Below are 121,513 nucleotides of genomic sequence, written 5' to 3'. Positions count from 1 at the left end.
TTGACAAAGAAGCCAAAACTATACAATGGAAAAAAGAAAGTATCTTCAACAAATGGTGCTGGCATAACTGGATGTCAACATGTAAAAGATTACAAATAGATCCACATCTGTCACCATGCACAAAACTCAAGTCCAAGTGGATCAAAGACCTCAGCATAAATCCAGTCACACTGAACTTGATAGAAGAGAAAGTAGGAAGTACTCTTGAACACATGGGCACAGGAGATCACTTCCTAAATATAACACCAGTAGCACAGACACTGAGAGCAACAATTAATAAATGGGACCTCTTAAAACTGAGAAGCTTTTGTAGGGCAAAAGACACAGTCAATAAGACAAAAAGACAGCCTACAGATTGGGAAAAGATCTTCATGAACCCCACATCTGACAGAGGACTGATCTCCAAAGTATATAAAGAACTCAAGAAACTAGACACCAAAATACTGAACAATACAATTAAAAAATGGGCTACAGAGCTAAACAGAGAATTCTCAAAAGAAGAATCTCAAATGACTGAAAGATGTTTAAGGAATTGCTCAACATCCTCAGTCATCAGAGAAATGCAAATCCAAACGACTCTGAGATACCACCTTACACCTGTCAGAATGGCTGTGATCAAACTGAAGACACCTTATGCTGGAGAGGATGTGGTGTAAGGGAACACTCCTCCACTGTTGGTGGGAGTGCAAACTTGTACGACCACCGGAATCAGTATGGCTGTTTCTCAGAACACTGGGAATCAATCTACCTCAAGACCTAGCCATACCACTTTTGGGCATATACCCAAGGAATGCTCAATCATACTACAAAGATACATGCTCAACTATGTTCACAGTAGCACTATTCATAATAGCCAGAACCTGGAAACAACCTAGATGCCTGTCAACTGAAGAATGGATTAAGAAAATGTGGTACATATACACAATGGAGTACTACTCAGCAGAGAAAAACAATGACATCATGAAATTTGCAGGCAAATGGATGGAACTAGAAAAATATCATCCTGAGTGAAGTTACCTAGAGACAAACATGGTATGTACTCACTCATAGTGGACACTAGATATAAAGTGACAATCAGACTGCAACCCACAGATTCAGGGAGGCTACCTAGCCAGGGGGGACTCTAGGATGACTGTGGCTTATAGTAAGTTTTAGCTTTACCCAATCACTGGACAAGCTTTAGTGAAACATTTCACTATTAGGATAAGAATTTGTACTGTATCAAGCTGATGAAAGAAAATGCTGCCCGTACTTTCAGGAGGGGAGGTTAAAATCTTTTTAGAACATGGATTAGCATATAGAAAAATGTCTGCCATAAAACAAACAATGAAATGGAAGATGAATAGTAAGCTCACTTACACAACTTAAGTAAAACATAGCTCTCTGAACAAAAAATAAAAAATAAATAAAAATAAAAAGGAAAAAGGACCAGGTAGTGGTGGTGCATGCCTTTAATCTCAGTACTCGGGAGGCAGAGGCAGGTGGATCTCTGTGAGTTCGTGGCCAACCTAGTCTACAGAGCAAGATCCAGGTAAGCCAGGACTGTTACACAGAAAAACCCTGTCTCATGAAAAAAAAGGTGGGTGGTGGGGAGAAAGAAAGAAATGTCAGGCCAGCAAGATATATCAGCAGGTAAAGATGCTTGCTGCCAAGCCTGATATGAGTTTAATCTCTAGGACTCGCACGGTGGAAGGAAAGAAGTGACCCCCACAAGTGGTCCTCTGATCTTCACACATGCACCATGTACCACACACACACAAAATAAATGAGTAAGTGCTATTTTTGTTGTTGTTGTTGTTTTCCGAGGGTTTCTTTATGTAGCTTTGGAGCCTGTCCTGGAACTCGCTCTGTAGACCAGGCTGGCCTCAAACTCACAGAGATCTGCCTGCCTCTGCTTCCAAGTGCTGGGATTAAAGACATGTGCTACCACTGCCCAGCAAGTAAGTGCTATTTCTCTTTAAGTGCTATAAAAAAGAAATGTAGTCTAGTTAGATATGAATTTGTAAATGTGTGGAAATCTCTTGTTTATTGCACTGCAAGGGTCTTTAGCTCCTCTGTAAGTATAAACGTGGTTTGTTTGTTTTTTTAAGATTTATTTATGTATTCAATGTTCTGCCTGCATGTACACCTGCAGGCCAGAAGAGGGCACCAGATCTCATTATTGATGGTTGTGAGCCACCATGTGGTTGCTGGGAATTGAACTCAGGACCTCTGGAAGAACAGCCAGTGCTCTTAACCTCTAAGCCATCTCTCCAGCCCTAAACGTGGTATTTTATCTGTATTCAAATTACCTTCTTCAAGCTGACTCAGTCCTTACCACCACTTAGCCTCTAACTCTGACTCAAGGGTGAACTAGGAGACTGAAGTTCAGATGTTCCCTCTAGGAACTGGATCCAAATCATAGTCCAGTCAGTGAGGGCATGCTTAGGATGGTGGCTTCCCACTGTCCTTAATGTCGTCTTCAAATCAACCCTGCAAATGCAGACTAGCAGCTCCTTTCTCTTTCTTTTCTTTTTTTTCTTTCAGTTCTAGGGATCAATACTTCGCACACACACACACATGCTAGGCAAGTGCTCATTTATATTAGAAGATCATTCCTCAACTAAACTCATTCTTTCTATTTGCCTATGTAGACAGCAAAGGAGAGAAACAAAGAACCAAGGTACTAGGCATGAGGACTTAAACCTGTGATCCCAGCACCTGGGAGGCTGAATGAGGAGGACTGTTACAAGGGCCAGGCCAACCTGGGCTACATAGCGAGCACCAGGACATCCTGTGCTATATGGAAAAACCATCTCAAACAAAAAAAGCAAGGAAGGAAGGAAAGAGGGAAGGAAGGAAGAGAGAGAGAGAGAGAGAGAGAGAGAGAGAGAGAGAGAGAAATCAGGACAAACACTGTTTTCATTTGAGATTTCCAGATAATTGAAACAATAAAATGCTCTGGTTATGTGCTGTTTCCTCCTTTACTATGATTTTACCGTTGCCACCAGTGAACTTTTTCAAGAGTGGTGCACAGCCTGGAGTTCACTGCACATTAGGGAAACATTGTCTTGGTTTGGACACATTTGGAAGGGCTGGAATGCACCACCCCCACCCCCCCACCCCCCCACCCCCGTCCTTCTAAAACATTAAATGTTAATTTATGACAAGCGTGCACATTCAGTCACACTAGATGACAGAACTTGGTGATGAAAGTCTCCCTCTTTCCTCTACCTTCCACACTAACTAAAATGAGTGAGCATCAGCTCCTGCCGGATTCGGTCAGCCTCTAAGTCCAGGGACTCCATTTGCTCATGCTCGCCCTCAGGTGGCTGTTCAATAGGTCCAGTGACTGGAGAGGACCAAATGTCCATCCCGTGTTCCAGGGAAATGTTGTGAAGGACACAACAAGCCAAGATGATGTGGCTGGATTTCTCTGGTGAGTACTGCAGTGCTCCCTTCGATCCGTCCAGGCACCGGAACCTACAGCACAGTGTTCGCAAAGTCTTCTCAATCACGCTGTGAGTTGCAGAATGGGCCCTATTATAGCGATACTCTGCTGGAGTTTCAGGAATATGAAGTGGAGTCATGAGCCAGGTTCGGAGAAAGAAGGCACTGTCACCTGAATGAAAGGCCAAAGAGAATGTGACTGAGAATGGATTATAAACAAGAAGTGAAATTCAGGCAGGATGTGGTAATCTCAGTGCTCAAGACGTTGAGACAGGAGGACTACCTCAAGTTCCAGGCCAGTCTGAACTACATATGAGCCCTTGTCTCTCAGAACAAAAAGTTAAATTTGGGGCCGGGCGGTGGTGACGCACGCCTTTAATCCCAGCACTTGGGAGGCAGAGCCAGGTGGATCGCTGTGAGTTCGAGGCCAGCCTGGGCTACCAAGTGAGTTCCAGGAAAGGCGCAAAGCTACACAGAGAAACCCTGTCTTGAAAAACCAAAAAAAAAAAAAAAAAAAAAGTTAAATTTGGAAATACAGTAAGGAAGGAGAGGAAAATACAACAGCCTTTGGAGCCAAAGCATGCCATACCATAATAACCAACAGAAAAATGCTGTCATAAGAAAGTACAGGAGGGGGGCTAAAGAGATGGCTGAGGTTAAGAGTATGTGCTGCTCTTTTTTGGGGGAGGGGTGAGACAGGGTTTCTCTGTGTAGTTTTGGTGCCTGTCCTGGATCTCACTCTGTAGACCAGGCTGGCCTCAAACTCAGAGATCCTCCTGCCTCTGCCTCCTGAGTGCTGGGATCAAAGGTATGCGCCACCACCGCCCGGCATATGTGCTGTTCTTGCAGAGGACCTGGATTTAATTCCCAGCACCTACCTGTGGCTTACAACGATCTGTAACCTAGTTCCTGGGAAATCAACAACAGTTTTGTGGCCTCCGAGGATACCAGGGACACACACATACTATACACACATATATGCAGGCAAACTCTCATACTCCTAAACTAAAACTCAATAATTTTAAATAGAAGCATGAACTACTACTGACTGGCTCCTTTCCCCTTCCTTGAAGCTTGTTCTCTGCCCACAGTTCTTCAACCCTTCCTCCCTTTTCCCCATGGTGGTGGTGATGGTAGGAGATGAATGTCAAGGCTACAAACCAAGCCTAGTACAGGTGGCACAAACCAGTAATGCCTGCACTTGGGAGTCTGAGGCAGGAGGATGACCAGTGAGGCCAGCCTGGTCTATACAGTGAAAGTCCATCTCAAAAACAATAAAGTTTATCACTGTTAGAAGCATAAGGCAGTGTTGGCTGGCAATCTCCTTGACCAAAACCAATGGGGGGAAAAGCTGATAGCTAAGGAGATCTAATCTGAAAGCACCTGAAGGAAGTAGAAACACAGGAATCAGATCCTTGGCTCTTTCTTTTTTGGTGTTATATTTTTTAGCCATGCTGGGGGAGAACTCAGGGCCTTGCACACGTTGGAGAAGGGTTCTGCCTCTGTGCTAGAGCGACAGCCCTCAGAATTCCTCATCTTTTTTTTTTTTTTTTTTTTTGGTTTTTGAGACAGGGTTTCTTTGTGTAGCTTTGCGTCTTTCCTGGAACTCGCTTTGTAGACCAGGCTGGCCTCGAACTCACAAAGATCCGTCTGACTCTGCCTCCCGAGTGCTGGGATTAAAGGCTGCGCCACCACCACCCGGCTGTCTTTTTTTTTTTACTTTTCTTTTTCTTGAGGTAATTTCACGTAGCCCAGGCTGGCCTGGACCTTGCTAGGCAGCTGAGGATAACCTCATGATAACCTAATGATAAAGGGTCAGATGTGGTGGCATATATCTTTAATTCCAGCACTCAAGAGGCAGAGTCAGGCAGATTTCTGTGAGTTTGAAGCCAGCCTGGTCTATATGGTGAGATCCTGTCTCAAACAAACAAACCACCACTACCCCCAAAAAATTCAGACAGGATACCATATTTACACAATCTCTAAAGAGTTCAAGAGAAAAATAAATTCTAACAGGAGATCTAAAAACACTCAGGAAGAAAATTTCTAATTTTACTATTAACTTTCATGTCTGAAAGCATGACCTAGGTAGGGATTTCATACCATTTCACAATGATTTATCCTCCCAGTGCTGAGAAGAGTAAGACCTGTGTCTGCAGCAGCCATCAGAACTCAGGGAGCTGCATCCTGGATACTGCAATCACATAATCACACTTTTGTGACAGAGGTGCTGGAGGAACATGAATATGAAAATGCAAATAGTAATAATGAGAAGAAATCAGAAGTAGATTCAAATAATACTGAAGGCATTTCCTTTCAGTGACTTCCTTATCACAGGATCCTGGGAAGTCCTAAGAACAGCAAACAGAAATGGGCAGCTGAGTCCTCATCCAGCAGCACAGGTTTCTCTAATGTTTAATTGTCCTGACTCACCACCGCAGACAAACAAAGCAGCTCACACAGAGGTGCGACTCACCCCCTCCCCCCAAACTGGGTCTCATTACACAGCCCTGTCTGTACTGGAACTCACTCTGTAGACCAGGCTGGCCTCAAACTCACAGAGCCACCTGAGTGCTAGGATTAAAGGCATAAGCTACTATGCCCAGCTGGGTGCAACTTTTTATAAGTCCCAATCAGACACTGGGCCCTGAGTACCAAAGTAAGCACTGTACTCCTGATCCACCATTAAGTTCAATAAATAGTCAGACCGTTAAGACAGAGATGGCCACTGTTCTAAAAATAATAAAAGACTTCTTTCATTTAGGAGCTTATGTTTCTAAGACGGGACTAGCTGAAAATAACTGAGATGTCTCACAAAAATGTAAAGTTTATATTTAGTTGGTTTTCTTTTTTGAGACAGTCTCATTCTGTAGACCTAAAACTCCTATGTAGCTCAAACTGACCTTAAATTCACATAATCCTCCTGCCTCGGCCTCCTAAGTGCTGGGACTATAAGGCATGATCTACCACATCTGGCTTTCTCCCTACCACTTTTGTTTTGAATCTAGGGTCTCATGCAGATCAGGCCCCTAAACTTCTGATACTTGTCTCCACCTCTCAAATGTGGTATTACAGACATACACCAACTCCTTTCTTCTTTGAACTAAACTCACTCTTTCTAAACTCTACATTTTAAAAAATGGATGTAGAGCAGGCTATGATGGTATACACATATAACCTAGCACTTATGAGACAAGTTTGAGGCCAGCCAGGACAAAAAAGAGAGACTGGGGGAAGAGATGATGCTGGACCCTAGAGGTGCTTGATAGAACTAAAAAACCTGAGGATCCAGGTTTGATCCCTGGAATCCATGCGTGAAAGGAGAGAACTAACTCCTGCAAATTGTCCTCTGATCTCCACATATATAAAAATGTTTTAAAAGGATATAACACCTGTGACATACTGAACATCTACTATGTAGTAGGGACAGTAATAAGTGAGCAGCACTTTTGGGCTCAGAGTAAGACCTTTTCTTTCGGGGGCTGGAGAGATGGCTCAGAGGTTAAGAGCACTGCTTGCTCTTCCAAAGGTCCTGAGTTCAATTCCCAGCAACCACATGGTGGCTCACAACCATCTGTAATGAGATCTGGTGCCCTCTTCTGGCCTGCAGGGATACATGCAGACAGAACACTGTATACATAATAAATAAATCTTAAAAAAAAAAAAAAAAAAAAAAAAAAGACCTTTTCTTTCTCCCCGCCACTCCAAAAAAAGCCAAGAGCTGGACAGGATGGCTCAGTGGGTAAAGCACTTGCCACATGAGCCTGACAACCTGAATTCAATCCCTGGAACTCATATAAAGGTAGAAAGAGAGAACCAATTCCACAAAGTTTTCTGACCTTCACAGGAATGCTAAGGAATGTATGCACTCAACACTTAGACATCATACACACAAAATAACAATTAAAAAAATAAATAAAACGCCGGGCGGTGGTGGCTCACGCCTTTAATCCCAGCACTCGGGAGGCAGAGCCAGGCGGATCTCTGTGAGTTCAAGGCCAGCCTGGTCTACAGAGTGAGATCCAGGAAAAGACGCAAAGCTACACAGAGAGACCCTGTCTCGAAAAACCAAAATAAATAAATAAATAAAATAAATAAATAAATAAAACAAGCTCCATACTCATTAACTGATTATAACTCAAGCATCACTGGAATACAGATACTCATGAGGGGATTAGGATCAGATGGGGAACGGATTATAAATGCTTATGCGATCATTCAGTCACCCATAAGACATTCTGGGAGATCTTACCCAAAGCTGCTTAACAGCACTAGCCTAAGAGCTGAAGAAGTAAGAACTCAGCTGACCTGTTTAGAGAAGGGGTGTGTTTAGAGACGGGAGTTTAGGTAATACACCTAAAGGGACAGCTAAGAATGAGAGCAGGAAGGGACGGCTTAAAAGGAACTTAAAGTGGAGTATGACGGTATGCACCTGTAGTCCCAGCTACCTCAAGATGAGCCAAGAGGATCCGGCTCCTGAAGCCAGTCTGGGAAACAATGAGATGCCTGTCTCAAACAACACACACACACACACACACACACACACACACACACACACAAAAGAGCTTAAATATTCTGTGCCTCCTCTCAATTTTCTCTTTTGTAAAAAAAAAATGATATTATTTAACTTTTGTTAAAGCAGGGTCTCCTGTTTCCCTGGCTGGCCTTGAGTTTTCAGGTAATACTAGCATTCAAGGAGGCTGAGGCTGGTGGATTATGAGTTCAAGGCCAGTTTGAGGGCAGACTGGAAGACATATTGAAATCCTGTCAAGAGAAAAATAAAAAGTACCAGTGGGTGTTGCATGGAAAACGATATGTGTAACTGAGAAAAATCAGAAGCTGGGGGCTCATCGGTGTGCCAGCAGTCTGCCCACTGGGAACTGGGGAGGCTTCTCTTTAATGGACAATGTAAACATTAGAGACAGGTAGTTCCCGAGCATCTGCTCATGTTAAGCATCTCACTTATCTCACTTGAAACACACACTGTACAGATATGATTAGTGATTTTCCACTAATAGAGATGTATTCCAGCACCGGATAACACCCCCCCCCCCCCCCCCCCCGTAAGTTCTCACCATGAGGTTAATGCTGTCTGGAAACTCACAACCCTGCCTCAGCATCTTACATCCTTCATACACGGTTCCTCTTTCTTTTCTTTTTTAGGTTACAGGATCTCATGTAACCTAGTGTAATGTACATTATACTGGTAAACTGTCATATGCTGTTTGAGCTCACTGAAAAACTCGCTCTAGAATGGAGGGTTCCTCCCCCAAGTTCAGGCCCAAGCACATTTGTCTCATTGTTTTTGTTGTTGTTGTTTTGTTATTTTAAAGATAAATTTATTTATTATGTATACAGTGTTCTGCTTGCATGTATGCTTGCAGAAGAGGGCACCAGATCTCACTATAGATGGTTAGGAGTCACCATGTGGTTGCTGGGAACTGAACTCATGACCTCTGGAAGCCATCTCCCCAGCCCGTCTCACTGTTTTTTAAAACTCCCTGTCTGGGGATGGGCTGCCTGTAAGGAGAGCAAAGGACAGCAAAACAGCTCAAGAGTAAAAACATCTTGTTCTTGGAACAGCTAGAAGGTGAACCATGTCAACAGATCTTACTATTATTTAGTCCATGATAAAAAGGTGCCAACAGAGGAGATCGGAGCGTTCAGGGTGGTATGGTCGTAGTTTTGGGTAACTGTTGCCTTGCTTGCTGACCTTGACCTTGATATCCTCCCTATGCTAATTCCCTGCCGGGTTCCACCCTCCTGAATGCTTAAGGGAAGTTCCTTGTCTGTGCATCCTGCACATTGAACGTTAACAGCTTAGATGCAAGATTGTAAAACATCAGTAGCGAACTTCTGCCCTCCGGGGTTCTCCCACTGTGTTGTAAGCCTGTTTTTAAGACCTCCTCCCTCCTTCAATAAATGGCATTCGGCATAAAAAAAATAAAAAAAAAGAAAATGATTGAAGATATAAATACCAGTTACAAAGGTATAAACAGAAGATTTAAATAAATGCTTCAGATTACTTTCCCCTTCCGAAAAAAAAAAGTGTGGATATGGACAAGTTAAGACTGGTATCTAAATTTTATATTTTTGACTTAATAAAAAAAAAATCCTATGGCTACCTTCATTGTCATCAGAGAGTCTTCATCCAGTAACTGATAGAAACAAATGCAGAGACCCACAGCAAAAAATTAGTTTGCATATTGGGAATCCTGCTGAAGAGAGGGAGGAAGGATTGTAGGAGCCAGAGGGGTCAAGGCCATCACAAAAAAAAAAAAAAAAAAAACCAGAAACAACTAACCTGGCTCATAGGAACTCATAGAATCTGAACCAATAGCCAGAAAGCCTGCATGGGACTGACCAAGGCCCGCTACGTATATGTGACAGTTGTGTAGTTTGGTCTACTTGTGGGACTCCTAACAACAGTAGCAGGGACTGTCCCTTATGCTTTGGCTGGCTCTTGGGAACCTATTCACCACACGAGATTGCCTGGCACAGCCTTACTACATGGGGAAGTGCTTAGTCTTACCTCAATTTGATATGCCATGCTTGGTGGATACCCATGGGAGGCCTACCCCTAAGGTGTGTTACTTTTGTTTATGTTGCATTTGTTTAACTCTTTGAATAAATAAATCGTGAAAAAATTTTTAAAAATCCATATTAAAAAAAAAAAACATGCCAACAGTAAGAAAGACAAGCTGGAGGAAGTTCAGCCTGGAAAGCTCATCCACAGAGAGAAATGCAATCAGGAACGTCAGCTGACTGCCTCATTTCTCCAGTCACTTTCTACTGGATGTCCGTAAGCCCCTGATTTGATGATATCTCTCTCACACACACACACACACACACACACACACACACACACACACACAGAGGTTATCTATCACTTGCTCTTTATTCTTTTACTTTTGTTTGCCATATACTTAATGAACTCACTCATTCAAAATGCTGGAGAGATGGCTCAGAGGTTAAGAGCACTAGCTGTTCTTCCAGAGGTCCTGAGCTCAATTCACAGCAACCACATGGTGGCTCACAGCCATCTATAATGAGATCTGGTGCCCTCTTCTGGCATGCAAGCATACTTGGAGGCAGAATGTTGTATACATAATAAATAAACCTTTAAAAATAAATAAATAAAAACAAAACTGAAAGCATGGTTCTTATAGGTCATTCTCTGGACCCTACAGAACACCCAGGTTGGCCATGACCTTAATAAGTAACAGAAACTGGTCTTGAACTCTTCATCTTCCTGCTTAATCTCCCAAGTGCTTTATTACAGGTGTGCGCTGCTATGCCCAGCTCTTTCCTCTCGTCTAGGTTAGAACTCCTGGGCTCAAGTGATCCCTTCTGCCTCAATCTCTGCACTAGTTGACACTACAGGCAGGAGCCACCATGCTCACCTCTAATTCCACCCTAAAACACAATACATTGTGCTGGGCATGGTGGCACACGCCTTTAATCCAGCACTCAGGAGGCAGCAGCAGGCATTTCTCTGTGAGTTTACAGCCAGCCTGGTCTACAGAGTGAGATCCTGGACAGCCAGGGTTACAGGAAGAAACCCTGTCTGGAAAAACCCAAACCAACAAACAAAACATAATATGTTGTGTATAAGATAACCTTTGTCCTGCTGCTTATCTAAGGGTAAAGCTTAGGGGCTAAAGAGATAACTTAGTAAAGAGCACTGGCTGCTCTTCTAGATGACCTGAGTTTAGTCCCCAGTATAGCTGCTCACAACCATCTGTAACTCCAGTTCCAGAATATCCAACACTGTCTTCTGGTCTCTGCAGGCACCAGGCACACACAAGGTGCACAGACATACAAAACACCCATACGAGCCGGGCGGTGGTGGCGCACGCCTTTAATCCCAGCACTCCTGAGGCAGAGCCGGGTGGATCTCTGTGAGTTCAAGGCCAGCCTGGGCTACCAAGTGAATTCCAGGAAAGGCGCAAAGCTACACAGAGAAACCCTGTCTCGGAAAAAAAAAAAACCAAAAAAAAAAAACCAAAAAAAAAAAACCCACCCATATGGATAAAATAAATAAAAAGAATAAAGCTCAAATGAATAAAGCTTCCAGGCTCGAGGGTTTCCTTGTTACTAACAGTATTCTTCACAGCTGAACAGTCATTTTGGTTTACACCACTTGATGATGAATGAATTCTTGTACCACTCAGATCATTGAGTCAGCCTTTTAAATAAGATCAGCAGATATGAGCAGAATGGAGAAGCAATTTCTTTTGCTGTTGTTATTTTGTTTTGTTTTTTTTAAGACAGGGTTTCTCCGTGTAGCCCTGGCTGTCCTGGAACTCACAGAGATCCACCTGTCTCTGCCTCCCTAGTGCTAGGACTAAAAGGTGTGAACCACCACTGCCTGGCAAGAGGCAAGGTTTTTGTTTTTTGTTTTTAATTAATTTATTTTTTTATTTTACGTACATTGGTGTTTTGCCTTCATGTATGTCTATATGTGGGTGTCAGATCCCCTCAAACAGGAGTTACAGAAGACAGTTGTGAGCCACCATGTGGGTGCTAGGAATTGAACTCAGGTCCTCTGGAAGAGCAGCAGTGCTCTTAACCACTGAGCCATCTCTCCAGCCCCAAGAAGCAAGTTCTTATAATAAAAATTCTACCTCAGCCAGCCTGGGCTGCTGTGGCTACATGAGACCATGCCCCCCCCCCAAGAAAAGGGGGGGTGGCAAGATGATTTATCCTGTAAAGGCACTTGCCACCAAGCCTGAAGACTTGAGCTCAATCCCTGGAACCCACATGGTGGAAGGAGAGAACTGGTTTCGGCAAATTGTCCTCTGACCTCTACACATTGCCACGGCAGTCATGCCCCTGTCCCAAACTAAATAAATAAATGTGATTACAAAAATTTAGCTGGGTAGTGGTGGCAGACACCTCTGATCCCAGCACTTGGGAAGCAGAGGCAGGAGGATCTCTGTGAGTTAGAGGCCAGTCTGGTCTACAAATCGAGTTGCAGGAGAGCCAGGGTTACACAGACAAATCCTGTGTCTTAGAAAAAACTTTTTTTTTTTTTTTTTTGAGACAGGTTTCTCTGTGTAGCTTTGCGCCTCTCCTGGAACTCACTTGGTAGTCCAGGCTGGCCTCGAACTCACAGAGATCCGCCTGGCTCTGCCTCCCGAGTGCTGGGATTAAAGGCGTGCGCCACCACCGCCCAGCAATATTTTTTAAAATGTTAGATGGATACAGTGGCACTGGAGGACAGAGGCAAGAGGGTTCCAAATGACACCCTGTGTCAGCCACATGAACATGCCTGGGAGCTGTCTACTATCATTTTCATGTAGATATCACGGCAATAGTCATCAACAGCAGCAGTATTTCACATTTGGTACTTTGCTGCTACTATAGAGTAAACTTTGAAATGTATTACCCAATCCTCACAATAGGCATTATTGCCACTGGTTTTATAGTCACCATTTTACAGATGCTAACAATTATTGCCCTTACTGGCTGTATTCTAATTAACAAGTTCTGAGCATTTAAGTGTACCTATGTGAGTTCAAGCATTTTCTGGGACCAGAAAAAGGCATGAAATCCCCAGAGCTGGAGTTACAGGCAATTGTGAGCTGCCCAATGTGGGTGTTGAGAAGTGAATTCTGATCCTCTGGAAGAGCAGGAAGTGCTCTTAATCTCTGAGCCATTTCTCCAGCCCTCTTGTTTAGTTTTTGAGACAGGGGATCATGTATTACAAGCTGGCCTGAAACTCCCTATGTAGCTTCTGATCCTCCTGCCTCTCCTCCTCCTGAGTACTGGGAAACACAGTTATGCAGTGCTGAGAATGGAACCCAAGGCTTCCTACTCTACCAACTGAGCAACTTCCCTAGCCCCTTATTTTATTTTTGAGACAGGGTCTCCCTATACACCCAGGTTGGCCTAGAAGACTTTATATAGCTCAGGCTGTGCCTAGAACTCAAAAGCCTTCTGCTTCAGTCTCCCCAGTCCTGGGATTACAAGCATATACAACAACTCCCATCTTAAATATTGTTTTTGTTTAAAATTTTTTTAACATTTATTTTATGTGTACAAGTGTTATGGCTCCATATACATATTATATCTGTATAGCATGTACATGCCTTGTGCTGTGGAGGATGGAAGGATGGAAGGCATTGGATCCCTTGAAACTGGAATTATGGGTAGTTGTGAGCCTCCATGTGGGTTCTGGGAATCAAATCCAGGTCCTCTTCAAGAACAAGTGCTCTTGAGTTCCAGGACAGGCTCCAAACCTACACAGAGAAACCCTGTCTCAAACAAACAAAAAGAACAAGTGCTCTTAACCACTGAGCACACCTCTCCACCCCTTTAATATTGATTTTTTTTTTTTTTTTTTTAAATCAAGGTGCAAAGGTTGAAAGTTCAGTGGTAGAATCCTTGCCTGGCACTCCCAAGCCTTGGGCTTGATCCCTAGTACAGGAATAGTAATAGAAATAACTATGAGGATGTGGTGGCATACACCTTTAATCCTAGCACACGACAGGCAAAGGAAAGCGGAAGTCTGAGTTCAAGGCCAGCCTGTCTACACAGCAACTTCCAGGCTAGCCAGGGCTTCCTAAGGAGTCCTTGTCTCAAAAAGTCTCTAAGAAGTAGTAATAATGAGAGGAAGCAATGAAGGCTCAGAGTCCTCCTGAGTTTTCACAGAGTACTGAGAGGACAGAAAGTAAGGCCATAGGATCTTAGGTTCCACCCACTCTACAGCCTCACTTTCCTGTGGGTACAAACTCAAGACTTACACTTGCAAACTTACCCAGCAGCCAGCTCTCTTTGTACATCCCAGTTTCAAACTGACTGCTTAGAGACGACTGCTGTAGCACGGCACAGTCCTGGAGGCTCCCTGGCCAGCTTGTCTCCACAGTCATTAGTGCCCCTCTGATGTCACACACCACCAGGCAGTTCAAAGAGTGCAGACCCTTGCGGTTCACGTAAGAGAGGTCTTCAGCATTTGGTGCCTTGATTGCCACGTGGATACAGTCAAGCACCCCTATCACCCCCGGCATCCCTGCCAACCCATAGAATTCATCCTTTAGAGACTGTACTGCAGCTTCGTCAGCTGGAAAGTGAATGAACTGTGAGACCCTTTCCACAAGGGCTTCAGTGACATTGGCAACACATCGGCTCATAGAGGCTTGACTAATTCCAATTGCATCTCCCATCCGAGTCTGGAAGGAACCTGAGGTATAAAAGCCCAGTGCCGCCAGGATCTGTGTCTCTGGGCTAATAGCCCTAGATCGCTGAGTAGGTCGAGAAAGACTTGCCCCCAAGAGTTCCACTAAGTAGTAAATGAACTGTCGGGGAAATCCATACATGGACATCAAATATTCATCAGTCACATCATCCAGCTTAAAACGGTCCAAGGTCCGGTGACCTCTGCCATACAGCAAGAGATCACAGTCAAGCACTGTTATTGGTATAGCCATAGCCAATATGGATATACACTTCTATCTGCTTTTTCTGAATTTTTCCCAATGAAGAGCTTGGCACAAGAAGGAAGTGATAAAATTCAACAGCTAAACCATCAGTTAAATGGCTCTGACATTTATAATCTTCTTTCTGTAAAGAAATTAAAAGAAAAAACAATTAGAGCTGGGTGGTGGTGGCACACGCCTTTAATCCCAGCACTTGGGAGGTAAAGGCAGGAGGATCTCTGAAGTTTGAGGCCAGCCTGGTCTACAGAGTGAGTTCCAGGATAGCCAAGGCTACACAGAGAAACCCTGTCTTGAAAAACTACAGAACAAAACAAAACAAAAAAGAACTAGAAACCTACAAAACCATACCAACTGACTCAAAACCTGTAATACCTTTGCAGCAATTCATTTTTTAACTCTGAATTTTTCTCCACTAACTCACTGATACATGGCTAATTTGGTCTGATTTGCAGACAATGGGAGTTTAATCTCAGTGGCTCATTTAATGCCTGGCATTCCAACTGAGGACAGCAAAAGATTAATGGAGGAGATGGTGCAACTATTCACAAGGTAAAAGAGGTCTATGGCAGCCATGAAGCAGCTTACAAGTTATAAACACTGTGAGGATTAGTCATGGAGGTTTGTTTTTCAAAGCCCTATGGCTCCACCTTATAAGATGCGGGAGTGCTCAAACCGGTCTAACCAGGAAGCTAGGAGGAAAGAAAAGAAAAAAGTCCATAACCTTGCCCGGGGACCTACACCGTCTGCTGTAACAGGCTTTCTCTTTATCTCGAGGTCCAAATCCCGAGGCTGAAGGCTAGAAAAGAAGGAAGACTAGCCAGAGGGAAAGGAGGAAGACCTTGAGAGAAACAGGTTTGGAATGCCGGGGCCACTTTTACAACCCGCCTTCAAAATATTACTAAGGGACAGAGAGAGGACAGAGAGAACACGGGGTGGCTGCAAGTCTGGTGAAATGAATTGGATTCCTGAGACTCACACAGTGGAAGGAAAGAACGGTCTGACGTAACTTGTCCTCTGACCTCCACATCCTTGCCATACATAGCACGCCCCTCCTCCAATACATAAACATAACATTTTTTAAAGTTTATTCCTTTAAAAGTTGTGCAAATAAAAAGATTCCCAACCCAGGCATGATGGCTCATTGTAATTCCAGTACGTGGGAGGTAGAGGGAAGAGGGTGAGTTCGAGACAAGCCTGGACTACAAGAGTCAGTCAAAAGAGAGAAAAAAAAAAAAAAAGCCAACAAAACAAACTCCCAAGATTGGCCCAGCGCGAACTGGAATGTTAGCGTCTGGAAGCTGGGGCGGTAGCATGGCCGCGTGTTCCGGTGAGCTACAGTACCTTCTGGGCTAACCTGAGTTACACAGCGAGACCTGGTCTCAAAAAAGCCAAAGTCTGACTGCTCGGACACACCCGATGGCCGCTCACTGCCTCGCCGCAGCAGCCGGGCTCCCGGGAGCACACTCCGCCCTCCCAGCCGGGGAAGGCCCTCCTCCGGAACCCGCTGCGGCACCCAGACCGCCACGGTGCGCAACAGCGGCACCGCCCCCTCCGCGTCAGCGCCCGCCCCACGCCGCGTCCTCAGCACCGCGGCCGCCGCGGCCTGCGCTTCGCGGACGAACATTCCACACGGAGCCCACATGGTGTCGCGCTCCCAAAATCTCCTCCCGTACCCTTGTCTCTTCTCTCAAGAGGCTTTAAAATTGAGCAGAAGATTTATTTGCGGAGTGAAACCAACTTTCATGGTGACCCTGGGGTACCGGAAGACTCGATAGGGCGGCTGTGGTGTAGCGAAAGTGCAACTGAAGTTTCACAGCTGCATTTCCCACGGAGCGCCGTCTCTCCCCACCGCCTGCACCGAAGCGGATGAAAACAAACACGAACGATGGCGGCGCCGGGGAGCGACTGGTGGCTGGCTTAGGGCGGGAGCGGTCGCTTGACGCGTGAAGGAGAAGCTCTGAGGAAAACCAGTCGACATCGGTCCGACAGTTTGCTCAGTTCTTGGAGCCAGGAGCCTCGTGAAGCGTGAGGTATCTCTCTGCGACCTGTGCTGTCAATACCGCCCGGGAGCGCGGAACCCTCAGCCGGGAGGCGCGGTTGGCGGCTCCAGGCCCCGGCCTCCGGAATGAGAGCCCGGAGCCACTCTCTGTGCCGTAGCTTCCCAGGTACTCACTTTGGGGGGTAATTACCCCCGGACCTTTCAGCGCCCCCAAATGGGAGGTCACTGATCTGCGTCCTCTTGGCTACCTCCTTGTGGACGCCCAAGCTGACCACTGGAGGAGGTTCAGCTCCCTAGCCCCTTGTTAAGTTTTCCACGGGAAGTTGGGTTGGTGTAGACCCTGTTGGTTCTTGAGAGGTCCCAACCGTTGCAGAAAGCCCCCGAAACTTCCTTGCTACTTTCTTAGTTCTAAGTCAAGAAGGTCTGTTGGGGATAATTTGTAGGGTTCTGGGGTGGGGGTGGGGGGAGTATCAAGATGAATAAGGTAGGTTTTCATTCAATCAAAAAAAATTTGAGTGCCAAATATGTACTCCGCGTGTAGGTGAGGGTGACTGTTGACTAGTGAAAAGGACCCAAAGTTCACGACAGTCTTCTTACTGGCAAGTGCAACGACCGGTGGAAACCTGAGACCCATTCTCATGAAATAAATCTCTGGGTAAGTGGCTGAGTACCTTGGTGGGCTCATCACTAACACATCTCAGTGTTCAATTCCCCAGTCAGTCACTTAGGTCGCAGTTAATTAATTGCTCAATTCAACCTTAACGTTTCTTTTTGCCCCCTTTTCTCGCTCCCCAGTGAACAGTATCACGTCGCTCGCTCCTGGGTTTGTTACTCTCCTGCCTCAGCCTCCTCAGTAGCTGGGAATACCGACCCAGGTTGTCACCAGGCCTAGGTTGGGAGAGTTGAAACAGGGTCCAGCTATGTAGCTTTGGTTGGCCTTGAATTACTGCTCCTCCATCCCCAGAGTCATAAATTCTGAGATTATGAAGCATATGCCACCATGTCTGGCTCTTGGAATCCTCTTGATTAATTATGTATATGTTTATATATATATTACATGTATGTATTTATACACACAGATTTAACCCAGCAATTTGCTCAGTCTACTGCTAGGTTAGTCTACAGAGCTATATTCCCGACTGATAATACCTCTGTAAGGGCCTGTGCATTTTGAGACAGGGTCTCATTGTGTATTATATCTGGCTGACTTGGCACTCACTATTGTAGACCAGACTAGCATTGAATTGCAAGCAGGCCTCTTGCCTCTGCCTCGTCAGTGTTGGCCTGCAACATCACACTCAGCCAAATAGTACTTGTTACTTTTATGCTTTTGCTGTTGTTGGTTTTGAGACAGGGTCTTTATACTGCCTAGGCTGGCCTTCTAGCCTGGGATGACCTTGAACTCCTGAACCTCTTACTCCGCCTGAATACTGGGATTATAGGTGTGAACCACCATATCCAACCAATAAATCCCGAGTTTAAATCTTCTAAAGGCTTGTAAGTCATTAAATTATTTCAAATTCATTTTAGATACCTTTCTGTTTTTGATTGTAGAGTTCATGTGGACCAATTTATTTATTTTTTATTTTTTGTTTTTTAGTTTTTTTTGAGACAGGGTTTCTCTGTGTAGCTTTGCGCCTTTTCCTGGATCTCACTCTGTAGACCAGGCTGGCCTCGAACTCACAAAGTCCACCTGCCTCTGCCTTCCGAGTGCTGGGACTAAAGGCGTGCACCACCACTGCCCGGCAGTGGACCAATTTATTAGGGAAGTCTTCTGAAGGCTACTGTAGGCGGCACAGGCAATTTCTTCTAATGGTGTCCTTTATGTCTTTCGTCACAAGAGAAGGGATGAGTGTGAATCACCACTACTTTGAAAAACAATTCAATGGTCATGTATTGTTAGTAAAATTAAATGTCTAAGTCAAGAATTAATAGAAGTCATAACAGAATTACAATTTGAAAAATGTTGCTTCCACTTTGGCTCACACATAGCTGAATAAAATGTAGAGTTAAAAAATCATTTTACAGTCTTTCTAATTTTAAGGAGTTTCAGCTCCTTCCCCCATTAGTATTGCCAGTCATTGAAAGGTAATTTAAGATAGTATTTAAGAGCAGATATTCAAGGCCAGCGTAGTGTCACACACCTTTAATCCCAGCGCTTGGGAGGCAGAGGCTGATGGATCTTCAGCCTGGTCAAGACCAGCCTTGTCTGCAGAGTGAGTTCCATAGTGAGATACTCTGTTTTAAATAACCTTAAGGATTTATTATTATGTTTACCTTTGATGTATCTCTTATTAGTGTATTTGTGCACGAGTTTGTGTGTTTATGTGTGAACAGGCATGTGTGAAGGTCAGAGAACAACTTGTGGGAAGGTTCTGTCCACCATGAGGGTGACAGGGATCGCACTCATGTCATCAGGCCTGGTTGCAAACACCTTTACTTACCTGCTGAGCCATCTCACTGTCCCTCTAGGAATTTTTGCTCCATGTATTTGATCGATGTGTTGCTTAGTGTATAAACATAAATGGCTGTTATATTTCTAGAGATTATATCTAATTTTTACAGCAGAAATTCTGATTGTGTGTGCACACTCGAGAGTGTGTGTGTGTATATGTGTGTGCACACATGAGCCTGCACTTGTATATACACTTGCATGAAGGCGTACACATGTGCATGAAGGCGTGTACACCTGAAGTTAAAATCAGATGTCTAATATTACCATATTTTATAAAGATATATATATTGGTTTGTCGAGACAGGGTTTCTTTGTGTAGTTTTGGTGCTTGTCCTGGATCTCACTCTATAGACCAGACTGGCCTTGAACTCACAGAGATCCACCTGGCTCTGCCTCCCGAGTGCTGGGATTAAAGGCAAGCGCCACCACCGCCCAGCTACCATATTATATTTTGAGACAAAGTCTCTCATCAAACCTGGAGCTTGCTGCTCTGGCTAGACTGGCTGGCCAGCAAGCTTCGCAACATTCTACCTGTGTCTACACCCCCAGTGATGGGTCAGAGAAGCTTTCTGGATTGCCTGGCTTTTACATGAGTACTAGGAATGTGAAGTCAGGTCCTCATATTTGGACAGTAAAAATTTTAACCCATTGGGCCATTTCTCAGCCCGAAGTTCTGATTATAATATCGCATGTTTTCACTTTTTTTCCATTGTTGCCTTCTTGTCTTTTTTAAACAATTAATTGTTGGGGATATTCATGTCATAGTGAGTAGGTGGAATCAGTCCTGTCCTACCTTTGTGAGTTCTGGGTGTTGAATTCTAATCTAAGGTCTGCAGACTTGCTGTACAGCAAATGTTATTACTCACAGCCATTTTAACCTTATTACAGTAGCACTTCCATTGGTACTGAATAAATTGGAAAGCCGTCAAATCTGATTTAAGAGTTTTTAAGGATGGCTGGTACTTGCTGCCAAGGGTGATCCTGGGGACCCACATGGTAGGAGAAAAGAACTGACTCCCACAAGTTATCCTCTGACTTACACACATATGCCTCACAGGTGTCTCACCCGGAAGAGAAGAGCAAATAAATGTCATTGAAAATGTTTTTAAGCTTGTTATGGAACTTCCTCTCCGACCAGCACCTCTTTAAAAGGGTGGGCCTGAACTTTGCAGGGATAAGTACTTGGACTCTCTGGTGACCAGCCCTAACCTGGGGTTTTGCAGGCCCATCCTAAGGTGCCTCGTTAGTGTAAACAGCTTTATTTGAAAAACAAGACATTTCACTCAATTTCTAAGGTTTTTCAAGCTCAGTGACAGATCCTGTAGTAGCTGTTGCCTTGCTTGCTGACCTTGACCTGCCTATGCTAACTCCCTGCCAGGTTCCACCCTCCTGAATGCCTAAGGGAAGTTCCTTGTCTGTGTATCCTGCAAAGGGCTTAGATACAAGATTGTAAAACATTAGGAACTTCTGCCCTCGGGTTCTCCCATTGTGATGTAAGCCTGTATTTAAGACCTCCTCCCTCCAATAAACGGCATTCAAAATAAATAAATAAAGATACAGCTTAAAAAACCTTAAATGTTAAAACAAACAAACAAAAAAAAAACCAGTAATCCAGCACTTGGAGGAATGATAACTGAGTTTTAGGCTGGCTTGAACAATATAGTGAGACAGTTCCTCAAAAAGGAAATCTGGCTAGAGAAAAATGTATGGTGCCTGGAGATGGTTCAGTGGTTAAAAGCACTGACTGCTCAGGAAACCCAGACTTCATTCCACAAGGCAGTTCACTAACCCCCTTCATCGGCTCTGCATGCACACAGTGCATAGGCAAAACCCTTGTACACGTAAAATAGAAATAAATATCAAAGAAAACAAAAAACTAATCTGGTTGGCGCCTTTCTGCCTGTAACCCCATCCCTTGGTAAAATAAGATCTTGATAAGATCTCTGGACAAGTTGAGCCAGGCGTGGTGGCACACGCCTTAAATCCCAGCACTTGGGAGGCAGAGGCAGGCGGATCTCTGTGAATTCAAGGCCAGCCTGGGCTACAGAGTCAGTTCCAGGAAAGGTGCAAAGCTACACAGAGAAACAAACCCTGTCTCGAAAAACCAAAAAAAAAAAAAAAGAAAGAAAAGAAAATAAGAAAAAGGAAACAACACAGAGATACCCTGTCTCAAAAAACAAACAAAAAGATCTGGAGTTGAAGGTCATCCTCAACTGTATTCACTTAGTCTGGCTACCTTGGGAATAAATCAAAACAAAAGGGCTAAACAACAACAAACAAACAAGAAAAAAAGGCAGATAATGAAAAGAATTGGTGAGGACTCCTTTGAAGAGTTAGTGGGAATGTACAATCATATAGTCCTTAAATGGAATTTAGAACCAGGCAGTGGTAGCAAATGAGGTGGATCTCTGAGTTTGAGGCCAGCTGGATCGAGTTCAAGAACAGCCAGAGCTACATAGAGAAACCCTGTCTGGAAAATTTTTAAAAAACTGAAATTTAGAATCATATAGTCTAGCAGCTTCACCCCTAAGTGTATACTTAGGAGAGTTGATACCTGTGTTCATAGTAGCATTGTTTAATAGAGTTAAAACACAGGAGCAACTCAAGCATGTGTATCAGGGTTTAAATGGGTAAGAAAAATATTCATTATGCTGTATTATGTAATCTTTAAAAAAATTATTTATATTTTATGTATAGTGCTCTGCATGCCAGAAGAGGGCATCCGATTCTATTATAGATGGTCGTGAGCTACCATGTAGTTGCTGGGAATTGAACTCATTACCTCTGGAAAAGCAGCCAGTGCTCTTAACCACTGAGCCATCTCTCCAGCCCTCATGTAATCTTCAAAAGAAGAAAATTCTGAAATATGCAGACCTAGTTAGCATTAGTTGTCAACTTGCTGTGGCCTAGAGTCACCTGGAAAGGGAGTCTCGGTTGAGTGATAGTGATTGTCTTTATCAGTCAGGTTGGTCTGTGGGAGATTGTTTTGCTTACTAAATGGCATAGGTCTGTGGACTGTACTATCTCTAGTCAGGTGTTTCTGGACTGTATAAGAAAGCTATCTAAGCATGAGATTGTGTATGAGTTAGCTAGCAAGCAGCATCTTCCATAGTTCCTGCTGTACTTTTGCCAGTGAGCTCCCTGGTCAGAGGCAATTAATGCACGGGGTGGCAAGCAATCAGAACTTCAGGTTCCAGCTTTAAATTCCTGCTCTGACTTCCTTCAATGTTGGACTGGAAGTATAACATAAACTATCTCCCATCCATGGCTTTACCTGTAGCTCTGGCTATCCTGAATCTCTCTCTGTAGACCAGGCTGGCTTCTAACTCATGAAGATCTGCCTGCTGGGATCTGAAGTTGTTTTGGAGTGGAAAGTTATGACTTAATGTCTACACTGTGTCAGATTTATAAGATGAAAACAGATTTTGGAGTGGATGGTACTGCTGGTAATATATTGTAGGTGTATTTAATGAACTGTTACTTAAAAATGAGTAAGATGGTAAGTTTTACCTTTTTGTGTGGTAGCAAGGATGAACATAATAAAAACAACTTTAACATGTTTGCTAGGCAAACACTCTTGGATTTTATTTTTGTGCTCTGGGGATAGAACTCAAGGCCTTGCCATATTCTAGGCATGTGCTCTACCAAGGATTTTTTTTTTTTGGTGGGTGGGTGGGTGGGTGGCGGCGAGATGAGACAGGATCTCACTGTAGCCCAGGCTAGTCTTAAATTGATTATGTTTAGCCAAGGATGACTTTCCTCCTGGCTCTCCCTCCCACATGCTGTGATCAAGAGCGGTTCACCACACCAGATTTGTTTTTGTTTTTACAATAGTATCTTATTAGGATTACAGGTGTGAATAACCATGCCTGGTACAAAATGATACATGGTGTGATCAAGAGCGGTTCACCACACCAGATTTGTTTTTGTTTTTACAATAGTATCTTATTAGGATTACAGGTGTGAATAACCATGCCTGGTACAAAATGATACATGGTGGGGGGATGCGGTGTATCGAGGGTAATATGCTTGTGCTAGAGCCTATGTGCACATTCTGCTCTTGCAGAGGGCCTGAGACTGGCTTCTATCATTCTTGTCAGGTGGCGCACATCACTTTAACTCTAACTCAGCCAGGGAGATCTCTGATGCCCCGGCTTCTTAGGGACCAATACTCGCATGTACATACCCCCACACAGATATATACATATAATTAAAAGTGAGATAAATATTGGGACTGGAGAGATGGCTCAGCTGTTAAGGGCACTGACTTTTCTTCAGAGGACCTACGTTCAAATCTCAGAACCCACATACAACTCAACACTGTAACTCCAGATTTCACACACTTCTCACAGATGTACCTATAGGCAGAACACCAATGCATATAAAAAAGTAAATACATTGGGGCTGGGGAGATGGTTCAGGTTAAGAGCACAGGCTGCCCTTGTGTGTGTGGGGTGGGGTGGGGGTGGGTGGGTTGTGTGTCCCGAATTCAATTCCCAGCAACCACATGGCAGCTCACAACCATCTATAATGAGATCTGGTGCCCTCTTCTGGTGTACAGGCATACATGCAGACAGAACACTGTACTTAAATAAATAAATTTTTTTGGGTTTGTCAGACAAGGTTTCTTTGTAGCTTCGGAGCCTGTCCTGGCTGTAGACCAGGCTGGCCTCAAACTCACAGAGATCCGCCTGCCTGTGCCTTCGGAATACTGGGATTAAAGGCATGCGCCACCACAGCCCAGCCCAATAAATCTTTTTTTTTTTAGGTAAATAAATTTTTAAGAAACTAAGATAAATCTTTAAAAATATATTGAAAATTGCTGGATGGTGGTGGTACACGCCTTTGATCCCAGCACTCAAGAGGCAGAGGCAGACAGATCTCTTGAGTTCAAGGCCAGCCTGGTATACAGAGTGAGTTTCAGGACAGTCAAGGCTACACAGAGAAACCTGTCTGGGGATGGATATATATATATATATATATATATATATATATATATATATATATATATATATATAAAATTTGGGCTGGAGAGATGGCTCAGCGATTAAGAGCATTTTCTGCTCTTCCAGAGGACCAGGGTTCAATTCCCAGCCCCCACATGACAGCTCACAACTGTCTGTAATTCTAGTTCCAGGGGACCTGACACCCATGGCAAAATACCAATGCACATTAAAAAGTTTAAAAAAAGAAAATTTAAAATCATATAAATAATTATGTAATAATGTTCTGAAAGGAAAATATTCATTTTTATAAATTAATATGGCAGAGGTATAATAGCTGAATTGTATGTAATGAATTAAAAAAATGGAGGAACAGAGGAACTGAAAGGGGAGATTAGAAAAAAAGAAAGCTCATATATAACATCTTTGTTCCTTTGTTTTCATTTTATTCCATTTTTGATATTTTTATGTGTATGACTGTTCTGACTTCATGTATATATGGACACTGTGCCGTGTCCATGGAGGCCAGAAGACAGCCCCAGATCCCCTGAAACTGAAGAGCATTCTGAACCACCTTGTGGATGTTGGGACTCAAACCCAAGTCCTCTGCAAGAACAAAAACTGCTCATAGCAGCCAGGCTATCTGTGCCCCCACGTCATGTCTTGATCTTCCAGTTTAACCTCACCACTCAGAATGTGAAGTGGCAAATCTGCCTTAGGAAATGATTTTGTAGTCCATAAAAAGTTAGATGTTGCCGGGTGGTGGTGGTGGTGGCGGCGGCGCACACCTTTAATCCCAGCACTCGGGAGGCAGAGCCAGGTGGATCTCTGTGAGTTCGAGGCCAGCCTGGACTACCAAGTGAGTTCCAGGAAAGGCGCAAAGCTACACAGAGAAATCCTGTCTCGAAAAACCAAAAAAAAAGTTAGATGTTGAATTACTTTATGATCCTGGAGGTTTACTTCTAGGCACAGACCTAAGAAAATTGAAAACAGTAACATAAAAACTCGTAAATACTTTTTTAGCAATATTCCGCCCTGGAAGCCAGAGGCCAACATCTGGTGTCTTCCTCTCACTCTCCACCTCATGTTTAAGACAGTGTCTCACTCAACCTGGAGTCTGCAGACTGGCTAGGCTGGCTGTGATCTCCTGGCTTTCTCCTGCCTTAACCTCCCCAGCGCTGGTATCACAAGGCTCTCTTGCTTGTATGACAAGCCCACTACTGACTGACGGACGGACGGACGGACGGACGGACGGACAGAGCCGCATCCTCAGACCCTCTCTTTCTTATTGCTTTTTATCTGTTTATCTGTGTATTCATTAGGCAGGATCTTCCCATGTAGCCCAGACATTAATCTAGACGTCCTCCTGCCTCTACTTCCTGAATCCTGGGAGCATTGTTGTGTGCTACAGTGCCTCCTCTGTCATTTTAAGGGTGTTTCAGGGAGGAAGAGAAATAAACAATGAAAACTTTACTCTTAGCCAAGTTGTTCATAGTATTTTGTGGATAATTTAATATTTATAAATTGATGGCTGGTAATAGAGTTCAGAGATAGGCCCTGGGTTCAGTGTCCAGTACTAAAACATAAACCAGAAAAAAACAAAACAAAACAATAACAAAAAAACAAAACAAACTGAATACTAAAGCCCCCAAACAAAACTTATCAATAATTTCTGGAATTTCTGTTCCACTTTTATTTCTAGGAGATGAACTCAAGGCCTCATGCATGCTAGACAAGCACTCTACCAAGTGAGCTGTATCCCCAGCTGGGCTTTCTGATTGTTTTGAGACAGGTCGGGATTTGTAACTCAGTCTAGCTTTGAACTCACAAGCCTCTGGCATTGGCCTTCTTAGTGCTGGGATTACAGGTATCTGCTATCATACACGGTTTAGAGTTTTTTTTAATTTACCTATTTAAGTAAACTCTTCTAATTTCTTTTTTCAGTTAAAATTAACATTTCAAAGGGCTGGGGGAGAGCTCAGTGCTAGAATGCTTGCCTGGTCTGCACAAGGTCCTGCTTTTGATCCATAGCACTGAACCAACAGAAAGAAATTTTAGTATTAAGGTAAGTAAGAGAACCTGCCTATTTTTCCAGTCATATGACCTTTTTCTCTTTAGTTTATTATTGCCTTGTGCACTTAAATCCTGTTCCAGAATCTCCTGGATAGCACTTAGATCTTGGTACTTCTGTATAACCATTATTGCAGTGGTAGAATTGATTTTCAAATATACATTTTAAAGTATTTAGTATGCTACAAGTCTATGCATGTCCTCTGTACCCGGGGCATCTCAAAATGTTACTTGCCATGAGTTTCTGTTAGTGAAAATGTGAGAAGAAGGTTGCAAAATTGAAATTTTCTACTTAACGACTGGTACATTGTTTTTTTTATTACTTGTTATTTGTCTAAGTATCAAAGAAAGGTCTTAATTAAATGAGAGTACTTCTCAGAAAAAAAAGCTCCAAGTAGCAAGTCACAGGGAAAGGTTGAAGCATGTTCAGTGATAGCAAGATGGCAGTGATGGGAGCTTCATTGCGACTGCGTCCCAGAGTAGCTTTGTTCTCTTGTACGGGTTTTTGTTGTTTTCTGGTTTTTCGAGACAGGGTTTCTCTGTGTATCCTTGGCTTATCTGGAACTCACTCTTTTAGCCAGGCTGATCTGGAACTCAGAGATTTGCCTGCCTTTGTCTCCTGAGTGCTGGGATTAAAGGTGTGTGCTGCTATGCCTGTTATGATTGAGATATTCACATAGTTATAGTTTACCTAATTAAGTCATTTTAGAAACAGTGACACTGGATAAATTTAATCAAATATATGTGAATAAGAACAATAAACATTTTTGTGAATATCTGAAATTAATCATAGTAATGGGTTATGTTCTTAGGGCAAAAAATTACACAAAGGTAGAAATAGTTCAGATAAACTCACATGTTCTGTAAGCATATTACCAAGACAGGGTCAAAACTTGAGAAGTAGTTGCGGAAGTTTCAGCACAAGTGAGAGGTAAGAATGCTCTGGGATTGAATGGCCTTGACTTAAGCCAAGTAGTAACCCAAAACCCTGTGGCTTTGGCCTAGTTCTCCTGCAACAACTATATTGTCTTAAAGTTCATCTCACTGGGACTCTCCATCTTTAATGTAGGTAGTCATTTTGGAAATCAAAATGTATTGGTCATGGTGGATTTAAAACATGGGCAATGGGACTGGAGAGGTGGCTCAGCAGTTAAAGAGCATAAGCTGCTTTTCCAGAGGACCTCGGTTCTATTTCTAGCACCCATATGGTGGTTCACAACAATCTGTATCGCCAGGTCCAGGGGATCTGATGCCCTCTTCTGATTTCTGTGGGCCCTGCACACATGTAGTGTCCAGATACACATGGACGCAAAACACATGTATGTGTAAAAATAAAATAATTAAACTTTTTTTTTTTTCTCGAGATGGGGTTTCTCTGTGTAGTTTTGGTGCCTTTCCTGGATCTCGCTCTGTAGACCAGACTGGCTTCGAACTCACAAAGATCCGCCTGACTCTGTCTCCTGAGTGCTGGGATTAAAGGCGTGCACCACCACCGCCCGGCTTTGTTTTGGTTTTTCGAGACAGGGTTTTTCTGTGTAGCTTTGTCGCCTGTCCTGGAACTTGCTCTGTAGACGGGGCTGGCCTCGAACTCACAGAGATCTGCCTACTTCTGCCTCCTGAGTGAAGGCATGCAACACCACCTTCCAGCTTAAAAAATTTAAAACATGGGCAGTAGCTGGTCTTCATAGTCTAAAGAAATGAAAGTTCAAACTGTATATTGTAAGCAAGAAAACTCTGGACTGGTATCTGTTTTTGTTGCTGTAATGGCTTATTTGTCCTGGAACCCGAGATCCTCCTGCCTCAGCTTTCCAGTGCTATAATTAGATTTTTCGTAGCAGAAGTCCAACCCATTTGCCTCTCTGGTTAGTATTTCCAGAATTAAATGTCAAATTAGGGTTGTATAGCTGTAGACTAGGGTAAGTAACAGGTATTGGTAGAAAGGAATGAGATTTATTCAAGGACCAATAATTTTGAAAAGACAGTAGGGGACTACTGTCCATTTCCTCCATCTTAGGGGACTGAGAGTTGCAAAGGTGCATAGAGGGGTTGGAGAGGAGCAAGGCCAGGGAGGCTACACATAGCCAGCCTGGCAAAGTCCCTGCCCAACAAGGAGCCTCTCCTATCAAAAGAAGGGTCCCTGCTCTAGGAAGGAGCATGAGACATTTATAATGGGGTGATTGCAATTAGCCGTCTGTTATTGGTTTCGTTTCCCAAAGGGCCCTCATTTTAGAAACGGTAACATATTCATTACTTGCACTTCTGTTTGCTTAGTTAGCTCTCTTGTTTCTCAGCAAGTTGGAATTGTTGTATGAATTGTTCCTAATAACCGAACAATTGTTCCTCAAAACCTTGACTGAACTAATAGAACTGGTTTCCTAGCATGTGTGTCCAATTCTGGACTTGACACAGGATCACTTATTGCCGTGTCAGTGACTGAGCTCTATCTTGAAGGTGCCAGTGAGACCCATTACCTTTTCAGAATCACTCTGCCCATTTTCTCTGCTGACATTACATGGGGTTAACTGAAAGTCACTCTGCAGAGTTCGTCAAGACTTCTGGCTCATAAACAGTCTGATGACAATGCTTTACTATAATCACAGCCTAAGCTTGCAGAAGGTAAAGTATCCAAGTGATTTCCTACTAGACAAGAAGTACCGACTGCATTACTGTGATAGCTGTGGAAAGAAAGCCCAGCAAGTAGTCTCCACAGCAGCATTTATTTATCTATTTATTTATTTATTCTTTCTTTCTTTTGAGACAGGGTTTCTCCGTATAGTTTTGGTGCCTGTCCTGGATCTCGCTCTGTAGACCAGGCTGGCCTCGAACTCAGAGATCCGCCTGGCTCTGCCTCCTGAGTGCTGGGATTAAAGGCGTGCGCCACTGCTACACAGCAGCATTTAATGACTGCATGGTAGTAAAGGATAGGAAAACAAGTTCAGTGGTGGATCTTCTTATTTGTCTTTATTCTGTGGATGTGGGTGGGTGGGTGTGGGTGGGTGGGTGTGACTGGCACAAGTGGGAAGATGAGAAGACAACCTTGTGTGTCAGTCTTCAACTTCCACCTTGTTGGAGACTGGTCTCTTGTTCAGTGCTGCAGCCTTCAGGCTGGGTAGACCTTTGATTTCCAGGGATTCCCCTGTCTCTGCCTGTCTTCCTGTAGGCGCACTGGGATTACACAGAGAGACTACCACCTCCAGATTTACAAGAGTTCTTGGAATTTGAACTCAAGTCCTCACACTTGACCTCTCAGCCAAATCCCCAGCTCCATGGGTCTCCTTGTAGTATTCATACGAAGTTTCCCTTTTTATTCTTAGGGTGCTCAAAAGAGCAAACCAAAAAGTAAAGCTGCTGCCTGTTTATCTTGCAAAGGCAAATTGAGTGTAAGGAAGCAGGTGTGACAGCAGCAGACACTGCCGCCCTAGAGGTAGCTTTCTCCCCATGGCGGAGCAGCACCTTTGAGCCTCAATAATTGTAGTTGCCCACTTCTTTCAGTGCTGCCCACTGTGCAGAAAGTTTAAAACCCACAGTGTATATAGTTCTGGTGGCAAGACTAGAATAACTCTCCTTGGTGTAAAGAACAGGGACAGTATAATCCTGCAGCACCTTTTTATCTCCATCCATTTCTGTATTGCTTCAGAACCTTGGGTGGTGAACCCTGCTAAAGGACAGCATTACAGTTGTTTACAGTTCCAGATTGGGTTTATTTTAGATCCCACAATTGGACAGCTAGGAAATAAATGTTCTGATGAGCTGAGCAAAAGAGTGTTTATAGACAGAAAAGGGCTCAAGAAAGCAGACAGCCACACACACAAAAGATTTGTAGCTTCATTCCGAGCCCCGTGTTTTTGAAGTCATTTCCATAAATATCATTGCCCAGACCAATGTCATGGAGTTCTTCTGTCTGTTTCTTCTAGGACTTTCATAGTTTCGGGTCTTAAAAATTAAGTCTCTAGCCCATTTCGAATTGATTTTTTTTAATATAGTGAGACATAAGCCTCTGGTTTAATTCTACATACGAACATCCGATTTTCCCAACACTTCATTGAAGAGACTGTCTTCCTTTTCTGAACTTTTTGCACCTTTTTCAAAATCATTTGACAGAAAATGTGTGGGTATATTTCTGAGCTTTTCCTTCTCTCTCTGGTCTGTGTCTATGTTTATGCCAGGGCCCTGCTGTCTGGCCGCTCGCTCTTTGTAGATTTTGAAGTCAGGTGGTGTGATAATCTCTATTTTTATTCTTTTTGTTCAAGATTTCTGTGGCTCTTCAGGGAGTTTTTCGGATTCTATACACATTTTAGGGTTTTTCTTTCTATTTCTGTGATGAATGTCATTGGTATTTTCATAGGAATTGGACTGACGTTGCACATCAGTTTGAGTAAGACATTTTTAAGATCATTAATTCTACTCCATGAACACGGGATATCTGTTTACTTGTGTCTTCAATTCCATTTTTGATTGTTTTATAGTTTTCAGTGCTAAAATCTTCACTACTTTGATTAAATTAATTCATAAATAGTCTTTGTAGTTGTATAAGAAGGATGTTTTCTTATTTTTCCTATTTACATAGTTTGCTGTTGGCTAAAAAAGGCTACTGATTTTGTATTTAGATTTATCATCCTGAAATTTTACTGGATTAAATTTTTATTTAGGTCTAATGATTTCTTTGTTAAGAGTCTTTAGTGCAGTGGTTCTCAACCTCCCTGAAGCTGCGCCCTTTAATACAGTTCCTCATGTTGTGACCCCAACCATAACATTTCGTTGTTACTTTATAACTGTAATTTTGCTACTGTCATGAATTGTAATTTAAATATCTAATACTCAGATATCTGATATGCAACCCCTATGAAAGAGTTGTTCAACCTCCAAAAGGTCAACTCATGAGTTGAAAACCACTGCTTTGGTGTATTTATTGTTTTTTGTTTTTTTTTCTGAGACAGAGTTTCTCTCTCTCTACATAGCCTTGTCCTGGAATTCCCTATGTGGACCAGGCTAACCTTGAACTCACAGAGGTTCTCCTGCCTCTGTCTTGAGAGTGCTGGGATTAAAGGTTTGGGCTACCATGCCTGGTTGTTTTTTGTCATTGTTTTAAATTGTAAACTTGTTCTCTGCAAACAAGAATAGTTTCACTTCTTTGGTTTTGTGTTGTTGTTGTTGTTGTTGTTGTTGTTTGGTTGTAGGAAGGAAATCTAGGGCCTCACACATGCTAGTAGGCCCTCTACTACTAACTGCATGCCAGCCCGCATTTTACTTTGATTTTTGAGATAGTCTCACTGAGTGCCCAGGCAAGGCCCCAAACAATCCTCCTACCTCTCCCTCCCGAGTACTAAATTCATAGGTACAAGCTATCATGCTTGACTTTTAACTACTTCTTTGCTTATTTGAGTGCATTTCCCCTTTTTTCTTTTTCTTTTTTTTTTGCATGTTTTTGTGCATTTGTGGGAGCACATATGTGTACATACATGTGTATGTAAAGGTACATGAGGAGGACAGAGTTTGGTATCAGGTGTATTCAGTTGCTTTTTACCTTATATATTGAGGCAGGGTCTCTTACTGGAACCCAGAGACCATTGATTTATCTAGTCTAGCTAGCCATCTTGTTCTGGGATTACAGATGTTGTTAAATCCATCCAGCATTTATGTGGATTTTGGAGCGTTCTGTCTTGAATTTATATGAGTGTGTTTGTGTCTGGTGGGGTACCCATGGAGGCCAGAAGAGGGCGTCTTATCATTTGGAGCCAGAGACACAGGGATCTGCGAACTGACATGGGTGCTGGGATCCAAAGTCATGTCCAGCAAGTGCTCTTCTTAACTGTTGAACTGTGTCTCTAGCCCTGTGGATGATTGCTTTTATAAGCCTTATTATTCCCTGAATTACTAGAATAATGTTGGGCATGAGGCTTCGGAAGCAGGCCTGAGGAAGCAAAACGTTTTTTGTCTTTGACCTTTTTCTGTCTTTTATTCGTAGCTCCATTTTCTCCCCATAGAGACTACTAAAATGACCATTTTTCTTGGGCTGGGGAGATTGCTTAGTTGTTAAAGTGTTTGAGGTCCCATCCTCAGAACCTACACAAATTTTGCTGGGTATAGGGGGGTCTCCTTGTAATCTCAGAACTGCTAAAACAGAGACATGTGGATCCCTGGGGCTTAATGACCACCCAGCCTAGTCTACATTGTGAGTTCAAGGCCAGTGAGAAACACTGACTCAAAAAGAAGAGCTGGACTGTGTTAACATTGTCCTCTGGCTTCCACATGCAAAGTTTTCTCTAGTCTTCTGCTGCTATGAGACACTGCCCATAAAGAAATTCAACTGGCTTATCTTGTCTGGTAGGACTTCACAAAACTCTAATTGCAAAACAACAAAAACCCTCCTCACCCAATCTGCTAGCATTAGCTCATGCCCTTTTTATCCACTTGCACATTCATGTGGTTGCACAGCTTTCAGTTATGCCTATGCAGTGAAGTCTAGTTTCAAATTGAAAGTCTCCGCGTTTCCCTGCTGCCTATACGTTGCATGGAGGATCTCAGGTGCCTTCAAGATTTAGTTCCACCCTTAACCTACCTTCATGGTCAAGGAAGGTAATTGTTGTTGGAGCAGTTATTAATACTGTTTGTCTTAAATACTTTTCTGTTGCTGTGATTAATTGCCATGAGCAAGGTAAGTTACAAAGTGCTTAATTTGAGGCTTATAGTTTCAGATCATGACTATCATGGAGGGGAGCATGGCAGTAGGCAGACAGGCATGGTGCTGGAGCAGTAGCTGAGAGCTTACATCATGATCCACAAGCATGAGGCAAAGAGCCAACTGGGAATGGCTTGGGCTTTTGAAGCCTCATACACACCTCTAAGAAGGCCACACCTCCTAATCCTTCCAAACAGTTCTACCAACTTGGGGCCAAGTATTCAAACATGAACCTATGGGGGCCATTCTCATTCAAACCACCACATTGCTTTACAAGAAATGCTGAAGACTTCTCTATCCATCCATTAGGGCCTAACACCTAGAATTTGAGAACCTGCCAAAATCTTAGACAAGCCTCTCCATGTGTTTGCATCCAACTGTGATGAGCCTATGTCAAGTTGGTGGAGGGCCTTGTGCTGTGCACCAACTCAGCCTAATAAAGGTTGATGACAAGGGGGCTGGAGAGATGGCTCAGCGGTTAAGAGCATTGGCTGCTCTTCCAGAGGTCCTGAGTTCAATTCCCAGCAACCACATGGTGGCTCACAACCACCTGTAATGAGACCTGGTGCCCTCTTCTGGACTGCAGGGACTCATGTAGGCAGAGCACTGTATGTATAATATCTTTAAAAAAAAAAAAAAAAAGGTTGATGACGATAAGAAACTAGGAGACTAGGTAGGCCTCTACAGAACTGCTCTAGAGGGACCCTGGTAAAGCAGACTGTTGCAGTTGTGTAGTGGTGAAGGACTAAGGCAGAGAGTCTCTGGCCAAAGGTGTCATCAAAGAATACTTCAAACACAAGACATGGACACATACAAAATTTGGCTTGTAAAAGTATGTAAATTTCTGGAAAACAACTCGTGGAGGTTCCTGGATGGTGGTATGCCCAGAGAATGCATAGAAACCTAGCACTTGTGAGGCAGAGCAGGTGGATTTCCGGGAACTTGAGGCCAGTCTGGTCTATATATTGAATCCCCAGACAGTTAGGGATATGTAATGAGACCTTGTCTCTAAAACAAATGAATGAATGAATATAACATAAAACCAGAAAACAAAGCTGAATGTAATGACATATAATCCCACTACTCTAGAGGCTGAGGCAGGAGCTTGGGCCACAGAGTCAGATACTGCCTTAAAAAAACAAAAACAGCCGGGTGGTGGTGGCTCACGCCTTTAATCCCAGCACTCAGGAGGCAGAGCCAGGCGGATCTCTGTGAGTTCGAGGCCAGCCTGGGCTACCAAGTGAGTTCCAGGGAGGCGCAAAGCTACACAGAGAAACCCTGTCTCGAAAAACCAAAAAAGAAAAAAAAAAACAACAAAAAAAAACACAAAAAAAAAACCCAAAAACATAACGGCCATTAACATGGCTCAGCAGTTAAAGACACTTACCCATAAGCCTAATAATTTGAGTTAGATCTGAGGACCCACGTAGTGGGACACACACACACACACACACACACACACACACACACACACACACACTTACATATTATTGAGAGCTGATGGTAGCAAAAGACCATGGAAGTAGACAGCAGGTGACTAGTGCTCAGAAGGTCAGCCTATCAGAACCAAGGGTTCTGTTGGAGGAAACCATCATTGTAGCTGTGTGGTCACTACACGAGTGTGTGGGTTCTCGAGGGTCCATGGAATGAAGACACAGAGGCATCTTAAGAATGAATCTAGCCTATCATGGCTGCAGGGGGATCCAGCCTCGAAGGACTGAAGCACTAACCCTTTGCCAAGGGCATATTTACTCTTTTTTACAGTTTAGATAGTTAATTTCCGTACCTTCAAAGCAACCTAAAAGGAGCTTCCAGAGACCAAATGCCAGGTGCAAATTACTTGAATTAACAGGTACCTTGGTTTTCCCCGGTTTCCTGAACCAAGTTTTGCATAAGCCTCTGATCCTTGGAGGACTCTCAGACAAGATTCACATAGGGTGATAAGAGAAACAAAAGGTAAGAAACAAAAGATGTGGTTAAACAAAGACAGGATTAGGGCTAAGTGCTGCTCTCTGGAGCCAGGTCAGGAGCTCAGCAGGTCCCGCCACACATCATGCAAGTTTCAAAAACTACCTTTTGAATGAACTGGCTGTTTCTTGTAAATTTCTTGTGCAGTCACAGCTATGATATCTCCCCATTTACTGTGCATTTCTATGTTATATGTACATGTAATCTCATGATTACTTCTCAGTTTTATGGGCACACATGATTGTAGATAGTCTAGAAGATGGTTTCTTTTTTTTTGTTTTTGTTTTTGTTTTTGTTTTTGTTTTTCGAGACAGGGTTTCTCTGTGTAGCTTTGCGCCTCTCCTGGAACTCACTTGGTAGCCCAGGCTGTCCTCGAACTCACAGAGATCCGCCTGGCTCTGCCTCCCGAGTGCTGGGATTAAAGGCGTGCGCCACCACCGCCCAGCTAGAAGATGGTTTCTTATTTAACTGCAATTTTGATGAAAGAAACGTACTAAAATGTGCTTCATAACTAGGTCTGTTGTTCCATGTGGACTGTAGACACTTAGAGAGAGGTCTTGTTCTCCATCCTTAGCCACTGACAAGGCAAAATTGGCCAGACAAGTGTCCTCGTAGAACTTTCACAGAGTGGAATTGCAGGTGCCTGGCCTTGTTGGATCTAAGCCCTTCAAAGAATTATAGCGAACTAGGAGTGATAGTGCAGGTGTCTGGCCTTGGTTTATCTCAGTCCTTCAAGAGAACAATTTAGCACCTATGTTGCCCTAAGCTTCCTCCACCAGCACCTCCCCACTCTGATTCAAAAAAACAATTAACACTTTGTATTTATTTCTACACCAGTTTTTAATGCAAGATTTTAGGCTCAGTAGACTAATTATGTATAGGTCCTGAGATTCAGGTGATCAACAGAAAAAGGCTGTTAATTGACTAACCATGTCTGGATATTATTAATCACATAAAATAATACACATATTCTTTGCCTTTTCCTTAAATCTCTCATTGGTTTCATTTCTTCCCTTGTAACCCTTGTGGCTATCCCTTTAAGAGACAGCCAGAACTTTTTACAACCTACAGCTGTTGTCAGTCACCAGTTAAGCTGACCAAGTCTTTGCCAGGTGTGACTCTTATCAGAATAGTTGTCCCTGAGAGTTTACTTTGTAGTTTTTAACTAACAAGTTGTTAATGGATGGATATGTGTGTGTGTGTGTATATATATATATATTATTTGTATGTATGTATGTATGTATGTATGTATGTATGTATGTATGTAAGCTTGGGAACAAAGATGGAGAGGAAGATGGAGAAGAACTAAGTTTAGAACAACGAGAGAACAGCAGAAGAAGGGACAGAGAGGAGCTGAGTATGAGAACAGAAAAGAAGCTGTGTAGACAATTGATTTAGAAGAATGAAGTTAATGGACTAAAGAACTCAGTGTGCTTAGATTCTTTCGTTATCCCTAAGTTTAGATCCTCAGCTGGTTGTTAGATTCTTCCACAGACTCTGGGAGAAGGTGATAGGGACTGGACCTCTTTTGTTTTCATTAACATATGAACAAGTAAATGTTATAAAAAAATTTTGAACTAAGAAATAACCTAAATATTTTATCAACAGATTTTATTTTATTTTATTTATTGATTTATTTTTCGAGACAGGGTTTCTCTGTGTAGCTTTTGGCTGTCCTGGATCTTGCTCTGTAGACCAGGCAGGGCTTGAACTCAGAGATCCACCTGCCTCTGCCTCCCAAGTGCTGGGATTAAAGGCATGCAACACCGCAGCCCAGCGTAGGTTTTTATCTATTTACTTTTTGGTTTTGTTGCTAAGGATTGAATCTAGGATCTCTTCTGTATTGAGCACATCCTCTACCACTGAGCAATACTCCCAGCTCAATACAATTTATTTTAGAAATTGTGGTATAGCCATAAAATGAATGTATACTATATGTAATGCAAAAGAATAAACTACTGCTGTATGCAGCAATATAGAGGTTTCTTTATGGTGATAAAGTCAGAGTAATGGTTGCCTTTTGGTTATTTTATTGACTGAGCCTTCTGGAATATGTCAGAAATGTTTTATAACTTGATTTGGATTGTGATTCTCTAATACGTATCAAAATATCTATTATTCTGTCAACCCAAGAATTGTGCATTTCACTAAATTATATCTCCATAAGTTAAGTGTATGTTATATCTCAATACACTTTTCAATAAAATTCATTTCCTGTTGGAGTGCTCTCCTTTGTTTACCTGTTTCCTTAAAACCAGTTCCCTTTTTGGCTTGCCTATATGTTGTAAAACAGTGGTTCTCAACCTGTAGGTTTCATCCCCTTTAGCGGGTAGAGCAACCTTTTCATGGGGGTGTCCTAAGACCATCAGAAAACACAAATATTTACATTATGATTAATAACAGTAGCAAAATTCTAGTTATAAAGTAGCAACAAAAATAATGTTATGGTTGGGGAAACCACAATGTTCGGAACTATATTAAAGGATCTCAGCATTAGGAAGGTTGAGAACCACTGTTGCAAAATGAAATCTCATTAAATCTTAACTCGACTTGCTTTTCAGTTACCCACGGTTAAGCCCTGGCACAGCTGCATGCCCTTTCTACGGTCCACCTCTAGTCAGCTCTCCTAAAGCATCTCCCACCCACGCTGTTTTCCCAATCATCTGCACTGGAGCTTTAGCCTTGACCACAAGCATGGATTCTTGCCAAGGATCTAACTGGTTTCCTTGCCTCTCATTTTGCAGAATCAGTCTAGGTTATATCAGTCGGTAAAGTTCTCTTTCAGCTGAGGGCTGGAGGAGGCTGTATCTGGCACAGAAGATGCACACCCCACTGTGGTGTGCCCATCAGCTGTTTCACATCCCTGTCCATTCAGACCCTTTGAAAAATGGATACTTCATATATCCAAACATCTTTTACTCCGTTACTAACATGGCAGTCATGCTCTTATTTTCCCAAATATTTTATTCCTTATTATCAGTCATCTCAAACCTGTTCATTCCACTTCACTCTAGGATGGATGAGGGAGGGTGGGCACCCGTGCGCTTTGGAAATTTGTGAACTTCTTTTTTTTTTTTTTTTTTTTTTTTAAAGATTTTATTTATTATGTATACAGTGTTTTGTCCGCACGTATTCCTGCAGGCCAGAAGAGGGCACCAGATCTCATTACAGATGGTTGTGAGCCACCATGTGGTTGCTGGGAATTGAACTCAGGACCTTTGGAAGAGCAAGCAGTGCTCTTAACCTCTGAGCCATCTCTCCAGCCCCGGAAATTTGTGAACTTCTTGAGATTTAAGTGTTCCCATATGAGTTTGTTACTGTGAATAAAGAACTTTTCAAGTCACCAGTTTCTCAAAACAGATCTGGAGCCTTAAAAAGTAAGATTGATTGGTGGCCTTTTCATATAATGTAGATGAACTCATTTGTGTTTGCACAATTTCTCATTAAAATTGGATAAATTCTACTTAAAGCTCAAAGTTTCAGAATCTGACTAGGGTGATGGCTCAGTGCTTGTGGGTGGTGCTCAGTGCAGACTGGTGAAGTGCTTGTCGTGCACGTTTGAGGACTTGAGTGTGAACCCCCAGAACACACTTAAAGCCAGGCATAGTTCTGTGGATCTGCAAACCCAGTCCTCCTGTGGCAGGATCGCCGTGGAGGCAGGAGAAGCCCCAGAAGCCCCCAGCATAGCAGCCAACAACACAGAGGAAGTGGAAAGTGGGAACCCGTACTGGAGCTTGTCCTCTGACGGCTCCATGTGCCCTGTGGCACGATGTGCCTACACACACATGCATCATCCCAAAACTTCAGAATGAGTGCACTTGACCTCATGCATTCCGTAGGTTCCTAGATATGGCTGTTTGTGTGGGATTATTTTCCTCAAGAGACAGTATTTTAATATTTTCTCCTTGGGTATCTTTAACTGAATTTTTGTCTCTCCCACTCCCACGTGACTGATGTACAGCTAGGAGGCCCCCGTCTGTGCTCTGACGCAGTGATCTCTTTTTAAAGGATTAGTCACATTCGTCGTCACCTCTCTTGTGTTCTATTACAGGTTCCCATAGGCAATGGAAACTGATCTCAATTCCCAGGACAGAAAGGACCTGGACAAGTTTATTAAGTTTTTTGCACTCAAGGTAATATGTCCATTCTCTTGGGCTGGGAACAGCTAGAAATATCGTTCATGCTTCCCCCTTCGCCTCCCTTGGAAACATAGCATAACAGCTTGCAGCTTGCCCATTTTCAGGGATACTTCTGTCTGTTGTAAACGAAACTGTGAAGTGTGGGGGTGGAATTGGGGGTGTAAGTAAAAAGTAGCTTCCAATTTTCCACAGCTACTTGTTCAAAAAAATTTTTTTTTGTAAGGCTATCTGTAGAAATGTCAAACAGTTATGCCAGGTTATTGGCACAGTATATTCCCTTGAGCTGGGAATAAAGACTGAACTGGAATGGGCAGCCTTTGTGCATCTTTCCCACAGCTTCAACGAACACTAAAGTGCCCAGTGTATTAGGTACTGTTCTTGTTGCTGTGACCAAATTCTTGACAGGAGCAAGGGCTGTTGTGTCTCATAGTTCTGAGAATGTAGTCCACTGTGGAGGCTGGAGGCTGTTTCCTCATGTCATGCTGGAGCAGGAAGTAGAGAAAAGAAAATTCCAGTGCCCATCTGGCTAACTCTTGTTAGTCAGATAAGGTTTCACTTTGTAACCCAGCTAGGCTTCTAACACATGGCAGTCCTACCTCAGCCTTCCAGGTGCTAGGATTGTATGTGTGAGCACTGCTCCATACTCCTTTTGACCATTTCACATTGTTGTTACATAGTGTGTGTGTGTGTGTGTGTGTGTGTGTGTGTGTGTGTGTGTGTGTATGTGTGTTTGCTCTTGGGTATACATTTGTGCTCAGATGGAAGCGAAGAGGATGTTGAACCCCTCAGAGCTGGAGTTACAGGCGTTTGTGGCCTGCCTGGCTTTCCATGTGGGTTCTGGCATCGACTCCTGTCCTCGTGATTGTGCAGCCAGTATTCCTCACTACTGTCTTCTCTCCAGCTTCCTCTCCCCTTTTTTTATTTAGTCTATTACTCCAGCCCATTGTGCAGCCAGCATCCCTCACTACTGTCTTCTCTCCAGCTTCCTCTCCCCTTTTTTATTTAGTCTATTACTCCAGCCCATTGTGCAGCCAGCATCCCTCACTACTGTCTTCTCTCCAGCTTCCTCTCCCCTTTTTTATTTAGTCCATTACCCCAGCCCATTGAGTGGGATGGTTCCACCCACATTCACCCAAAGACAAGTTTCACTAATACTATACAGTTTTTTTGTTATGTTTTATTTTGTTTCGTTGAGACAGGGTTTCTCTGTGTAGCCCTGGCTGTCTTGAAACTTGCTCTGTAGACCAGGCTGGCCTGAAACTCAGAAATTCACTTGCCTCTGCCTCTGGAGTGCTGAGATTAAAAGTGTGCCCCACCACTGTCCAGCTTAATTTTTTGTTTCTTTTTTGACAAATTTGTAATGCAAAAATCAACAATTAGAATTAACTGTCCCACCAATGTTTATGAATTCCTCTCTTCACAGTAAGTGGGAATTCCAGCTATAATTTGAATGTTATGTTTTTCTGAATCTAAAGGTTATTTCTGCCTGTATCACTCCTTCCTTGCAACAATTACTGTGCAAGCCATGCCATCAATTCCGATGGTAAAATGATCTGGAAGAAGCAAGCCGCATGAGCAAAGCTGTATGGAGAATTGTGCAGTTTTTGTTTTAAATCTACTATCATGACCCAAATTTGTGTCAGTGGAAATTTATGAACACCGTGGCTACCACGTGCAGCTTTCCTTCTGCCATGTGAGATCACTCTAGAGCACGAGCCTCATACTGCTTTTTACTGGCTGCTACCACCCCGAGGAGTGCTTCCAGTATTGTTCTGTGTGCACTCTTTCCGTTTGCTCTTAGGCTTCTGCACCTCCCTGGAGCCTCATAACCTTGCTTTGGCAGGATTTTAACCCCATAAGGAGCTAAATCATTTTGTTTTTCTCTTCCTTTTCCTCCCCTCCTCCGCTTTTTTCTATTTTTAGCATTGCTCAGGCTCTAACCCCAAGCCATGTTTTATTTTGTGCTTTGTTTTTCAGACTGTCCAAGTAATTGTCCAGGCTCGACTTGGTGAAAAGATTTGCACCCGTTCATCATCTTCCCCAACAGGTTCAGATTGGGTAAATTCCTGTTCTTTGCTAATGGCTGTGTATTATGGTGTCTGTCAAAAGGAATAAATATAAAATGCCCTTTTAGCTTATAGAGTTGCTAAATCAGTTGACCCATTTGTATAGAAAGTGTGTACATTCTTTATATTTGGACCTTGACTTTCTGCTCTAACATGGCAAAATATAGTACTTAGGAGATAAACTAATATCTTGGCAGCTAATCTGTGTAATAGGTAATTAACCTTTTTAGCCTGAGACTTGGGATTTTGTTTTTTGGGGCGGGATTTGGTTTTTTGAGACAGGGTTTCTCTGTGTAGCTTTGGAGACTTTCCTGGAACTCACTCTGTAGCCTAGGATGGCCTCGAACTCAAAGAGATCCGCCTGCCTCTGCCTCCCAAGTGCTGGGACTAAAGGCACGTGCCATCACCGCCCAGCTTGAGACTTGGGGCTTTGGTGCAAACTGCTTCCTATAGGGAAGGAAGAAGTGGCTTAGTGTTCCTTTTTTTAAAATATTTTTTTTATTTTTTTTAATGTGCATTGGTGTTTTGCCTGCATGTATGTCTGTGTGAAGGTATCAGATCTTGGAGTTACAGACAGTTGTGAGCTGCCATATGGGTCCTAGGAGTTGAACCCAGGTCCTCTGGAAGAGCAGTCAGTGTTCTTGCCTGCTGAGCCATCTCTCCAGCTCAGCTAAAGGCAATACCTGCATGTACTACTCTGTGTTCCCATAATACTGCTTGAGAGGGTTTCACACAGAAATTTCTCCTGGTTTTTAGTTCAATTTAGCAATCAAAGACATCCCAGAAGTAACACATGAAGCAAAGAAGGCCCTGTCAGGGCAGCTGCCTGCTGTGGGGCGCTCTATGTGTGTGGAGATCTCACTCAAGACTTCTGAGGTAAGGCCTTGCTGGACTTGTTTGTCTTACTTGGCATGCAAGGCTGCTGGGGGCCGCAGGAATATATCATAAGAACTCAGCTGGTTATGGCAAAGTCACCACCTGGAGGAATCAGGGAATTCCTGCAGAGGAAGCCAAATCCCAAGGAGTTTTTGGTGTTACTTGGCTTGTTATATATCAGCTGTATTCTGTTATGAAAATCATGTGTGCCTTCATAGTTTTCCCAGTTGACTTTCCCCCAAGAAGGGCTAACAGTGTGGACTGATCACTCTCTGGACATACACATTCCAGGAATTTGGAGAACAGCCTCAAAAAAGGCTTTCTCTGGAATCAGATTACCTCCCTTAGCCACTTTCAAGGACTACAGGAAACACCGCCCAGGTGGGCGCCCAGCTTCCAAGGACTAACAATGATAACAGCCCACCTGCAAGTCTCCTGACTTAAATTCCACAAGGAGACACCGCCCAGGTGGGCGCCCAACCTTCAAGGACTAACAGTGATAGCAGCCCACGTACAAGTCTCCTGACTTAAAGTAAATTCCACAAGGAGACACCGCCTAGGTCAGGTGGACATTAAGTAATAGCTTTATACAATTTAGCTCAGACCTTTCTTTCTTACAGCCTTACTAACTTTAGACCTCTAACTCCTTACCTAACCACTTCTAGGAATATTTAGATTTTTAACATTCTTTACCAAACACATTTTAGACTAGTTGTGCACATAAGATCCCTCTTAGACATTACCCAAATTTAGCCTTTAGTCGATTCATTAGTCACTTCCCCTTTGGGTCGCAAATAGTAATTAACAACTATTGCCCCTCATTGTGATTCTTATCACCCCTCCATTTGGTCCTGATAGGGGACAATCACTGCCTGAGGAAGTTCAGGCTGGGTGTCCTGGGTGGAGGGGAGGATTGTGATTTGGGGGGGGGATATATAACTGTAAAACAAGGGAGGAAAGGGAAATAAAGCAAATGGACCAAAAAACTCTGCGTGCATAGATTGATTCGCCAACCTTAAGAATAGATTCTCAGCTGGTTGATAGATTCTTTCCCGGACCCTGGAAAGGAGACTATTAGAGGCTGGACCCCCTTAGTCACCGATACAAGGCTCTTCATCCCCTGCTTCCAATTCATTTTTAGCTTTATTCATGTTCCTTTTCTTTATGAATTTCTCATCTTTTTTTTGAAGGAATTGGAGATTTGAGGGGCAGGAAGTTCGAGACAGGGCTTCTCTGTAGCTCTGGCTGTCCTGGAACTCACTTTCTAGACCAGGCTGGCCTCAAACTCAAATCTGCCTGTCTGTCTCCTGAGTGCTGGGACTAAAGGTGTTTGGCAGCACCACCTGGCAGAATTGGGGAGTTTGATTTACACTTTTTTTGCTCTGCTGGGGATTCGACCCAGGTGTTACCCATGCTCATATGACACAGGAATGCTATAAAGCTGAGGAATTACGAATTTAGTCTTTTCTACTTCCTCAGAATAATGTACAGAGGGACACTTTGGCTGATGTTATCAGCTAAAAGATGTTTAAATTAAGGTAAAAATAACATTTCCTAAACTGATGATGTCACTTAAAAATAGCACCTGTAGAATTGAAGTGAAAGGCTCTTCTGTCACTTGAAAAATATCTGTCTTTCTAAAGGGCAGTTTGGAAAATATATATCAGAAATTTTAGGACTGGAGCTATCGACTAGTAGTACAGCCTGGCTAACCTGTACAAAGCCTTGAAAAGTTAAAACCATATATTCTTGTGAGGTGTGGTAGTACCTCTCCCCAATACCAGCACTACAGAAGTTGAAGCAGGAGGATTGAGAGGTTCTTGGCTAGTTTATTTTGCATAATGAGACTCTTGTTCCAATTTTAATATATGCACAGCCAAAGTGAGCATGAGACTGTCTCAAAAAGCAAAGCCTAGAGTTGGTAGGATGGCTCAACAGTGAGGTGCTTGTCACCAAGTCTGATGACCTGTGTTTGCTCCCTGAATCCTATATGGTAGAAGAGAACCAATAACCGAAAGTTTCACCCTGATCTCCATATGTGTGCTATGGCCCACCACCACACTAAATAAATAAATACAATTAAAGGAAAAATGTTTTTCTTGTAGTGGTAAAATACTAGAAATATGTCAAAAAATATGAGACTTGGATAGATAAAATGATAGTCATAGTATACGGGGTAATCATGAACAGTGGCCCAGAATGTGGAGATTCTGCTAGAGTAGCTGACTGGTAGATTCATGGTGAACACGAAGCCTGAAGATGATCCCCAGTACTACAAAAGAAAATAAAAATCAGTCTCTCTCTTGATCTTTCTCCCTTTGTCGTCTCCTCCTCCTCTCTGTAATTTTTAGTTAGAAGGAAAATTCCATGATATGTTTATTAAAAAAATAAGACAAATAGTGTATATATAGCATGATCCAACTTTTTAGAAAAGCTGCTGTTTCTAAATTGTTCTTTTTTGTTGATCTGTAGTCGCCAATATTCTTGTGATTGTATGATGACAAGTCAGGTAACTTTTAATAATTGAAATGTATTTCTCCTGTCCTGTCTGCAGGGAGATTCCATGGAGTTGGAAATTTGGTGTCTTGAAATGAATGAAAAGTAAGTGTTTCTGTGTCACACTCTTTGGTTGTGGTAGCTGAGGCTAAGCAATGACATCATGTGAAAGCAGACTTTGTTGTCAGCCACAGAGAGGCATTCTGATCGGTGAGCAGAATGATTTGCTTCATGCTTGGCTTCCAGCCTAGGCACAGAGATGACCTTCAGAGGGAGTATAGGTCTAGAGCGACTCACGACGGGAAAGATTTGTGGTTTTCTCAGAGTACAGCTCCGTCTCTGATTAAGTCCCCTGGGAGCTCCTGCAGCATGGTATTCTGTGGGGCAGCTAGCCCGTGAAATCTCTCCTCATTGCTCTCTTAACGTACTGTGATGGGTTGGAATGTCCCCTCCTTCCCGTTTTTTTGTCTTTCAAGGCAGATTAGCTCACCACCTGCCTGAAGCTTGAGTTTTCAAAAAGAGTATGTGTCTGGTATGGACATTTGTTTTCCTTGAATAGAAGAGCGGTTGACAGGTTATATCCAAACTTTTGTAACAAATAGATTTTTTTTCTCCAAATTTTCTATGTAGTTAAGCTCCTAAGACAGAACCTTGAGAATAAGCAGCAGGTTGAGTATAATTTGCAATATTGTTAGGTTGTTTTTAAGTGTACTGCTTTTTTTTAAGTAGACAAAAACATAGTGGGTTCTTCTGGTGCTTACCTATATCTAATATAGAAAGACTTACCTCAGCAGTATGTTGGTAGAGCTCTCTCTTTTTTGAGATTGGGTTCTGTCCTGGATCTCGCGCTATAGACCAGGCTGGCCTCCCGAGTGCTGGGATCAAAGGCGTGCGCAGCTGCCACCACCCCCTGGCTTCTCTCTTTTTTTTTAATGGTTTTTTGAGATAGGTTTTTATCTGTGTATCCCTGGCTGTCCTAGAACTTGCTCTGTAGATCTCAGGCCTTGAACTGAGAGATCCGCCCGCTTCTGCCTTCGCAGTGTTGGGATTAAAGGCACATGCTACCACTAGAGCTCTTAAGTGCATCTTTAGTTCAGAATGTGTTTGCAGAGTTGCAGCATTTCCATAGCATAGACTGGCAGTGTCTTTTTGTTCCTCAGGTGTGACAAAGAAATCAAAGTTTCCTACACTGTATACAACAGACTGTCCCTGCTGCTGAAGTCTCTTCTGGCTATAACGAGGGTGACACCAGCCTACAGACTCTCCAGAAAGCAAGGGCATGAATATGTAATACTGTACAGGTAAATATCAAGGATCTTGCTTTACTCATCAGCCTCTTTGCAATGTACATAGTCTGTCTGCCATTCACAGGTTCTAGTATTATTTCTATAGTTTTGCAACTTCCCTCGTGAACCCCAGCTTTTCAGAGTCACCAGGCCCACTGTCCTTTTGTTTCTGTGCAGTTGTGGCTCCTGTTGAATGGATGTTGAGGTCCTGCAGACATACATTTCAAATCTAGAAAGGGAGTTTAAGAATTTTACAAACAAGCTTTGGGGCTGGGGAGATGATTTAGTTGTTAAAGTGCTTGTCGTGCAAGCATTGAGAACCATAGTTCAAATCTTCAGAAGCCACATAAATGCCATGTGGGCATAGCAGCCTACCTGTAAGTCAAGGTAGCACTGGGAAGGTAGAGGTGGGTGTAGATGGATTTATCTTTGGGCCGCCAGGTCACAAAAAGAAATGACACAGAGACTTCCATTGAATTATGAAAGCTTGACCAAGAGCTTAGGCTTGTCCCGCTGGCTATTATAATTTAAATTAACCCATTTCTATTCATCTACATGTTACCATGTGACTCTTGGCCTTACCTTTCCTCCTCAATGTCTGTTCCCCTCTGTGTCCACTGATGACTCTGCCTTTCTTCTTCCCAGAGTCCTCTCTGTCCCCAGAAGTCCAGTCTAACCTCTTCCTGCCTAGATATTGGCCATTCAGCTCTTTATTAAACCAGTCAGAAGGTGCTTTGGCAAAGGTCCATCTTCACAGTGTCAACAAATAATACACAACAGGTGGGATCCTGGGTAAGCTGGCTGGGCAGACTACTGTCGGTCAGTTGTGGATTCAGTTGAGAGACCCTGCCTCAGTTAGTAAGGTGGAACATGATGAAGATTCCTGACATCAACCTTAGGTCTCTACACATGTGCAACCCTGCACACATGTATGTGCCCACACACTTAGAAACACTCATATACATCACATACTCATAAGAGAAAGAAAAACAACAGCAAAAATAATTTTCCAGGTCTGGGGATGTAGCTCAGTGGTAAAGGACCTGTATAGCAAGCACAGGGCCCTGGGTATACTCCTTGGCAACATACAAAAGGAAAGGAAAATCCATTTAGCCAGGCATGGTGGCACACACCTTTAATCACAGCACTTAGAAAGCAGAGGCAGACAGATCTCTGAGTTCAAGGCCAGCCAGGATACACAGTGAGACATTGTCTAAAAATTAATTAATTTTTAAAAATTTTCTTTCTGAGACAGAACTTGACTATGTACTGTCTTGGAGCTTGCTATGTAGACAAGGATGGACTTGAACTCAGAGATCCTCCTACCTCTGCTTCCCACGTGCTGGGAGTGAAGGCGTGCGCCACCACACCTGGCCAATTTTAATTTTCTTAAAAAGCTTTTACTGGGATGCTAGCACATCTGTAATCCCAGCACTTGGGAAATGAAAACAGGAGGATCAGGAGTTCAAGATCATCCTCAGCTGCATAGCATATATGAGGCCAGCCTGGGCTACATGAGACCCCTGTCTCAAACAAACAAACACATAAGCTTTTCATGCTTCATTCTACAACCTCTTCTCTTCCAGAGCTAAATTCAACCTTTATATCTGACAAAGCTGTAAGGAACTAGTCAGCAGTTAGTCCAGGTACTGGGTCAGTAATCCACTTCAGCACATTTTACTGAATTCTACTTTAGTGCACGCACTATACTAGGCACAGAGGCCCTGGACTTAGTGGGGTGTTTGTTTTGTTTTGTTTGGGGGGATGTTTTTGAGACTGGGTTTCTCTGTGTAGGCCTGGCTGTCCTAGAATTCACTCTGTAGACCAGGCTGACTTTCAACTACAGAGATCTGCCTGCTTCTGCCTCCTAAGTGCTTGGATTAAAGACATGACCACCATGCCCAGCAAGTGGTTCTGTTTTAATGGGGAAATTTGATACATATGATACATACATAAGCACAGTTAGGACCAGGATTTGAAAATTGCATAGCAATGCCAGGGAAAAGTACTTAGGAGAACACAGGAAGGCAAAGCTTTTTCTTGGAGTAACAAGTAAGGTGGACCTCCTGGACGAAGTAACATTGAGCTGCACTGAGGCCAACACAGTCTTAGCAAGTAGGAACACAGGAGAATGATCATTGACTGCACATGGAGTGGACAGTAGCTGACCAGGCAGAGGTGGCAGGGTGGGATATCTGTGCAGTCCTCATTTCATTTCACTTTGCCAAGTAGGCTTGTATGGAGGAGTCTGGGAGATTCAAGAATGAGAAAAAGATGAGGAAGCCAGGGCTCCTGAATCACCCCAGAATGTTTTATGTTGGACATGAGCTGTTGGTTTAGCCTTTGTCAAATGTAGAGCTGACTTGTAGGACTAGCATATTAGTATGGAGGGACCAAAGAGAGACTTGCCAGTTATACTGAAATGATCCTATGCTGAGAATGTTTAAGAAGTCATCCTTACTCTTGACAGTACCCTAACAACCTCTGTCTTTTTTTCTCAGATGCCAAGTTGAGTGTTTGTTGACAATTACTAGACTTGGATATAATAGAAGATTTCTTTCTAGTCTTCACTCATTTCTTACTGTGTTGGTTACTTTTCTTGGTTTTGTGGCCAGAACCCTTAAAGAAACAACTTAAGGGCAGCTGAGATGGCCCTCAGGGAAAGGGCTTGCTGCACAAGCTTGGGTGTTTCTGGAGGTGCTGTCGACTCTGTCGTCTCGGCCCATCTTCCTCGTCTCTGCTGTAGCCATCACCACACAGGTGCTTGCCTGAGGCTTAGCTGCAGAAAGGTGCCCATGCAGAGAAGGGAAGCAGGGCATGTTTAGGCTGTTTAGGTGTTTAGACATAGCCTTTGAAAATGGAGAATGGGGTGTCATTTTCTTTTCTTTCTTCCCTGCAGGATTTATTTTGGGGAAGTTCAACTGAATGGTTTAGGAGAAGGTATGTATTCAGGCCAGAAACATTTATAGTGTTAAGAGCAGTCCTAACTTCAAAGATGAGCTCAACTGCTAGTTAGATATGTTATTAACCTTGTATAGCACATACCATAGCTTCAAAATGTATAATACAGTGAGGAAAAGGTAAGAAACCCGGTCAGTTGTCCAAGGAGCTACTAGGGTTGACAGAGTAATTTTTTAGAAGTTCCTGCAGGAACTCATTGTTTGGGGTTTCTCCCTTTCCTCTTTCTCTCCCCTCCCCACCCTGCGTGCTAATTAAGCACTGTACCATTGAGCTCCTTACGCAGACCTCCTGTTGTGGTTTCTCTTTTTGTCTTTGGGGTTCAATTGGGGTTTTTTTTGTGTGTGTGTTGTTGTTGTTGTTTGTTTTGTTTTTGTTTGGTTTGGTTTGGTTTTGGGTTTTGTTTTTTTTTTTTTTTTTTTTTTTTTTTTTTTGGTTTTTTGGTTTTTTTCGAGACACGGTTTCTCTGTGTAGCTTTGCGCCTTTTCCTGGAACTCACTTGGTAGCCCAGGCTGGCCTCGAACTCATAGAGATCCACCTGGCTCTGCCTCCCGAGTGCTGGGATTAAAGGCATGCGCCACCAACGCCCGGTTTTTTTTATTGGTTTTTGAGATAGGGTTTTTCTGTGTAACAGCTCTAGCTATCCTAGAACTCGCTCTATAGACCAGACTGGCCTCGAACTCACAGAGATCTACCTGCCTCTGCCTCTGCCTCTGCTGGGATTAAAGGTGTGCACCACCACTGCTGGGCATTGTCTTCTGGTTTTTTAAGATCTCTTAAGACAGTGTCTCTCTTTTTTTGCTAGCACTGGGTCAATAGAAAATACATTGCAAGTGGGAAACATACACAAGAAACCAAAGCTGCTCTCCTCATAATGCTGAGTAAATAATGCCAGTGACCATACAACAGGCTGCCTAGGGGTTGTGTCTGTATCCCCTGGAAACAAGCTGACATTTTCTCTCTTGTAGGCTTCCAGACAGTTCGAGTTGGAACAGTGGGCACCCCTGTTGGCACCATCACTCTTTCCTGCGCGTACAGAATTAATTTGGCATTCATGTCTACCAGGTGAGGAAGTGGCTTGGAGTCCATAAGAGCTCTCCCAATGATGGTAAAGATGTTAAAGCTTCTGCTTCCCCAACCAAAGCTCCAAGGCTAAAACTACAGTTTACATTGCTGAAAGCCACCCTTTCCTGAAAAATGCAATTGAGAGAGGGAGAGAACATCGCTGTCCCATTGGAGATTTCGAGTGTCCTCAAGCCAGCCTGTCCAGAAATAGAGTCTGTGCTTTCTATTTAGAGACAGACTTCTGGTAGACCTGCTGTAGCTCTGAAGTGAGGGGCCCTCTGTGGACTTGAAGGTAACTGGGAAGACAGTCTAACAAATACTGCAATGTGCTTATTGCATTACAGGCAATTTGAGAGGACACCACCTATCATGGGGATTATCATTGATCACTTTGTTGACCGTCCCTATCCCAGCTCCTCTCCCATGCACCCCTGCAATTACAGGTAAGGACTGGGAGGTGCTCCCCCAAGCTGCAGCTAAGCAAACATCCACTGGTCGTGTGGGTGGAAATGAAAGGCTAGTTCCTTTCTTGCTACTGCCTGTTAGGTACACAAGGCTTGAGCCACAGCATCTTGGGAACTTGTGAGTGTTTAGGATCACAACAGTGATGTCACTTTCTCCCAGAGCAAGTTATTTGGAGCCTACATGAACACCAGTAATTTGTGGGCTATGAAAAATGTTTTTCGGGTTGCTGTTCAGCTTTATGAATTCTGCCTAAAACTTCTTGACACAACTCCCAGCCTTTTTAATCACTGTGTACTTTCTGAAGTTGGCTCCCATCATCATCAAATTGTTTCTTCTTCTTCCACTATAGAACTGGTGAGGATGCTGGAGTCACATACCCATCAGTGGAAGACTCTCAGGAAGTGTGTACCACCTCTTTTTCCACCTCCCCTCCCTCCCAGGTAGGGAAAAGGTTGTGGGCTGTTGTGTACATTCATGTGGGCCTTAGGGAACGTTGTCCAGATTTAGTTACACTCCCTTTGGTGACTGTGGTCATTTAAGGAGCTTCTTTTGTGGAGTAACAGAGAGCCTTCTTCAGCAGTAATAGTGCTTGTTCCCAGGCTAACCATTCTGTTGTTGTCCTCAAATTCTAAAACTCAGTCACAGAATTCTCCTGCATTCTGACACCAGAGAACCACTCTAACCTGCCTGCATGTGTTGATTTAGTTGTTTTTTTTATCTTTTATCTTTCAAAACAGGGTTTTTCTGTATAACTGACTTGGCTGTCTTGGAACTTGCTCTATAGACCAGGCTGGCCTCTAACTCTCAGAGATCCCCCTGCCTCTGCCTCCAAGTGCTGGGACTAAAGGTGTGCGCCACCACACCTGGCAGCACTGCTTTACTTAAGAGCTAACACAGCTCTCCATCTGCCTGTCCACATTCTCTATCCAAGCATTTCAACCACTAACTTCCCACAGGAGTCAATCTGGATTCGAAAACCCAGTTTCAGTGAAACATTCTGATGCCAGCATCCTCAGAGGAAGCATCGCCACAGTTTTGTGTTAATGGGCATGGGTTGAGACTGTGACTGGCAGTCATTATTTCTGCTGGCTGAATTTTGTGGACACTTAATTATCCCCCAAAACTTCTCAGACTCGTTTACCATCTACCTCATTGCCTTATCCTCTTTCGTTTGGACTTCAGGTTTTTGTTTTTTAAATAATGTCTCACCGTGTATTCTTGGCTGACCTAGAACATGTACTATGTAGATCAGGCTGGCTTTGAACTTGTGGCCATTCTCTTTTTCCTCTGCTTCCTGAGTGCTGGGATTACAAGCATGCACACTACTATGACTTTTGTATTATTAGTTTCTTCTAGACCTATCCATTTACCTTTTTTTCTTTTTCTTTTTTTTGAGATGGGAGTCTATGTAGACCAGGCTGGCCTTGAACTCACAGAGAGCCACCTGCCTCTATCTTCTTAGTGCCAGGATTAAAGGCGTGTGCCACCATGTACTACTATAATTTTTGTTTATTTTTTGAAACAAGATCTCATAACTTGAAATGTAGCCAAGACTGGCTTTGAATGTCTGATCCTCATGCCTCCACCTCCCAAGTGCTAGGATTACCATGCTCAGCTACCAGTTTGTTAATGGGGACATTTTTGTTATTAAGTTCTTTTACATTAAAAAAAAATTGTTTTACTACATTTATTTATTTTGTGGAGCTAGGGGTATGCCTCACTACACAGGTAGCGGTCAAATTTAAAGCTGAAATAACAGAACCCCAAATGACCAGCATTTGTATATATAAGTAGCTTTGAAATTCTAAGAATGTTGAGAACACCCAAGCTTTTATTCTCAAGTTCTCCCAACTGCAAGACTATATGATATATGAATACACATTCTCTCTCTCTCTCTCTCTCTCTCTCTCTCTCTCTCTCTCACACACACACACACACACACACACACACACACACACACACACAGCACTCCCAGTCACTCCCAGGATGACGTAGGAAAGAGTGCGCCTGAGCTTGCTAACAGTCTGGCCAACAAATTTTAGCTCTTTAAGCCTGTCCTGCAGACTGAGAGTTTTCTGATCGAGGCCCACGTCCTCAGTTCTGAAGTTCACCTCCATTCTGCTCCAGGCCTCTGGGTTAGAGCTGTTCCCTCACTTCCTCCCACACCTTTCTGGCTGATGACAGACTAATGCTTGGTTTGGGTTTCTGTTTGCCATGTCATTCCCACTTGAGTCAGTTCATTCTCAGCTGCCTGTCAAGGAGACAGGCTTGCGGGGCATGCCCTGAGATAAATGTCACTTCTCAGCACCCCCTAGGTGCTGCTTTGGGAAGCCAGCATGCATCTCCCTGCCTCTCTCCTGAGTCACCACTCTGTCCAGCCTCTCACTGCTGTCCCTTCTGGAGGTTTTTTCCACTTCTTTCTCAAGGTCCTTTTCTTTTTTTCTTGTTTCTCCTGTCTCTCTGTGTGTCTGTGCACAGTGTGTGTTTACTGTCACAAAGGCACATTTTCAGACCCCTACTCCTGTGGTGACGGACACTCTGAGGGTCCCCATGGCAGGACTGGCCTTTTCCCATCAAGTGAGTTCATAATGGGAAGAAGGGGATGTGATCAGATGGCTTCTTTCTACTTTAAAAAAAGAAAAGAAAAAAAGAAAGCAGAGTACAGGGTATAGTTATATAGCCCCTAAGTGTTCTGTGGGATTATTTTAAGGCTTGGTAATTAATTTTAACAGGACACAGCCACAGCCCAGCAACCCAAAATAGTGGTTTTTATTTGCCCCTCCTCCTTCCATTTATGTGAAAAATACATGGAGTTATTTATATCAGATTTCCAAATAAACAGTCCATGACTGGTAATCTTTCTATTTTCAATATAAATAGGAGCTGTCCATTCCCTGGGGTGATAGAGGTGTGATTAGAGAAGATAGTTTTAGTTTCAAAGGGATCTCAAGGACAAAAGAGAAAATAGGGTGACATGGGAAATTCACCCCAGGATTGTGCCCAGGAGATCTGCTGAGCTGGAAACATAGGGAACTAGGTAACCGAGCATTCACTGGAGGCCTTTGGGAAGCTCTAGAGCTAATCCCAGGTCAAACAAGTCTCTGTTTTCTTAATGAAGAAGGCCTGGCCCACCCTTGCCCCTCATTCCACTGTGATCTGCTCCTGCCTTTCTGCTGAGTTCCAGCATGAGTCACATGCTAGGATTGCCTTTTTCTCCTTGCCTCTCCTCTGCCCCTCTGTTTTTCTCTTGCTCAGCTCTCAAGCTCTCGCCTTTCCTATCAGCCTGCTGTCCTGGGCCTTGGATCGGCTGACCTGGCTTATCCAGTAGTGTTTACTGCTGGCTTAAACACTACACACACTCACCAGGTACCTTTCAGGATGGGGAGGACCATGGGCTTCCCAGGGCTGACTCCCCTCCTAAGGGCAACAGGGTAACTTGGAGGACTAAAATGACTCTCTGAGAAGAAGGTGGATCCTCAGATTTTAGAAGGGAAAGACTGCCAGGGTTTCACTCTGTCTTCCCTTTTCCCTCAATAGTCATCACCACGCATGCCTTCCAGTAGCCATATCCCAAGAGAATTAAGGTCCAAGATGCTGCTTCCCTGGTGGAGGCACTGGTGATGGGAAAGCTTATGAGGTTCACCTGCTGTGTGGCATTGCCATAGTTCATTTTGTCTTTCCATTCCCTCCAAAGCTGATGGTTCCAGGGAAGGAAGGTGGGGTACCTCTTGCTCCCTACCAGCCTGCTCACGGCACCCAGGCTGACCAGGAGAGACTGGTGACTCACACACCTTCTGATGGGACGCACTGTGCTGCCACACCCTCTAGCAGGTGAGTTCCCATCCTGGCTCTGCAACTGCTAATGCCATCCAGGGACCTGGACACCCTGACACACAGACTCAGCTTGATATTTCTTCATCCCAATGGTGAAGGTCTTTGATGAGAGTCTAATATTGCAGCTAGTATGTGAGGAAACTGTCCAGGGCTGAGCTGCTCAGAGGAAATAGTAGGGCTTTCTTCTTCTTTATTGAACATTGTGTGTGTTTATGTGCCTGTGCGTGCGCGCGCGCGCGCACACACACACACACACACACACACACACACACACACGTGTATCTGCACCCTGACTGCAAAGTGCCTGTTCCTTCTGAGCACGCTAAGCATTGTCTGGAAAGCTGCATTGAAAGCTATTTGGACAGTCCTGGGATAATGAGAAGACAGTCTCCTCCCCTCACCAACTTCTCAGTGGAGAATGCCTGATGTACTTTTTCATTGGCACAATTGAGTAGTGGGAAGGGAAATTTTTGGAAAATTATTTATTCTATCCTGTCTTTTCAAATGTTGAACCTTTTTCACCTCAACCCCAATGGCATGATCAAAGGAAGAGCTATTGGTCACTTAGTGCCCCAGTTTTCTGCTCCTGGACTCGTCCTGGTACTGTCGAGGAGTAGTTATGATAGTGGACCCTGGATGTGAGGGCTCTGAGAGTCAGGTCCGTCCTAAGAACTCAGAAGCTTCCTCAGTGCTGGGATTGAAGGCGTGGACCACTAAGCCCAGCTTTAAACTATAGGGTCTTGGTGTATTTTTAGTTAATCAGAAAAAAGGGGGCCAGAGGGGCTGGACAGATGGCTCAACAGTTACGAGCACTGACTGCTCTTCCAGAGGACCTGGGTTCAACTCCCAGCACCCACATGGCAGCTCACAACTGTAACTCCAAGATCTGACATCCTCACACAGACAGACATGCAGGCAAAACACCAATGCACATAAAATTAAAAATTAATGAATTTAAAGGGGGCTGAAATGTGAGGTAAATGCTAACCTGTAGCTTCGTGAGAGCGGCTTACTGTGTCTGGCTGCTGTGTGTGGTTGTCACTGGCATTTCTGATAGGATTTTATGAGCTCACAGTGAACATGACATTTCATTCACTTATGTGAACATTTTAGGTATTCCAGAAAGTCCAGTCTTCTTCCAAGCCAAAAGGCAGACAATGGTAGCAACTGGACTTCTTTTCCAGGCTTCAGTTACACAGGAAGGTGGTCTCAGTGACTAGAGTTGTTCTGTGTTTGAGAGTGAGCACCCACTTTCTCTTTCTTCTTCAGTGAGGACACTGAGACTGTGTCTAACAGCAGTGAGGGACGGGCCTCACCCCATGACGTCTTGGAGACTATCTTTGTCCGAAAAGTGGGAGCATTTGTCAACAAACCCATCAACCAGGTAATTTTCCTGCCACTGCCCCAGTTGATGTCTGTGTTCTTAGTTAAGGTCCCTGCACAATGTCCTGTGGAACTACCAAAATTGCTTGCAAAATCTGTATGTGTGCATGTTTGTCTTTGAAGAGGATCAATAACCAGTGGGCCCTGTGACATGCTGTTCCTCAGTTACTGTGACTAAGCATTCCCAACCACACTCCCATAGTCCTCTGCTGTGAACATACTTGGTTGGAGACACGGAGGGCAAGGAGGCCAGGGTAGCATGATTGGCCTAGCTTTGGAAAGTTGCTGGACCTCTAGGCTGCTGGCAGCCTGTAAGAAACAAGTATGCTAGGGGAAGCCAGGCAGGAACACTTCTCTCCTTTATCTCTTCAGGTGACCCTGACAAGTTTGGACATACCCTTTGCCATGTTTGCTCCCAAGAATTTGGAGCTGGAGGATGCTGATCCTATGGTGAGCCCGCCAGTGACTACCAGTTTCCAGTAGATGCTACAGTGGTCATCCTCCCTGGGCAGTCACTAAGTCCTCTACAGGAGCCAGGCTCCTTGGCTTAGGGATTTCCAGTCAGCATTCTCTTTTTTCCTTTGTTTGTTTTGAGATAGGGGCTTGCTACAAAGCCAAAGCTGGCCTGGAACTCTGTAGCCCAGGAAAATCTCCAACTTGAAGTTCTCCTGCCTCAGCCTCCTGAGTGCTGGGATTGCAGGCATGCATCCCCATGCTCAGTGCAGCAGTATGTTTCTGCCCAGTAATCCATAGCCTACCCACAGAGTCTGCACTGACTCCCCTTATTCTGAATTAGGTGAATCCCCCGGACTCTCCAGAGACCACGTCTCCCCTCCACGGCAGCCTGCACTCAGATGGCTCCAGCGGGGGCAGCAGTGGCAATACACATGACGACTTTGTTATGATTGACTTTGTAAGTTACAGTCACCACACTTGCTCTTTGCTGTTCTCTGGAGAGTAAACCTAGAAGCATCTGTCGCCTGTGAACAAGATTTTCATTTCGGATGGGGTGGTGCACAGGCTGCAGGAATACTCTGGGGACACATTTGGAACCCTGGGAACAGCAAGGCTTTTATATCACATCTTTGGTTGAAATTCAGTGTGTATTGGGTTTTCCAAAAGCCCTTTGCTTAGGAGGAGTTTGAAGGGAGGGTCATAAACCTAACCAGGGGAAGGAATGGCATCATCAGGACTAGATGAACCAGACAAGCAAGGTGCAAAGACTTCCCCATCCCTAGATGAGCCTAGAAGAACACTTTCCTGAAAAGAAAGTCTTGTCCTGAGATAACTCTTTGGTTTTCCTTCATGGTCCAAAGATGAACTAAGCTGAGTTTGTGTTGTTTTTAAAGAAACCTGCTTTTTCTAAAGACGACATTCTTCCGATGGACTTGGGGACCTTTTACCGTGAATTTCAGAATCCCCCTCAGCTGAGCAGCCTCTCCATAGATATTGGAGCCCAGTCTATGGCGGAAGACTTGGTATGGAAACCCCTTCCCTCCCAGGGCTCCTCCTCTCGCCTCCTGTCCTCATGTGCCACAGGCCTGGAACTTTGTGTTACTCCATCCTGCCCCTTTGCCTTCCATCTTTGCTGAAAAGGACAGAACTACTTTCAGCTAGTTATCGCTTTTTGGTCATACTTGACATGTACGTTGTGCCTGGCAGTTGTCTTGAATTGCCTTGACTCAGTTTTCTTGTTCACAGCACTTTGAAAATATTGACTTACTGTGCGTTTGTGTCTGTGATGTGGCAGGAGGGTGTTGTGTCTATGCCACAGCATATGTGTGGCACTCAGGTCAGAGGACTACCATGTAGGGTTGCTCTCCCTTTCTGCCTTTACCTGGTTTCCAAGGATCAAACTCACGTTTTTAAGATTGTACAATAAGTAGTTTTACCCATGAAGCCATCTCACTGGCCCTTTTCTGCACTTGGATGTTGCTCACATACTTCTGGGCCTGCTCTTCACTGCAGGGCACATACCTCTGTACTGGACAAAGGAACACACAGGTCCTGAGTAAGGGTCAATGTTCTTGTCTTCCTTGGATGGCTTCATTCTACACTCAGCCCTCCTTATATTGCTGAGCCAGTGTCCTGAGATAGACTGTGATCACCACATCTCTGCTTAAGGCATTTCCTATTTCCTGCATCTGAAGAGCAGAAGAGTGCCCTGAACAAACCATGGACTTGGGGCACTCATGCTATGAGACAAGGTCTCACTATCTGAGGTAGGACTGTGTCCCTGGCAGAAATCTGGGGCCTCAGGAAGTGCTACTCTCGGGTTGCTTTAGCAGAAAGCTTGCCCAGGAATCACAGTGCAAAAAGAAAACTAAGTATTTGATTCTTTTTTTTTTTTTTTTTTTTTTTTTTTTTTTTTGGACAGTTTGTATAGCCCTTGCTGTTCTAAAATTCACTGTGTAAACCAGGCTGGCCTCAGACTCAGCGATTCTCCTACACCTGCTGAGATTAAAGGTGTGTGCTTCCACACCTGGCCCTAAGTATTAGCCTTAAATGTGGCTAAGTTCCAGACTAACATACACATTCTCATCCTCCCCCTCCCCCCAGTGTGTGTGTAACGGGATGAGCCCTGGGCCTTGCACACCCACACCCACCTCATCCTTCAGTCCATAGCTAACACTAGGTGCTTTAGCTTGACTCTTGTAAACTCGGTTTTCATCCTGACCCACTTTACAGAATGGAACTCCTGTGATGGAGTGCCTTGCCTAGGGCAACGACAGTCCCAGCTTTGACTCAAGGTGGGGAGCTCCTGAGCTTAGCCCTCTGATCACTGGCATGTTGTGAGAAGGAAACAAGTTCCAAGAGTTGGAGCTGTGGTCCCCTAGCCAGGACTAGCCGAGGCTTGCCTTCCACCTGGGCAGAGGCCACAGACTCGCCTCAGTTGTTAGAGTATCCAAGCCACTTCAATGTCTAAAATACACACACTTTTCCCAGGCCCCTTAAGCTTTTACCCCATTGTGGAAGGTCACCCTGCAGTTTAAAGCCTTCTGGTGTAGTTTCTGTTGCTTAACCCTGGTGGAGGCAGCCTATGGAGAGGACTGGGTCTTCATTAACAACTGGCGCTGCAGGACAAGCTGGCAGCAAGCATATGGTTGTCTTTCTCTTGATGGTTTTGTAGTGACTTTCAGCCCCCCCACATCCCCAGCCAGTCTAAGGATGCAGGTGTCCAACCTCCCACAGACCTGTGTCAGTCGTGAAAGTGCAGTGGCTGCCTTGTCTTGTTTTCTGAGGGCCTTTTGACACCCACGAAGTACAGGAAGGGTCCCCTTTTAAAACTTTTCCTCGATTGACTGAGCTCTAAAGATGCAGTTTGATTCTAGTGTCTGTCTGCTCTGTACAAAGGCTATTTCATGTTTATTTTCTCATTGTCATGTTTTTGTCAGTTTACCTAGCTCTTGAGTTGTGGTTCACTTTGATTCATCCGGCTACGATACAGCCTGGTGACACCCCCAAACGCTGAGGCCTTATCCCTTCTCTCCTCCCAAATCTGTTCCACTGCCCTGCCTTTCAGCCAGCCTGGCACTGCCCAGTTCTGTGTCCACTTCTTGCACTCTGATGATGAACGGGCTGCCTCTCCCAGGCATTCCGGAGTAAGCTTCTCTCCTCTCCTTGCTCCAGGATTCCTTACCAGAGAAGCTGGCTGTGCATGAGAAGAACGTCCGAGAATTTGATGCCTTTGTTGAAACCCTGCAGTAAGAGTGTCCTGAGTATCTGCAGCATCCCCTTTCTATGGACCCAGCAGAGAACCTCCTATTCCTCAGCAGCTCCCTACCTTCCTGCTGTCTTTGGCCAGGTGAAAGACATTGTGGTTCCCTTTGGACCTCCTGGAGACTCATGGCAGCAGTCAGGCCCAGTGCCAGACTTTGGGAGGACTCTGGCTATAACTGAAGAACTTCAGCAGGGACCATCCTCAGCTACTTCACAAAGGGTGTCATCCTGTTCCTTCTGCTGCCAGCCTCCTGCCTGGTCTGCTACCCTGCAGATGGCCCTGCCTGCTTGTCCTTACCATCAGCCACCTGACATTCCAGCTGGTGGCTGGGAGACTGGGCAAGGCAGAAGGAGCAAGGAGACCACGCTGGGCGAAGGAGGGCTCTGTGTTACCAGTAGATCCTGGACCACCCCACTCTCCCTCCTTCTTTCCCCCTCCTTCCCTCCATCTTAACTCCTGAGAGTCACAGAAAGGTTCTTTCCTCCCTCCACACCCTCCCTCAATTGCTGCTGCTTGGATATAGGACATGGTAAATATTTATTACTTTCAGAGAAATCAGATATTTTATAGGAAAAATATGTTTGGGGTTAGCAGTGTCACTGGGGAAGGATGAGTGCCTCCTGTGCAGATTCCTCAGAACCTGCCCTGCTGCTCTGAGGATCTTCCCTTGCATCCAAGGAGAAGACTAGGAGTGGGGCTGGCAGGGGCAGAGTAGCCAGCTCAAGCTCCTGTGTGGAGCTGCACTGACAGCAGCAGGCAGGCTTTCTCTTGCTTGCTGTGTGCTCCTGCTGAGATCGTCTCTTAACACAGCATCTGCAAAGTGACTGGCTCTTCATGCGGCCCAAGAAATCCCGGGTATGTTCAATGTGATAACTCCTCAAGACACATGGTGCCCAAGGGAGCACTGTGTCCTGCTGCTCGAGTCCCTGAGCCTAGAGCAGGACTGGGGAGCTATTCCTCCCTCCCTCTAATTCCAGAGTCTGTATATGGCCCTGGGTTTACAAGCTGGATTGGTTCCCTTTTGAGAAACCAAAGCTGAGCTTATGGTTGACTTAAACCTTCAGGTATTGTTGCTTGAGTAAGTCAAGTGCCTCTGCCAGCCTGCCCTGTTCCTCTGGCCCCTAGCTCCTCACTGGCAGCAGCTGTTATTCACTGGAGCAGGTGGCTCACAACTGCTTGTTAGTAATCTGCATGTAATCCTGGAGCCTTTCCCCTGTGCATGCTTCTGCTGCCACAGAGAAATGTGCCCTGCAGCAGTGGTGGCCAGATGGCACTGCAGCCTTTGGATCAGGCCTACTGATTGGCCTACTGAACCAGATTTGCTCCCAGAGCCAGCACTGAGTCGGGGTGAGGGCATGGATTCTTGGCAAGGCTCAGCCAGTGGCCTTTGTAGACAGCAGCCTCTGTGTCCCAGACCTATCAGGGAAGAGATCAGGGAAGCTGAGCAGAGCATCCTTCAAGGTGGCCTGTGCCCTTCAGCCCTGCACAGTGGAAAAGATGGGCTCTAGACCAACTCCTGCAGCCAGGCTCAGGCTGGGACCAGGTGGCTGTGAGGCCCCTTCTCCAGTGCTTTGTTGGGAAATGAGAGTTACACTTGGAAATATAATCAAGAGATTTCCAATAAAGTTTTCTGTACTTTACAGTTTCCTATTCCAAATGTGGTCTGGACTAGTCCACTGTTCCACCTCTCTATAGGACTGGGCCACCATCAGGCTCCACTAGAAGGAAGGGTGGAGCCTGAATTTCAGAAAGTCTTGACTGTCAGGGCTGCTTGAGTCTTGGGGCTTGACCAAGTACCTAACAGCCTTAGCTCTCTAGAGCCTTGTTCTGTTCCCCAGGACTGGGCCATGTGCTTGAATATTCAGTGACACAAAGTGCGTGAAGACCCTTGTAAAGTCCCTTTAAAGGGTGGGCTCTTGTCACTAGCATTCCATCCCCTTACACAGCATACTGTCCACCTCCTGCAGGACAAACTACGCAGGGAGAAGGACGAGCAGCAGCGGATACAACAGGGAATGGTGACTGATGGAGTAAAAGGGGCTGTGCCTGAGCAAATGAGGAGAGTGGGGCAAGTCAGTGGCCTGTCAGGTTCAAGCCAGGGCAGTGGACTCTCAGAGGAGTGGTGAAGAACAGGAGAGCCCTGCAGGTATTAGGACTGACACACGTGCAGCCCAGCTATGGCTCCAGTCTTCAGATGTCTGGTAAAACCAGCCCCTACCTGCTAGTGCACATTGCAGAGCTGAAGGCAGAGCCAATGAACAGATAATCCTAGATGCAAAAGTGAACTAGATAATTGCTGTGTGAGGTCCCCTGTACCCACACAGTCAAGTCAGCCCCAAGACAAGAGAATGGGGCCATCAAGAAATTCTAAGTCAGCCCACTCTGCCAGTAAAAGCCTGGGTGCCCTTGTAAATTACATCTGATATAGACAGTAACACAGCGGTCCAACCCTGGGTCAGAAACAGTAACATCCTTGCTGAGCCACCTTTGGCTGGAGTCTCCAAAAACACAGTGCTCAGCTGCTCCATGACCAGCAAGGTGTCTCATTCTTAAAACAGCCTATACCTGCGAGACCTCCTGTTGCTAAGGTTTTGTTTAGCACCCAAGGAACTGCAGAGGCCCTGCCAGGGGCGCAACCCAAGTAAACAGCTCTCCCTGTCTCTGGTCCTGCTGTTCCCTGGCTCACTGCCTCAAGGTTCCAAAGTGTCACCCAGCTTACAGCTGAGCAGAGCTAGCAAGAATGGAAACTGCCAAAGTCTTGTGTCTCGGCACCTGGAATCAGGCCACAGTTGTGCAATGGAGCTGCTTCCTTGAAGCTCAGAACCAGTGTTTTTAACACTGACTGTCTCAACACTGGCAGAACCAGCAACTCTGGCTGCTGCCCTTCCCCTAAAGAGGAAATATCCTGGGCCACCATAACCTCCTGATAGCAATAGGCAGATATTTGGAACCTACCCTTGACAACTGTGACAGGTAAAATTCTGTCTTCCTCCCAGTTGCAAGCCATTAAATTGCCATAAAATACACATAAAAGACAAGTGTGAGCTTGGTGGCGGCGGCGGTGGCATTTGGGAGGCAGAGGCAGGCAGCTCCTCTGAGTTCAAGGTCAGCCTGGTCCACAGTGCAAGTTCCAGGACAACTAAGGCTATATAGAGAGAAACCCTGTCTCCAAAAAACAAAATAAAAAAGTGTAATGGTACAAGCTTATAATCACTACACTCAAAAGGATCACAAGTTTGAAACCAGCCTAAGATTTATCATCTTGGGTGTAGTGGTGCACTCCTTTGAATCCAGCACTGAATGGCAGAGGCAGGGGGATCTCCGAGTTCCAGTTCCACAACAGCTGCATCCCCAGCATGAAAATAACCATTTCAGCCGGGCGGTGGTGGCGCACACCTTTAATCCCAGCACTCGGGAGGCAGAGCCAGGCGGATCTCTGTGAGTTCGAGGCCAGCCTGGACTACCAAGTGAGTCCCAGGAAAGGCGCAAAGCTACACAGAGAAACCCTGTCTCGAAAAAAAAGAAAAAAGAAAATAACCATTTCAACCTTTAAAACCAAGCAAAATCTACTCAAAAGAGGGAAGGAGAGCAGACTTTTCATATCCTGTGTGGCTAGGTGGCAGTGGAGAGTCTAGCCTCCCAGGCCAAGAGTCAGGTTGGGGAGGTGAAAGAAAAGAGGAAAATTGAATCCCAGCTGGCTGCCATGTGAGGCTGGGATGATCTCTCTGGTCACTTTCCCCATAGACAATATTTCTAGTCCCAGAGGAACCAGTTTTTGATAAATGTATATAGTCCCAGTTGGAAACCAATCCACCAATGAGTGGGTAAGAATCAAGACTCAAGCCCGAGAGCTGAGCATGATGGTTTATGCCTTTAGTCCCAGCATTCAGGAGGTGAGTGGATTTCTGTTGAGTGTGAGGCCAGCCTGGTCTACATAGTTCCAGGAGTCAGACCCTCTCTCAAAAATAAACAAAAAAATTCAATCCCTAATGTGACTGTGAAACCCATCCTGATGTCCAACATGTTCACTCTAGTTCTCTCCCTTTTAAGTTCCCTTCACACAATCAGCTGGGAGAAGAGGCCCTGGTCCTATGATACAACACAAGGTAACCAGCTGGAATGCTGCACATAGCAAAATATGAATGGTGACTTGGTACTTCCTTGCCCAGAGAATGATCAAACAAGGAAAGGGAACAGTTTCACAGAGCACTGTCTTCCAGGCATAATATGGCTCTTAGCTTTTTTAAAAAATTTGTATGTGTAGATGTATGTCTGTGTAGAATGTGTGTGTAGTGCCCAGAGAGGCCAGAAGGGAGCACTGGAGTTAGAAATGGTGGTAAGCTGCTGTGTGGGTGCTGGGAATTGAACCCAGGTCCTCTGGAAGAGCACCAAGTGCTCTTAACTCCTCACTCTCTAGCCTCCCAGTCCTTATTATTTAACCAGAGCAGGTGTTACATGCATGTGACCTTCAACACCATAGAGCCTTAGGGCTCGAGAGATGTCGCCATTGGTGAGGGGTTGGCTTCAAGTCTGATAGCCTGAGCCTTTCCTCGGGACCTACGAAAAGGGAAGGGCAAAAGCCAGTTCACACAACAATGACATTGAAAATGTGAAGTAAGGGCACAGGAGGGAGTAGGTAGGGTCATTAGATCTTCACTGGGAACCCTACACCTGCCACTCTCCACTCTAATTCTGGCCCACTTGCAGGTGATCTTGGAAGGCACTGGACTTAAGTGTACAGGAAGTGGGGTGAGTCCTGACACAGCTGCTTGGGGTCACCATGGCGGTAAGGACCCAGGGGACTTTGAGTGTTTGCTCAGCTTTCCATAGGAAAAAAAAAGATGGACTAGGGAGGGACGGCCTGAGGCCCTCTTTCTCGGCCACAGCACACTCCCACTCGGTTCTGGGCGGCCACAGCACACTCCCTCTCGGTTCTGGGCGGCCACAGCACACTCCCACTCGGTTCTGGGCGGCCACAGCACACTCCCACTCGGTTCTGGGCGGCCACAGCACACTCCCACTCGGTTCTGGGCGGCCACAGCACACTCCCACTCGGTTCTGGGCGGCCACAGCACACTCCCACTCGGTTCTGGACTTCGGAGCCTTCCTGAACAGCCAGGTGGACGTTTTCCTTTTCCATTTTTATTGAAATACAAAAAGTGCAAATGGTGAAATACATGATTGGTGCCAAGGAAATCATGGTAAGTGTGAACACTGGATTCACAGTAAGAACGCCCCCAGCTACAGACTGACAGAGCAGGGCCAGGAGAAGGGCCCTCAGCAAATGGAGTGTAGCGACACTTGATACAAAAAGGTGGGTGAAAGCAGAGTGTGGCCCCAGGCCGGGCCAGGAGGACAGAAGCAGCCCTTGAGGCACCAGAGACCTGCCACACAGTGGTACAGGAGAAAGCCGGCGAGGTCAGGCCTGGCCTCGTCTGCAAGGTGGTCAGTGCAGATTCCGCAGCACCCGGTACCATCTCTGGAGCTGAGGGCAGGGTCACTGCAGGTACTTCCCTATCACTATGGGCAGACTTCCGGAAGAGGGTCTCAAGTTTCCGCTGGGAGGAGAATGAAAGCTATCAGCTACCAAGGCTCAGGCTTGCTGGAAGACAACAGGGCCCTGTGGCCGCCATCTTCCCTCAAAGGAGCTGTTAGAACCTTCCTGGCAGGGCGATTTATTAGTAAAACCTCTGCCTCTCTTAGGGGCTTCTGAGCTCCTGCCCTCCAAGAGTACCCAGGCGGGACATGAGAGCCACCACAGATTCTGAAGCAGTGGCCCCTCTGGCCACAAGAGGGACCAGAGGGACTCCACACCAGGAGTCCCACCATCGCCACTGGCTGAGGATCTGTGCACATGAGAACCGAGAGAAGACATGGAGGGCCAGGGCTGCTGTCACTGATACTACTCAACACTGGAACTCTCCCGGGAGAGGACCGTTTCAACAACTGCTCAGATTCTGGGTTCTGCTGTCTAGGATGCCAAGTGTGGCAGAAATGGGGGATAGGACACACTGGGGGCAGTACCACTTGGGAGGAACAGACCCAGAAGGCAGAAGAGACAAGCCAGCTCTGGTCTTGTCATCCCTATTAGTAGGAAGGGCAGACATAGGGAACTTATGCCCAGGCCAAAACTCACTTCTATAAAGCATAGCAACTGACCAGAAAGGGAGGTACCTTAGCACAGCCAGCCCAAGCCAAGGAGCTCAGTTGTCCCACTTCCTAGCAATCAGGAAAGAGAGGACCAGCCCCCATACCAGCACAGCCGGCAGTGATTTAGTCTTCTACAGTTGCCAGGAAACAGGCAGGAAAAGGGGAAGGGGTTACTGGGGCTCAGTCCTAGAAGAGCCAAGCCCAGTCTGGAAAGCCCAGCAACCAAAGAGGCAGTGAGAGGTATAAGGCAAAGAAAATGTCTTATGATAACAGAGGCCTCCAGGGCTGGTGAGGTGGGCTGCCCAGTTAGTGGGCTCCAACTTCCATCTCCTGGGCCTTCAGGCCCCTTCCTAGGCAGGAGCCCCGGACTCCAATAAGGTTACTACCAGGAGGCCAAGTCCAACTGGGGCTGCCAGAGAAGGGGCTGGAGGTGGGGGCTGAGCTCAGACACCCTGGGCATCTGTGTTGTTGGGGAACAACTCCCCTTGATGATCCAGGAGGAACTTAGTGAAGGTGTTGATGGGATTAATGGCCTTGAGAGTGATGGCAGCATCCTTGGCCCACAGGAGGTTAGGGCCAAAGACTACAGCCAGGTTAGTGTTGGTCATCTTGTTCTGGTCAGAGTGGGCAGATATCTGTGGAAGGAAACGGGCTAGAGCTCGAATCTATGGCCCCTGCCTTGCTCCCAGAACCACATCCAGAGCATCCAAGCAGAGACAACACAGCCTCCCCCGTCGTCATCGGGTGAGCCCCGTCATCGGGTGAGCAGGGGAGGCCAAGGCAGTCTCACCTGCACCAGGAAGGCCGTCAGGAAGCGAAGCACCTGATAGTTCTCCTCTGGCAGAGTCTGGAGAACCTGCTGGGTCGTCTCCACTCTCTGGCTTTCGTCAGTATCTGTGAGGAGGGGAGGCCCAGGTTACAGAGCAGAGGACTAGCTCAGGAAACCCTGCCGTCAGACTAGTGGGGAACCCCAACCCAACTTGCTGGGAGCTGCTTATGCCCACAGCCTGCAGGGCAGGGTAGGTAGGTGTACGGCCATATACACATCTCTGAGCTCAGGTCCAGCTCTGGCAGAGGATTTACACAGCTGAGGAGGAAGGAGGGAACTCACTGAGGAAGCCCACAACGTGGGGGTAGAGGTCAAAGGTTAGCAAGGGCTCAGGAAGCTCCCGAAGGAAGGTCTTGAGGATGACTGCTGGCAGGTGCAGCTCATTGTACTGGTCAAAGTCCACGGGCAGCCCTTTGTGAGGGAGAAAGGATGAGACCAAGCCGGCGGCCAGCAAGCCCTACATCCTTACTATGTCCTTCTACTGCACCAGCTGCCTTTTCCCAGGGTCCCCTATTGCCTCTTCTCTTCCTCTGTAACAAGGGGATACAGGTTCAGACCATCTGGAGAGCATGAGGGCAGGCACTGGCACACATGACAGTTACTCCTTGCCTCTAAATGATCTGGAACCCAAGGCTGTAGCTCCCGAAAGTGAGGCAGCAAGCCTGGGCAGCCAGGCAGATGGAGGACCTATGTGGTCACTGTTAGCATGCAGGCATCTGGACTGGCCTGCCCTTAGGGCCCTGACAGGATCCATCCTCAGCTGCAGCCACTAAGAGCACCCCTGTGCGCATTTGCTACATTTCCCTACTGCCCACCTCCCATCTCTTTCTCTTTCTCTTCCTTCATTCTCATTCCCAGGGACCAGTCTCTGCTCCCTTCTCTTCCCTCCCTTCAATAAATCACTCATGTGAGCCCTGTTGTATGGTGTGACTCCTTCCCGTTGTTTTAAACATACAAGAGGCGGTCTGGAGAGATGGCTCAGAGGTTAAGAGCACTGACTGCTCTTCCAGAGGTCCTGAGTTCAATTCCCAGCAACCACATGGTGGCTCATAATCATCTATAATGAAATCTGATGCCCTCTTCTGGCATGCAGGCACACATGCAGACAGAACACTGTATACATAACAAATAAATAAATCTTAAAAAACAACAACAACAAAAACCCGTCACACCAAAGGATGTGGAAACTTCTGGCAAGAAGTTTCTTCTTGCTTACAGGCCCTCACAGTTACATGTCCCATCTTCCCTCTTTCTCTCTCTCTCTCTCTCTCTCTCTCTCTCTCTCTCTCTCTCTCTCTCTCTCTCTCTCCCCTCTCTCTGTATCTGTCTCTCCACACACACACACACAAATGTGCACACATGGTCTTGACGAGCTCTAGGGTCTGGCCCACTCACCCATGTTGTATTTCTGCTGCACTTCCCGTACAACCTGGGTGTTGGCCGACCTCCGGAAGATGCCCTCGGTTGTGAGAGCTGGGAAACAAGGGGGCCTGATGAGTCTCAGAACTCTGGGTGATGCCCTACCAGTCTTGGAATTCCAAGAAGGGTCATTGGGAGTGTACTTTTCTATGCCCTGCCCAGAGTTTCTCAAGGGCAGCTGGGGGACAGGGTGACTTGGAAGGTCAATAGGCCTTGGGCTCCACAGCACTCACCATGAGCCTGCAAGTAGGCAACCGTCTCCCTGAGCACAATAGGAATGGGCTCCTGGTCCGGGTTCTTCTCCTGGAGGCTGTGGAGCAAAGGGGTGAGCTGGGACTCTGCACGCTGGTCCAACCCCCACCACCCCGGACCTGCCTAACCTTAGCATATACTCACTGCTGCAATGACACCCCAAACTGCTGATTTGGCAGCGGAGGGCGTGGTGGCATGGGCTTGGGAGCTGTCGCAGGGCTCTTGTGTGTGGATTTGAGGAAGTCATCATACCTGGGAGAGTAGATGGAACAAGGGTCAGGCCCTCTGGCTCTGCAGTCTTGTAGCCAACTTTATCGAAGTGTTTACTGTGTGATTTTCCATGGATTACTTCATATATCCTCAAAACAGCCCCACTTAATGTAACACAGTGGAAAACAAACACTTTAAAGAGATTCAGTCAACAGCTCGTGACAGAAATGGGGTTGGATTTGGCTCTATCTACTGCCGTCTCTGATCTTGACACTGCCTTTCTCACTTCCCTGGCTTCTCTAGGCTCCCTCTTGCCCAGGTTACTCTGCCTCCCACGCAAAACACACACACAACTGAGTAGTGGACACACACACACACACACACACACACACACACGCACGCACACGCGCACACACACACACACCCGGCTTATGAGCCCACCCGCTGCCTCACTTGAGCACTTGGCGAGGAATCCCCAGCTGCTCCAGCTTCACATGCTCATTCAGCTCACTCAGGTAATTCACATAGAAGATCTTCCGTCCAAACTTGAAACTGGAGGCAAAGGGAAAGATCAGGGTCAGCCTGGGCCCCATGATAGGCCGTTGCTCTCCCTGCAGACAGGTATCACCCCAAGCTGGCCACCCTGGGTATCTGCTTGGTATGTGAGGGGTGCACACCTGTGGCCTGCTCACCTGATGAGAGGCTTGAAGAGGATAAGCAGGGTTTTGATGAACATGGTTGGGTGCACAATGTACAAGGCCTTGATGTTTTTCTTGTACCTGCAGGACAAGTGGGAAACTTGGGAATGGGTGGAGTAAGGAGCAGGGCTGTTGGGGGCCCTGCCTCCACTGACATGGAATAAGCTTCTGACCAAGAGAACAGCCCAGATCCCAGAGAGCTGTTGGCCCAGAGCCACCCACGCTAGGCTCTGGAGCCCACCCCCATGTCCCAACCCACTTGCGGTCAAACTCCCGGTAGGCATCCCGCAGCCAGCTGAGGGAGGGTTTGTTGTCACTGGTCAGGCCGTGGTGCAGGTAGAGCAGTGTGTAGTCACTCTCCACATACTGGTCCAGGGTGTGTTTCAAGTACCTTCAAGAGAAATGCCCAGGGCTGGAGGTAGCTCCGTGGTCGAGTGATTACTAACATGTGGGAGCCATAGGTTCAACACCCAACATCATAAACACACAAAGAGCCCCGTTCAGACCTGTCCTCTGCACAACAGGTGTGGCCCCTGTTACAACGGAAGCAGGACTTGCATCATGCTTCCTTCTCCACAGACGCTCCCTCCCTGCTGCCATCTGGCTATGTAACCCCACAGCCTCTTTCCTGGAAGGAGGCAGAGGGTAGGGAGCTGGGCCTAATGGAGAAGTAAGTACACAAACAGCTCTCATTTTGAGCAGCAGAATCAGTAGACCTGGGCTCCAAGCTAGGCTGTGTATCCACAGTTAAAAGGGTTTGACATGTTTTTCTCAGGATCACCCTCAGTCAGTAACGAGGACAGTCACCAGTTATTAGTAAAAGCTTTAATGTCTGCCAAGTGCTTCCAATCCATTACCTCATTCTCCCTCATCACAAATGAGCTGAAGTTAACCTCGTTACTAACGAGGGCAATCAGCAGAGGCCAAGCGCTTAGCCAAGGTTTCAGTTTGTGGTGGGGCACAGTGGTGAAGTCCAGCTCCAAAACTGCATTCTAGACCCTGGACAAGAGCTGCTTTTTGTATGTGATTTGTGGTACAGTTTGTAAAACACTGTGCCATGAAAGGACATCAGGATGACCAGAAGGTCAACTGTTCCAACTCCTAGGCTTTTTTTTTTTTCAAGACAGGGTTTCTCTGTGTAGCTTTGGTGCCTTTCCTGGTACTCACTCTGTAGCCCAGGCTGGCCTCAAACTCATAGAGATCCACCTGGCTCTGCCTCCCAAGTGCTGGGATTAAGGGCGTGTGCCACCACTGCCTGGCTCAACTCCAAGGCTTTTTTAATGGACCACAAAGCCATACTCCTCAGGTTTCCTATGCTCACAACACACACACACACACACACACACACACACACACACACACACACACACGTTGAACACACTGGGAAGTTTGGAAGAAATAAACAGGGAGAGGGCAGAAAGCCCAGGGTCAGACCTCTTAGAAGATGGCCAGTCAAAGCCGGGCGGTGGTGGCGCACGCCTTTAATCCCAGCACTCGGGAGGCAGAGGCAGGCGGATCTCTGTGAGTTCGAGGCCAGCCTGGGCTACCAAGTGAGTCCCAGGAAAGGCGCAAAGCTACACAGAGAAACCTTGTCTCGAAAAAACCAAAAAAAAAAAAAAAAGAAGATGGCCAGTCAGTCCCTTGGCTCTAGTAGGGATACCACTCCAAGCTGGGCCAAATGCTGAACACATCCAAGAGGAGGGGAATGTGTGAGGGAGTGCCCCAAGACTTGACTAAGTGCCCAGATGAATGATCTGACCTAGAGACAGCAGCCTAATGACTGGTCCCAGGGTGCAGAGCTGGGCCAGCACAGGTAGGCAGGGCAGAAATGCTAATGCTAAGTTACCATAGATTCTGAGCAGTACTAAACTGAGAATAATTTAACTTAGCCCTTATTCACACTAAGCACTCTGTAGTTGACAAAGGGCCATCACATACTAAGATGGCATTTTGCAGCTGAGTGTGGTGCCACACATCTTTAATTCCAGCACTCAGGAGGCAGAGACAGGCGGATCTCTATGAGTTCTAGGCCAGTCTGGTCTACAAAGCAAGTTCCAGGACAGCCAGGGCTGTTCCCCAGAGAAACCCTTTCTCAAACAACACAACAACAACAACAAGAGGACGGCATTTTGCAGTGGGGAAAGCAGCAGCACAGACGACAGTTAAGTGATAGTCCATCCATGATGCATGCCGTGACCTTTGGAGTGCAATAAAATGGCGCCGGTCAGAGGCTGGGCAGTGCTCACGGTCCTGACCGTAAAAGAGTATGTTCAAGAGCATTTCCTACGGAAACAGGGAAGCAGAAACACTCTTGTAGGAGACTGCTCATTCCAGTTTTATTATGGAAAAAATAACAACTGAGCAGCCAGCAAATTGTCCAATATCAGGAGACTGGCTAAAGAAACCATTGGACATCTATAAATAGACTATCTCACAGGATGCTCCTACACACAGGATTAATCTGTGAAGTCAGGCGTCAGAACAGTGGTCACCCTAGAGCAGACACTGGAACAGCAAACTGGAGACCAGGAGGGGGGCACTGTAGGTTTGGAGTTTCTGTTTTGTTTTGTATTTAGGTTTTTGAGACAAGGTCCTACTCTGTAGCTCAGGCTGGCCTGGAACTCAAAATCCTCCTTCATAAGTGCTGGGATTGCAGACATGCATCATCAAATTCACCAGAAACTGGTGTAGTATTATATGTATGTGGTCCCAGATACTCAGAAAGCTGAGGCAAAAAGGTCATTAAGCCCAAGTGTTTACATCAGCGTGGGCAACAAAATGAGAGCTGTCTTAAAAGAAAAAAGAAAGTAGTACACAATTTGTTTAATTTTCTATATGCACATTATATGTAAATAACCTGTTTTGTTTTGTGTGGGGGTTTGGGGGGGGCAGTGGGAGAACAGACAGGGTTTTACTGTGTAACCCAGTCTGGCCTGGAACTCCTATGTAGACCAGTCTGGCCTGGAACTCACTATGTAGACCAGGCTGACCTGGAACTCACTATGTAGACCAGGCTGACTTGGAACTCACAGAGATCACCTGCCTCTGCTTCCCAAGTGCTGGGATGAAAGCACGCACCACTCTGCCCAGCTAAATAATATGTCTTTTTAGGTTTTTTTTTTTTTTTTTTCTTTTGAGACAGGTTTCTCTGTGTAACCCTGGCTGTCCTTGAACTCACTCAGTAGACCAGGCTGGCCTCAAACTCAGAGATCCACCTGCCTCTACCTCCCGAGTGCTGAGATTAAAGACATGTGCCACCAACGCCTGGGGTAAAAAACAAAAGGACATCAAAGGATATCTTTGAGGAATGTTTTCTACCCAAAGATGGAAGAATTATCCAAGACATCAAATTGAATACAGAGCTCCACATATAGAAAAAAATACAAAGTGGATGTAGCAAAACACCGTGGTTTTCTTTCTGGGTGACAGGTCTGTGAGACTTCATTATTTTATAGGTGTTGTTTTTCCTGTACAACTACTGACATATTTTTAACCTCTCAAAACTGTAATACTCTAAAAATATATATGATGGAATTTCATTGTTACCCATAACAACTCTGTGAGGACACAGAGAACTCAGAGTTCATACAGAACTCAGAGATTTGCCTCCAAGCACATAGCTAGTTAAAATTCAGAGCTCAAATTTAACTGGTTTTCTGAGTCCAAGCTTCAAGCATTTTTCCATTCCAACCCCCTAGATCTGGGTAGGGAGTGGGGAAAAGCCAAGTCTGATGTAATCTGACTGAAAACAGGACAGACAGAACTAGTGGAAGCATGAGTCTGGTCTCAGGAGGGACTGTGACTAGATGGGGTGTGGGGGGGGATAGAGGGTGGGTTGGGGTGTATGTGGTGTGTGTGTATGTGCTGTGTGTGGTGTGTGTGTATGTGCTGTGTGTGGTGTGTGTGTATGTGCTGTGTGTGGTGTGTGTGTGTGTGTGTGTGTGTGTGTTGTGTGGTGTGTGGTGTGTGTGTGTGTGTGTGTGTGTTGTGTGGTGTGTGTGGTGTGTGTGTGTGTGTGTTCGTGTGTGTGTGTGTGTGTGTGCGTGTGTGTGTGTGTTGTGTGGTGTGTGTGGTGTGTGTGTGTGTATGTGTGTGTGGTGTGTGTGTGTGTGTTGTGTGGTGTGTGTGGTGTGTGTGTGCGTGTGTGTGTGTGTGTTGTGTGGTGTGTGTGGTGTGTGTGTGTGTGTGTGTGGTGTGTGTGTGTGTGTGTGTATGTGGCGTGTGGGGGTGTGTGTGAAGGGAAGGAGGCCCTGCAGCAGCAAACTGCCCAGGGCTTCTTGAGCCTGGAGGAAGATAAAAGGTAGACACAGCTTCCTCAGTAACTGCCCCTAAAAACTAGGTGCTTTCCATTGCCTGTGATTTCCTCTCACTGGACCTTCTGCCTGGCCACAAGTCTGCTAGTTGGTACATCAGAGGTGGCAAAAAAGCTGGAGTGGATTTGTGACTCAGCCTCCACGGGCCGAACTCTATGGTGAATATTTCTGGCTGGACACGTGGTGGGTCCCCAACAAAACTCTGCTTGCTCTATTTTAGGAGCCGTGCAGAGAGGGTCACAAGGCCAGAGAGAGAAAGACTCACTACAAGGAATGAGCCTCTGCCTCTATCTCAGCTGAGACCAGCAGACTCCACACTCAGGCTCCGGCCTTTCTTCTGTGACCACCGCAACCCGGCATGTGCAGAGCATGCAGGACCACAGGGAGCTGCTGTGGGTGGTGGTACAGCATGCAGGACCACAGGGAGCTGCTGTGGGTGGTGGTACAGCATGTAGGACCACAGGGAGATGCTGTGGTGGTACAGCATGCAGGACCACAGGGAGCTGCTGTGGGTGGTGGTGTGCATAGCTTACATTTTAGAGAACACTTGAAACTGGTCAGGAGAAAGCCACTCTGAGCAAACAGGGCAGTTTCTGCTCTTCTTCTGTGGAGTACCTCACATGCCTTGACAGCACACAGTCCCAGCCACGGACCCAGTGCTGGCTCAACAGTGAAAGGCCAGGAGAGGTCTGCCACACACGTCTACATTTAAACAGTGTGCTGGCTGCAATGACAATGGCCCCCACAGGTTCATATATTTGAATGCTTAGTCAACAGAAAGTGGATGTGTTTCAGGAAAATTAGAAGTAGGAGGTGTGGCCTTATTGGAGGAAGTGTGTCATTGGGGTGGGCTTTGAGGCTTCAAAAGCCCATGCCAGGCCCAGTGCATGCGCGCGCGCGCGCGTGTGTGTGTGTGTGTGTGTGTGTGTGTGTGTGTGTGTGTGTGTGTGTGTCTGCTGCCTGCAAACTGGGATATATTTATACAGCATTATATATTATATATAAATCTGCACTATTTCTCCAGCACAGCACCAGAAAAAGAGAAAGAGAAAGCGTGTGTGTGTGTGTGTGTGTGTGTGTGTGTGTGTGTGTGTGCCTGCAGATCAGAATGTAGCTCTCAGCTACTTCTCCAGCATAGTACCATGTCTGCCTGCTCCCTACCATGATGACAACAGACTAAGCCTCTAAAACCGTAAGCAAGTCCCCAGTTAAACCCTCTGTAAGAGCTACCTTGGTCATGGTGTCTCTTCACAGCAACAGACAGCCTTTGGATTTGTGCTAGGAGAGATTCTAACACATACATTCAGTAGCAGAAGCCCCACAGGCGCAGAAACCATTGATACTTGGTACAAAGTAAGATAATGGAGCCGGGCGGTGGTGGCGCACGCCTTTAATCCCAGCACTTGGGAGGCAGAGCCAGGCGGATCTCTGTGAGTTCAAGGCCAGCCTGGGCTACCAAGTGAGTCCCAGGAAAGGCGCAAAGCTACACAGAGAAACCCTGTCTCGAAAAAACCAAAAAAAAAAATGGGGCTGGAGAGATGGCTCAGTGGTTAAGTGCACTGACTGCTCTTCCAGAGGTCCTGAGTTCATTTCCCAGCAACCACATGATGGCTCACAACCATCTGTAATGAGATCTGGTGCCCTCTTCTGGCCTGCAGTCATACATGCTGTATACATAATAAATAAATACATCTTAAAAAAAAAAAAAAAAACAAAGTAAGATAATGGTAATTATGAATATAAATAGAAATGATTAAGAATCATGAGGCTGGAGAGATGGCTCAAAGATTAAGAGCACTGGCTGCTCTTTCGGAGGACCGGGGTTCAATTCCCAGCACCCACATGGCAGCTCACAACTGTGACTCATTCCAGGGGATCCAACACCCTCACACCAATGCACATAAAATAAAATTAAATATTCTTTAAAAACAAAGAATCATGAGTATGTCTGGTGGTGGTGGTACATACCTTTAATCCAGCACTTGGGCGGCAGAGACAGGTAGATCTACAAGTTCGAGGCCAGCCTGGTCTACAGAGTAGGCTACAGGGCAGCCAGGGCTACACAGAGAAACGCATTTCAAAACAAAACAAAACAACAACAACAACAAAAAAGAATCATGACTACATCAGAAATACCATACAATTGTACATATTTGGAAAGTATTTCCTTTTTAAGGTTATTTTCTGGTGCATTCTCTTACTCCTGACAGGAAAGAGGCCACATGCTTCATTCTCTTCTTTGAATGATGAGAAAATAGGTTCTTAGACACTTGCCAAGGTCATAGTCTCTAGGACTAGAACTCAGGTCTGATTCCTTGTCTAGTGTTCTTCGGCATATATAAAGCAGCTTCCTTATAGGACGAGGGGTGATTAAGAAAGGTAACCTGGTGGCCCAGGGCGAAGGAGAGCATGGAGAATGGTTCAGGCTATTGAGGCTCCAGAGCAGCCCCACTCTACTTCCCTGAAGGTACTCACCCCAAGAGCTTGCTGTGGTCCAGCTGATGGCTAGGGGGCATTCGACAAGCACTAAAGACAATGATCTTCCGCCCATATTTATCATCACCTAAGTGTGGAGAAAGATGGAGTACAGTTGGTGAAAATGAACCAAAGTGGAAGGTGGGGCTTAAAAACTACCCAACCTGGGGCCTGTGCCAGTGAGCGTAGGGGCTTGACTGACCTATGTCCATTATTCAAGGGCATGCTGGGTAGTTACTTCAGGGGCACTGAATTGGGACACCCCCCAAAAAAGTATTTAACCTTGCTTTTTAACCCAGTCATGGTGACACATACTTGTAAACCCACACTTTGGAGGTAGAGTCAGGAGTTCAAGACTACTTAATAGGTTCAAGGCCAGCCTAGGCTACATGAGATACAGTCTCAAAAAATAAAAAGAAAGCAAAACAGTAATAATAAAATCACTTTGAGGATAGATACAGTGTTGAGTGTTCAGAAGATAAATGTATGGGGATGTAACTCAGTTGGTACAGTGCCTGCTTAGCTTAGCATACAGGAAGCCCCGGGCTTGATCCCTAGTACCAAATAAACTGAAGGTGATAGTTACATCTGTAATCCCAGCACTCAGAGGTAGAAGCAGGTAGATCAGAAGTTCAAAGTTATCCTTAGCTATACTTAGATAAATTTAAGGCTAGCCTGAGATACAAGATAATCTGTATTGGGGGAGAAAAGGTATATTCATGCAACAGAAGTTTGACCCTAAAAAGGAAGAAAGTACTGACATACACCACAAAATATATATGAACCTTGAAAATAAGCTAAGTGAGAGCAGCCTGGCACAAAAGGGCAGCTACTACATGATTTTGTGAGAGTCTAAGAGTGGTACTCAACTGAGTACCTCTTTGGGGTCAAATGGCCTTTTCACAGGGGTCACATACCAGATATGTATGTCATGACCTCTTTGGGGTCAAATGGCCTTTTCACAGGGGTCACATACCAGATATTCTGCATATCAGATATTTACATTACAATTCATAACAACAGCAAAATTACAGTTATGAGGTAGCAACGAAAATAATTTTACGGTTGGGGGATCACCACACCATGAGGAACTGCATTAGGAAGATTGAGAACCACTGGCCTAAGACCACAAGTCCAGAGTTGGGAGGAGGGAGGAAGGGAAAACTGCTGAACAGGTACAGATCTGATGTGTGTATGAATAGTAAACGTGTTCTCTGGGAAACACTGCTGGATAGCTACAGATCTGATGTGTGTGTGAATAGTAAACGTGTTCTCTGGGAAACACCGCTGGACAGGTACAGATCTGATGTGTGTATGAATAGTAAACGTGTTCTCTGGGAAACACCGCTGGACAGGTACAGATCTGATGTGTGTGTGAATAGTAAACGCGTTCTCTGGGAAACACCGCTGGACAGGTACAGATCTGATGTGTGTGTGAATAGTAAACGCGTTCTCTGGGAAACACCGCTGGACAGGTACAGAGTCTGATGTGTGTGTGAATAGTAAACGTGTTCTCTGGGAAACACCGCTGGACAGGTACAGATCTGATGTGTGTGTGAATAGTAAACGCGTTCTCTGGGAAACACCGCTGGACAGGTACAGATCTGATGTGTGTGTGAATAGTAAACGTGTTCTCTGGGAAACACCGCTGGACAGGTACAGATCTGATGTGTGTGTGAATAGTAAACATGTTCTCACGGGCTGGCTGATAGCTCAGTGGTTAAGGCACTTGTTGCCAAACCTGATGACCTGTTTCATCCCACATGGCAGGATCCACATGGTGGAAGGAGAGAAATGATTCCTCAAAGGTGACCTCTGACCTCCATGTGTGCGCCATGGCTTGCACATATATGTGCATGCACACACACAAAATAAATGTGATTTTGCTAAGAATTTTCTTAAGTGTTCTACTGATGCACACCTGCAATCTCACCATGGGAGACTGAGGCAGGAAGGTGACAAAGTCACAACAGATCTTGTCTCCAAAAAAAGCCCCTTACATTCACCAAAAATATATCCATCAAGGCCTATACTATTTTGCCAACATCCTACAACTAACTGGTTTACCCCAAAGCACTGAGCAGTGAGTACCTAGAAAACCTGTAGAGGCTGCTTCTCAGCCAGCCCAAGCTACAGAGGAAAGTGGTCTGTTGCTAGACAGTGGGGTCAGCCACCCTATAACAACAATTCTGTCCACAGACACTTTCTGATTTTATTATTAGAATAGCTGACCACACTTGGCCCTGACTGAACTCTGGACACTCCTAAAAATCTTATCGTTCAGGCTGGAGAGATGGCTCTATGGTTAAGAGAATTGGCTGCTCTTCCAGAGGACCCAGGTTCAATTCCCAGCACCCGCATAGCAGCTCACAAATGTCTGTAACTCCAGTTCCAGGGAATGCGACACCCTCACACAGACCCCAATGCACATAAAAATAAATAAATAAATAAATACATACATACATACATACATACATACATACATACATAAATACATAAATAAATAAATAAATAAAGTTATCTTTCCCACTAAAGATATTTTGAAGAACATGGAGTACGGGGAAGTCTGTGAAGCTGTGGTAAAATTCCGCCTAGGTGTTTTCTCTCAGAGGTATTTGTTCCAAACACTTAACATGGCGGTCTGGCCCCTGGCTGTCACAAAGCCAGAAAGCTCTTGAGACATGCTAACACCCCAAAATGAAATGCTCTTGCAGGGTCAGCTTAGAGCAGGGGTCCTTAGGAAAGCTCAATGGTGATAAAGCCTGGTTCACACGCCCCCACGTCCTAACTTACTTCACTTTTCCAAGGACGCCAAACTGTAGCTGCCTCATCCCCACTGCCTCAGAAGCAGAGGAGAAGCAACACAGGAGAGTAGAAACTCATGACACAACCCACAAAATGCAGGGAGTTTGCCCTTCCGCTCCACTGAGCAGTAAGAACTATTCTCCCTTGGTGAAGCCCATCATCCTGCTCTGTCTATGATGGAGTGTTGTGAAATATTAGTTTAAGATGTGTTACATTCGTTTATGCTGTGCAATGTTTAATGGTGCAAAGATGTGTTGTGTTCTTTTATGTTGCATTTGTTTAACTGTGTAAAGCTGTGTTACTGTACCTGTCTAAACACCTGATTGATCTAATAAGGAGCTGAACGGCCAATAGCTAGGCAGGAGAGAGGAATAGGCAGGGCTGCCAGGCAGAGAGAATAAACAGGAGAAATCAAGGCTCAGGAGAAGAGAAGAGGGAGGAGTGAGAAAAGGAGAAGGAGAAGGAGAGAAAGATGCCAGGGGCCAGCCACCCAGACGCATAGCTAGTCACAGAGTAAAAGGAAAGCTATATAGAATAAAGAAAGGTAAGATGCCCTGAGGCAAAATGTAGTTAAAAGGAAATGGGATGATTTCTTTTAAGATTTCTTTATTTATTATGTATACAGTGTTCTGCTCTTAACCTCCAAGTCATCTCTTCAGCCCTTTTTGTGTATGTGTCTGTTTTGTTTTGTTTTTTTTTTTGGTTTTCGAGACAGGGTTTCTCTGTGTAGTTTTGGTACCTGTCCTGGATCTCACTCTACAGACCAGGCTGGTCTCGAACTCACTGAGATCCACCTGGCTCTACCTCCCAAGTGCTGGGATTAAAGGCGTGTAACACTATCGCCCAGCTGAAATGGGATAATTTAAGTTAGAAAAGCTGGCTGGAAACAAGCCAAGCTAAGGCCAAGCATTCATAAGTAAGAATAAGTCTCCATGTATTTACTGGGAGCTAGTTGACGGCCCCGAAGAATAAGTCTCCATGTATTTATTGGGAGCTAGTTGACGCCCCGAAGAGCACAAAAGGAAAAAAAAGCCGGGCAGTGATGGCACACGCCTTTAATCCCAGCACTTGGGAGGCAGAGGCAGGTGGATCTCAGTGAGTTCAAGGCCTGCATGGTCTACAAACTGAGATCCAGGACAGCCAGGACTGTTACACAGAGAAACCCTGTCAAAAAAAAAAAAAAAAAAAAAAAAAAAAGGACCAACTACAATGGAGTCCAGGGCTGGTCCTTTTCAGAGTGTCCCAAAGCTTCTCACTTTTCTCTAGGCTGAGGTAGAAGAGGCAGCTTCTCAAGCGTGCCATGATAGCCCGGTCCCTAACGGATGAATGCCCTGACCCTAGCAGCCTCCCAATCTTGACAGCTCCTGGGTAAGCCTTCACCCTCCTGTGTCCACTGTCTCCACCCAAAGCATGGTCTGGCTTTGTTAGGTCCAAAAGGGCCTGGCCAGGGTGGGTCCTCCAAAGAACTTCTTGTGCCAGTACCTGAGGTCCAGCCCACCAAGCCCAGACAGCTCTATCTTGTCTCTTAATCTTTCCTAGCGTCCACCTCGGGAGGATTATAAACAGCTACTGCCCCCAACTCTACTTTCACAGCGCACCTTTCCCCTCAGTCCCACCTTACAGACAATCTGTAGACCTAGTCCTGTAAATATTCCCTAAAATGGAAGCCAGACGTGACAGTACACACATGTAATCCTAACGAGAGACCAGGAGTTACACAGATTCCCAGGCAGGCAGAAAGATACGGAGGGGCCATGGGCAGGTAATAAAGGTGGTGACTTCGAGACAGCCAGCTTCGTCCTCACCCTCCTGACTTGAGATCAAAGCCCGGCAGCTGCCAACTGAAGGACTCGTAGGCTTCTGTCTCCCACCAGGAGCAGGCCTGCTGATGGACTGGCTCAATGAGCTCAAGGCCTCAGCAAACTTAACAGTTGGGCGCCAATCAACCACCCTATCTGTCTCCAAACTGACCAGCCTGAGTTAGGGGAGGAAGACTCTTCAGTCTTAAAAAACTGAGCCTTGGAGAAGCGACTGGAATTTTCAGCTTTCTGCTCCATCTGCTTTACAGAGGGTCTTTCCCTCTGTGTCTGCTGCATGTATGTGTTTCCTCAGTCCCAATAAACATGTTGCTTCAATGGCTGATTCTGCCTGCTGCTATCTGCGGTGCTGGAGACTTTTCCTGCCTTCTGATTCTTCAACTGGCAGAAAAAAAAACAACAAATCTGATCAAGACCCCTAAACTATATCACTAGCACTGGGAGGTGGGAGCAAGAGAATCAGGAGTTCAAAGCAAGGATCAGCTACATAGTACGTTCAAGGCCAGGCTGGGCTTCATGACATCCTGTCTCTCAAGGCGGCTCACAGACTCTGAGCCTTGGCCTCAGCTCTCGGGCTGCACCACCACATCCTCTATCCCAGAAGCTCTGGTAGCAGGGTAGGCCAGGCTGTTCGTTGCTTGTATGAGACAGACCTTCCTCCGGACAGTTCTGTTCCAAACTGGCCACTAAGGACCTGGGGGGCTCCCCCACACACAACTGCCTCCACCTTCCCCTAAAGAGCTGAGCCGGCTCTTCTCACAGCTCCCAACACTAACAGCCATCCCTCTGCGGTCAGTTTCTACTCTCCTGGGTAACAAGCTCCATCGCCCACTGGCTCACAGCAGCCTGAAAGCAGGGACTGTTTCCCGTCTCTGACTCATGTCAGTCATTCAGTAAGTGTGGGTCTCCAGGTGTGCTGATATACACCTACCATCCCAGCTACTTAGAAGACCGAGGCAGGAGAGTGACTGGTGCCTACCAGTTCAAGACCAGCCTGGGTAGAACAGTAAGATCCCATCTCAAGTACTCAGTGTTAGAAGCCTTCACAAAGACGCAGGTCATGACATACAGTTTCATTTCTGAACTTGTATTTGATGGTTAAGTGACAAATTAGAGTGTGGTAGGCAGTGAGTTTCCTGAAGTTGGAGAAGGAATCTTTCCAAACAGAATTGTTAGCACGCATCTACATCAGCAACAGTTTTTGCTTGTTTGTTTTGTTTTTGAGACAGGCTGTGCTGTCAACAGGAGCTCAGGCTGGACTAAAACTGAAGCTCCTCGGCCTCAGCTTGCTGAGTGATAGGATCAGGATTTTGTGTTTGTTTTTGTCTTCTGTTTTTATGACACAGGCTCTCATTATGCAGCTCTGGCTGTCCTGGAACTCACTATGTAGACGAGGCTGGACTTGAACTCGGAGATCCCCGTGCCTCTGCCTCCCAAGCACTGGGATTAAAGGTGTACGCCACTACTCCCAGCTTCGATATTTATTACAGGTATGTGCCCACCACACCTAGGAGGCAGGTGCACTTGAAAGGCCTGGGTGTCACCAGCTCGATGGACTCTGGGGTGCTAGGATTTTTGGGGCCAGCTGCTGGTGGCTGGGAGCTAAGCTCCCGTCCTCATTTACTTTCACTTGGCTCTGTCAGGGAAAGGGAAGCAGCATGGCAGGGCAGAGACACTGACTGGCAGCCCAGCCACACAATCTCAAGTTCAGAATCTGGGGATTCCAGCAAAGAAGGGAGCATCACCTGCCTTGTTCCATCTAAGCAGGAGGAACGCCTGGAGTGCAGGAGCGAGACTGAGGCAGGAGGGTCTGGGGACCTCAAAGTCATTATGTGAAGCTCCTCTCCCAGGAATAAGGCAGCCCTCACTGGCTGGAAGGGTTGAGGACTGAGCTAAGGTACAGAGTCTGGGAGCTCTGGAATGTCAAGTGTCAGTGAGAGGCTAAGGCTGTGGCCAGAAGCATGTTGTTTCACCTCTCAGCTGGCCACGGAAGTGGGGAGTAGAAACCCTTCATCCGTGCTTTTGTGAATAATCCTAATAAACTCACTAGTTCATCAAGAAAGAAAGAGAGAGAGAGAGAGAGAGAGAGAGAGAGAGAGAGAGAGAGAGAGAACGAGGGAGAGAGGGAGGGAGGGAGGGAGGGAGGGAGGGAGGGAGGGAGGGAGGAAGGGAGGGAGGAAGAAAACTATGTTCTACAAAATCTATTACAAAGATGTGCACTTTCTCTAGAGAAAGGAATTTATACCCTGGTGGCCCTGGGGGGGGGGGGTCAAAGGGGACTATGACTAGTTAAAACCTATTTTACTGGACTGGTAGGTCTCTCTCTTTTTTTTATGACTAGTTAAAACCTATTTCACTGGACTGGTAGGTCTCTCTCTTTTTTTCAGATCTCTTTTATTGTTTTATTTTTCCAATACTAAGGCTGGAAACCAGGGCCTTGCACTAGGCAAGAGCTCTACCACTGAGTGCTACCCCAGTGTAAGAATGTAAGCTTCTAGGGAATGGAGGAGGGGACCCCACCCAGTGCTCAATGCTGACTCAGTGCTGTGTGAGGCTGCTCTAGTCACACAGGCCGAAAAGAGCCCAGACAGCAAGGGGCTCAAAGAATAAGTCAGGAGTTGGAAGGCAAGCATGGGGTGAGGGTCAGCAGCCCTTGGGTCCAGGCCTTGTCCTCCGTCTCCCCACAGTGGGGGTCCTATCACCAAGTTTGCAAGCAAGCAGGGTAGCTGCTCCAAGAAGCACACGGGAATTCCCTCCCTGCTCTCAGAAGGGATTAGGACTGATTCTGCCCTGGAACCTTAAGAGAGATGCAGAGCTAGCAGCTGTGATGTCTCTAGGGTGCTGGGAAGAGGGCCTGATGAGGAGGGTGTAGTAGGAAAAGCCTGAGAGCCAGGCCCTGCATTCCCCAGATACCAATCAGGGACTCTCTCAAGGTGTTAATCAGCAACAGAACAGCTTCCTTAGCAGGCTTTCTGGGTACTGCTGACCACAACCTGCAATGCAAGAACATCTACGGTGGGGCTGGGACTGAGAAAGCCCACAGTGGATGAAGACTGCTGACATTTGTTAAAGATTGTTAAAGTGCCAGGAATCTTGCAAGCCAGTTGACATTACGTTGGAAGCCTGAAACCGCTGTTACAGAAACTGAAAAGGTTACAAATAGTGGTCTCTTTGCCTCCTTTCTAAGAGTCTACTTTTACCAGCACAACACTGGAAAGACCCTACTGGGACCACGTCAAATGGGACTGAGTCCACGCCAACCACTGAAGGCAAGGACAACCACGGCTGTAGAGGAGCTGGGAGCATGGCCTGCTCTCCCTTCCACACAGGCTCTTCCTCTGAATTCTAGGGCCAGAGACATCAGCACTAGCTCTTCCAACAAGCCTTGCCGGCAAGACAGGCATGTAGGCCCCCACAGCAGCATGCTGGCCAGGCCTTGTCCACACTGGGCGCTTCCTGAGGCCCAGCCCCTGGAGCTCCTTTCTCCTGGCTTCTGGACGTGTCACTACGCTGCCTCCACTCTATCATGCCTCACAAACTCTGCTATTTCCTCCTTCCAAAGCCTCCAGTAGCTCCCAGCTTCTTGGAATGGAGTTGCCTCCACCAAGAGCCTTTTCTGATTCATAGAGCCAGAGGCCACAGCCAGGAGAGGCTAAGCACAAACAGCCAGAACTGACAGCTACCTGGCTGGGCCCCTCGGGCTGGCCACATTCTGGAGAACAAACAAAAAAAGTGCTGCAGGGTGGTGGTCTGCCGCAAGGTAAGAGGACGCCCACAGATGTGGGAGGGACAGCCCCAACCTTTCGTCTCCTGCCTGGCCACAGAGTCCGGAGGCTATCGAGGTAGACATTAGACACCCCACAGACACCTCACTCAGGTTCCATTCAAGGCCCTCAACCCAGACCAAGATGAGCATCAGAAGCCCAGCACCATGGAACGAATGCCTTAGACATTCTGGCCTCTTCTAGCCCTGACAGCAAGAGCCAGCTCACTGAGGCTCCACTCCCCTGCTCCAGTCTCCTCCGGGGCTTGCCTACGAATATAAGGAGCTCCCTGAAGCAGAGACCCAAAGGGTTCCTGCACCCATTCTCAGCGGGCAGCACGTCCACTAGAAACTTGACGCTCCAGGGAGCCGTGCGGCATTGTACAGTATGAAGGAGGCTCTGCACATTCCAAACCCCCAGAAGGGAGTGACATTAGCCACTCCCCGGGGACTGATAGGGGAAAGCAGATATCAGGGCAAGGGAAGGGAAGAGAGGGTATGAAGGGAAGGACAAGGCTACTTGTCCAGAGCCAACTATGTGCTACTCCCAGGATGCTGACATACGAGCATCATTGCACTCCTCTCAACGAGTGTGAGGAAGGAGTTCGGGGCACAGAGCTGGACCAAACTCAACTTTCTAACTTCCAAGTTATTAGGGCCACAAGGCCGCCCACATTACGGCTGCAGTGGGAGACAAAGGGACCACGGGTCAGGAAGCAGTGGTAGGTGACTATATTACATGCCAATCAAAACCAATCCATGCTCATAAGGGAAGGCACATATGCTCAAGAGCAGACCAGAGGCTAGACACAAAATGGACCCTTCCTTGGTGGCAAAAGAGACTAGCTTCTCTAAGCCAGGAGCACAGACTATGAGGGCAGAGACACAACACTGGGCATGCTCACCTGCTACTTCCACAATCTGGTGGCGGGCGATGTCATAGTAAGGGTCATCCCACTTCAGGTGTGTGACAGGTTCTGGAGAGCTGCTTTTAGAGTCATCTGAGGAACAAGGCAAAGGCAGAGTCACCAGGGGGGCTGACCTAGCATTTTCTCCATGGCTCATCCTCTCTGGCCTGCCCCCAGTGAACTTATATCCATGGCCATACCCTAGGGCTGGTCTCCTTGCCCCAACCTTACCCCTGGAGACTCCTCTAGCTGGAGGGGGCCTCCTCTCTGTGGCGTCTACAGTTGCCTGAGACATTGTGCCACCCACCTGACTTGGGAAAGTCTGGCATTTCATCAGAAGGCCAGTTCTTCTCATCAATGGAGGCGAGCTTCAGCTGGTTCAGAGATTGGCTGGTATCATCCAAGTTCAGATCATCTTGCAGTTCCGAGAGGGGATCCATGGCTAAGGCTGTTCCCTGCAAAAGAACCGAAGAGAACCCTGGGTGGGAGGGGAAGAAGGTGGTGGGTTAGCGTCTGTAACTCTCACAGGGAACCCTTTTGTCCCTTTCTTTTCTCTTCTGGCACCCTTGTGCCTATTCCTCAACAGTCCTTATCCTGCCAAGAGTTCCACAGAGCATGTGGCCAGAAAAGGCAGCGGGGGCAGTGGATGGCACAGCGCAGCACCTCCCTTCGGGTCCTCAGCTGGGCGCTAAGAGCCCTGCCAGGTTCCACACTGCCTATCACCGACTGACCAAGTAACGCAGTCCCAGCGGCCAAAGGCATATCCTCAGAGGTGTTAGAGTGCAGAAGCCTCATGCTCCAGCAGTTACAGAGATAGATGTCACAAGAATCTGAGGAATCCAAGGGTCTCCAAACACCATGAAAAAGGCCAGCTGGGGCCCTGGCCATTCCACTCCTCTCTCCAGGCCGGAGATGATAGGGTCCCAGGAAAAAAAAGGCCATGGCTGAGGTGTTCAGCTTGGTTTACCTGGGACAAGGGCCAGTAGCAGGAGATGGAATCTATCTGTCAATCCCAGCAGATCCTTTGCAGGTCCCTAAGGCTCTCAGGACCTCTCTAAACCTGTAGGGGTTCCAGACAGTGGTTTCACTGTGGCAAAGTCAACAGATTACCTAAAGGATGAGAGGGTACAGAGCGAAAAGAGGCTGCCCTTGATATCTAGAATGTGGAAGTGAGGCCTTGAAGGGCAGAAGAACTGGCAGGGAGGGCAAAGAGGCAGCATTAAAACCAGGTCTAGGATCTGGCTAAACGAGATGGCACTTTCTGCTCTCAGCTTCATAAAAACACCTCCCTCGAGCTCACCAGATGGGTGAAGAAGGTTTCAATCCAAGCCATTTGCCCAACCCCAAAGAAGAGGCTGCATTCCTGAAGCCAGACAAAAAGACATATATGGTCAGAGAACCAACAGGGCAGATCAGAGGAGAGAGAGGGCCTGGGGATAGGAAGAAGAGAGGCACTGCCCGTGAGATCCACACTGGGGCCAGGAGGGCCGTGACAACCTCCCATCACCTCCTCTCCCGCACACATGACAACCTAGGGCTCTAAATGGTGAAGTCGCTCCCAGGGCCTAAGCAACAACTGCCTTGTCACCATGGCAACACACTGAGTCAGGAGGAAAACTGCTTCAAGCTTTCAAAGCCAAAGACCAAAGCTTCTTTCTTCCTTGCTCTTCCTCTCCCCTGTCCCTCGGCCTTCTCCACTAATCCAACTGGACACCGAAATACAGGTTCCTTCCTAAGAACTCAAGGGCAAACTGTTCACATTTGGGAATGCATTAATTTCTCTTGGTGAGTAAATCTGCCTTTGCCCAAAGCCCAGCTCTTCGCTCCCCCTTCAGCCCTCAGTCCTCCAACCAGGCAATCTTTCATCTTGAGGAATCTGCCTCTGACCCACCTACTCTCCCTGATTCAACCAGGAGGCTACAGTGCTGCTTCTCACAGGAGCCTCTAGCTCAGTGGTTCTCAACCTGTGGGTCGAAACCCCTTTGGGGGCCAAATGACCCTTTCATAGGGGTCCCCTAAGACCATTGGAAAACATGGATATTTACATTATGATTCATAACAGTAAGAAAATTACAGTTATGAAGTATCAATGAAAATAATCTTATGGTTGGGGTCACCACAACATGAGGAACTGTATTAAAGGGTCGCAGCTTTAGGAAGGTTGAGAACCACTTGGCTCATGAAAGGGCAGATTCCAGCTCAAAACAACATCTCCCTGCCTGAGCCTTCTCTCCTTCCCCATCACTGCCCAGCTACCAGGAACTCCCTGACACCCCCACCTCACAGCAATCCAAGGGAATCTTTTTGTACACAGGAAGTACCTGGTGTGATAGAAAGAGCATGAAGTCAAATATTGAAAAACTGGGTTAGAGTCCTGACCAAGCCAAGGACTGCAAAGATCCCGGGCAAGTACCTTTCCTGTCTGGACCTTAAATTTCCTTATCTATGAAGCGAAGGCTCCTCCCAGAAATAGAACTCTCCAGTGTTCGGAAACACTTGCAAGGAAGTAAACAGGATTAAAAGCAGCAGCTAGAGCTGAGCTATGTGTGAGGGAGGGATAGGGAGACTATCAAGAAGGAAGCTGAACTTGACTCCCATCTCTTTCCCAGGAACCTCTCCTGTCAGTTCTAGACCTGACCTCCTTCAACTCCCTCACAGCCTCCTTTACCAGCAAAACTAACCACAGTGGGGCCCAGCTCCCTGGTCTCTCTCACCCGCTTCTACTGACTTCTCTGAGTCAGGATGTGTATCTGCAGTTCAGTGGGAGATGAGGGAAGCCTGTGAAGAGAAGTTCTAACACAAAATGATAGAAATGAAATACACTAGCCACCTGTGAGTCCTACTCCACTCTGCAAAAACACTGCTTGCTCTCAGATTAATATTCCTTTTTCAGCAGGTAAACCTTGACCTTTAGAAAATATCTGAAAATCACTTTAGGCAAAGGCTTTGAGTTTTGCAAAATAGTGAATCTCTCAAAAATTCTGATATCTGTGAACTTTTTCTCTTAAAAAAGTGAACAGATCTGTGAAATCTTGCATGCAATTTTAAAGGCTTCACAAGCCCTCTGAGAATTATTGCTTAAGAGCCTATTTCAAAGGCTGAGGCCATAGCTCACTTTGCCTGCACACACAGAGCCCCAGATTCTCTCTCCAGCATAGAAAAACAAAGCAACTTATTCAGAATAATGCCTGGCACATAGCAGATACTCTGTCAATAGTTGAATGAATGAGTAATTTTCCTAAATGAAGAAGGAAACCAACATTTGTGGAAGACCAATATGCTGGGCACAAATACCTCACAACTGCACTAATAGTTCAGCATATGCTATCAAAGCCATTTACAATTTCAGCAAAATGGGGGGGGGGATATGAGCAAATTTCTAAAGGTCGCAGAACCCAGAGGCAAGATTTTAATCCACGAGTACGTTTGAGGTGGTCTCTTGGTGAAAGTCAACCCCTCAACAACACTCTAATGTGACTGTCAGTCACAAATTCACAGGGTTCAAAGAGGAGCCACAAAACGGCATCCAGAACTTCTAATATCTATCGGGGCAAACAGAGACAGCAACTTGAAGTCAGAGTATTTGCTGGCGTTGGAATGGGACTGTGGTGTGACTCCGAAAAAACAAAAACCCTACATGACAGCAATTCTAAACTATAATCGCGTTTGCATAGTCAAAAAACAAACAACAGATTGAACGTATTTCATTTCACAAGAAAATGAGGTGAAAGCATGACCTATCAAGTGGCAGGGTCGATCACTTCCCCCTAATTTCTCGCTCTCAGTGCTTTGCCAGATCGTGTCAGGGAGACTTCTCCCTCCCACGGGTTTGATCTGTACCGGCCGATGCCTTGGAGAGGGCAGGAAGAAGTCAGAGAAAGTGGCTGTCTTCTCACTGCAGACACAGAAGCGGGGCAAAATCCCGGCAGCGGGGAGACCAAGGCCCTCAGGCCCAGTTCCACCCCCGCGCCACTGCCTCCGAGTCTCCCCTTCAGGACCTAACCCCTTCGGACGGCCAGGGCAGCTCGTTCCCTTCCCCCACCACGCCCAGCGAGACCCCGCGCTCAGCAGCTCACCGCGCTCCGGCAAGGCTCCCTCTGCCACGCCTGTCAAAGCTCGGCAAACATCCGGCTAGGAGGAGGAACGGGTACCGCCCCCTCGGGGGCCCCCCAGCTCCCCAGCCACTTCCGCCACATCTTCTTCCTATTTCCGGCTTGTTGCCCGGTCCAAACATGGCTTTCCGGGAGCCCCGCCCACTTCCGGCAATCACCTGCCCGCCTAAGAGGTTAGACCGTAGAACTGTCCGACTCCTCGCTCCCCGAAAGAGGGTGGGTTGGACTTATTGGTTCCGCTTTTCTAGATCTGGACACTTGCCAGCCTCAGGAATCCTAGATTCGTATCGTTCTCGGACAGAGTTTTGACCAGTACTTCCAAATTCCAAAAGGACAGAAAGAAAGAATCTCGATGGTAGGCATCATTGGAGAGTAACCATCGAGATTCTTCCTTTCTTTTTTTTTTTTTTTTTGATTCTGAATTCTTTCTTGAGTATAAATTTGGAAGTCAAGGACTGTTTCCGACAGGAACCGGACCAAAATAAAACCGCTCACTTCCGGCAAAGGGGTGGTGGCGGGAGCTCTCTGATCCAGGATGGAGGAGGCGGAAGAGGTTCTCTTGGGGAAGACACTGCCGCTCCGTGAGTGACCTGCGATGTCTGCGTCCCTCAGCCCTGGACTAGATGGCCCCAGCGTTTTCTAGTCAACGCCTTACCCCCACATCCCTTTTTGTCTCGATCCTGGCAGCCTGCTCCGGTGCCTTCCAAGGCTCGCGGGCTTAAGAGCCTGGACTCCTTTCTAACCTTTCAGGGGCTGGGGTAGAGCCTTGCTTATCCCTCGGACTCCTGAGGCATAGTTGACCTTGCACTTTCCTCCTGCATCTTTCCCCAACCCCACGCCCTCGTGGGCCGCTCCTTCACTGCCTTCCCGTCTCCCTGCAGCCCCCGAGCCGCGCCTGGGCCAGGACTCAGGATGGAGCCCTTCTGCAGAAGGCTTTGCTCAGGGCCTCAAAGACTTCCTCCCTGGTACGAACCCTGCCATACTTGCTCTAAAGAGTCTCCCCCAGGGCTTGGCCGTGGGCCCCTCCCGCGCCAGGAAACAGCACTTGGGGGTCTGGTGTGTCGGAGAGCCCCTTCAGCTCGGACTGCATTGGGGACCTCTGGAAGTGGACTCCGTCTTGGAGGAGAAGGGCAAGGGAGTGAAACGACCGCACGAGGAGGTATTGAAGAATAGAACGTCTCCTGTCTGAAAGTTTGAGGGAGGTTCAGACTTTCCGGACAGCTCTTCCAGTTCGTTAGAAGCAGGGTTTTTAAAGCGCTGGGAAGTCGGTCTTGTCCCTTCCCTGCAGGACTGTCTTACCTTACCTAAGCTGCAGTAACTAAAGAATGCAGATGCAAAAAGTTGTGAACCGAATTCCTAGGGTGTGGACAGTGACAGAGGTCAGAAGCTAAGGTTACCAGGATCAGATCGAGCCTCATCAACTAGTTAGCTAAATCACACGCCTCTTGTTACTCGCCTGTAAAAGAAAGCAGTGGCTGTTCCAAAGATCGTTTGGAAGACTGGGGGACACGATGCAAGTGAAAGGTGCATAGGAAGAATTGTTTAAAGTGATTGCTGCTTTCCGCTGGGCGTGGTGGGCACGTTGTTAGTCCCATCACTCAGGAGATAAAGGCATGTGGATCTGTGTGAGTTCGAGGCCAGCCTGATCTACAGTGTGAGTTGCAGGACAGCCAAGGCTATACAAAAATCCTGTCTCGGGGAAAAAAGAGAGAGAGTGAGTTTCATCCTAGATTTATCCCAGAAAGGTTGCACCCAGACTTGATTTTATTTTGTTTTACTACTTACCCCCCACCCACCCTGCCAAAGGCATATGGAAAGGGCTTTCGTTGTTTTGTTGTAGGACCTGTCACTAGGCTGGTCGGGAGCCATACGCACCTGGAAGCAAAGTTCAGCTTGGATCAGGTAAGTCACACAGGTGTGCATACAGATGATACTTAGGTTGGGATGGAACCTGAAACCGATTCTAGCTGTCTACCCAGGGGTCTTTTCCAGTGTGTCCTTCCAAAGGTGTGGCGGCGGCGGCGGGGTCAGGAGGCCGCGTGAAGAGCACCTGTTGAGGCAGCTCTGGCTCTGTTTTGCAGTTTGGTGCAGCGATCTAGGCTGCAGAGTGATGGGAATGTGTCCTTGGTTTGGATCCATGAGAAGCTTCACCTGCAGGTGTACCAGACTGTGTTGCCAGGCTCTGAGGTGCTGCTGTGCCCACAGCCCCCCTCCAAGAGCCTAAGTGTCATGCACCCCCACCCCGGGCTAGAGGAGGAAGCAGCTGCAGTGGGGGCAGCCGAAGAGGAGTCTACTGTACAGGAGGAAGTGGCCTCCCCCCGAGAGGATGCAGCAGAGTCTTGCACAGGTATATGCCCAGTGAACACTTGTTCAAGGTCGTGTTGGCCACATATAAGACTGAGGCCTTCTGAGCTGTATGAGACCCTGTCTAAAAACCGACAAACAAGGGCTGGCCAATGGCTGGGTTAGCAAGGTACTTATGCACGAGCATGAGAACCAGACTTTGGATCCCAGCATCCATGCAAAAGCTGATTGTGGGGGCTGGAGAGATGGCTCAGGAGTTAAGAGCACTGGCCATGCTGGCCGCTCTTCCAAAGGATCCGAGTTCAATTCCCAGCACCCACATGGTAGTTCACAACTGTCTGTAACTCCAGTTCCAGGGGATGTGGCATCCTCACACAGATATGCATGCAGGCAAAACTCCAATGTACATTATTTAAAAAAAAAAAAAAAAAAAAGCACACATCTATAAATCCAACTCTTAGGCAAGAAGGGACCAAAGGTAAAAACAGGTGTGGTTCCCTGGGGCTCCATGGCCAGTCAGTGAGCCCCAGGTTCCATGAGAGACCCTGTCTCATTTAGGAGGACACCTGACATCGGCCTGTGGGTTTGCCCCTCATAAACAAACCTGTACTATAAATGCCCACCCCCAGACTGTCACAAAACTGTTTGTGATAAAAAAAAAAAAAAAAGCAGTTTGTGGCTCAGCCCAGTAAAGGAGGACAGTAAAATTGTAATGAATTTTGAAAATCTGGTTTGAGCTACAAGTGTGCTCAGTGGTAAAGTGTTTGTAACATGTGAGAGGCCCTGTGCTCAATCTCTAGGCCTCCCAAAAGAGAGAGAGAAAAGAGAAAAGGAAAGAAAACCTGGTTAAATGGATCTGGCCAAGGGCTAAGGATGTAGGTCAATGATAGAGCACTTGCCTCTCATGCTGTTCAGTCCCCCACTAAGGAAGAAAAATGCTCTGATTTTAAATAGGCCTAGGATGTGACTCAGTGGTAGAATCATGCATACACGGAACCCTAAGAGAGGGCAATTAATGGCTCAGTAGAGCTTATGGTTGTGTAAGGGCCATGAGGACATAATAGACTTGGTTTTGTCTTTTACATTTACTTATTTGCGTGTGTGTGTGTGTGTGTGTGTGTGTGTGTGTGTGTGTGTGTGTGAGTGTGTGAGCATGCAGAGTTGCTACAGTGCCTATTCAGGTCAGAGAGTAACTTTCAGGCATTGGGTTCTCTCTTTCCACCAGTGAAGGACCTGAGGATCAAACTCAGGTCACAGGCTTGATGGTAAGCACTTTTACCCACTGAGGTATCTCACTGGCCCAGGAGTTTTTGGACAAATGACATAAAAAGTGGCTGTAAACTGTCACTTGCTGTTTTCTGTTGGACCATGGTAAGTCTTCCTTGGAATGTACAGTATAGATTTTTGTGACTTAAGAGTTTCCTGGAGCTGGGCAGTGGTGGCACACCTTTAATCCCAACACTCGGGAGGCAGAAGCAGGTGAATCTCTGAGTTCGAGGCCAGCCTGGTCTACAGAGAGAGTTTCAGGACAGGCTCCAAAACTACACAGAGAAACCCTGTCTCAAAAGCACTCCCCGCCGGGCGGTGGTGGCGCACGCCTTTAATCCCAGCACTCGGGAGGCAGAGCCAGGCGGATCTCTGTGAGTTCAAGGCCAGCCTGGGCTACCAAGTGAGTTCCAGGAAAGGCGCAAAACTACACAGAGAAACCCTGCCTCGAAAAACCGGGGGGAAAAAAAAAAAAAAAAAAAAAGCACTCCCCAACACACACACACACACACACACACACGTGCAGAAAGAATGAGTTTCCTGGAATGATATGATTATATTGATGAAGATAGGAAACTATACAAAGTTTCTCCTTTGTTTATTTGTTTCTTGGCATTGTTATACATTTAAAAACTTGAAATTTCCACCAGGCGGTGATGGCTCACGCCTTTGATCCCAGCACTTGGGAGGCAGAGTCAGGCGGATCTTTGTGAGTTCGAGGCCAGTCTGGTCTACAGAGCGAGATTCAGGAAAGGCACAAAGCTACACAGAGAAACCCTGTCTCAGAAAAAAAAAAAAAAAAAAAAAACCTTGAAATTTCCAATGGCTGTTTTGGGTTGTTTTTTTTTTGGTGAGGAGGGTGTTGAGACAGGGTTTCTCTGTGTAGCCCTGGCTGGCCTGGAACTCACTCTTAGACCAGGCTAGCCTCGAACTTGGCGATCCACCTGGTTCTGCCTCCCAAAGCTAGGATTAAAGGTGTGTGCCACATGTGCAGTGCTTGAGGAGTCCAGAAGAGGGCGCCGGATCCCATTGGAACTAGAGTTACCAGTGGTTGTTAGCCATCATGTGAGTGATGAGAATTCGAACCCCAGTCCCCTAGAAGAACAGTGTCCTTAACTGCTGAGCCATCCCTCCAGCCCCACCTTGCCCTCTTACTCCCCAGTCCTGGTCCCCTTCATCTTCCCACACAGTACCCTTCTACTTGTGTGTCTTATCCCGCATTGGGGCAGGGTTTTCATTTCACAGATGAACTCAGGCGGGGAGATGTGAAGTCCGGTCCCACGTGTGTCTCCAGTGGAGAAGAAGAAGGCCATTACTCCGGAGTGGCCTTACTCTAGGGATTAACCTGGTGGCCACCTTGATGTGCCTCCCCAGAAGGATTTGAGATTGGACAGGAAAGAGAAAGTGTAGCTCTTGGTCCAGAGAAGATAAACAGGTGTAGGTTTTTCCACTGAAGAATAGTCGCCCAGCAAGAAAACATGGAGTGTAATTCCCCAGTAATGCTATCTGCCACCAAGCTTGGCTAACCATGCACCTCATCTTTTTCCTCAGATCCTGGTCATGAGTCACCCCATCGTCTCCGAGGAGAAAATGCTCAGGTAGGTTCTGGACCTGTGGCCCAAAACGGAGATCAACCTTTCAAGGATAGCCAACCCCTTGGCTTGTTACTTCAAGATGATGCCATGGATAAGGAGTGCCTACCACAAACACCACCTGAACTTCAGGGCCACTCAGCTACCCGGAAGAGCCCAGAGAGCCATGAAGCCAGTTTATTAACTCCCAGAGGGCCCCAGGTGCAAACCTGCCCAGCCAAGAAGTTACAGGTCTCCAGCAGTGAGTGCCTGTCTACAGTAAAGATCTCAGAGCCCAGACCCCGGCTCCCTAACTTCCCCGTAGGGCTATGCAGCCCTCCTGACCCAGCCGGAAGCTCCTCAAAGCAGGGGCGACGATACCAGTGTGGGGAGTGTGGCAAGGCATTCCTGCAGCTCTGCCACCTCAAGAAACATGCGTTTGTGCACACAGACCATAAGCCCTTCCTGTGCACTGAGTGCGGCAAGAGTTATAGCTCCCAGGAAAGCTTCAAAGCCCACATGCTGGGCCATCGAGGGGTGAGGCCCTTCCCTTGCTCACAGTGTGACAAAGCATATGGTACCCGCAGAGACCTCAGAGAGCATCAGGTGGTCCATTCAGGTGCCCGGCCCTTTGTGTGTGAGCAGTGTGGCAAAGCCTTTGCTCGCCGACCTTCCCTGCGGCTACACCGGAAGACCCACCAGATGCCAGATGCCCCTTCCCCGTGCCCATGCCCAGTGTGTGGGCGGCTCCTAGCCACCCAGGGTTCACTGCGGAACCACATGAGGCTCCACACTGGGGAAAAGCCCTTCCTGTGCCCACACTGTGGCCGAGCATTCCGCCAGCGGGGCAACCTCCGAGGGCACTTGAGACTGCACACAGGAGAGCGCCCGTACCGATGTCCACACTGTGCCAATACTTTCCCCCAGCTTCCCGAGCTCCGGCGCCATCTCATCTCCCACACTGGTGAGGCCTACCTGTGCCCGGTGTGTGGGAAGGCCCTCCGAGACCCACACACACTCCGTGCTCATGAGCGCCTACACTCGGGGGAAAGGCCCTTTCGGTGCCCCCAATGTGGCCGAGCTTACACACTGGCCACCAAGCTGCGCCGTCACCTCAAGTCCCACATGACAGACAAGCCCTACCAATGCCCTGTCTGTGGCATGGGCTATGCCCTCCCTCAGAGCCTCAAGCGGCACCAGCTCGGTCACCAGCATGGAGTTTCCTCCAGCCCTTCTCTGCCTCCCGCTGCCTCAGAGCCCACCATGGTTCTCCTACAAAGTGATCCAGAGCTGCCGGACACATGCAGCCAACAGGAAGTGCCCCCAAGTAGGGGTATTGTGGAGGTCACCATCTCTGAGGACCAGGAAAAGTGCTTTGTGGTACCCGAGGAGCCAGCCCCTAGCCCCAGCCTGGTGCTGATCCACAAGGACGTGGGCTTTAGTGGCTGGGCCGAGGTGGTAGAGGCAGGCACCTGACACCTTCACCGTGTCCCCCGGCCCCATCCCTACAAGAGCTCTATATAAAGACCTTTGTAGCAGATTGTGTCTGTATGCCATTCTCTGGGTCTCCTGATAGGTGCAGGAACCAAGCCGACTGGCTCTTAGGGTTGGAAAAGTGCAGTTAAAATCCACACGTCGCCGGGCGGTAGTGGCGCACGCCTTTAATCCCAGCACTTGGGAGGCAGAGCCAGGCGGATCTCTGTGAGTTCGAGGCCAGCCTGGGCTACCAAGTGAGTCCCAGGAAAGGCGCAAAGCTACACAGAGAAACCCTGTCTCGAAAAAACAAAAACAAACAAACAAAAAATCCACACGTCACATGTCCTCGTTAGTTCAGGTTTTAGTTATTTTGGCTGCTTTTCACGGCATCTCAGGCAGTGATTCTCAACCTGTGGGTAGCGACCCCTTTGGGCGTCACCCCTTTCACAAGGGTTACCTAAGACTAGAGAACACATACTGAAATTACAGTTCATAGCTGTAGCGAATTTACAGCTATTCAGTAGCAACAAAAATGATTTTATGAGCTGGGCGGTGGTGGCGCACGCCTTTAATCCCAGCACTCGGGAGGCAGAGGCAGGTGGATCTTTGTGAGTTCAAGGCCAGCCTGGGCTACAGAGTGAGTTCCAGGAAAGGCACAAAGCTACACAGGGAAACCCTGTCTCAAAAAAAAAAAAAAAAAAAAAAAAATGATTTTATGGTTGGGGTCACCACAACATATTAGAGGGTCAAAACCTTAGGAAGGTTGAGAACCACTGGTCTAAAGGTTGTGAAAGCTGGAGGACAACAATGTGAGTAGTGTTGTGTGGATGGTGCACAGGCTTGGCCCGCAGGGAAGGCGCGAGGAGTTAGATGGTTTGCATCTGCCTTGAGCCTTGACAACGTGAGGTGTTGGGGGTGGAACAACAGGGAGCTGGGCGTGGTGCACACCTTGAATCCCAGCACTCAGCGAGGCAGGAGGATTGCTGCAAGTTTGAGGCCATCATGGACCACATAAAGGGACCCGTCCCGGGGAGGGAGGTAGAAAGCTTGTGGTGCACTGAGGTCTGGTGTGGGAAATTACTGGGTAGGCTGGGTATACTAGCTCTCACCTGGAATCCCTGCCCTTGGAAGCTCAAGCTTGAGACCCACCTGCCCTCACTTTAGGAAGAAGAATCATTGGATGGGAGTTCAGAAGGGGCACATTAATTCTTAGTATGATAGTGTAATGTGGTCTGGGTCCCCAAGGGCCTCCCTAGGGATGACAAGAGCATACCTTAATGGTGGGACAGGCTTTGTGCGAACTTAACCATGTTGTAAGTCCTATCTTTTTTTTTTTTTTTCTTAACAAATAAAAAAGACAGGAGTAGCCAGGCTGCGGTGGTGCACATTTTTAATCCCAGCACCCAGGAGGCAGAGAAGACAGGTGTAAAGTGCTTTAAATATTCTAACCACAACCACAAAGTCTACCTGTTCTACTTTATGCTGTGGGTAGACTTCCAGTATCGGAACTACACTCTTGGTTCACCTGGACTTGGTAGATGAGTGGATATTGAAGAGGTGGGATGGGGTGACTGCAGGCTGGAAAGCAGGGATGGAGATGTCATTCCAAAGAGGTCATCAGGACACCTCTAGCGAAGTGACAAGCAGAGTGAGTAACAGTGGGTAATGGGAACCTGGTAGAAAAGCTAGGTGGTAGGCAGAGGAAAGAGGACAAACCCAGTGTTGTACCCAACAAGGTGCAGAGGGATCATGGTAGACCAGGGATGGTGGTTGTGGAATATTTGTATGTACACCGTGTGAAGGTATATTGCTGTGATTGGTGTAGTAAAGAGCTGAATGGCAAATAGCTAGGCAGGTGGTATAGGCAGGACTTCTGGGCAGAGAGAAATAGGAGATGGATCTAGGCCCTCAGGAGACACCAAGGAGACTCGGAATAACTCGGACACACAGAATGGGATAATGGTAAAAAGCCATGAGGAAAACATCGATTAATAGAAACAGATTAAAAGGTTAGAAAAACTAGTTAGGAACAAGCCTAAGCTGTAGGCTGAGCTTCCATAATTAGTAAAGTCTCTGTCATTATTTGGGAGCTGGCTGGCAGGACAGAAAGACTAGCCATAGATGGTGAAGACAGGTGTCGGCTGAAATAAGTTTGGGGTGGATATGTTCTCTGGGAGGCACGAGTGATGGAATTCAGAGACAGTGGCTGAAGGAGCCATCTTGAGTTCTCATGAGACGCGATCCACGACATCTCATGTCTGGGCTGAGGTAGGCTTTGAGAGCTATGAGAAGCAAGCAGTTGGGGAAAAAGGGGTCGGGTCACTTAGCAAATAGGTGGCCTTGGAAGCTATGAGAGCCATGGGGAGGCTCTGAACCATGGCCATGGCAGCCCTGCTCAGGTTAGTGAGGAAGGCTCACCGGGGGAGTGAAGGTCAGCATCAAATGGAAGAGAAAAACCTGAGAAGTGGGTCACCAGAACTGGAGAGAGTGTGGCAGGCAGAGAGACGGTCAGCAGCAGCACTGCCTTTGGGCTTGAGACCCATGAGGTAACTGGTGAGTGGGGAGGTCTTAGAAGCCACATTGGATTCTCTGAGGAAAAGAGGAAGGGGAGACAGGAAGCGTAGATGTGTTTATTGTTTCATATGCATGTGTGCAGTGGGACAAGTGGAAGTCAGAGGACAAGCATGGATGAGTGGTTCACTCCTACCATATTTGTCCTGGGGATTGAACTCAGGTTGCCAGGCTTAGCAGCAATCACCTTTACCTACTGAACCATCTTGCAGGCCCCAAGGAAGCAGACTTTTCTTTTCTTAGGTTTTTCGAGACAGGGTTTCTCTATGTAACTGTCCTAGCTGTCCTGGAACTTGTTTTGTAAACCGGGCTGGCCTTGAATTCACAGAGATCCTCCTGCCTCTGCCTCCCAGTGCTGGGATTAAAGGCGTGCGTCACCACAGCTAGCAGAAGCAGACACTCGTTTCATCCTGCTGTCCTGTAAAAAGTGCTATGATCCCTGAGCTGTGGAGGAGAAAACAGATTCAGAGAGGGTGGATGCCTGGCCAAGACCACACAGGAAAACGGACTGATTTGCAGTCTCTGCACTTGGTTTGGATGGTAGAAGCAACCTATCTCTCCTGGCTTGCTGTTGGCATCCCTCCTACTGCCTGCCAATCTGAAGAGCTCAGTGGTAGAGTGTATCTAAAATTGTCCAATGGGAGCAAAGAGGCCACTTCACATGGCCTGGAAAATAGTTGCTAAGATTAGTTTTAGTCAGCCCTGACTCTTGAAGCTCACCTGACTCCATTTCTATCTCTTTCCCACTGATACGTTTATCTAATTATTCTTTATCAATAAAAAATCAGGAGTCAGATATTGGGGTAGGAACCTGAATGATCAGAAAAGCGGTGGAGAAGCCACCAATGAACTCTTATCACTTCTGTTTCTCCATCCAAAGGACTAAGACCCTCTCTCAGCCCTGCCTTACTGCTTACTTCCTGTCTCCTCTCTGTCCACAGTCCTCTAACCTAACCTCTAGTTAGTTTTGGTCAGCTCCTGGCTAGGTCTGCCCTCTGACCCAAAGCAAACTTTATTGTCAGAATGCACTCAAAATATCACACATTTCCCCCTTTTGTCTAAATAAAAAAGGGAAGATTTTAACTAACCTAGTAAAACTATATACAGTAAGAATAATTGTCAGTTAATTACATTCACAATGTCCAGTCCATTTGCATTTGGCAAATTCAGAGACAATACTCCATTATCTATCCTATCTTAGTGAGTCCAAAGTTTTGTACCTAATTCACTTTCTATCCTAACTTGCTTTACCAACACAAAACTATCCTTTTATGTTTCTCAACCTTATACACTTTACACCTCTTTAGTGAGTTTTTTTTCTGAATTTGATAACAAGGAAAACTATAATTGTAACTACCTAGTCTTCAACTCCATCAGAGACCCAAAGAAGATATAAAATTATCTGAGTAAATAGGAAATACAGAGCAAACAACTTCCAAAATTAAGAAATGACAGAAACAGCTGGCTGCCTGGACAGTCACCCAAGGTTCCTCTATAAAGTGGGGGCATTCATCTTCGGCAAATAGGCTTATAATACCTGACAGACTTTTCTGTGAAGCAGGAATTTTGAAGGACTGTCCCACCTTGTCTTGGTAAAGTTCAGCAGTCACTTTCTTTTGTGTCCTGCTTGTCTAATTTGGACAGCACACTGTCAACAGTTGAGGCAAGGGTAGTTTCTTGCCCAATGGCTAACTTATTACAAAGAAAGTACACTCCATATGGAGTTTCTTTGATGCCCATCATCTTCTCGGAAGTAGATTGGTGCTGCCAGGAGCAGATGTGTCTCATTGTCATAAAAATCCCTATATAATTAAAACATCTTAAATATCATATTCTGTAGATCTCTGATGAGATCACAGAGGAGACTGAAAAAACTGCCTGGCTGTTCTCTAGGAGTCAGTTTAAATACCCTGTAGGCACGGTCTTGAGTAGCTCTGGGGAGGAGCCGCCACTTGGCAGGCTTTCTGAGAGGAGGCAGGATTTGGAATGGGGGAGAGTGAAGCTGGAGCAGAGCTTCCAACTTAAACAGGCATCATGTTCTTAAAATTACTTCCTGCTCTCTGGGGTGGGGGGTTGACATCATCTCTAGGAGACCCTGAGAAAATTGAGATAATGGTCAAGTCCTGGAAGAGCTGGCTGTATCATTTATTGCCAGTCTATGTGTAATGGGAAAGTGTAGGGCTCATCTGAAGTCCTGGCTGGAGTAGTGCATGAGGCTGGACCATCTCAGCTAGCCACCTTGAAATTTTCCTGAGCAGGTTTTTTTTTTGGTTTTTTTTTTTTTTTTTTTTTTTTTTTGGTTTTTCGAGACAGGGTTTCTCTGTGTAGCTTTGCGCCTTTCCTGGAACTCACTTGGTAGCCCAGGCTGGCCTCGAACTCATAGAGATCCGCCTGGCTCTGCCTCCCGAGTGCTGGGATTAAAGGCGTGCACCACCACCGCCCGGCTGTCCTGAGCAGTTTGTAGTCCAAAGTTGATCCTTGGGTGGTCTTTGTCAGCTTAGTGGCATTACCATGAACCAGGTGGAATCATCATTGTGGGGACCCATCATCCTTTTGGAGCCTTCAAAGGTCACTGTTAGGAATGGTTCTGGTTCACTGCAAAAAATTTAAACATTTTAAATGTCCTATGCAGCAGATCCCAGCAGAGAGGTTAAAGGATCACAATTTGTTTAGTACATCTGGAGTACACAAACTTAATTCCTAGTTACCTGATTCAGACTCAAGCCCAAAATCATGTATAGAAAGCTAGATTAAGTCTTTTTCTAAAATTAGTTAGTACTCTATATGACCATTAACATCATGACAGAAAGTTTAAAATACATATATGTATTAATTTTATAAATTTTTTATATAATATTTATACCTTAAGAAAAGTTTTAGAGTCAACGTAAAACCAAAAAATGATGAGATTAGTGGCAATAGAATAGTCTCTTAATTTTGGTTTTTCTTCTGTCCCATATCAGGTGGCTCTTCTAACATGAGACAGAGATTTTGGATTTTCTTTTAACAAGCATGCTTGGGTTTAGAGAAGGAGAGAGCTGCCACGCTCCAACTCCAAAGCCAGCTTTAACGTTTAATTGAACTGGGACTACAAAAAGGCTATTAGCCTTATGTCTGTGGAGAACAGTAGAAACAAGCGTTTGAGAAGGTTTATGACATTTTTTTTTTTTTTTTGGTTTTTTGAGACAGGGTTTCTCTGTGTAGCTTTGTGCCTTTCCTGGGACTCACTTGGTAGCCCAGGGTGGCCTCGAACTCACAGAGATCCGCCTGCCTCTGCCTCCCGAGTGCTGGGATTAAAGGCGTGCGCCACCACCGCCCGGCCGGTTTATGACATTTTATCCTGTTGGAAATGTGAGATACCAACAGGCCAATTTACTCTTTTTCTTGGGACATTTTCTCTGGATGATTCATCCTTTTTCTTCAGATGTCTCATTTGTACAGTGGTCTTCAGATTCCTTAGTTGGATTCCTTCATTCTCCTGGAAGACAAAAACAAAACCCTGCGCCAACCCTAACTTTGGAGAGTTTCTCTTTTGGGCAGGTTATATCTGATCAAATGGAAGGCATTTGTTAGTCTTGTAAGTTAGTTTAGATTGAGTGGCCACACTGTTTGATGAACTAATGCCTCTTCTTATCAAGAGATCTCTCCTGTTTGAATCTAATCTTTATCAATTTTGATGTTATCCATAGCTTTTCTTCTCCTGTGGAAACAAAAGCAAAACCTCTTCCCAATGTAAAACATATCCTGATTTCAATTCTGTGATCAATACATCTTTAAAGTATACAGGCTGATTTAATTTAGCAGTTTTTTTTTCTTGCAGGAGGCTGTGGGAGTATACAGCAGGGGACAACTAGTATTTAACAGGTCAACGCACCAGACGGGGAGCCCTACTTGGCAAAGCCGTAGACTTACTGACTGTAAACGACCGGTTGCTTCTGTCTGTGATTTCTCTCATGTGCCATTGTATTTCTCCTTTAAAAAGAATAACTGTGTGGTTTTTTCCACAGCTCATTGGTAGTGTGTTTTACATCTTTGGGCACACATATAGCTGTGGATGGTCAGGAAGATGCTTTCTGCTTAAGCTATATAATTCTGATAATACTAGACTGTTTTTCATAACTGACACAGGAAAGTATAGCATTCTCAATTACAAAGACAGCCTTTTACACATTTAGCTAACACCTTAGAGCAAATCCAAAACGTATTAGCTGCCCCTGCAGAGAATACACAAACCTAAGATCCAGGTGTTTATTGTTAAGTCAAGGTCAGACATGAAGCAACTTTGGTAGACATAACCTTCCGCAGTAAATCTCTTTCTGCACATACCCCAACCACCCAGGGTTCAGCCAACTAACTGTTATTGTTAAGTCCTGAAATTCAATGTCTTTCTCTGTCTGGAAATGCTAGCCAGTCAGGCTACATTCGTGGCCAAGCATTACTCACTGCCGGTCAGTACGACCTTCCTAGCCTGAGAGAAATCATGTGATTCCTTACATGTATCAGTTTGGCTCTGTCTCTGATTGTTTACCGAAGAAACGCTGTGACCCTGAAAATGTAACTGACGTTTGTGCAGGGTTTGGCTGTGGAAGGAGCAATGTGAAGGAACCGGGTAAGAGCTGTGCGGTGAGTGAGTGAGTGTGTGAGTGAGTGAGTGAGTGTGTGAGTGAGTGAGTGAGTGAGTGAGTGAGTGTGTGTGGGTGTGCAGAGGGAACTGAGGAGAGAGGATGAGCAGCTAAGCAGGAGAGAGAGCAAGAGAAGATTTTCTTAAGATGAAGGAAAAGAAAGTTACCATCAGAAAGTGTATGTTTTCTTATTTCCCCTCAGATGGAAAAGTCTAGCTCTCGCTGAATTAATTCATGGTTTTTTGCATACCCTGGTCCTGACTGGAGGCTGCCCCTCCAGGTTAGCAATATTTTCTATTATCCAGTGTCTTTCCTCAGCTGTCATTCCTTTCTCACTAGCATTTAAAAAAATTAAAGTTAATAAAGCATTGTGCAATCTCTCTCTGGGGGTCTTTATTAAGCATATCTTTTAGAGTATGACTAGATCTCTCTATAACTGCTTGCCCTGTAGGATTGTGTGGTAATACCTGCAATACACTTTATGTTGTAATATGCAAAAAACTGTTCCTTTTTACTGGAGACATATGCCGGATCATTGTCAGTCTTAATTTGCACAATTATCCTCATGGTGGCCATAACTTCTAATAAATGTGTAATCAGCCTTTTCAGAACTCAGAGCAGTTGCCCGTTAAAATCCAGAATATGGTGTACATATTTTAATTTTCCAAACTCTGCAAAATGAAACACATCTATTCGTCAAATTTCATTTCTTTGAGTACCCTTTGGATTACTTCCTGTGGGTAGTGGAGTTTGGTTATACAAAGAACAAGTAGGATGTGGTGTGGCAGTGGCCCAGAGGAGGGGGTCCAGTGGAAGCCCAAAACCCACAGGGAAAAGGAGCCAGCCATCTGAAAAGCGGACACAGGGGACTGTGTGGAAAAAGCATGTGTATCGGGAGCTGCCTGAATGCAGAGCTGGCCAGTCATGGATGGCTAACTCTCTTTGGAACCCAGGCACCTGTGGAGTTTGGGCGGCAGCTGGAGACTGTTGTAGGGTGGCTGAAACAGGAAAATCCCAGACTTGCTCAGAGGGCCTGGGGCAAGAAAGGAAAAGCCAGCCGCAGTGGCTGTGGCTTCTACAGCTCTGGCCGCTGCAAAGCCAGGGTTGAGAGGCTATCTCAGTGGGGGATCGTCTAGAGAAGGTTGGCTTGTGGGCTCGTCCTGAGCGGAGGTTATCTCAGTTGTGTTGAGATTGAAAGACCTGCCCACCATGGGCAGCATCATTCCGTAGATGGGATCCCGAGCTGTGTAAGAGTAGATGATGTGAATGGAACATAGGTGTGCATTAATGCATTGTTGTTGACCATGGTGCGATGTGAACAGCTATCTCAAGCCCCTGGCGTGTGACCGCACCTCAGTGATGGAGCGTACCCTGGAACTGTGCGCTAAACAAACCCTTACTTTCCCAAACTGCTTTATCACAGCAACAGAAAAGAAACCGAGGCAAGCGGCTTGTGCCTTGGCCTGTTGAGCCGCCTCACTGGCCTCTCTTTCTCTTCTTCCTTCCTTCCTTCCCTCCCTCCTTCCTTCCCTCCTTCCTTCCTTCCTTTCTTTCTTTCTTTCTTTCATATTTCAGCAGGGTCTCACTATGCAACTGAGGCTGAAAAATTCCTACCTCTGCCTCCTAATCCAGGTATTCACTCCATACCCAGCTTATAAAATGACATCTTTTTACCCGTCACCAAACAACACCCCAAAAGGGTGGGAAAGAGAGGGATGAAAGAATAGGTACAATATCATCAGTTGACAGGGAATATAAGTTAACACCACAATGACACCCACTTACCCATTCATTAAAATGCTTCCTACATGCTGGGCAGTGGTGGCGCATGCCTTTAATCCCAGCACTCTGGAGGCAGAGCCAGAAGAATCTCTGTGAGTTCGAGGCCAGCCTGGTCTACAGCCTAAGATCCAAGACAAGCACCAAAACTACGCAGAGAAACCCTGTCTTGAAAAACCAAAATAAATAATAAATAAGTAAAATAAAATGCTTCCTACAAAATGAAAAAAGTTGCTAAGGATACAAACCACTGGAACCCTCAAACCTCATTGGCTGGAGTATAAACTAGTACAACCATTTGGGACAGATGTTTGTTGTAGTTACTTAGATAAATATCAAGCCTACTTTATGCCCAGAAATCCCCATCCCCTCGGCATTTACCCAACAGAAGTAAGTTACACAAAAACATGCATTCACTGGGCAGTGGTGGATCCCTGTGAGTTCGGGGCCAGCCTGGAGTACCGAGTAAGTTCTGAGACAGCCAGGGCTGTTATACAGAGAAACTGTGTCTAAACCAAACCAAACCAAACCATGTCTTCAGGAATATTCACAGGGACCAGTGAGATGGGAAGAGGTTGGAAGCACTTGCCATGTAAGCTTGCAGACCCAAGTTTGATCCTCCGAATCCACAGTGGAAAGAGAGAGCTGAATCCCAGAAATTATCCTCTGACTTTCACATGCACACTGTGGCATGTACCCATATGTTTTCACACACTTTACACACACACACACACACACACACACACACAATCAAATCAATAAAGTTACCAAAAAAAAACTATTCACAGTGTTCCCAAACTATAAGTTCATCCAAATGCTCATTACTAGGGAAATAATAAAAATAAAGATATGTGTGATTACCTTAGGTTCAAGGTCAGCTCCAGCTATACGGCAAGACTTTGTCTCATAAAAACGCCCACCACAGCACCCACAGAAGGGACAGAGAAGTGAGAGGTGCACTATCCATGCAAAGACCTACACATTTGATGAGCACACCATGGATGGGTCCATGAAACCATGTGTGAGCTAGAGGAGACAGACACAAAGGAGATGTTGTTATGTCACACCCTATGGGGTTCAAACATAGACAAAGCTGGTCTGTGTCAGGATGGTGTTCACTGGAGGGGGAGGCTGCAGGCTGACAGGAAGGGACCTTTGGGGGGCTGGTCCAATAGGGGTGTACATGAAATGTGGAACTAAATGATTATGACTTGTAAACATTTTGCGAGCCTTATTTGAAGCGGCATATATGATGCAGAATTATTACGCATTTGTTGATGGGGAAAGGGCCATCAGTACTTCTCAACAGGTAAAGGCATCTCTGTCATACCTGAGTCCCTGCTTCAGTCCGTGAGACTCAGGGTGGAAGGAGAGAACTGACCTCCACGTGTGGACGGTGGGGAACGTGCACACACACAAATAAATACATGTAATTTATTTTTTTTAAAGAGAGGCATTTGTTTGTTTGTTTGATATAGGATCTCTCTATGTAGTCCTGATTGTCCTGAAGCTTTCGAAGTAGACCAGGCTGGCCTCAGAATCATAGACATCCTCCTGCCTCTGCCTCCCCAGTGCCAGGATTATAAAGGTGTGCACCACACCCAGCTGCATATGTTTTTGAAAGTTATATTTTAGCTGGGCAGTGGTGGTAGCATATGCCTTTTATCCCAGCACTCAGGAGGTAGAGGCAGGTGGGTCTCTGTGAGTTCAAGGATAGCCTGGTCTACAGAGTGAGTTCCAGGAAGGTCAAGGTTGTTAACACAGAGAAACCTGTCTCAAATAATAATAATAATAATAATAATAATAATAATGTGGCTGGAGAGATGGCTCAGTGGTTCAGAGCACTGACTGCTCTTTCAGAAGACCCAAGTTTGACGCCCAGCACTCACACTGCGTCGCTCATAACTGCCTGTAACTCCAGCTCCAGGGGATTTGCCTCAGGTACCAGTACTCACATGCATATACCCGCACACAGACATACACATAGTAAAAATAATAACTTTTAGAAAGAAAAGCTGTAATATATGTGATGTGTGTGTGTGTGTGTATGTGTGTGTGTGTGTTATATGTATGAAATCCGTAGGAAGTGGACCACTCAGGAATTAAGCTGACTGTGGAAGTCCCCGTCTCCAGTTCTCTGCCAACCATGTTTCTCTCCAGACTGTACATGACCCCAAACATCCAGCCCTTATGAAGTCAAGGCAAAGCAAGGGTCCCTTAATTCCCAGGTGTACGTGCTCTTTGTCCCTCTGTTCTATTTAGACCCAAGACTAATATTTACCTTGTAAACAGGAAATGGGGGAGGGTGAGAAGCAGGTCCAGAGCTGCTGTTCCAATTAGAAACCTCCAGAGGCTGGCCCAGTGCTGACAGGTTGGGAGGGAAGGGGCTGTGTCTGGGAGAGTCGTGGGCCAGCGCCTGTTCTGGGGCAGGAGATGGGAGAAGACAGCTGGAGGCCACAGGACTTGGCTCCTCCCTTAGAGAAGAGGAGTCACCCCCCCACCCCCACCCCTGCTGAGAGCTGCCCTGTCTCATGGTTACCCCAGCGCAATGAGGGGAGCTTTCACCTGGGCACACCCATCTCTGTTCCTTATGTCTGTGCACACGTGTGCCAGTCTGTAGGCGCTCTACATTGATAGCCTCCCTAGTTCTCACAGCAAAGTGTTATGCCCAGATGAGGGAGCTGTGGCCAGTGGAAATGGAGAGTTCTGGAAGGACTCACTGATCCACATTCACTCACTTAATAAATGGTGGAAGAGATTGGATGACGGTCTTTTCAATATGATTTTCTCACGAAGAACATCCATCCCTGGTTCTGGGAGAACTTGTCCTCTTGGATGGCGGGGGTGGACCCTAGGACTATCTACCCATTTGTCCCCAAGGCCCTGACCCCCTGACCTCTCCCTTGCCACTGATTTCTTCACGTTGGTTCAACATTAACCCAGAGAGAGTCAGGACAATCTCTCAGATCCCAGGAGCTGACACACTATGTTGCACGTCGGAGGCCTGGGGCTACCTGCCTGCCTGGCTCTGGCTGTCCTGGTTGGCCTGGTACACAGCCAGCATGGTAAGGGGCCCTTGGGGAGCCCGGGCATGATGGAAGATGTGGGATAGGCCTGTGGGTTGGGGTGTCCTGGCTAAGACCAGAGAACACAGGGACAGTCCCCAGTTGGACCTCAGACCAGTGTCCAGATTGAAGAAGGAGTCAGGTGCATGAGGCAGGAGGCAGATGCCTCTTCTCTCTTCCAGAATGGCGAGTGGGCTGGGACAACCCATAAAAAGTGGGTAACGCACGGGCTATGGTCAGTGGCCTTCTGGGTGCTTCTGCAACCCCTGTGTCCCGTCATGGAAGCCAGCTGGGTAGGCCAGGCTTGCTTCCCTAATGGCTAGCCCTTAACGGCTAAGATAGCCAGGGTTTCCAGAGGCGATTTCCTATTGCCCACCCCCCCCAACACCCCCTTGCAGTGTTCCTGGCCCCTCAGCAAGCGCTGTCACTGCTCCAGCGGGTGCGGAGGGCCAACAGCGGCTTACTGGAGGAGCTAAGGAAGGGCAACCTGGAGCGAGAGTGCGTGGAGGAGCAGTGCAGCTATGAGGAGGCCTTCGAGGCCCTGGAGTCTCTCAGTGACACGGTGAGCCCGACACCCGCTGCTGGGAGGAGGGGCAGGTGGGTGAGGAAAAGGCCTGGGCTCCCGCAGCAGAGGATGCTGGGACCCGGTGACGCAAGCAGGAGACATCTGGCTCTTCCCCTGTTCACACTTTCACTTCCATTCTGACCCCCAATCTCATCGGGCTGCAAGATGGGTGCCCCAAATCTGTCTTGGCGACTGGAGGCCTGGGCTGTCACAGGAAGGCTCAGGACACCGGGGGACCTCTGCAGCTTCAGCAGTCGGCTATACTGGGGCTGTCTGGGTTGCTGGTGCCTGCTTAAGCCCTTCTGCCATTTCTGGGTTCCCTTGGGGTGTACCCACTGGTCCTGGGGCTCTGTGGCAGCCCATTTCTCCTATCTCCTCCAGCCCGGAGGGGTCCCTCGTTCAGTCATGTGTGCTGGGGGACTCTCTCTCTCTCTTCACATTCTCTCCTTCTGGAAGCCAAAGTGGGGAGCTAAAGGAGCTAAAGGCAGGCTGCGGTGTGAGGGAAGGATGTAAGGCCTGCTGACGGAGCAGAACTCCGTCCTACTGGCTCTCACCACCAGCCCTTGCTTTGCAGGACGTGTTCTGGGCCAAGTACAGAGGTGAGTGGTCAAAGGGGTTTGCCCCCTGGAAGTGGAGCTGGGGGACTCTAGCTAGAGACTACCCTTTCCTCCAGAATTTCCTGCTGCATAACATCCCCATGCACCCACGCTCTCCCCTCCCACCTCTCTTCTGTTATCCCTGCTTCCATCATCATCATCCCCACAGCAACATCAAAGGTGTTTCTGATTTCTTTTTTTCCAGCTTGTGATTCAGTGAGGAAAGCTCGAGACACTTTCATGGAGTGTATGGAAGGTGAGGGGCAGGCTTGGGGTGAGCGGGTGGTGGAGAAGCCTGGGAGAAAAGGAAAATTAGTGGCTGGTCAGGAGCCACGGCTGGTCAGGAGCCACGGCTGAAGTGGTGTCTCCAGCGCCTGACATTGCCTCTTTGTTCTGTGGTCAAGGACGTCTTTGCATGTGGCTTTGTGTCTGGCAGTCAGCCGGACTGTTGGAGGGACGAATGGATAATTAATTAGTCTTGGGGGCCTAGCTCTTAACGCCTGACTAGGCCTCTGCCCTCTCTTTGTCAGAGCTCTATCTTGTTAATTCATTCTCCAAAACTTTCTGTTTTGTTTTTGAGACGCGGACTCTGGTAGCCCAGGGTGGCTTTGAACTTGCTAGATGCTGAGGATGACGCTGAACTGATCCTCCTGCTTCCACCTCCCGGTGCCGGGGTTACAGGCATGTGCTGCTATGGCCGGCTTTCATTCTCCAGTACTTCCAATGATTCCCCATTACCCACAGGCTCTTAGCCAGAAAAGCCTTGACTTTCTCTTCTAGACTCCCAAACCCTCTTTCTGCTCTGATAGCGAGTTGGTCAGGGTCAGTAAACATGTCAAGATGTCTCAGCCCTTGTCTACTTTGTTAGTTTCCGCTGGAGCAGCCAACACTCCCCACTGAAGACCCCGTCCTTCAGGGACTTCTCAGAGCCCTCAGGGAGCAGCCCCCCTCCACAGCATTCTGGACGTGCCTTTAGTCTAACAATAGGTTCCACTATCGACAGGAAACTTCTTTTTTTTTTTTTTTGGTTTTTCAAGACAGGGTTTCTCTGTGTAGCTTTGCGCCTTTTCCTGGAACTCACTCTGTAGCCCAGGCTGGCCTCGAACTCACAGAGATCTGCCTGCCTCTGCCTCCCGAGTGCTGGGATTAAAGGTGTGTGCCACCGCCATGCCCGGCAGACAGGAAACTTCTTATATACTACAGTTTCCTTCCTTCCTTCCTTCCTCCCTTCCTTCCTTCCTTCCTTCCTGCCTGCCTTCCTTCCTTCCTCCCTTCCTCCCTTCCTCCCTTCCTTCCTTTCCTCCCTCCCTCCTTCCCTCCCTTCCTTCTTTCCTACCTTCCGTCCTTCCTTCCTTGAGTCAAGGTCTCATGTGGCCTAGCTGGCTTTGAACTCCTGAACCTTCCCACCCCATGTAGCCTTGGTTATCTTGAAACTCACTCTGTAGACCAGACTGGCCTGGAACTTACAGAGCTCTGCCCGCCTCTGCCTCCTGAGTGCTGGGATTCTTTAATGCCATCTGCTACCACATCTTGTCTTTTTATTTTAATATGTATAGGTGTTTGCCTGCATGTACATCCATATACCACTTATATGTCCTGGTACCTGCGGAGGATAGAAGAGGGCATTGGTCACCTGGAACCGGACTTAAAGACTTTGTGTGCTGCCATGTGGGTGCTGGGAATTGAACCCAGGTCCTCTGGAAGAGCAGCCAGTGCTCTTATCTGCTGAGCCATCTCTCTAGCCCTCAAAAAAAAATTATACTAAGCCTTTGGTGTGTGCCAGGCACTGTGGCACTGTGTTGGTGTTGGATGCTGGGGATTTCTTTTTGTAGGTAGCATCTAAGTGCAGAGGAACTGGCCTTGAACTTGCAATCTTGTACTTCAGCTGGCCGAGTACTAGGGTTATAGGGAGGTGCCACCATACAGGTGCTTGGGACTTTAAGAGCATGGAATAGTTCTGGGTTTTACTCACAATCTCAGGATAACAGAAATACCAAATCTCGAGGGACTCTTGGAAAAGCCAGGAGAGAGCAGAGGGATGGTTGCCTTGTCAGCAGAATCAGAGATGGCGTCCCAGAAGAGCTATGTACCTGGCCTTGTGGGATAAGTTGGTGAACAAATCTGAGAGCATTCTAAGCGTGGAAACTGTGTGCAAAGGCTACAGTCGGGGCTGGGGATTTAGCTCAGTGGTAGAGCACTTGCCTAGCAAGTGCAAGGCCCTGGGTTCGGTCCTCAGCTCTGGAAAAAACAAAAAACAGAAAGCAAAGGCTACAGTCACAGGAACAGGGAGACTGCGCCCAGGTGAGACCTGTGCCGGTCATCTGGTTGGCACGTGGCTGTTGTGGCGTGGACAGACCTACTGCATAGGAGCAAAAGGCATGCGGGTAGCAGACGGTGGACCAGAGAGAGCCTGGGAGATAGACATGTTAATGGAAGAGCTGGGGAGAGGCCTCCGCGGCCAGTGCAGACGCAGGTGTGTATCTCCGTAGGTCGTTGTGCTATGGATCTGGGCACGAACTACCTTGGGACCGTGAACGTCACCCACTCCGGTATCGAGTGCCAATTATGGCGGAGCCGCTATCCACACAAGCCTGAGTGAGTGCTGGGCAGGCCTGTCTACCAGCAGGCCAGGAGGGGGAGCAAAGACACTCCCGGGAGGCACAAGGTCCCTGAGCACCCTTCTCTTCCAGCATCAACTCCACCACCCATCCTGGGGCCAACCTGGAGGAGAATTTCTGCCGCAATCCAGACAGCAGCACCAAGGGACCCTGGTGCTACACCACAGACCCCACTGTGCGAAGAGAAGAATGCAGTGTTCCCGTCTGTGGTGAGCTGGGGCCCGGAAGCAGTTCATGGCCAAGGCCCAGGGGTCTTCAGAAGGCCTGGCCATCTTGAATGGCCATCACGATGCTGGCCACCTTCAGAGCAAGGGGGAGGAGCCACAAACCGAATGGGCCTGTTGGCCAGGGCACTGGAGATCCTGGCAGGCTGCCTGTGACCTCCATCCCAGTCTTGGTTCCTCATGCTCCAGGCTGTGGTTCATTTCAAACGCCTGCCAAGGTGCTCTTCCTCCAGGAAGTCCTCCTGGATCACTTCAGTCACATGCGTTTTTCCCAACACCACAGAATAAGCACATGGGGTTCTTCCTGGTGACTGCTGTGATAAGTTCCCATTACCTAGCCCCACAATAATGCTGCAGAACCAACACCCTTCCCCGAGGGGCAGGCCACAGCAAGTGTTTATTTCTTACACCATGGAGGCATGGCTAGGATGCTCTGAGCTGCACTCGCTGGGTGTGGGACCGGGCTGGGGAGACAGGGTTCTATCCGTGTATGCTGGGCCTGCCTGAGTGGGTGTACTAGGAGTGATGGGTCCACCCGAACCCGGTTCCTTGCTTCACTTGTGCTCACGCTGGGGCTGAGCAGTTCCTTGAGGAAGTTCTTCCCGCCCATGACGTCAGAAGTGTAGAATGGTGAACAGCAGTGCTGTTTGAAGGCCTGTTCAGAGCCGGCAGCCAGTCCTGCCCGCATGCCCTTGGGAGGACTGGCGTGTCCACGGACCACCAGTCCTATGTACCATACAACCAAGGCCAAAGTCAGGAAGTGAAGCACTGTCCGACAGAAAACCACAGAGTAAAGAACAGGGATATAGGCAGGGTGGTGAATTCATACCATGGGCTGGGGATGTGGTTTAGTGGTTGAGAGTTTGGCTCAGAGGCACAAGGCCCTAGGATCAAAACTCCTACCCCCCAAAAACAAGGGCTGGCTTGGCAGCGCAGACCCATGATCCCAACCCCTGGAGATGCTGAGGCAAGAGGACTGAAGGATCGAAAGTTCAAGCCCTGGGTTGGAGACATGACTCAGCAGTTAAGAGTATTTGCTTCTCTTGTACAGACCAGAACTCAGTTCCCAGCATCCATGTTGGGTGGTTCATAACTACTTGTAACTCCAGCTCCAGGGGATCCAACACTCTCTTTTGGCCTCCACAAGCACCTGCACACACACACACACACACACACACACACACACACACACACAGAGAGAGAGAGAGAGAGAGAGAGAGAGAGAGAGAGAGAGAGAGAGAGAGAGAGGTGAATGAAAATGAAAAAGAGAAATCTTTGTTTAAAAGTTTAAGACCTAGGATTGGGGATTTAGCTCAGTGGTAGAGTGCTTGCCTAGCAAACGCAAGGCCCTGGGTTCGGTCCTCAGCTCCGAAAAAAAAAAAAAAAAGTTCAAGACCTGTTTAGACAACAGTGAGTTCAAGGCCAGCCTAAGCAACTTAGTGAGACCCTGTCTCACAGTGAAGAGAAACGGAGGGTTGGCCGTTTTATAACTCAGTGGTAGAGATGGTCTCTTCCCTAGGTGCAGGCTAGGCTGCTACTCTGTCCGCTACGTTCCACCCGAGACAGGTCTTCAGGGATTTTTAAATGATCTTAACAGCTGCCTAGACTGCACCCTCTACCCATTTGTGGGAAATACACTGCCAGCACGCTGAAACTGAGCTGTCCACACAGACATCCTTAGTAGACCCAACAGTCTTTCTGCTGTGTCCAACTACAACACAGAAACTTAGCCTGGTGTGGAGGCTCACGTCTTTTTTTTTTGGTTTTTCGAGACAGGGTTTCTCTGTGTAGGAGGCTCACATCTTTAATCCCAGCACTTGGGAGGCAGAGGCAGGTGGAGCTCTGAGTTTGAGGCCAGCCTGGGCTACGGAAAGGGTTCTAGGAGTGCTGGGGGTGAAGGCGTGGGCCATCACGTCCAGCTTGTGCTGTGTATTTTACATTCTCGACTGTCGGGGAAGGTAGGCATGCGTGACCCATTTGAAGGGAGGTTGCTGAGGCTGTGGGTGTTTAAACTGTCTGGAGTCACACAGATGGAATCCACCAGGACAGGGATTCAAATTTCCCTTGTGTCTGTGAGTGGTCCCCCCAACTTTGGCTTCTGCATCCTTCCACACCAGGCCAGAAGGACCGTACCACTGTGGAGATGACTCCTCGCTCTGGAGGTTCCAAGGGGAATCTGTCACCTCCACTGGAGCAGTGCGTCCCTGAGCGCGGCCGGCTGTACCAGGGGAACCTGGCTGTGACGACACTTGGGTCCCCCTGCCTGGCCTGGGCCAGCTCGCCAGCCAAGGCCCTGAGCAAGTACCAGGACTTCGCCCCGGAGGTGAAACTCGTGGAAAACTTCTGCCGCAATCCAGACGGTGATGAGGAGGGCGTGTGGTGCTATGTTGCCGGGCAGCCTGGTGACTTCGAGTACTGCAACCTCAACTACTGCGGTGAGCAGAGCTCAGGGGCAGAGGACAAGTGGGTTCATTACAGCCTTCCGGAAACCTGGCTAGGGGTGGGTCCTATTCTCATTTCATAGATGAGTAAATGGAGTCCTGAGAGGCTGTTGCCTGGTCGTGGAGGAGTACCTAGGCTCTTAAGCTCGGAGTCAAACGCCCTCCAAGGCCTGCAGGGGCTTGGGAAGGTCTAAGGTCCCAACCCTTTACAGAGGAGGCGGTGGAAGAGGAGAGTCAGGATGTGGAGGAGTCCATCGGGGGGCGCACCACCGACGGGGAGTTCCACACCTTCTTCGATGAGAAGACCTTCGGCATGGGGGAGGCAGGTGAGGCACCCGCGTGTCCGTGGGACGCGGGGCTGGAGGGCAGGATGGGTCCCTTACCATCGGTCTTACTCTGCAGACTGTGGCCTTCGGCCTCTGTTCGAGAAGAAGTCGCGAAAAGACGAAACGGAAAAGGAGCTTCTTGACTCTTACATGGAGGGGCGCATCGTGGAGGGCTGGGACGCTGAGATGGGTATCGCCCCCTGGTGCGTCCTGGACTGATCTGCAGGCCCGTGGAAGTCCTGCCCACCCATAGCCGCTGCAGGACCTTGCCCTTACAAGCTCTGGTTCCACAGATGACACTAGCACCTTCTACTGATCCCCAGAGCAACCTCAGCCGACTGGCTTGACCGTGTCTCTCACCTAAGTAGATGGTGGAGCAGAGGCCTTGCGGGCTTCAGTGACTCATCCCAGGCAACAGTACACAGTCAGGACTTGTATCCAAAGTCTTCTGTGCTAAACGGTGTGAAGTCGACACTTGCAGAGCCAAATCAATCTGACCTGGAGGCAGCCCCATCCCACTCTCTCAAAATCTTTCTTTTCTCTTTGTTTGGGTGGGCGGCCGGGTCTCTTGTACCAGAGGCTGACCTTGAACTTCTGATCCTCCTTGTTTCCACTTCCCAAGTGCTAGGGTTACAGACCTGTGCCATCATCCCAGCCCAGTAGCTTTTAATCCAGACTCTTTTTCCACTTGTAGGGCTGCTGAAGGACCAGGTCCCAGCCCCGAATGCATTCTGCTTCCCTTTTAGGCAGGTGATGCTCTTCCGGAAGAGTCCCCAAGAGCTGCTGTGTGGGGCCAGCCTCATCAGTGACCGGTGGGTCCTCACCGCCGCCCACTGCCTTCTGTACCCACCCTGGGACAAGAACTTCACTGAGAACGACCTTCTGGTACGCATTGGCAAGCATTCCCGCACCAGGTATGAAGTTGGTGGCTGATGGTGACTAGCTGGGACCTGAGGGCCCATTAGGAGAGATGTGGCCTTTTATCTCCCACTGTATGACCTCTCAGCATCCCCACTGGGAAAGCCCATTTGGCCATGTCCTGACCCACTCCAGACACCAGAACATGGTCCAGGTGGGAGTCGCTTTAAATTGTGACTCTTTGAATAGTATGTGTGGCCTGTGCCCATCTACATCTGCTGGCCTCTGTGGCTCAAGAGCCCTTTGTGGATATTGGACTGGGAGAAAGCTGCCAGCGAAAGATGTAGTGGCTCAGTGGTCATCCCGCCTCCCAGACTCTGAGGGCAGACTGTGACCTTCCTCAATGAGCTGAGTGTTCTCACTGGCGGGCCTACAGCTCTTGGCTTTTTTGTTGGGGTCTGCACAGGTATGAGCGGAACATTGAAAAGATCTCCATGCTGGAAAAGATCTACATTCACCCCAGATACAACTGGCGAGAGAACCTGGACCGTGACATTGCCCTGCTCAAGCTCAAGAAGCCCGTGCCCTTTAGTGACTATATTCACCCCGTGTGCCTGCCGGACAAGCAGACAGCAGCCAGGTCAGCGCCAGGGCCTCTGTGTGATTTGGCCTGGGTTCTGGACCTTAGGGCCTGGCACGAGTTTGCAGGTGGCAGTTTCATGGTCTGAATGTGAAAGTCCTTTCCCTTGCTAGGTGTTGGCCTCTGGGAAATAGAGTTGGTCATCAGGAGGCTTCTAGATGTTGTCAGGGACAGTTCTCATTGGGTTCCTCTCTTTCCCTAAAGCTTGCTCCAGGCTGGGTATAAAGGGAGGGTGACAGGCTGGGGCAACCTTCGGGAGACATGGACCACCAGCATCAGCGAGATACAGCCCAGCGTCCTGCAGGTGGTGAACCTGCCCATTGTAGAGCGGCCGGTGTGCAAGGCCTCCACCCGGATACGCATCACTGACAACATGTTCTGTGCTGGTAAGCTGTATGTCTTGGGCCAGGGGTTGGTGGACTTGGGATGTGGTACGGACACATACGTGGGCACTAACAAGTCAGATGACTCCAGGCAAGTGGCTGAACCTTTTGATGGCAAAAGGAAGGTCAAAGTTTCCATGCTGTGAGGTGTGAGGTTAGAGAGAGTGTGTTTGGCTTGTGGCCATTAATTCCTGCTCAGTATATGCAGCTCAGCGGAGATCCTAGGTAGGGAAAGGGCATTTATTCAGCCACTCAACATATATTTCTTGAATGCCTATTGTGTGCAAGGCAGCACTGAAGGTACACAGCAGAGACTCAAATAGGTGGTCCTATAATATTAATCCCTACTCTTGTCTTTTATAAGTTTTTTTTTTTTTTTTTTTTGTGTGTGTGTGTGTGTGTGTGTGTGTGTGAGAGAGAGAGAGAGAGAGAGAGAGAGAGAGAGAGAGAGAGAATGAAATATGTATATTAGTGTGGGTTTACACATGTATGTGAATTTGTGTGGGACACAGTGGTTGAAATTGGGTGTCTTACTCAGTCACTCTTCACATTTATTTGTTCGTTTGTTTATTTCTTTATTTATTGAGTCTCACTATGCAGTCTTGGCTGACCTGGCAGTTGTTAACTTGCTATGTAGTTCAGGCTGGCATCAAACTCAGAAATTTGTCTGTGCCTATATTAAAGCCATGCATAGCTCTGAGTTGTTTAGTAGATTTTTAAAGATTTATTTATTATGTATACAGTGTTCTGTCTGCGTGTATGCCTGCACACCAGAACAACTCACACATCTCATTACAGATGGTTGTGAGCCACCATGTGGTTGCTGGGAATGGAACTCAGGACCTCTGGAAGAGTAGCCAATGCTCTTAACCTCTGAGCCATCTCTCCAGCCCTGTTTAGTAGATATTTAACAAAACAAAAAACCCTTATTTTTCTGAGATATGGTTTTATTATGTAGCTTAGATTGGTCCACTGTTCACAGTATCCCTGCCCCAGCCTCCTAAGTACACCACTATACTTGGCTTACTTTTTCTTTTAGAACTTTTATTATTACTGTGTCACTGCACTGTGAACCCAGGGCTTTGAGCTGGGCACCTGCTCCACCACTAAACTACACTCCAGCTAATAGTCTGAAGACTTTGGGCTTAAGGTTCCTTTGTAGTTGGTATATTAAAAATTATGAGTTTTGTTGCATTGTGAAGAATATTCCTACTTTATGGAATTGTTTTTTTAAAACTAGTATTCTGTAATCATTGTGTTTCATTTCCTGTGTTATTTTCCATATGTGATCTTTGCTTTTAAAAGTTGTGTATTTAGCCAGGTGGTGGTGGTGGTGCGTGCCTTTTTTTTTTTTTTTTTTTTTCCTCGAGACAGGGTTTCTCTGTGTAGCTTTGGTGCCTGTCCTGGATCTCGCTCTGTAGACCAGGCTGGCCTCGAACTCACAGAGATCCACCTGGCTCTGCCTCCTGAGAGCTGGGGTTAAAGGCGTACGCCACCGCCTGGCGGCTCAAGCTAATTATCCCATTTCTGCTGGGCGGTAGTGGTGCATGCCTTTAATTCCAGCACTCAGGAAGTAGAGCCAGGCGAATCTCTGTGAGTTCGAGGCCAGCCTGGTCTACAGAGCAAGATCCAGGACAGGCACCAAAGCTGCACAGAGAAATCCTGTCTCGAAAAAACAAAAACAAACAAAAAATAAAAAACAAAAAAAAGTTGTGTATTTAGGAGTTTGCATTTTGCTTTAGTGCCTATTTTATCTTTGGGTTTATACTTTTTCAAGATGCCAATGCCTTCCTTCCTTCTTCCTTCTCATTACTTTTTTTTTTCTTTTCCTTTCTTTTTTTTTTTTTTTTTGAGACAGGGTCTTTCATATGACCCAGGCTAACCTTGAATTCACTATATAGTAATGACCTTGAACTTGTTGCTCCTGCCTCCCCCAATGCTAGGATTACAGGCATGTGTCATCATGCCCAGTTTAGTTCATGTGGTGCTGGGGATCCTAATGGCTTCACGCATGCCGCAGAAGTACTCTACCACACTGTATAGTGCAGGCTTATCATGAATTTGGAATACTTCCGCCTCAGCCTCCTGACTACAGGTGGGCACAACCATATTCAGTCATTTTAACCACCTACTTTTCACTCCCCCCCCCTTTTTTTTGTCTTTTGAGACAGTCTCATGCACCCAGGCCAGCCTCAAACTCACTAAGAGGCGGGGGCTAATCTTAAATGAATCCTCCTGCCTCTTACCTTTTGTTGATTTTCCAAGCACATACCATGACATCTGATTTTTCTCATTTACTTTTAATTTTTAGGTTTGAGTACAAGTTTTTGGGTCCCCCCCCCCCCATATGCTTGGATTTGCTTGAGGATTTCACTTTGAGAGTTTCTCTGTATAATCACTGTCCTCCAGGCTGTCCTCTGTATTCTGTACGTACTCCCTGTGTAGCCCTGGCTGTCCTGGACCTCAATCTGTAGACAAGGCTGGCCTCAAACTCAGAGATCTGCCTGTTTTTGCCTCCTTTTGGGATTACAGATTGCACCACCACCGCCTGACTCTTGAGGTTATTTCATTCAGATAAGTTTTGTCGTTGATCGAAGGTATCTTACTAGCTAAGGTCTTTTGTTTTCCTAAAGTATCTTTCTATGGGTCTGCTAAGTTTCCATGTGTTTGTGCATAGAAGTTCTGAGATTCCTAATTTGATTCTGATTGTTTCTATTGAAAGATCTTTCCATCCTCACCCTACACGTGTTTTAGATTATATATACAAATCAGTACACTAAATTGAGGTTGAGTATTTCTGTAGTCATTTATTTGAAGTACAGGGGTACAGGAGAGGGCTATCTGTGACTTAGTCACAGTGGAATGGTGAGAAGTTGCTGGAGTTGGGACAGCCTTGGCAGTTAGAGCCAAATTTGCTAAAGGATTAGATAGTGATCAAGATAGACATCTTGGGATCAAGTGGGTGTTATTGGGCGGTAGTTCCTTAAGGGAAGTGACTCCTGAACCCTGCTGTTCTTTCTCAAGGTTTCAAGGCAAATGACACCAAGAGAGGCGATGCTTGTGAAGGCGACAGTGGGGGACCTTTTGTCATGAAAGTAAGCTTCTCTAAAGGCCAGGGGCTGGTGGGTAATTCTCCAGTGCCAGGGAAGGTTGGGGGCTAGGAACTTGTTTTCAGGAACAGCTTGGACCTGACTATTGGAATCCCCACTTTCTTCCTCAGAGTCCCTATAACAACCGTTGGTATCAAATGGGCATTGTCTCATGGGGTGAAGGCTGTGACCGGAATGGGAAATACGGCTTCTACACACACGTGTTCCGCCTGAAAAAGTGGATACTGAAAGTCATTGAACGATTTGGATAGATAAGGGGGCATCCATAATATGGGATCCTCATTGCAAAATCACAGAAACCAGTCAAAATATTTTTGTGGTTTGTTTATGTTCTCAATAAAAGTGACTGTTAGTAAGTCTCTGTGTGCCCAGTGCTGTTGATGGGCTACTCTCTGGACTGGACTCTGGAAGAGGCAGTAATGCTGCTGGACAGATGGAGCTGCAACTATTATATACGCATACATAAGATTTATTAGAGTGGTGTACAGGCTGTGATCTGGTTAGTTCAACAATGGCTCTTTCTGAACAGAAAGGCCAAGAATCCAGTAGTTGTAAACACCCTGGGGTGGATGTCTCAGATGGTCTTCATTCTACTTTGGAATCTTTAGGAGGTTCTGACACCAGTGAAGGAATGCCTCAGGATAGATCAACGAACTTGCCAGAGAAAAGTGAGGCCAAGTAGGCAAAAAGCAAAAACTTCCTTCTTCCAGGTCCTTTTATGCAGGCTGGGCCAAAGGTATGGCTCAGATTTAGGGTGGACTTACCCATTTCAAATGATCCAATCAATTAAATTTCTCTTCCAGGACATCTAGGGCTACACAAAGAAACCCTGTTTCAAATCACCCTGCCCGTGTCCCCCCCCACAAAAAAAAAAAGTTCTCACAGGCGTACCCATCTACTTGTGTTTTAGTTGACTCCAGACGACAAGCAAGATTTTAGTCATCACATCCTATATCCTTCATCATCAAAATGGAACACATGTGCCCCCAAGAGGCTCAATGTTTACAGCCCCTTTGAGATTACAGTTCGATGGTGGATGGGCACATAGGCTGCTCACATGACCTCTGAGTTGTTGTCTTCAATCTTCATGTGTGCATAAGTGTTGAGACCAGGTCTCACTATGTAGCTCTGACTCTCCTGGAACTCACTATGGAGACCAGACTGGCCTTGAATGCAGAGATCTGCCTGCCTTTACTTCTCCAGTAACACAAATTTATAAGGATTAAGTGATTTTTGTTGTGTACTGAGCACAACTGGACTGGCATCCTGTCTGTCATGTTTAAAGTTCCTTTTCTGGTCACCTCCTCCCTCCTTTGGCCCCCACAAAGCACATGATGTGTGTGTTGGGGAGAGGGAGTTTTTCCCAGGTCTCTCCTTACACAGCACTTACCAGATTAGAGCAATTTGTAGTAAAGAGGGGTAAAAGATATTTAAGTAAGTAAACTTGGAACAAATTTAAAAGTCTTAAAATTGTGAAGATGCCCTGCCACAGTACATCATTTAATGGGTCACTGGTTAATGGGACATTTTTGGGTAAGTGGGCACCACTGCCTCTAACATGTGATGTGAAATTGCTTGACACTGCAGAACTGTGTTGAGAAGATGCATTTCCTGAGCTCCAAGGCAAGATTGAAGATTGAAGGTCTGTCTGCTTTAGGTGTTAAGACAGGAGTAGGGCATTGGGTCATGCGCTTACCATTGTCAGCTTTGGTCAACTAATACACATGGTTTGAAGTGGGAGGGCTAGGGATGGTGACAGAGGCAGGTGGATCCCTGTGAGTTCAGGGCCAGCCTGGCTTATATAGTACCATGTTTCAGTCAGCCAGGGCTATATGGTGAGACCCTGTCTTGACAAATCAACAACAACAAAAACCAAAAGGTGGAAGGACCCTAGCCCCTCTCCCTTCTCTGTCTGCTGAGTCTCCTTGTATAGTTTAGGCTAGTCTCCAACTTGAGATCCTCTTGTATCAGCCTGCCAAATGCTAGGATTAGGATTATAGGCATTTGCCTCCACTGTATTGGCTTTTCATATTTGATGCATAAGGGAACAGAGAATTAAGAAAGAGTTTCTTGT

The 121,513-nt window shown here is 46.6% G+C and overlaps 5 protein-coding genes across 19 annotated transcripts; 3 read left to right on the top strand and 2 right to left on the bottom strand.

Annotated features, from left to right (window-relative positions):
* Nucleotides 1–3,091: 3,091 nt before the first annotated feature.
* Nucleotides 3,092–16,405, bottom strand: Harbi1 (harbinger transposase derived 1). Of its 2 annotated transcripts, none has more exons than XM_059260938.1 (3): nt 16,212–16,405; nt 14,192–14,994; nt 3,092–3,601 (listed from the first exon to the last, which is right to left on the bottom strand). In XM_059260938.1, the coding sequence occupies exons 2-3, from the start codon at nt 14,859–14,861 to the stop codon at nt 3,222–3,224; spliced, it is 1,050 nt and encodes a 349-aa protein (XP_059116921.1). In that variant the 5' UTR covers nt 14,862–14,994; nt 16,212–16,405; the 3' UTR covers nt 3,092–3,221. The 2 variants fall into 2 exon arrangements, with proteins under 2 accessions (XP_059116921.1, XP_059116922.1); XM_059260939.1 differs by having other exon boundaries at nt 16,225–16,405.
* Nucleotides 16,406–16,505: 100 nt separating this feature from the next.
* Nucleotides 16,506–60,918, top strand: Atg13 (autophagy related 13). Of its 14 annotated transcripts, none has more exons than XM_059260937.1 (20): nt 16,507–17,035; nt 17,411–17,524; nt 26,212–26,332; nt 39,036–39,117; nt 41,101–41,181; nt 41,946–42,065; nt 44,620–44,666; nt 45,722–45,862; nt 48,747–48,787; nt 49,774–49,870; nt 50,215–50,313; nt 50,685–50,775; nt 52,814–52,912; nt 53,591–53,701; nt 54,030–54,166; nt 55,439–55,553; nt 55,925–56,002; nt 56,349–56,465; nt 56,902–57,030; nt 59,183–60,918. In XM_059260937.1, exons 4-20 carry the CDS (start codon nt 39,049–39,051, stop codon nt 59,258–59,260), a joined length of 1,650 nt encoding a protein of 549 aa, XP_059116920.1. In that variant the 5' UTR covers nt 16,507–17,035; nt 17,411–17,524; nt 26,212–26,332; nt 39,036–39,048; the 3' UTR covers nt 59,261–60,918. The 14 variants fall into 14 exon arrangements, with proteins under 14 accessions (XP_059116918.1, XP_059116920.1, XP_059116919.1 ...); XM_059260924.1 differs by lacking the exon at nt 52,814–52,912 and adding an exon at nt 25,970–26,134 and having other exon boundaries at nt 16,510–17,035; XM_059260932.1 differs by lacking the exon at nt 52,814–52,912 and having other exon boundaries at nt 16,509–17,035; nt 53,618–53,701.
* Nucleotides 60,919–65,724: 4,806 nt separating this feature from the next.
* On the bottom strand, nt 65,725–89,099 carry Arhgap1 (Rho GTPase activating protein 1). Its single transcript, XM_059260922.1, has 13 exons — nt 88,989–89,099; nt 85,220–85,367; nt 84,910–85,005; nt 75,620–75,707; nt 69,091–69,222; nt 68,826–68,912; nt 68,587–68,685; nt 68,068–68,175; nt 67,905–67,981; nt 67,648–67,725; nt 66,535–66,663; nt 66,214–66,317; nt 65,725–66,058 (listed from the first exon to the last, which is right to left on the bottom strand). The coding sequence occupies exons 2-13, from the start codon at nt 85,350–85,352 to the stop codon at nt 65,867–65,869; spliced, it is 1,323 nt and encodes a 440-aa protein (XP_059116905.1). The 5' UTR covers nt 85,353–85,367; nt 88,989–89,099; the 3' UTR covers nt 65,725–65,866.
* Nucleotides 89,100–89,467: 368 nt separating this feature from the next.
* Znf408 (zinc finger protein 408) lies at nt 89,468–95,674 on the top strand. The gene is made up of 5 exons (XM_059259436.1): nt 89,468–89,605; nt 89,906–90,183; nt 90,865–90,926; nt 91,106–91,371; nt 94,146–95,674. Exons 1-5 carry the CDS (start codon nt 89,560–89,562, stop codon nt 95,639–95,641), a joined length of 2,148 nt encoding a protein of 715 aa, XP_059115419.1. The 5' UTR covers nt 89,468–89,559; the 3' UTR covers nt 95,642–95,674.
* Nucleotides 95,675–111,313: 15,639 nt separating this feature from the next.
* F2 (coagulation factor II, thrombin) lies at nt 111,314–119,891 on the top strand. Its single transcript, XM_059260921.1, has 10 exons — nt 111,314–111,434; nt 111,530–111,666; nt 113,799–114,116; nt 114,335–114,448; nt 114,525–114,651; nt 115,195–115,362; nt 115,773–115,946; nt 116,151–116,332; nt 119,354–119,424; nt 119,550–119,891. Exons 1-10 carry the CDS (start codon nt 111,340–111,342, stop codon nt 119,688–119,690), a joined length of 1,527 nt encoding a protein of 508 aa, XP_059116904.1. The 5' UTR covers nt 111,314–111,339; the 3' UTR covers nt 119,691–119,891.
* The last annotated feature ends 1,622 nt before the right edge of the window (nt 119,892–121,513 follow it).

The sequence above is a fragment of the Peromyscus eremicus genome, chromosome 4, assembly GCF_949786415.1.
Source record: "Peromyscus eremicus chromosome 4, PerEre_H2_v1, whole genome shotgun sequence".
Lineage (NCBI taxonomy): Eukaryota > Metazoa > Chordata > Mammalia > Rodentia > Cricetidae > Peromyscus > Peromyscus eremicus.
The sequence above is the reverse complement of the archived record's forward strand: the minus strand, read 5'-3'. Positions and strand labels throughout refer to the sequence as shown.

Excerpts from the sequence above, each read along its gene's own strand:
- Arhgap1 (XM_059260922.1), bottom strand. The coding sequence starts at position 85,352 with ATGGATCCCCTCTCGGAACTGCAAGATGATCTGAACTTGGATGATACC. Across the intron at positions 75,708-84,909 it reads CCAGATTGTGGAAGTAGCAG|GTGATGATAAATATGGGCGG; the intron begins GTGAGCATGCCC and ends CTCCACACTTAG. Across the intron at positions 67,982-68,067 it reads TTTGGGGTGTCATTGCAGCA|CCTCCAGGAGAAGAACCCGG; the intron begins GTGAGTATATGC and ends TTTGCTCCACAG.
- Znf408 (XM_059259436.1), top strand. The coding sequence starts at position 89,560 with ATGGAGGAGGCGGAAGAGGTTCTCTTGGGGAAGACACTGCCGCTCC. Across the intron at positions 90,927-91,105 it reads CAAAGTTCAGCTTGGATCAG|TTTGGTGCAGCGATCTAGGC; the intron begins GTAAGTCACACA and ends TCTGTTTTGCAG. Across the intron at positions 91,372-94,145 it reads TGCAGCAGAGTCTTGCACAG|ATCCTGGTCATGAGTCACCC; the intron begins GTATATGCCCAG and ends CTTTTTCCTCAG.
- F2 (XM_059260921.1), top strand. The coding sequence starts at position 111,340 with ATGGATCTGGGCACGAACTACCTTGGGACCGTGAACGTCACCCACTCC. Across the intron at positions 114,117-114,334 it reads CTGCAACCTCAACTACTGCG|AGGAGGCGGTGGAAGAGGAG; the intron begins GTGAGCAGAGCT and ends AACCCTTTACAG. Across the intron at positions 114,449-114,524 it reads CTTCGGCATGGGGGAGGCAG|ACTGTGGCCTTCGGCCTCTG; the intron begins GTGAGGCACCCG and ends CTTACTCTGCAG.
- Atg13 (XM_059260937.1), top strand. The coding sequence starts at position 39,049 with ATGGAAACTGATCTCAATTCCCAGGACAGAAAGGACCTGGACAAGTTT. Across the intron at positions 41,182-41,945 it reads CCCCAACAGGTTCAGATTGG|TTCAATTTAGCAATCAAAGA; the intron begins GTAAATTCCTGT and ends CCTGGTTTTTAG. Across the intron at positions 48,788-49,773 it reads ACTGAATGGTTTAGGAGAAG|GCTTCCAGACAGTTCGAGTT; the intron begins GTATGTATTCAG and ends TCTCTCTTGTAG.
- Harbi1 (XM_059260938.1), bottom strand. The coding sequence starts at position 14,861 with ATGGCTATACCAATAACAGTGCTTGACTGTGATCTCTTGCTGTATGGC. Across the intron at positions 3,602-14,191 it reads CAAAGAGAGCTGGCTGCTGG|GTGACAGTGCCTTCTTTCTC; the intron begins GTAAGTTTGCAA and ends CCTTTCATTCAG.